This window comes from Mercenaria mercenaria, chromosome 2 (genome assembly GCF_021730395.1).
Source record: "Mercenaria mercenaria strain notata chromosome 2, MADL_Memer_1, whole genome shotgun sequence".
In the NCBI taxonomy this organism is placed as follows: Eukaryota; Metazoa; Mollusca; class Bivalvia; order Venerida; family Veneridae; genus Mercenaria; species Mercenaria mercenaria.
Window position 1 is genome coordinate 10,279,667 of NC_069362.1, and position 144,179 is coordinate 10,423,845.

The 144,179-nt window shown below is 34.6% G+C and overlaps 5 protein-coding genes across 6 annotated transcripts; 2 read left to right on the forward strand and 3 right to left on the reverse strand.

The window, feature by feature from the left end:
• Positions 1-2,638: 2,638 nt before the first annotated feature.
• LOC123562562 (uncharacterized) lies at positions 2,639-4,652 on the reverse strand. Its single transcript, XM_045355190.2, has 2 exons — positions 4,539-4,652; positions 2,639-3,873 (listed from the first exon to the last, which is right to left on the reverse strand). The coding sequence occupies exon 2, from the start codon at positions 3,830-3,832 to the stop codon at positions 2,639-2,641; it is 1,194 nt and encodes a 397-aa protein (XP_045211125.2). The 5' UTR covers positions 3,833-3,873; positions 4,539-4,652.
• Positions 4,653-7,268: 2,616 nt separating this feature from the next.
• LOC123562563 (uncharacterized) lies at positions 7,269-10,125 on the reverse strand. Of its 2 annotated transcripts, none has more exons than XM_045355191.2 (2): positions 10,014-10,125; positions 7,269-9,760 (listed from the first exon to the last, which is right to left on the reverse strand). In XM_045355191.2, the coding sequence occupies exon 2, from the start codon at positions 9,746-9,748 to the stop codon at positions 7,733-7,735; it is 2,016 nt and encodes a 671-aa protein (XP_045211126.2). In that variant the 5' UTR covers positions 9,749-9,760; positions 10,014-10,125; the 3' UTR covers positions 7,269-7,732. The 2 variants fall into 2 exon arrangements, with proteins under 2 accessions (XP_045211126.2, XP_045211127.2); XM_045355192.2 differs by having other exon boundaries at positions 7,269-9,777; positions 10,014-10,110.
• A 3,161-nt stretch (positions 10,126-13,286) lies between these two features.
• Positions 13,287-16,645, reverse strand: LOC123562564 (myosin-11-like). The gene is made up of 2 exons (XM_045355193.2): positions 16,504-16,645; positions 13,287-15,896 (listed from the first exon to the last, which is right to left on the reverse strand). Exon 2 carries the CDS (start codon positions 15,864-15,866, stop codon positions 13,605-13,607), a length of 2,262 nt encoding a protein of 753 aa, XP_045211128.2. The 5' UTR covers positions 15,867-15,896; positions 16,504-16,645; the 3' UTR covers positions 13,287-13,604.
• Positions 16,646-37,341: 20,696 nt separating this feature from the next.
• Positions 37,342-103,151, forward strand: LOC123563156 (F-box/LRR-repeat protein 16-like). The gene is made up of 3 exons (XM_053529542.1): positions 37,342-38,861; positions 91,138-91,286; positions 98,099-103,151. Exons 1-3 carry the CDS (start codon positions 37,768-37,770, stop codon positions 98,245-98,247), a joined length of 1,392 nt encoding a protein of 463 aa, XP_053385517.1. The 5' UTR covers positions 37,342-37,767; the 3' UTR covers positions 98,248-103,151.
• Positions 103,152-141,161: 38,010 nt separating this feature from the next.
• Positions 141,162-142,853, forward strand: LOC123561958 (uncharacterized). The gene is made up of 3 exons (XM_045354619.2): positions 141,162-141,245; positions 141,456-141,578; positions 142,439-142,853. Exons 1-3 carry the CDS (start codon positions 141,226-141,228, stop codon positions 142,614-142,616), a joined length of 321 nt encoding a protein of 106 aa, XP_045210554.2. The 5' UTR covers positions 141,162-141,225; the 3' UTR covers positions 142,617-142,853.
• The last annotated feature ends 1,326 nt before the right edge of the window (positions 142,854-144,179 follow it).

A 144,179-nucleotide genomic window follows, 5' to 3' on the forward strand; every position in this document is an offset into this window, starting at 1 on the left:
TATAATTGTATATAAGCTGGTATCTCAGTACCACTAATGGGAATGGTTTGAAACTTCACATAATTGTCCATTGTCATGAGCTGATATGCATTGCACAGATTCCATAACATTGTTTTGCAATTTTACAAAATTATGTCCCTTTTTCGACTTTTATATTCATTCAGTTGACAAGACTGTTGAATAGTCGAGCATTGCTGTCCTTCGAAAACTCTTGTTTTTTGTCTGGTCACAAAATTATTCATACTCTGGCATATTTTGCGCAGACAATTGTAGCATTCTTGGGCAAGCTTTGGAGCATTTGTCACTAATAGTACAGCACTTGTTTTCTTCAGAAATTGATTTTAAACCATGTTTATGGCATTCTCATGATCCATTGCAGTTTTTTTGTACCCTCCAACAACAAAGTTGTAAGGGGGGGTATACTGGTTTAAGGTTGTCTGTCTGTCTGTCCATCCATCTGTCTGTCTGTCTGTCTGTCTGTCCATCTGTCCGTAGACAAAATCTTGTGCGCACCATCTCTCCTCATCCCCTTGACACAATTTAATGAAACTTCACACAAGTGATCAGTAACAACAGTAGTTGTGCATGGGGCATGTTAGGTTCTTTCAGAAAAAAAAATTGCAGAGTTACGGGACTTTGTTTTTTTTTACTATACTATATACATAGACACAATCTTGTGCTCACCATCTCTCCTCATCCCCTTGACAGAATTTAATGAAACTTCACACAAGTGATCAGCAACAACAGTAGTTGTGCATGGGACATGTTAGGTTCTTTCAGAATTTTTTTTTTCAGATTTACAGGACTTTGTTTTTTGTTACTATACTATATACATAGACACAATCTTGTACGCACCATCTCTCCTCATCCCCTTGGCAGAATTTAATGAAACTTCACACAAGTGATCAGTAACAACAATAGTTGTGTATGGGACATGTTAGGTTCTTTCAACAACAAAAAATGCAGAGTTATGGGACTTTGTTTCTTGTTAACATACTATGTACATACAGTCTGCATATGCAATCTTGTGCGCGCCTAATCTTCCGAACCCTTGCACACAATTTAATGAAACTTCACACAAGTGATCAGTACCAACCCTAGTTGTGCATGGTGCATGTTACGTTTATTTAGATAAATATTCTGCATAGTTATGGGACTTGGTTTTTTGTTACTATACTGTATACATACAGTCTATATACATACAGTCCACATAATTATGCAATCTTGTGTGCGTCAAATTGCAATGTACTGTGTCAGTGCATGCGGGGGTACATTCATCACTTTTAGTGATAGCTCTAGTTCATATTCAGGTTTGCTGCAGTGAAAAGTTAAAACAAGAGTTACGGGACTTGTGTCAAGTTGCTGTCAGGAAATGGTTGTGACTTTGCTATAGACTTATGTTTCTATGTTGTAACAACCATGTATATATTTCAGGACACAAACAATCATTCGCCTGTACTATTACCGAGTTTTATAGAGATCAGCATTAAAGAAGATCAAGAACCAGGTAAAACTGACTATCAATTATTTAGATTTAGTCATCATGAATGAAGTCTTTGTAAGATTTTCTGCACATATCTGCATCTTCTTGGCCAAGTCATTAGTGGTAAAAATTACTGGCTTTAACCTTTAGCCTGCTGTCAGCAAGTGATTCAGCCTTTGCGACCAGTGCAGACCAAGATCAGCCTGCACATCCATGCAGTCTGATCATGGTCTGCACTGTTTGCTATTCAGTCAGTAAATGTTTAGTGAACACCCCTTGAAAAAGTAAATAGTACTGCCAAAATTGAATGATAGACTTGTCCATTTTAGAAATTTAGCAGGGTAAAGGTTAAATTACTTGCCCCTCATTGCTGTGGAATCAAAACCTCATATAGGATGAGAATTACTTTAATATGAGGGAAATAGCTAGCACAGAAGGGCCATCAAATGTTTTATGCCCCCCTAAAAATATGAGGGGTGTGGGTGGCACTTAAATTTGCCATTGTTTGTCTGTTCACCTGTTCATCCAAGTCCCTCCTTTTGTTCATCAAAAAAGACTTACACTTAGTCTTGAAACCATGTAGGAATATTAAACTCCTGCATGTGAATTTATGCACCTGTGTTCCAGCGGTAGGGGACTAAAGGAATGCCTTCTGTCCATCAGTCTGCAAATCTGTACCCTGCAATTACTCAAAAAGTATTCAAGCCAGGTTGGTTCATAAACACATACATGACTTATGCTTGTAGGTCATAGGTCAAGGTCAACACATGATCTATGATTGTCACTTAAAGGTCAAGGTTACTGTTTACGGTCAAGTAAAAAAATTCCACTCCATTACTTTTATGTATATTGAAGGATTTCTTACCACTACAAGCAAATGTTCCTCGACAGTATGTCGCATATATGACCTATGCTTAGTGGTCAAAGGTCAAGGTCACTTTTGAAAAAAGTAAATTATTTTTTGTTCCGTAGTTTCTAAATGCCTTGAAGCATTTTTATATACACTCACACACATAACCAGATGATGTGTTGCTTGAATGACCCATGCCTATCAATCAGAGGTCAAAGTTACCATTGAAGGTCAAGTATAAAGCTTTCTGCTCCATAACTTTTAATTGCATTGAATGATACACAGAAATGTTCCCCATGATTAGACTATTTGTTGTGCACATGTGGCGCATCATTTTCTGGTACTTCTTGCTCTATTTGCTCTATTGGCTGGATAGATTTTCGGTGAAGTTTAGAATATGTACCCGGCTTGTCGAAGTGCTTTGGTGGAATCCAGTTATTTCCTTCTGGGACAGGCACTTTGGTGTCCTTAGATTGCGACGTCTTCGTGGAAATGGACCATGCCGGCTTTACCTCTGTAGAAGGAGACTTGACACCTGGTTTTACTCTATATGTTATGATTCCCGTAGTAGGTTCTGGCTCCTGATTTTTTGTTTCAAGTGGCGGCAGAGAATCTTCTTTGCTCACTCTGTTTCCAAGAACGACTACGGTTCTCACCTCTCTAACATACCGTTTTGCACCTTTATGTTTAATTTTCAGTCTTTGTAACCGTATTGAATATTTATTCAAGTCTCTGTTTAACTTTTCGCTGATCGCATTTGCAACGACAGCATTTCTTGTGACAGCTCCTTTACCCATCATCAATGTGTAGTCGATTTGTTCCTTTTCACGTTTGAGCTGTTTCACTTTGTTTAAAAGAACTTGTGTCTCTTTCTGAATTGTATCTAATTGTAAGTCATACGTATCCAGCTCCTCTAAACTAGTGTCATCTATCGCTACACGTTTTTTCTTAAATAGTTTCCCTCCAGTAAATGGACCTTGCGTTGGAATCGCTTCTTCTTCTTCGCGCATCTTTCTTACTTTATCTAATCTCTCCTTCCAGTTTTTCTCCAACAGATCATTGGCTGGATTTGTTAATTTCTCTAACTGCTCTAGTTGCTTTAGTCTATCGCCTAATGCTTTATTTTCATCCTGTAGTTGATCTATTATACCTTTCTGTTCCTTTTTGTCTTTCGACAGCTGCTTTAGTTTCGCTGCGTCCGGACCATGTTCAAGAATGCTTTTCAATTGCTTATTTTCTTGATAAGCCCTTTCGTAAGTATTAACAAGCTCCTCTCGTTCTTTTTCAAGCTCTCGAATCGTCTTCTTGTATTTAAATTCTGCCTCTAGTAATGTATCACGGTGTTTCTTTAATGTGTCATATGGAAGTTGTTCTTTTCTATGCCGCTTTTTCCATCTTGCAGTATTTCCATCACTGTTATGATCAATGATAACGGGTAACGGCTCGCCTGAATTCGGTCTGTGATCTATAGTTTCAGGGCGTGGAACCGTTGTATACATGTTTAACCACTCAATATGTTTCACATGATGTAAAAAATACCCTGCAAAAAATTTGAAAAATTTATACATGTATTACATTAAGTTTCACAGAAGTCATATAAACTCTTCCTATTGGGCACATCATTTGTACATATGAAATATGCACTTACTTCTTTATTACGAACATCTTGTAGACAGTTTTTTATCTGTTTTAACGATTGTTTATTGCAATTTGAACAGTGGTCATTTCGTACCAAAAAATCAGTACAATTTTATGTTTTTGCGCTTTGTGAGTATATAAATGAAACACAGTCATTTAACAATTGAGCCGCGCCATGAGAAAACCAACATAGCCTATTGCAATTAGATAAACCATTAGCGAACAGCATGGATGCGCAGGCTGGTCTGGATCCATGCTGGTCGCTAATGGTTTATCTAATTGCAATAGGCTATGTTGGTTTTCTCATGGCGCGGCTCATATAACTTATACGTATTGTTGTCAGTTTAACGATGAGAGCATTTGTTACATCACGGAATGAAATTCTCGTCATCTTTATACCTTGGTCTGATGTCCGACCCTCTCCTAATCGAAATTATATCTGATATTTTAATTAAACACTGACAGCACATCATTATGTTATGTTAAATATCGCGCTGACTCAGGTATAAATGTTTATTAAAAATAGTTTCATAACACTGTTTTTTTTATACAGAAAAATGGCCTTACCTGCCTGCTAAAGATAGAGATCCTGTGATTTTGCTATATTTTGTTATCTTTTTTAAGCTTTGCCACTGTGGAGTTTTAAACTTTAATCTTTAGAAAACAATTCGACCATTTGATATTGTTTGCTTAAATGAATAAAAATGAAAGAATGCAATTTGATATAACTCTATTGTTTAGATAAAAAGAAACGTCTATACAAGTTTATGACATTGTTGAAAGTAAACACTGTAATGCTACTCGCTGAATAATTTACAGTTAATTATACCAATCGCTCATCTGAAAATGACGAATTTCAGACGGACATTTTTGACCCAAAAACATAAGATTCAAAAGTGTCTTTCCTTTAAAGTTCTCATCGTAAACAAATCATAATGCACAGCTTCTTGCCTTTATATTAATGTTAACGGACATATAGCGATTGAACTGTCAGTTTGTGCGTCTGTCCGTACGAGATTTTACCATTTTGCCTACATCCCACATTAATGACTCCATTTTGTTCATACTATTGTAGCAACCTATATATAGCTTAAAACCTCAAAATTCAACATTTTGGTCATACACCCGAGAACACGAGTTTGCGTTTTGAAATCGCAGCTCTGTGTTTCTCAAGAATTCTTGACAAATGTTTTGCATTTAGAAAAAAAAAACAATGTTGTAACGTCATTTCTAAATCAACATATTCAATAAGTTCAAAATTATATTGTTTATAACAAAAACTGTCCACTGCTTAAGTTATGAAAGTAAGTTTGCATTATATGTTACTCAGAAAATATCAGCTTAAATAATACTTATGGAAAATGATATTTTATAGAGGAGAAAAATGACATTGAAACATATTCCTTTAAAGATAATGAAGGGTTTGATAAACATTGACAAAAAGGCTTGAATATACAATAATATCGAAATTAGACTAAAACAATGAAATTAACGTGTTCATTGAATTGTGCATTTGTAAGCATTTCAGATTTAGATTAAAACGTAAAAATGTTTTGATATTTTTAACATCTGCATGATCTTTTACAGACAAGCTATTTTCACAATAGTACTCTTAGTCAAGGCATATAGGTCACAATATTTAGCAGTCAAATATGGTGGCTGATTCGTTCCATTTCGTTATTTCGCTCTGCACAGCGACAGAACGACAACCCTCATGGTACCCCGCCGAATGTCGCCCCCGCCAAACGTCGTTATGGTGTTCCGACAAACGTTGCCCCGCAAAACGTCGCCTTTCCGAAATGACATTATTGACATGATAGTATTAATCAGACTTGTGATAAAGGTTAGTAAGATTTTAATAGTTATGATACATTTACATATTTGTTAGTCAATGTGTCATCAGAGGATATTGCTCACTCTTGCCCCACCCACACCCACTTCCCCACTCCCCTAAATCTTTCTAATCAATTAGTGACACGATGTGTAACTTTTGAATTACAAGATGTTTTCATTACATGTAGATAGATAGAGGACAATGGCACAAATCACCCACAATATGAAATAAAAAGAGATTGCTCTACTAGTGTACTCTACGTAAATGACTTCTCAATAAGATCTGACATAATCACTCAGTCCCCTCAGTCCCCTCAGCAAAGAGTGACATCGACCTTTCAAATAGGGATCTTGTGTTTTCTTGGGACAATCCATCTCACTGAGACAGGCATATGATATTTTCCCAATGTATGCCAAAAGTTGTAATTTAGACAAGTATAAGACGGACGATATGGCGGGCGAGCGGACGGACGCACATATTTTGCCCTCTATCTATCTATATTAACTGAAGGAAAAAAAAACTTGCAATATTAAAGTTACATATCGAGTTACTTATGAATGCACTGTTGAACTGGAAGTCGAGGGATAGGTTGGGTGTGGAGAGGGAGTGGAAGAGTAGGGGTATAAGCGAGCAATTTCCTCTGGTAACACTTCACTAGTGACTTACAAATAAAACTATAAAAATCTAACTGCTTTTTGTCTTGAACTTGATTAATATTACTAGTATCATGCTATTCCGGAAGGCGAAAAGACGACGTCTGGCGGTGCGACGTTCGACGGGGCGGCATTCGGTGTGTCGACGTTTGTCTGGGAGACGTTCAGTGGGATGACGTTTGTCGGGGCGTGGTGCGCTTTTTGCTGGGCGGCGTTCGGCGGGGCTACATTCGTCTGGGCGCCATAACGATGTTTGTCGTTCTGCCGCTTCGACAGAACGAAATAACGAAATGGCACAAATCAGCCACCATACGTGAGTGACGTGTTATGCATAATGCCTAGCATACTATATGCTTATTTTTACACGATTACAGTAAATCAGGCCTATTAGGTCCAGCATTGCACGTATAGACATGGCACTTATTCGAAATGTATTGTCCTGGGCAATACAGAAGTTGGTCCGGTATTGCCACAGTTTATACTTGACGTGTCGCAATCATTGTAAACTGTAACTGAAAAGTGTTTTTTCCCATGTAATCGCTTAATAAAATTGTATCAATAAACATGTTTTTCGCAATGAGCTTACATATACCCGAGGTTAGTCATAATGACTCGACGGCGCACGATACACTTTCGAGTCATTACAGGGCTGTTATGAAAACAAACACATATTCAATAACGGATATCTTTTCATTAGCTGTGCTTACATCGTTTCTAGAACTTTCAAGGATTTTGATACCTTTTCACATTTTTATGTTCAAATTCTGTTTTAGGCATTGATGGCAAGAGTAACACAAAAGAACAAAACTCTGGAATATAAAGAATTTATTTAACATCTTGACGTTATTATGTAATAGCATTTAATATCAACCCTGTGTTTTTATATATGTAATATAGAATAATTCAGGCCTTGATTATGAAATAGATATAAACAAATTTAATATACCTCGTACCATGTAAATAAATCATGGCACAGTTTCATAGTCAGAAGTTAGAGATGTATTAAGTTACAATTTTTATATTTTTGTGTAAAAGGAACCCAACCTTTGAATTACAACATAAGAGCTTATATTCATGCAAAGCAGATCTACGCTGTAGATATTTTCAGGCTGTATACCTCACATGATGTCTCTTTGCTCTCTGTTATTCACTGCAAGACCATCATTTTCTAATTCAACTTGCTGTGTAGATCCGCAAGCTCTGTTTCGGTCGTATTTCTTCTCGGGTTACCGTGCAGTTTCAGTTCGGTTGTTGTCTTCACTGCTGTCTGGTACTTAAGATTCAATTGTTTGCTTCTGTGCTTGATCTTTATACTTTTTTCTTATATCAGCTAGCACTTCGTCATAAGCAGATGTATTTCTTGTTTCTAGAAATTCATCGTCTGATGGTGTCGCCCGCTGTCTCAGTTTGATATCTCGGGATACTTTTCTTTCGCTCCTTACTTCTGAAGGCTTGTTTACTGTGCTTCGCAAATTTGATTGACTGTTCTCATTTTCTAAACGAAACTCTCTAGAAGTGTTGACATCCTGCTTTTGTTTTCTATGTCGACCGATTGGTTCTGGTCCATTGCTATATCTTCCCATTTGATCACCACTATATTTTACCCTACTAGTCATTTCCCAGCTGTACTGCCTAGGTATATACCGAATGACTTCCCCCGTATTTGTTGTTTTCCTTGATGTCTTGTATACAGTATCGGCATTCTTATTGCTATTTTCATCTGCTTTTAGTTTTACATCTCTGGCAGGCTTTTGTTCAACATGTCTGGGTATATCGTATATGTATTTATTTTGAGAATTAACTTCTAAGCTTGACTGAGAACTTACTGATAGAATACTTCTTTGACTTTTTGCTGAATTTCTTTCACTTTCTTCAGTTTCTTGATTTTCGTCTTCCGATACAAGTTGTATTTGTCGAGAAGGCGTATGTTGGTTTCCTTTGTAGCGAAACACCTTATTTCTGTGTGTAAATGGTTTCTTTTTTCCGTACTTTTCCGTTTCATTAAGTTTTACTGCTAGATTGGCCCAATGCTCGGCTATAGGTGATGTATAACCTTTATTTTCATTTGAGGTGCGACTGACGTTCCAAATGGCGTGTACGGTCTCGCTGTTTCCGCCATCTGAATCTTGCTTGAACTTTTTAGAAACTATTCTATGGTGTTTTTTATTAGTACTGTAATCGGGTGCTTCTAAAAGATCATCATCAGTAGGTGTGGAGACTTTAGTTAACGACGTCCTTTTGTTAATTTCTTTACCTGATCTGTTTGTGCTCCTCAAAACCGACTTTCCGTTTGAAACGTTTTGTTCTTTAGTTTCGTTGCTTTTTTTTTCAAGTTCATTTTGTTCAGGCAGTGCATCTGTTTGGGTAGGTTTTGTCCTAAAATATTTCGTACCAGTTTGCTTTGGTTTCGATTTCTTTTCCGTTATAACAATTTCTTCAGCAGTATCACTAGTTAATTTTCCGGTTTTCTTCCTTAAATTTTCAAGACGTTCCTCAAATGTTTCTAGATCTCGTTCAAGTTTCTCGTTAATTGCATTTGCGATCGCGGCATTTCTAGTTACAGCCCCTTTTCCAATAAAGTTGGCATAATTTATGTTTTCTTTATTTTGCTTTAACTGCCTTATCTTATTCAGAAGTATCTGTGTTTCTTTCTCAAGATTATCTATGTGCAAATCATATACATCTTGTTTTTCAAATTCCTCATCTTTTACTGTTTTTAAGTCTCTCTTTTTTGGTTTCCTTGCATTGGTTAATGGACCTTGTGTAGATATCCCGGCATCCTTTTCTTCGCGCCTTTTTCGTCCCCGTTCTATAGCTTCGCGCCATTTCTTTTCAAGATAATAGTCTTTTTCAGACAAAAACATTTTTTCAAGTTCTTTAACTCTGTCAGTAATTTCGACATTTTCCTCCTTTACAATTTCTAATTCGCTCATTAATTCTCTCTTCTCTTGTTTTAATTTTTTGATTTTCTGAGCACCAGGCCCGTGCAACAAATGACTTTTCAATCGCTCATTTTCATTATAAGTAGGTTCATATACTTTCAGGAGGTCTTCCTTCTCTTTTTCAAGTTCCTTTATCATCTTCTTATATTTGAATTCAGACTGGACCAAGTTATCCCTTTGCGCCTTGATACTTTCGTAAGTCTCTTGCTTACTTTTGCGCCCGTCCAGCCAGTTTTCTCTTGGCTGAGTCCGGTGACGATGGTCGATTATCTGCGGAACCGGTTCCCCAGAAGCTGCCCGTTGGTCTCGATGGTCTTTGACCTCGGGCGTTGGAACTACAGTGAACATCACGTGTGCAACCTTGTAGGAATAAATAACTAAAGGTTAATAGTTTAACTATCTGCATCAATAATTCAAGAGACAAAACACAATTTATACGGTTATTCAGAAAAAAGAGATACATATTACCAGTTTTAAAGATCCCTTTAAGGTGTAAGCAGCAGAAAAGTAATTACCGGTAAAAATAATTTATTTGGCTTGATTATTTTACATGAGTCAGATATTTTATTTCAACAACATTAAAATGTCCATATAAGATAATGAAAATTATTACCTTTAGGCAATTAATTCGCTAAAAACTTTCAAAAAACAATTAACATTAAAATTAAAACAGTTTTATTTTAATGTTAACGAAAACGACTGAGCCGTTCAGGCACCTATCTGTGGTCTGATCTCATTGTAAACGCGAGTTAGAAATTTGATACCCTCAAAAAATAAATATATCCTTAAAGAATGGGGAGAAACCATGCAGATAATTTGGTTTTGTTTGGGTTTTAACCCCACAATTTAACAGATGTTTAGTACACAGATCTTTTTGAACATCATTGAATATAAATAATAGCTATCTTTTAAATCTATCTTGAATAATATTGTAATGCTTTTTCATTCTTTTCAATTTTAATTTTAATTTATAAGAATCTTTCGTATTTCTTTTCAGTCATATTGATTGACATTTTTTCTTTTACATATTATATAGTAACCAAAATTTCTAATGCCCCTCGATATCTTTAAACTTTATCGAATATCTTTGATTGTTTGTTTGTTTTGGGTTCAACACCGTTTATTAGCTCACCTGAGCACTGCTCAGGTGAGTTTTTGTGATCGCTCAATGTCCGGCGTCTGTTGTCTGTCTGTCTGTCGTCTGTCTGTCAACATTTAGCTTGTGTATGCGATAGAGGCTGTATTTTTCAACTGATCTTCATGAAATTTTGTCAGAATAATTACCTTGATCAAATCTAAATTAAGTTCGAAAATGGGTTATCTGGGATCAAAAACTAGGTCACAAGGTCAAATCAAAGAAAAACCTTGTGTATGCGATAGAGGCTGTATTTTTCAATTGATCTTCATGAATTTTGGTCAGAATAATTGTCTTGAAAAAAGTTAGGTCAAGCTTGAAAATGGATTATCTGAAAATCAAAAATTAGGTCACTAGGTCAAATCAAAGAAAAACCTTGTGTATGCAATAGAGGCTGTATTTTTCAACTGATCTTCATGAAATTTTGTCAGAATGATTGCCTTGATCAAATCTAGACCAAGTTTAAAAATAGGTCATCTGAGGTCAAAAACTAGGTCACTAGATCACTTCAAAGAAAAACCTTGTGTATGCGATAGAAGCTGTATTTTTCAACTGATCTTACTGAATTTTGGGCAGAATGATTGCCTTGATCAAATCTAGGTCAAGTTTAAATATAGGTTATCTTGGTTTAAAAACTAGGTCACTAGGTCATATCAAAGAAAAAGCTTGTGTATGCAATAGGGACTTCATTTTACACCAAATCTTCATGAAATTTGATCAGAATGTTTGTCTGGATGAAATCTAGGTCAAGTTTGAATGTGGGTCATCTGGGATTAAAAACTAGGTCACCCGGTCAAATTAAAGAAAAACCTTGTATAAGCAGTAGGGGCTGCATTTTACATGTGATATTCATAAAATCTAGTCAGAATGTTTGCCTTGATGAAATCTAGGTCAAGTTTGAATGTGGATCATTTGGGGTCAGAAACTAGGTCACTATGTCAAATCAAAGAAAAACATTGTATATGCAATAGAGACTGTATTTTTCAATTGATCTTCATGAAATTTGGTCATAATAATTGCCTTGATATAATTAAGGTCAAATTTGAATATGGATCATCTGGGTTCAAAGACTAGGTCGCTAAAACAAATCAAAGAAAAACGTTTTGTATGTGATAGAGGCTGTATTTTTCAATTTAGGTTGATGAAATGTGGTCAAAATTATTGCCTTGATCAAATCTAGGTCAAGTTCGAATGTAGGCCATCTTGGCTCAAAAACTAGGTCACTAGGTCAAATTGAAGAAAATACTTGTTTACACTTATGAGACCATATTTTTTGGTCCAATCTTAATGAAAATTGGTCATAATATTTGTTTCCATGAAATCACTAGGTCAAAAATGTTTATACCGTTATGGTGTGTTTCTCAGGTGAGCGACCTAGGGCCATCTTGGCCCTCTTGTCAACAATATTTCAGTCTTGTAACGGCGGACAATTAACCTAACCAGTGTTCCTGGATTCCGTACCAGTACAAACCTGTTCTCAGCAAGTTACTGCCAACTTCCCATGGCCAATTCGTTTCACTCAACCGGGACATGCCGGTCACATGAGTGCACGTGGCAAGAAATCTCGCCGGTTTATCACTAAACGAACGGCCCGGCGGTATGTTTCTACCTTTACTGGTAAATACCCCAAAATTTTCCAGATTCTATATCGCGAATATATATGATTTGCCGCATTGCCTATCTCCCAAGACCCGCGCAGGTCGGCGTACGCCGGATATACCCGGGCAGTGCCGGGAAGCCAAAGGAACGCCTAGCCGGTTGCCCGCGGCGAATCGGCGTATGCCACAATAGTGAACTGAATTGGCCCAGAGGTGAAGGACATATGATTTCAGACAAAATGTCTTTTATTTCAATCCATCATGGAGAACGTACGCCCCGCCCGGGATCGACGCTCTCCCTATTGAGCTAAGCGGGCGGGCTATATCACATATTTAGATTAATATGTTCTTTATAACGTATCAAATTTCAACGAAATCATATTGAACAAAGACACCCGATTTAATCCATTTAACGACAGCTATCCTTTTTAAAAGGAAGTCTGAAAAGTTCAAATAAAATCAGTGTTTTCTTAAAAAAAACCCAACACATAAAAAACCTGAGTAAATATCTTTTATATATAAGGATGTAAGTATAGAAATTTCGATGATACAAAAGTATATAACTAATCATTATGTGCGGAAGATGTTTTATTTAGAAACTGTCTCTGGGTTAAACTTTGCAATGAATTGTTCTCAGTCTTGTCATTCAGCTTGTTAAAAAGGCGCACAAGAATTAAGGCGAAAAACTCCATGGCACCCGAAAGTGTTGATCTGTTGTCTTTCGCTGTTTTCAAGCGAATATCTCATCGTAATATCAACAAGTATTTACACATGAATTGGGTTGAAAGAAAATGTGCAACATTTCAGACCGTGTTGTCTAAGAGGGAAATTGTCATTATCATTTATAAAACTACTACAATGTAAAAATGTAATAGAATTGTATAACTGCTGTAGATGGTAGTATTCTTTAAAATTTAGCTTTCTGGCAGCAAATGATTCTGCCTTTGCAACCAGTGCAGACCAACGGATCTTGATCTGCACTGTTCGCTATTTAGTCAGGAAAATTTAACCAAACCCAATTATAAATGAATATGAATGCTAGACTAGTCAATGTTAGGAATATTGCAGCTGCAAAATGCTTTAAATAATAGCTTTTGTAGTGACCAGAGTAGCAATATGCCTAATCTAAAGAAAAAAGACATAAGGAAGGTGGTGTGTTGTTAAAATTTATTGTCAGGAATCAAATAGAAAGCCTTAGTAACATCTGCTTTGACGATAAATAATAAATGCTTAGAGATATTCAACACTCTAATGATACCTTTCTTTAATATGCAATTAAACATGCACATTGTACTCACTGATACGTCAGTTCATTTTAGTATACTAATGAAAAGTTATAGAAAATAAAGCCCATAAACATTTTATACATGATAGTTATACAACTGAATTCGACGTTGCAAGGGAGACAAATATGCTATGTGAATTTTGAATTAATTTTGCTGTAAATTTTCCGAGCCGTAATATAAAATATCTAGGTGTGTCCCACTCTTCTATTTTCCAGAAGCTGCCTTAATTCTCTTCCAGTGACCTGCCTACTATCAGATGTAAATCTAATATGATCTTGGGAAACGATGCTTGGAAAGAGACCAGATTTATTTTGCTGCCGTTTGTTCTTTTCCCTGGCAGTATCTTTATATTCTCTAAAAGTTTGAACTGTCCTTTCAAATTCCTGATATACATCCTGTGCAGACTGTCTGTGCTGATTTTTTAAATCGACAAGAACTTCATCGTAAGCACTTTCGTCTCGTTTATCCATTTCCTCGTTGCCCAGTTCGTCTTTAAAATGAACAAAGTTATTTTGCATTGGAACAACCAACTTAAATTCTTTCACCGGCTTTACTGAATTCATTTGGTTATCAGCATAGTTCAGTAAATTACTTTCAATTTTCCAAGAATGCGTTTCTTCTAAAACAGGCTCATTAGAATATCTACTTGTTGCAGGAAGACTTGCTGGAACGTTTTTCTTGGCAATATGTTTTGAAAATGGTTCTGTCCTTCTAACGTCTATATTACTTCTTGACTTTATTTTTGACTTTTCAAAATTGTTTCTTGGTTTCTTTGAGTAGCTATGCTTCAACATTCGAACTACATCGGTTTCCGGTATCATTATCATATCTTTATAATCAGAAATATTTTGTTGATTACTTAGATAGTCATCACCTTCTGATTTAGGTCTTGCATTTATCAAGTTTGTCCTTGTATTTGAATTCTTGGCTTTTGTGAGAACAGGCAAACGTTCATCAAATTTGTCTCTGTCGTTAGAATGCACTGCTTGAGTTCTTTTCACTGGAACATTCTTCTTGTCTTGTTTAGTGTCTTTAACTTGACAACTGTCTACTGGATCTCGGTAGGTAATTTCAAGTCTGTTTGGACTTGCACCTCTTCTGACAACCAGTTTCTTTGCGTATTCTGTGCGAACCTTCCGTGAAGAAACCTTCTGTGACGACATTTCTTTTGCTTCTCGGAGTTTCATCTTCTTGTTCTCATATTGATCTAAATATGTTTCTTTATTTGCCTTTCGTACTTGTTCAGTTTTAGGAAAATCAGTCTGTATTGCACGGTTAGTTTCTTTATTTGCCTTCCGTACCTGTTCATTTTTAGGAAAATCAGTCTGTATTGCACGATTAACTTCTTTATTTGCCTTTCGTACTTGTTCAGTTTTAGGAAAATCAGTCTGTATTGCACGGTCAGATTGAGGCTTATTATATCTTTTCTTGTGTGATTTCAGTTCATTTGGCGAATTGGCAGATCCGTCATGTTTCAAACCAGTCTGACCATCTGTTTGTGTTTCGCTTGTTTTGTAGCTTTTTGTTTTATCCAGAACTTCAGTCCGCTCAGTTAATGGTTTCTTTTCAGCATTTTCTTCTCCTTCTATCCTCCTTTCTGTCACATCTTTTTCCTTTTGTTCCATTTTTTGTTTAATGTCATCATGTTTTCTCTTTGCATTCTTTAATTTACCTTTGAATGTATTAAGATCTTCATCAAGTTTGTCATGTATTGCATTTTCTAGAACAGAATTTCTAACAACAGCACCTTTCCCCATTGAGATTGCATAATCTAGTTTTTCTTTCTGTTTCTTTATATATTTCACATTATTTAACAATATCTGTATTTCTTTCTCGACGTTGTCTAATTGTAAGTCATACACGTCATCCTCATTCATACTATCCTTTTCAATTGTATTTTTGTTTCTGTCAACTTCTTTACTAGGAAAAGGCCACTGGGTATGGTTTTTCCCATTTTTCTCTTTCTTTTTCTTACTGTCGGCAAGCACATCTTTCCAGCTTTTTTCTAATACAATGTCTCTCGCTTTTGCATTTTTCTTGATAATTTCTTGCATTTGCTCTGTCAATTTCTTATTTTCATCTTTAAGTGCTTCTACTTCTTCTCCCAATTCTTTCCGAGCTTTCTGCAACTTTTTCATTTTGACAGCGTCCGGGCCATGCTCTAAAACACTCTTTAATACTTTATTTTCATTGTATGTTGGCTCATAAATTTTAATTAGCTCAGCCTTTTCTTTTTCTAATTCCTTTATAGTCTTTTTATACATCAACTCTGATTCAAGAAGTGAATCACGGTGTTTTTTAAGGTGTTTATATGTGTTCTCTTCATTTCTCATTTTCTCTGACCATCGTTTAGTTTCTTGTTCTCGGTGATTGATGATCTCAGGTCGAGGCTCCCCTACGTTCCGCCGATACTCAAATTCGTGCGGATGATTTACAACTGTAAACATGCCTGTAAAATTATCTGCTGTCTTTTAAATCTGAAATATTAAAATTAAAATATACTAAATGGACCTGGGCCTAGCTGTTCGAATCTTTAACGGGTTGTTAAACTAACCGGCTGTTAAATTTCAATTCAAGATACTAGTCTTGGTGGAAAACACTAGCATGTTTTAATTTTACTGTAAAGACGTTTTAGTGTTTATAATCCTTAACTCGTACATTTGTAGTTTCTAAGTTTTCTAAAATTAAATCGACAGTTAGCTTAATCGCCTGTTATAGTTTCGAACAACTGGGTCCAGGTTGTCAAGTAACTATAATAATAATTCAGTTTTAAAAACAAATGTATATGCTAATTCTATTTCTGTTCTTTAAAAGTATTTCATCTTAGGTAAAGTTACAATGAGTTAGTCATCCATGTAAAGTTTACTATGGCAACTACTTAAAACATATTTAAATACGAAAAAAATAAATAAACATTACAATGAATCAAGCTATACATATAAACTATTTAAAACATTTTGAAAACTCTGCAAGTAAACTTGATCATCGTAGGAACTATTTCACATCATGAAGAATGCATTTTTTTTATCAAATATAAAAGCACGTTCGAGGCTTAGTTATTATTATATAATAAACAATGCTTACCAACGATTTAATAATATCCGTCATGCCCAGAGATAGTTTCCGTATTTATAGGTTAGGTTTAAGTTTAGATCTGCTTAAATACTCTTCTTAAGAAATCACTGGCGCAGATATATCTTTTTTTCTTTTCGAATGGTAAAATATAGACATAATGAAACTCTACACTTTTCTTTCTGTTTCGTATGAGGGTAAGCGACTCTTCTGCGTAGTCATCATTTAAAGATTGTCGTAGTAGTTACCCTTATTATTCTGACCACTGATATCGTTAGTATTTATCAATTAAAGCTAAAAGTATACGAAAAGAAGACATTTATATAATGAAACGGTTAGGTTACTTACAGTTTGGTCGTGTACGCTAAAGTAAGTCAGGTTGAAATAGAGATTTAGATATGATCTTTATTTGTTTAAATCATGGTTGTTATTTAAATACATGTACAATTATAAAAACACACTGATATTGCAAAATGCGTTATAACAAAAGGTTATGTCACATATTAATTCGAAGTCTCGGAGGTTTGACCTTAACCTTGACTTCACATAGTAAAGACGGGTCTTGATGTCTATCAATGTCCCACATAGGGACAAATCGATGTCTACTGTATACTGTCATGACATTTACTTTTCCACCTCGTCTTCCGTGTTCACTAATTATATCACAGTTGGCTGCTAGACGAAGTTTGAGTTCTGCCCCAAGAACCTTTAGATTATCCGTGTCGGGTACATGTCTTCCTTTCATAGGAATTGATGCAATTCGTTGCCTGAGTTCCTGTCAAAAATAGATGTGGTATGAGTCACGTAAATAGACGGAGCGGACGCAGTGGATCAGTGGTAGGATGCCGGTCTCCGAAGCAAGAGGACGCTGGTGCGAAGCCCGCTCTTTCAATTAAAATACTTTCACACACACCTGACACGCTAAAGTACAAGATAAACTTCTAGAATAAGAGCATAACCAAAGACATTTAGAATTGGAACATCGCTTGTGCCTTGCACTTTTTTCAATCTCTCAAGTAACAAATCACCAATACACTTTTGGAGGAGTCGCCCCTTTGGGCAACCGGATACGACTACAATCAAACTTATATACAAACAAAGTACATAGGGGTTGAACATGACTTTAATTGTATTTTTCAGGTATTGTGTAATTCTGGAATCTTCCCTGATTCTTTTTCGTGCTAGGTGTGAAACATACGTATACTGGACTCTTATCCGAAAGTTAGTGATTTTAATTGAAGGAGTGGGTGCTCGAACTCAAGACCCCTGTTTTTAGTAGTATTTATATGTGTGCGTCCCATAGAAAAACGCATACGTATTTCGGCTGTATAACACATAAATGAAAATAAGAGGAAAAGAACACTCTGACACTGTTAATTTGGTTTTTCGACTTTTATGCTAGAATCGCATATTTGATTCTGCAGAATCCCCCGGGACACATCGGCGCCTTCACCGTAACTGACTCAGGGATCAACCGATCCCTCTTGATTCAAATGTTATCATGCGACAAAACATACGTTATCCCTACATTTCAAGTAGTTATGCACTTTTGTTACACTAGAGGTCATATATCTGGATACTCTAAAATAAAACCTGGGTCCTGCATACGACAACGTAGCAGAAGCTAAGGATAAACGGCAACTCTTTGTTCGCCATTACAGCCGGCAACTCTACCTTCTAAAGATTGAATATGATTATACATTATGGGCAAATATCTCAAAATTAATCCCACACGGCCTTTATATTTATATGCCCGTATGACAGAATATAGCTAAATTTACCACTGTCAAAAGTTTCTTGTAAGATATCATCTATACGCGAAAATGCCATCAAAGCTATTATTTTCCCCTAGACACCCATTATGAAAACTTGTTAGAAATCAATTTTTAAGTCAGGCAAGCAAAATATCACGCATACGATTGGCTTAGTATTTGAAGTAGACCATGTTGCTTTGTTTTTATCCGAACATGCATATATATTTTAAGCATTTGTCTCTATATATTACCTGCGCATGCGTGGCTTTTGTGATGCGAGTTGTGGATCTTGTTGATCTTCTCCCAGAAATATCTTCTTCAAGAGAACGAAACTCACGCCCACTTCTCGTGCATGACTTGCTTGTGAGCTAGTTTGAAAGACATTTATAACGCCATATGGGTCGCGCCATGTTAAAACCAACATAGTGCGCAGTCTGGTCAGGATCCATGCTGTTCGCTTTCAAAGCCTATTGCAATTAGAGAAGCCTTCAACAAACAGCATGGATCCTGACCAGACTGCGCGGATACGCAGGCTGGTCTGGATCCATGCTGGTCGCAAATGCACTATGTGGGTTTTCTCATGGCGCGGCTCATATTATTAATTTAAAAGACATATTTTAAGAAGGTAGGCAGTTGTTTTGAAAAAGTGAAAGTATTTCATTTAAAGAATTTATGAATATCAAAATAAGAAACAAAAACAGCCAACAAGAACCAACTCGATGGCGCTAAAAATTGTTAGAACAAGTGATGCGAGCTTTTGAAATAAATGGTAATTACAAAAATATATTAGTTTTGAAATTTAAGTCAAAATCAAGAACAAATGAAGGTATAGTAAAATAGATTATTTTAGGTGATAGACTGAAGTACTACTCCCGCACGATAATTTAAACGACAGCATGTTTATATTACTGTTTGATTGTTATAGTTCTCATGCATCGTTGAACTTAAAAAAGGTTGTCAATGATAGAAGTTAAGATATACAAAAATAGTTTTTGTATTGAAACGTTTTAATGAAAAAACAATCATAATTATCAAGATTCAAGATTCAAGATTCAAGATTTTTATTGGCTCAAACATTTTACAATGTCTATCGCCATACTACAATCGATGGCGGTTATATATACAAAATATGAGAAAAGTATGTTAGTACAAATGTGCGAGAGACATATATAAAATTGACATACAGTAATAGTTAATTCCATTCACACTGAGACTAAGAAACACATATTTTAACAGACAAACAAACACACTAGTATACTGCCTATTGTAATCATTTACAACGTTATTTACAACATTTTATAAATAGTATCTATACTAATTAATTAATGATTCACTTTTGATAGTCGCTAAGTAGATAAACTTAGCTGTTTTGTTCACTAGCTGAACACGCGTTGTATTCATAAGACTTTTGAATTTATTAATATTAGGCCATGCACAATAATAATTAGGTAAACATTCGTATCTGAGTTCTCTATACTTAGGACACACTAAAAGAAAGTGATATTCTGTTTCTATTTGATTCATATTACAATTACTGCATATTCTATTATTTCTATCAATATTTCTATATCTTCCTGCTTCAATAAATAATTTATGTGCTGAACATCTTAACCTTGTAAAAGCTATTCTATGTTTCTCATTCAATATCAGACTAAGATACCTTTCTACACTAAAATCACATTTAAACATACAATACGTTTCTAATTTTGGAGAATTCCTAATTTCGCTAAACCACTGTTGTAAGTATTGATCATGAACTCTTTGAATAACTGCATTTAACTGTATATTTGTAATATCCTGACTATTCCATAAAAATGCAAAACCTAAACTCTCAAGAAGATCTTTTACTTGAACTGACCACTTGTTTATATGATTTCCATGAGCATCCTTTATATCGAACAACCTGTACATCAATGAATATGGGTTTTTCAAAATTCTGTACCAAAACTTAAGTATGCTTATTTTTCTCAAAACAATCATGGGAACTCTTCCAAGTTCGCCATAGACTGCTAAGTTGGAAGTCTGTTGCCGAACACCTAAAACAGATTTCATAAACTTCAAATGAACTCGTTCAATGTGAGGAGCTTTATGAAAACCCCATACTTCTGAACCGTAATTTAAAATAGGCATAATCATTGAATCAAACAGTTTAATTTTTTCTGATATATCCATGTGCAAATTACCGAACAGTGCATTTAATGAAAATACCGCTTTCATAGCTTGTTTAGACAAACATTTCTGAAAAAATGAACCATTTGCTGACAAAGTGACACCCAAGTATGTAAACTTGGTAACAATATTTAACTTATGTTGACCGTAGAACAAATCAACATTTTCTGGTCTATTGCCCTTTTTACATACCATGACAACAGTTTTGTTTATATTGCCATTTATACCCCATGTTGTACAATAATGATTCAAGTTATTTAGCATATTTTGCAAACCTTCCTTTGAATATGAAAATAAAACAGTGTCATCTGCAAAGAGCTGTAAAAATAATTGTATATTATCTAAGCTAAAAGCATCTATTGCATCATTCATCAAAAACGCATACATGTCATTTATAAAGAAAATGAAGAGAATGGGAGACAATGGATCTCCTTGTTTTACCCCTGAATTACTTTCAAAGAAATCTGATAGACATTCTTTAATTCTTACACATGATTTAACAGTTTCGTACATAGATCGTAACATTTTTACAATTCTAAAAGATGTTCCATATCTTATCAATTTAAGCCAAATACCATTTCTATATACAACATCAAAGGGTTTACGAAAATCTACAAAAGCACAATAGAGTTTCTTATTTTCATCATTTAAAACTTTATTTATAATTGAATTTAAACAAAAACACAGTCTATCGTGCTTTTTCCCCTGCGAAAACCAAATTGAAATTCTGTCAATAGCTCATTTTCTTCTGCCCATTTTCTTAAGCGTGTATCTAATAATGTTGAAAATATCTTTGAAAATATACTAGTTAATGTTATGCCTCTATAATTATTAACATCGCTCAAATCACCTTTTTTTTGGAACAGGAACTATTATACCTTTAGTCCAACTTTTTGGGTAGATACCATTTATAAACATATGGTTAAACAACGTACATAAAATAGGTGATAAAATCGTATTACATTCTGTAAATATTTCTGCAATAAGCTTATCAATACCACCGCTTTTTCCACACTTTAACGAAGAAATAGCTTTTTCAACCTCTTTTGTATCGAACTCTTTATCTAGCTCTTCAACATTATTAGCAGTTAGATAATCATCATGTAAAAGCTCACTTTCTACATCATTATTCACGAATACATTTTCCTCTGCAAACAAGTTTTTGAAATAATTATGAAATTCTTCTTTAGTTAATGTACTTTGTGCAGTTTTTTTGTTTTTAAATCTTCTTATTTCACTCCAGAATTTTTGCGGATTACTCCTCGCTAAATTATGCAAGTCACCTTTCTGTTTCACTTTAAATTTTGCTTTTGTTTTTCTTTTTACCAGTTTATACCTTTTCCGGGCAATTTTTAAAATCTCATAATTTTTTGCATTCTTACAGTGTCTATACCTTTTACTTGTCGCTTTAAACACAACTCTGGCGTTTTCACATTCAATCGTATACCATGGGCTTTTAAATCTACGATCAGACTTCTTTCATTGACCATGTGTTTTTTGACCAAAAACACTATATGCTTTATTATAAAGACTATCAGCAATTTTGTTTATGCCAATATCAAACTCTGTCTCGGAGCCAATTACACTGTTTACTATATCATCAAACTCTGAAACCGTATTGCTAATAATGTCTTTAAATAATGGTACCTTTTCAGCCTTCCAAACAAGTTTCTCGTTTGTTCTAATATTACTATCGTTCTGTTTACCTAAAAGACAGTTGATAGAAAAATTAACCTGAATTGGAGCATGATTGGAACATGTTTGAAAGTCATGTACAACAAAATCTGCAACAGACTTAAATAGATCATAACTACACAATGCATAATCAATCAAACTATTACCTTTGACGGTCATATTTGTAAAACTTCCAATACCAGCATCATCCCCTATTCGGCCATTAACAATTTTCAAACTACTACTCAAACATAAATCTATTAATTTTAGACCAGACGAGTTTATACAGTTATCCATGGTAAATCTATGCGGTAAATCAAAAGCCATATCTATACAATCATTTTGATCTAGTACATGTATATATCTATTAAAGTCCTCACTTGATTGTATAATATCAGAACGCTCACCACATCTTGCGTTTAAATCCCCGATTACTGAGACTTCGCCTAGTTCTGTATATTTACATAAACCTTGTTCAATTTTTTCAAAGTATCCAACTTCATGCATAGCATAATATACTGAGTTGCTAGGAGGGATATACAAAAAGCACACATAGATATCTTTTTCCATATTGAAAAAATCTTGACATAATTTGATCCATATAATACCATTTTCATCTATTTCAGTAGTACTAATACCAGGTTTAAAGTAACTTTTGTAAAAGAAACAAATTCCACCATGACCCCGTTTACAGTTAGGTGACATGCTTTCTTTTCTAGGAATTTCTATAGATTCGTACCTATCTAATGAAAAAGTATCCGTATTTCTCTGCCATGTCTCACAGAAAAACAAAATGACAAAATTTACTACAAAGTTAACAAAATCTTCATCACATAAACAGTTCTTAAGGCCTTCAACATTCCAGGAGATTACACTCAGTTCATACTTTTCTCCTGCCCCCTAACTGTTACTGACACTTGTAGGAACTCCTTGGGTGCCCTCCGTTCCGGTGGCTGGTCTGAACGCATGATTGTCTACAAACAATTTATCCCTCACAAGTACTGCTCGCTTTCCTTCTGCTCGCTGTTATCGTTTGGGTTATCGTGCGGGATTTATACAATTATATCGACAAAGAACTGTAAAAGACTTTATTCCTCGCTGAAAATTACAATATAATATTGTTCTGTCAGAAATGACATTTAAAAGCTTAATTCTCTGTCCATTAGCAAATTTCATTCTCTGATAATAGCAATAAGTGGAAAAAAGAACAACAACTAGTAGTTTCCCTGGTAACAACGCAATATTTGTTACCTTTGTTAAAAATATATAGCTTGATTTATGCTGACACAGAAATTGGAAGTACCGAAAGAACTTAAAGAAAAATGGTGTGTAAATCAAATACAATAAGTATGTTGTAAACAATACTCGTTACTCGTATCACAGTCAGTAAAACACAGCCTGCAACAAGATTTCTAAATTTCAAACATGAACGACATTATCCAGCGAAGTTTCGAATTGATCTATAACAATTCTCGATGAATAATACCATTCTGGGGTAAGGGATTGTGATGACTGTGGTTAAATTCCACCCTCAACGGAATTTGAACCTAAGAGTCCGATCCCCTTCCCACGCACTATCATTCTCTCCCAAGTGATAAATCTAAACGAATTACTATTACATTGTCTGTATTATCCTTGCTACAGTTCTAGTATTATAATGAATTAATTTCAAACTATTTTATTCTTAAGTATCAGGTAACAACAACAGAGACCGTAAATATGCCATGCCTCTTATCTAGCATGCCAAGCCTCTCTGATAGTTTTTTATTTGTTAAACTCCTATAATACATTAAGTTTTGCTGAGAAGGGGAAGGGGATGTACTAAATTTCTTTTCCCTATTGGGAACTTTTTCGACATGAAAGGTAATTTTTTTCAAAAAGGGTTAACCACCGTTCTTTAAAATTTCTATACTTAAAACTAGAGTGGGAAAAAATTATATCCCAATTTTGCTCTTTTTTTGTGTTTTTCTGTCTGCTTGCGATGTCCAGTCTTTTTTTGGGCCGCGCCTTTTTTTTTTCCCGTGTCGTCGGCATTGCCTTCTGTAATAGTAAAAAGACCCCAAAATTAGGATTTAGATATTCTTGCCCCAAAATTTTTGCAAAATTGACAACAACCCCAATATTTAATTGTTATGATTAAAATATGAAAAATAGATTTGAAATTATCACTTGTATCAGAAATAGTTTTTTCTGAATGTCTTAAGAATAAATTTAAAATTCATGCAAATCTTTTTTTTCGCTATAGAAAGTTCGATACGGTTTTTAAACTAATTAATGTAATGACAGGGTGTTTTTTTTTAAAAAATTTAAAAAAAAAAAAACAAAAAAAAAACCCAGAACGTCTGTTACGGAAAGAATGTAGGGGGAAAAATTTCAGTCTTTTATTTTCATGGTTTGGAGTAGGGTAGCGGCATAAAAGATAAAAAAAATGAATGATTGAACATGGACTAACCTGAGTAGTAGTTAGTATGTAGACCTGCCGGGAAGGACAACGGCCGCCCCAAGACTGCACGCTGCGATTTGTAATTGTTGATTATATTCTCTTCAGTATGTCTTGTGGTTTTGGTTAGAAAAAATTAATATGTTTGGTTGTCCGCTTACTTATGACTTTTTGCTTGACTACGTTTTTATGCGTAAATTTTCAACGTCGTAAACGTCAATAGCGTATGACGTCCCCAGCTATAATCGCACTCTTCGAGTTTTCATTTTTGTATTATTTTTACTTTTCATATTGTTTCCATAATTCCGGGATATAAATATTTAAGCAATTTGGGCAATGAAAGTTTTTCATAAAGCGAAATAAAATAAAAACGATATTTATAATTTTTACTGTTTTAAACCCTTTATCATAACGGTTTGCTCTGCAAATACCTTCTACCAAAGTTGACTACTACAGACTATTCTTCCCAGAACGTGGTAGAGTGAACGTCTACCCTCTATGGGGCAGTGTGAAACATCTTCGAAATTTAAATAGCGCTGGCTGCATCGATGTTTCCAACCATTTTTCGTTTTTATCTGTTTTTAACCCTTTTAATTTTTCTTTTCTTGCACAAAGCTTATGTATGACCTTAGGCTAAAAGGTGTTTGGTTTTTTTTCACCTTTTTTTCACAAATGTCAGGGGGTACTAAGGGGTGAGTAGCTTGGGAACCAAATGTCTTTCACTTTTTAACTTCACGCATGGCCAAAATGTATCAGTAATAAACGAGGCCCCTTACCGTGAAAAGAAGAAGAAGATAGACCTAGTGAAATTTTTTGCGGGGCCGTTTTTGATAGTTAAAACTAACTTCAATATTTCTTCCGCATTGCAAACCCTCAGTCTCACATAAGGCTCAACCTGATTGGGGATTTTTGAAAAAAATTTGAAATGACGTGTCAAAGTTATCCTAGGCTGGTTAGGAACTATCCAACAAAAACAACGTTTTTACGACAATGGGGAAATTTTTTTTTTTTTCGAACATTTTGTTTTTGATATTTTTATCACCCGACTGCTGTACACAATCTCATGAATAAAAATGCTTTTTACATGTCAACAGTAGGTAAAGTACAAATTTAACTGGAAACTGATACCTTGTCACATCGTTTACCCCGATACCACAATTGTTCTTCGAAACTTTAATCAATAACTGTTAATCTTCCTGTGCATGTCAGACAGTCGCGAAGTCATTATGCGTCTTACATGTCTATGCGCTTCATACACCGATCGCGAGAGTCTAGAACAACAACGAGGACGCAAATGATCTATCCGAGTGACGTCTGTTCACGCTTTCCGGCAAGGTGTGACAACTCCCTTACCCTGTTCAAAAGTTACAGTGATAAGATGAAAGTTATGTCTAAAAAGAGGGATCTAGTGAAAAATAAGAAGTACGAAAATATTTATATTAATCATGACCAGACAAAAGCTGAGAGGCAAATGGCACAAAATTTTAGAACTATTCTAGGCGTAATGAAAAATAGTGGTGTTAAAATGATCAGTTCTCGTGTAGTGCGGTCCTCATCAGATCATGATAGATCTAGGGCTAGCTCCTATGACAGGTCTAATTCTCAGGAGGATGCGGAAAACCGGGGAAGAGATTTCTTCCATCGTAGAAACCGTGATAGTGACAGAGGCTTCAGTAGTGGAAGCCGTGATAATGATTTCCATAGCCGTGGAGATCAAAGAAATAGAACTGACTCTGTTGATTTTTCAGGTAGTCGTGGTGATCAGACAAATAGAACTGACTCCTTTAATTTTTCAGGTAGAGGTAGTAGACATGGCAACAGTCAACAGAATGGTAGCTACAGAAAACGTTATGAAAAGCAATGGAACAATTCACAACGCCGTTAGATTTCAATCGGGTTTTGGAACGTTAGGGGATGGGCAATGAATAAAGACAGTGATAGTTTTAATTTACGTGCTTTTAGTGTTTTTATGAAAAGTGTTGATATTTTAGGTCTAGCTGAGACTCACCTTTTAAAAGATAATGTTATAAATATAGAAGGTTACACTTGGTTTGGTTTTAATCGTGCTGATATACATAAAAACGCTAGAACAGGTTCGGGAGGTGCTGGTTTTTTAATAAAAAATGAACTCTGTGAATTATTTGATGTGTGTATTTTTGAGAAAGCTTATGAAGGTATTCTTTGGCTAAAATTAACTCATAAAACTGATAAATTTACTATCTTACCCTGTGTTTGTTACCTCCCCCCAGAAAACTCTTCAAGATATTTTGATGTGCATTCCTTTTTTGATCAGTTACTAACTGACGTTTACCGTTTTCAGAAAGAAGGCTTGATCTATATCTGTGGAGATTTCAATAGCAGAGTAGGTGATTTGGAAGATTTTATACCAGGTGTTGATTTTATCACTGAGCGTCAAGTTATTGATTTTAAACGAAATTCATACGGTGATATTTTTATAGAGTTTCTAATTAACACAAATTTATGTATTTTAAATGGGAGGAACAATATCAGAAATGATTATACTTCAGTATCGACAAATGGCTCAGCAGTTGTTGATTACATTTTAGTAAGTCAAGATAATCTACACCAATTTCAAGACTTTGAAGTTTGTAGAACAACGGAAATAATAAATGATTTAGGTATAAATGTTGTAGCTGCGGCTAGTATACCAGACCATTCTATGTTACTTTGTAATCTGAATGTATTATTTGATAACAATTCTGAAGTGTATTTGTATTCTGATGATGCTGATTCATACAAACAATGTTCCTTTGACAAATTTGATGTTAGCAATGTACCATCAGGTTTTTTGAATGATTCAGTTATGTTAAATAATGTCACCGATTTGATAAATACATTGGAATCTAATGTTTCTAATCAAGAAAATGTTGACAGAGTGTATCAGAATTGGTGTGAACTGATTAGAATGGATATGTATGATAAGATTCCTTTTAAAACCGTTGCTTTCGGTGTCAAAAATAAGAAACGTAGACCCGGTAAGCCTTGGTGGTCTCAAGAATTGACTGATTTATGGTCGGATGTTTGTGTAAAAGAAAAAATATGGCTTAGCTGTAAAAGTATTGCTAGTAAAAAGAAATACAAATCTGATTATGTACAAGCTCGCAAAATTTTTGATTGAGAAGTGCAGAAATCTAAGCGTTTTTACTGGTATAATATGCAAAACGAACTTCTGTTAGAATGTAATGTTGATAGTAACAAATTTTGGAAGTCCATTGGTAAGATTGGTGTTTGTTTTACTAAGTCTAAAAAGATTCCATTGGAAGTTGTTCTCGAAGATGGTTCTATTTCTACTAATGTACAAGATGTTTTATGTAAGTGGGAAAATGATTTTAAATTATTATATAACAATCCTGATACTGATGATGCTGTCCAATTTGACAACGAGCACAGCCATAATAATGCATATGTTAATGCTTTCAATGATAATATATCTATCCTTGAAGTTAAAAAGGCGGTAGATGAAGCAAAACGTGGTAAAGCAGTTGGTATAGATGGTATCCCAAGTGAAGTTTTGAAAAATGATACTGCTATTTTATTTCTACATGCTCTTTTTAATACTTGTTTTAATAATGGCACTGTACCAACGGTTTGGGGTAAAAGTATTGTAAACCCAATTCCAAAATCTTCAGCTTCTGATCCTAGGGATCCTATGTTTTATAGAGGAATAGCACTTGCGTCAGCAATGTATAAGTTATATTGTTATGTTTTAAATGAAAGGTTGAATAAGTGGGTAGAACGCAATGGAATTTTGGTGGATGAACAAAATGGATTTAGGAAAAAACGTAGTACAATAGACCAAGCTTCATCTTTATATAATGTAATAGATACCAGGAAAAAATTAAAACAATCAACTTTTGCAGCTTTTATAGATTTCCGAAAGGCCTACGACTTTATAAATAGAAGTAAATTATGGAATAGATTATGTATTACTGGTATAAATGGAAAAATGTTAAGTGCTATAAAATCTCTATACTCTACAGTTTCTGTTTCAATCAGAGTAAATTGTTTTTCTTCCGAATGGTTTGATGTTAAATCAGGCTTAAGACAAGGGTGTATTTTATCGCCTTTACTTTTTAATTTGTACATTAATGATCTTGCTGTTTTTCTTAAATCTTTAGACATAGGTGTAAAGATTGGTGATGAACTTTTATGCATTTTACTATATGCAGATGACATTGTATTACTAGCAGAAAATGCTGCTGATCTGCAAAAGCTGTTAAATGCGTTACGTGACTGGTGCAATTTAAATGATATGAACATTAATGTCTCTAAAAGCAAGATCATACATTTTAGGCCACCTAGTTGTTCAAGAACTAATCAGGTTTTTACATGTGGTAATGACACACTTGAAATAGTTGATAGATATAGGTACCTTGGATTATTAATGCATGAACATCTGGACTTAAATGTTATGGTTAAAGCTGTAGCACAAAGTGCAAGCCGTGCTCTTGGACTTGTCATAGCCAAATGTAAAGTGATGGGTGGGGTTCCATATGACGTATTCACAAAGCTCTACGATACTGTAGTGTGGCCAGTTATTAGTTATGGTTCGGCCATTTGGGGGTACAGGTCATTTTCTTGTATTGATGCTGTTCACAATAGAGCCATGCGGTTCTATTTGGGAGTAGGGAGGTATACTCCTAATTTGGCTCTTGCGGGGGAGATGGCCTGGACTCCTACAATGGTCCGTCAATGGAAAACTGTCGCGGGCTTTGTGTGTCGTCTGTGTAACACCGCAATGACAAGAGTTAATAAACGGATTGCAGTCTGGGCTAGTTCTAAAGTTCGGTGCAAAAATTGGTTTTACTATGTGAAACAGAAATTCGAAGAGTGTAATATTACTTTCAATATAATGAGTTATGTGTGTAAGTCAAATGTTGTTGGTAACATTGAGAAATGTATTATGGAAAAATATGTTCGAGATTGGTTTAATGGTATTAATAGAATAACTAGTAATAGTGGTAAAGGCAACAATAAATTAAGGACATACTGTACATTTAAATCTGAATTTATTGTTGAAGATTATTGTAAAACTATTCTGCCAAGAAAACATATGTCTGCCTTATGTAAATTTCGATGTGGTGTAGCACCAATACGTATAGAGAGTGGTAGATATGAAAATTTACAAGTTGAAAATAGAATTTGCCCGTTCTGTCCTAATATTGTGGAAGATGAAAAACATGTTATTTTGAAATGTTCCTTATATAATGATTTAAGGGAGTCTCTTTTCAGTTATGTTGTTAAAAACAATGAAAATTTCAAGAATTTGCCAGAACAAGAACAACTGAAATATCTGTTTACAAACCCATTGTTAGTAAGATCTGTTGCCAAAACCTGTTGTAAAATTCTAGACCGTCGTAAATTGTACTTATGTAAATAATTTTACATAGAATTTCAGTCTTTTTTCCACTAAATTTGATTAGTTTTAATCTCTTTCTGAATGAGGGTAAATTGTTATTTAGGAAGTTGGTATTAACCATGTTGCTCTAGATCTGATCTGAAGTATTATCCACTATCTTAAATACTTTGTTTAGTATTCTTTTTACTTTAACTTTCTTAGTACATCCTTTTTAAACATGAACCAGTGAACCAGGCAGGATTAGTGCCAACTTCACAAATCTATCTTTTGTCTATTAGTATGGTTTTTAGTACCAACTATGTCTATTAGTATGGTTTTTAGTACCAACTGTTATAAAAAATATGTATCATTGGTAGAGTACGGTTTATATAAATGGTGTTTTAATATTTTATGGAATGTGACTGTCACGTTTTCATTAAATATGGATTTGACTTCCACACTTAGTGTATTAGTACACTCTGAGGTAACTTTATCTCATCAGATTCACACACACACACACACACACACACACACACACACACACACACAGACACACACACACACACACACACACACACACACACACACTTGTCTGTATCCTTTTTAAGTAATGGATATACACTCACCAACACACGCAAGCACGCATAAACAATCACACACACACAAAAAAAAAGACACACACACACACACACACACACACACACACACACACACACACACACACACACACACACACACACACACACACTTGTCTGTATACTTTTTAAGTAATGGATATACACTCACCAACACACACAAGCACGCACAAACAATCACACAAAAAAAAGCACACACAAGCACACATGCATTTACACACACGAGCACACTCATGCTTATACATATAAATACATTGTGTGTACTGTTTTAAGTCATCTGGTGGATTTTAATGTTTGTAGTATTGTTTTTTACCGTTTTATATGTCTCTTATAATTCTATAATTGAATGGCCATTTACATATGTTTTAATGTTGTGTTGTATATTTGTATATACTTATTGTTTGTAAATGGAAGAGACTGAAATAAAATAAATGAAATAAAATAAATGAAATAGAAACTAATATCAATAGTAATATAATATACTAATCCTCAATGATAACGTAATTCCGCGCATACGCGAGGACGCGTTCATTTCATGATCACTGATAAAATAACAATTCATATTGCTTGTACATTACTTGACAAGTAAATATCAGAAGTTGTTTCATTTTAACTGCCCAGTAAGTATACGACAAAATAGACTAGCCGCTAGACTGATAATAAGGAATCAACTTTGATATTTTTCTCTTATTTTATGCGATAGTGACAAATGCAAGTCTTTTTTTAAATATTTTCGCAGAGAACTGGTTGTAATAGGATGTAGACTGGCTACATTCACAATTTTAAAAATTATAATATTTTTTTTATTATAGTCTAGATGCTAGTGTAACGGCAATATAAGCTTAATCGGGCAAAAAATGCAGATATCAATAGAAAACCTGCAAAACGTTTTGTATGAGTTTGAATTCCCATTTGGGTGTTGTTATTTTTTTCAGATATTTTTGTTTTTATTTTCCTATTTGTTTTCATTTTTGTATCCGTATTCTTTGTTTGTTTCTTTACTTGTTTGTATTTGCAAAATATGTTCTATTATAACATAATATTATGTTCATTATTCGCTTTAGTACATGCATTTAACTAATATCATCTTTGTTATGATACTTAAACTTTCTCATCTGCCATTTCGGCTTCAGATATTTCTTTGTCGTTGTGTCATAGAGAAAATGAAGCAATCTAAATTTTTGTTGCGAAAATGAAAAGAAAATTAAATGTCGTCGCTGAGTTTCGAACCCACGCGGCAAAAGATCTGTTGAGTAATTATAGTCATGTGTTACTGTTGGTATGGTGGCTGATTTCTGCCATCCCGTGTTGGCGGGGCGAAACACGAAAACACGACACATTTAACGCGAAAACTCGAAGTTTAGAGGGCGCCGACACGACAAATTTATCTGTCGAGTTTACGTGTTGGTAGGTTATCAAGTAGTTTGATTTGCAACCTGAAGTCACGTGGCATAGGTAACGAAATCGAATTTAGACGGCGTCGCCGAAAAAAAAAAAACAAGTAAAAAAACAACAACACAGGCTTATCAGATTTTATCATTATCAAACATGTTCTTATTATTCTAGTAAGAAATTGCTTTGATACATTATGAGAAAATACATAAAATGTAGGTGAGGAGTAATTAGTTTAATATTCGACGTTCGTCTTTCGATATTTTGTTATGTAACAAAATGGTATTCGGCCGAAATATACATAGAATATAAGTCAGTTTTTATTCTTAAACTTATATTTTCTAGTTGTTTTGGCATATTTTTGCATGTAGCTATGTTGTGTTCAGTTCAGTAATTGTTGTGCGCATGTCTAACGGAAGAAACGAACACTCGACAAATAAGACATTTGTCGTGCTTTCGTGTTTTCGTGTCGGCGGGACGAAAACACGAGAACATGAAAACACGAAAAATAATGTATTTGTCGTGTTTTCGTGTTGGCGGGCGAAAACACGAAAACTCGAAAAATAATGTATTTGTCGTGTTTTTGCGTCGGCGGGGCGAAAACACGAAACACTACAGAACGACAAATAAAGGGCGCCAACACGACATATTCATACACGCCAACACGAAAATAAATATGTCGTGCCGACGCCCTCTAAACGTCGTATTTTCGTGAAAAACTTGTCGTGTTTTCGCCCCACCAACACACCAACACGAAATGGCAGAAATCAGGCACCATAAGTTGGGGGGGATAGAATGTAGAGAATACACTAACTGTATGGGTAATATGTGTCCTTACTTTTTAAACGTATAGATGTATTGATATATGTTTTTGCGTATCTTTGTGTACAATGATTAAATGACAGATCTAACCTCAATCATATTACGTATCACTCTTGTTTTTACATGCATGTATTAATATTTGTGTAAAGCTACAGTCACATATACGGATATGTCCGTGCGTTGAGGTACGGTGCGGATGGGTTTTAGTACGGAGCAGTACGTCTTTGTATGGGAAAAATGATGAGAAACGTGGAACAAAAAAAAAAAAAAAGAATACAGGACGCGAATAAGTACGGATAGGTACGGCGTACTACGTTGAACACTACGTTTTACTGCGCCTTGCAACTTGCCCAGCGCGTGGACGGGTCTGCGGTGAACTACGTTGAACTACGCTTTAGTATGGGCAGCCTCGGATAACTACGTTCACCTTGGCAAGATACGTTCAGTACGGATAACTAAGTTTTAGTATCTTTAACTACGGATGAATAAGTTTCAACCAAATTGGACAAAAGTCACGCTCTAATGGCTACGGATCGCTCAAACTTTTGTGCTTGTTCAAAATTTGGAGAAACTTGGAAGTTTGTAATAAATATTGAATACGCTTTGACCAAGTGTTGGTACGGATTGATAAGGATTACTACTTTGAGGTACGGCTCAGGTACGGATCGATACGGATTACTACGTTTCTATCCGTGGCTAGACGTAGCTATCCGCGCCGTATGTATGGCTGGGGTTTTATATCGATGAACCATTGTGTGTAAATCAATTTTGCTGAATAAAATTTTGTTCTGCTCTGCTCTGTTCCATTGTGTTCTGTTCTACTAATCTATCAAAGAAATAACTGACTGAGATCTCCTTGCCGACGTCTGTAGATCGGAATATGTATATTTTAACGCAAGTGCAGTTACGCAAACATACTCTCGCATTCGAATAAATAAAAGAAAAAACAATAAAAATAGTCGATTCTGAAATTCTTCAAACAAGAAAACATAAAAACGTAATATCAACGCCTGAAGACACTGTTTTACCAGACGTTCCTACATAAATCTGTATAATAAGTTTCATTTGCGTGAATAAAGTCCATTATTTCTAAGCTCCTCACATTGCCACAAAGGTAGCTGGGAGCTAATCGTGTGAACTCAAGTATGCTGATATTTTAAGGAAATAGCAGAAAATTGGTTCACATTAATTTTGCACATTAGATATTGGGTAAGAATGGTCTACGGAGGCGAAAAACAATCGTGTCGCGCAGAAAATTAAACCTGAAATCAATAGGAGTTCATTACAAGATAATTTTAGCAAAGTGCTATAACATAAAGAGTCTCTGCTTATCTATACAAGACTATTGATTATCCGCTGGCCTTTACAGTAGTTTCTTATTTTTGACGTTAATTAAAGCAAGAATTTGTTCCTAGGTTATGAGATGTTGGCTTACAAAAGGCTTTGTGGTAAGTGGTATAGATTATTCCAATTTTGTGAGTGAAGCTTCAGTCTTCTCTAAGCCACTGTACGAGAGAATGAAATGGCCTCGTAATTGTAGTAGTCAAGGTCGTGCCCCTGGAGTGGCTCTAATGCGCAACCGCTATATTTGCTGACCTACAAAACGTTGGTGTGTTACAGGAAATTGTGATAAATAGATTTCAACGATTGACTTAGATGATAAATTTTAAATATTTTAAACACTTTCATTCTCAAAGTAAACTAAATTCTTAGGTTACTTTGAGGTTACTTTTGAACAGCTAACATAACAATTTGTAGTGAAATTTACCGAGCAAAATTGAATACTAGTTGCAAAATCGCTTGCAAAAAATGACTTGCTGTAACCACCAGTTTTCATTTCCAGGGGAGACTGAAGTTGAATATTTCAATTTGTTCTACATAACTATTTTTAGGGATCTTTTTTTTTTTGAAAATTCAAAATAGGCATTATAACTGCGTTTTTATAAATGTTTCACATTTTAGTAGCCGCTGCTCTGGGCATCTTTTTCAAATATCCTGCTTTAAGTGTTGGATGTATGATATTTTGGTTTCTTTTCTTTTTCTTTTTCCAAAATAAACGTGCCGTTTCAAGTTCAAGTTATATATATTTTCCCCCCATTTTTGTTGAATTAAGACCCTTTAATTTGGAAGCTTAAGCTGTCATATTGTAAGAAGTAAGTTCACAAATTACTACTGATTTTTGTATCTAAATGTAAGGTCTAAATATGGTGTAACGACTTTTGTAACCACTTAAATGAAATAATAATTTTGCATTTTGTCATGTCAGCTTTGCTAAAACTTCGTTGAGAATTACTTAGTACGAGTCTCAAACATGTTGTTAATATATTACCTCACTGATTCATGTATACATAGAATGAGTGAAATAAAGAATTTTGACATGACTTTTGACTTGACTTTAAGATAAAGGTAATGGCATTTAAAAAAAAATCGATACTAAAACAAACAAAAACAAAACAAAACAAAAACAACAACAGTAACAAAAGAAAAAATGAAGAGATAGACCATTCCACAGCAAAAGAAATGTTAAAAGAACTTCCTCCCAAAGCCGCCAACCAGTAACTGTCAGGACCAGCACTGATGATAATATGTTGATTTTATATGAAATAAAGAACCGCCGGATTTAGTAGTGTTTAGCCAGTACGAAGTACATTATATTCTATACAGTAATGGAAAAATATTGGACGTTCACGTAATACAAATGCAAATCGATGATATGCAGAAATAAGTAGTTATCTAGTAAAAGTTGGTAATGTCTGACTCGGAATTAAGAATAGTATTAGAACAAGAATAATATAAACAAAGTATGAATAATATTACAAATATAAAAGACATAAGAAAAAGGTACACGGCAAAAACAAAAACAAAACAAAAAACACCATAAAACCCCGACAATATACACGTGTCCTCTTAAAAATTACTGCTGATGATGTGTATATCAAGATTTCTTTGAACTGAATCATAACTGTAGGCGGAGTTGAGTATGCATGATGAAAATGGAGAACTGAATGCAAATTGCACTGCCCTAGTTGATCTATATGCACTTTGGCCAACTTCGACCTGACATCACGAAATGCAGTTGCAATATTGTAAAGTCCTAATAATGGGCATAACTGAAAAAATGTGCATAGCAATCTCGACAATATACATGTACATATGTAATGTACATTTTATGTTAATGACATATGCCGAGTTTCATTGAATTGAATTGGGTAGAAACATAAGGTACTAAAGCTGTTGTAACATAGTTAAGTCCAAGATCAGTGTATAGGTTTAGAAAATGAAAGCCTGAACAATATAGACATACTCACTTCATGTTGGTGTAGAATCTCAACGTTCATTTGAACTGGACTGAAATTACAGGAGTTGAGAATACACAGTACAAATGTAGTTGCAAAGTTTCAAAGTCCACATAAGAGCCATAACTCAGGACGAAATCGGACATGGGATTCTAGTTAATATGCGAATAACTTCATGTTGATTATGAATAAAATTTCGTTTGAACTGGATGAAAACTGTAGTAGGAGCTGAGTACACAAGAAATTGTTACGTTCTGACGGAAAGACGGACCGTTCAAACACTATAGTCAACGGGTCTTACTGTTCGGGGCATAAAAAACAAAAGCTCTTGCGTATCAAACGTGACCTTCAAAATGATCTAACTAATATCTATTTACTGACATTTTATACGAAAACATCGTATACAATTTGCCACACGTTCTATTATACTTACATTTCCCAAGAGCATTCTAATCTAAGAAATATTTCTTATCCATTACTGAAAATCAATTTTGAAAGACAAGCCAGTGTCTGTATGCGGTAAAGGCCTTCGTCTTGGATTCAGATAAACGTCCCGCTTGTCAGATTTATTACGTCAAGTTCAATTGGAATATCTCAGTAACTTAAAAGGTTTCTACGAAGCTTTGAAAGAAAAGCAATATTTCTATTTAGTGTCAGTCTCCTTACAAAGGTCAAAACACACATAATTTTGAAAGGATTTAGTTCTCAGATAAATCTCAAACGGCACCCTCTGAAGAAAAAACTGGAGCATTTGGAACTTGCCCTTTTCTTGCTTCAGATCAAATAGTTACCTGATTTGGTATATGTTATGCCCGAATCACCTGATTGTTTCTTTGTTTCTTTTCTTTTTTCCTGATATTTCCGCCCATCTGTTGTGTTATATTTGAGACAAAACAAAAGCGTTAAGCAGTACACCATAACACAAGATAGTTACATGTTTTTCTAAAGACAAGAACTTTGATTTCTTTTAGAACAACTGTAAATCCATTGTCATTGTAATGGTCAGTTTACAAGGACAGGCAGACGACATCTAAAATTTATTCAAAGTTATTTTGACCGCTCTTCGAATTTCCATGGCGGTGAATATTACGTTAGTTGTTGCGGTGTAAAACTGCATGTTTGTCCGGCTATAAACAACTAAATAGATTTCCAATGATTGTTTCTGGCCAGACCGATTTCTTTATATGGACGAAAGCCAAGAATAGAAACGTTCCAGCTATATGATGATTTATCACCCCTGTTATTAAATAAGATCTGTAAGACCTTCCCCTAGGTTCACATCAATAGATTGACTTCTCAATATTTAGTATGGTCTTGGCGTTCTTAGACGAAACCAGAGAAACGCTTACTTTGGAAGGAAACGTTTCCGATATGGATTTTCCATACTACGGATACATAAAATTCACCTTAATTTACAGAATTTCTAGCAGTAAGGATAGGTTATAGTACGTGGGGATATCGATATTTCTCTTCTTGAAACAGTGTGTATAAAGCTAAAATGCTGAGTTATTAAAAGTATTTGAAAGTATGAATGAATGAACGTTGGATGTAACAAAATGATATTGGAAAATCCGGGTATTTGTGCGGAGTAAATATCAGCTGGCTGTAATGAAGAGATGTGATACTGAGAACATGTCCCCGAGCCCTCTTGGACATAATGGTAACGTTCGGGGTTAATTGTTTGCTAAATTAGTTCGCTATCGGCCAGGGGAATTAAAATATCGGATAATTTACCATGTCGACCATTAGAAAGGCCTATATGGAAATATCAAATGGCATTCGTGGATTGAGATTGCATAGAGAACAACCACAGCCAGCGCAGACGGCAACTTCAAAGGAAATTGTGAGTAAGCAGACGACAAACGGGTCCACTGTGTCATCGGCTCAAGGTCACAGAATGGTGCGGTCACCGAAACCTCTGATCGCTAGGAAAATTCGAAGTTTGTTTGGTCGAACTCAACCAACTTCAGTGAGGGATTTATTCTTGGATGAAAGGTTTCTGGCTAAGTTTTTCATGTTTTTCTCAGCAGAAGAAAGAGGGAAATTATCTCAAGTGTGTAAAGCGTGGAAAAATATTCTTTATCAGCCAAAATTCTGGATAAATGTGATTCCTATTATTGCATGCAGGGATTTAAGTAAAAGAGATGAAACGCGGCGTGCTTTCTATGAAAGCTTGCAACAACGCAGTTTCGATGCCGTCTGCCTTTTTGGCGCCACAGACGAGGATATTGCAGATTTCGTAAATCACTTCTCAAACTGTAAAAAGCAGATTCGTTCTATAAGTCTCAGGTGTTCAAATGTGACCGATTCAGGGTTAGAAATTCTGTTCAAAAGGCTTTCTGGAATTTATCGTCTAGAAATTTCAGGATGCAACGAATTGACAGAAACTGGCCTTTGGTCATGTTTGAATCCAAAAATAGTATCTCTAAGTGTCAGTGATTGTATAAATGTAGCAGACGACACCGTTGGCGCCGTTTCCCAACTATTACCATCATTGTACGAGTTCAATCTCCAAGCCTATCACGTGACAGATGCAGCCCTAGCGTTCTTTAGTGCTAAACAAAGCTACACGTTGTGTATTTTACGTTTACAATCTTGTTGGGAAATTACTAATCACGGTGTTGTGAATATTGTACATTCCTTGCCAAATTTGACTATATTAAGTTTGTCAGGATGTAGCAAGATAACCGATGATGGAGTTGAACTTATCGCGGAAAATCTTCGGAAACTACGTGTCCTTGACCTCTCGTGGTGTCCACGTGTTACGGACGCTGCGTTGGAATACATTGCTTGTGATCTGAACCAATTAGAGGAACTAATTCTTGACAGGTGGGTAGAGTCTGTGTTGTTATAGAAATCATCATACCATCCCATTATTGATATTACACCTATATATAGAGAAACCGATCCTATGTACTTTTTCTTCCTACGTTTAACATAAATCACCTGTAAGTGTTTATATTGTACTAATTTAATTGCACTCTTAGAAAAGGTTATCGGTTTTCATATATCTTTTCTTTTCAAATTATCGATTCCGCATATGAATCATTTATCCACCCCTTAGTCAATAAAGCACGCGAAGTTCAAATACATAAAACATCAAACATCATTATTAAACCGCCGTATGAGCCTTTTTATAATCGTTCCTACCTAATTAAACGCCGCAGTCATTTCTCTACTGGTGTGATCTTTACCGTTTTGCTGTATATTATTCAAATTATTAACCGCAAAAGCCTTACTATATGGCGTTTTAGATGCTCCTATGGGTTTCTTGATTATTAACATACTTTGAAGATAAGCACTTATCTGCTAAAGCATATTTTCTCCAAGTTTTCATTGCTTTATTTTAAGTATGGTTTCCGAAAGTACTTATTACCGGTGTATAGAAATTTGCAGATTAGAAAAGTCGCAAAACTATTATGTCAATCTGATGTTAAAGGATGTGTTTGTTTGTGAGTGTGGTAGTCATAGTGCATGGAAGTCAGCTTAGCGCATTGTGTGACGACCGGATTGCCATTTTTGCAGCATATCAAAACGTGTGAATATACCTCAGATTTGCGTGAAGAATGAAAAACGGCGTGCAGAAACTCTGAAGCATCATTTGGAGTTAATACATATTACTTAGTTATTCTTTATTTCAAATGAGTCAGCAAAACATGAGTCCTATTTATGATACACAGCAACGGATTAACCCTTATCATGCTGGACACGACTGATTCTGCCTTTGCAGCCAGTGTAGATCATGACCAGCCTGCACATTATCTGCACTGTTCGTCATTCTGTCAGTAACTTTTGGTAACAGTTAATGGTACTATCCAAATTGAATAATAGACAAGTTCATTACAGAAATTTAGCAGCTAGGGTAAGGACAGAAATGTGCTTTTTTTTCAGTTTAATTTACAGAAAACCAAACATAACGTTGAGCCATATTTATAGTGTTATTACAAGCACAGGTTTTACTGTATCGTGAAGTGAGTGATTCAGTATGATGGAAACATCTTGTAGTAGCTGATAAAGTATTGATATTGTTATACATGTATCAATGCTATTGAGCCAAACACTGTGTCATGTTGTTTTGTTTTAATCGGTGAAGCGAGCGTGAGTCACACTATTGATTACTGGTGGCAAACCGACCACACGATTTCCCAATAAACCAGCTTCCCAATATAGCGGCACTACTTTCTCTCCGATATAACAGTACTGTATGAACAGAAATATTGATCATGCGCGTGAGCTGAGAAAAAAATGCAAGGAATTTAAGTGACATTAAAATGTTAACACTCGAATTCTCTATTTTCTGAGACAGTAATCAACTTGAACACCATTACCGAACATTTTTGTCAGAAATTTCATCATATTTTTTTGTGCAAAATAGTATTGATTGAGACAATAAGCTCTGAGAACAAATTCATAAACACTGGTTTTGTTTTGCTTCTCGCCTTCAATCTGCTGAATACTAAATATCAAAGCAAAAGTCCCTTACTCGGTCTAAGTTTTTTCCTCTAACCGGTGAAAGGATCATGTTTTTATATAATTTATATATATTGCAATATTGACTGAAATTCTCCGAATAACACTGTTCATTAACTGATAAATAAAACTGTTTTCTGGATTAAACCAAAAGAAAAAATAAATGAGCCGTGCCATGGGAAAACCAACATAGTGGGTGTGCGACCAGCATGGATCCAGACCAGCCTGCGCATCCGCGCAGTCTGGTCAGGCTCCATGCTGTTCGCTTTTAAAGCCTATTGGAATTGGAGAAACTGTAAGCGAACAGCATGGATCCTGACCAGATTGCGCGGATGCGCAGGCTGGTCTGGATCCATGCTGGTCGCACACCCACTATGTTGGTTTTCCCATGGCATGGCTCAAATACAAAAATCTTGTTAATGATATGCATTCATCAGAATTAATCACCGAAACATTGATTTAAAATTGCTTTAAAATTATTATTTATTATTTTCATATTTCTTTTCACTCCCAAAGAAAAGAAAGAGACATGAATGTTGTTATCATCTATAAAATATATTGCTAGAATATGTTATTCCGGTACTTTTATATATCTAACATACCTGTACATATACCTACTTAACCCATATCCTGCTAAGTTTCTATAATGAACTTGTCCGCTTTTTCAATTTAAACAGAACCATTAACTGTTAAAAGGGGTGATTACTGAAAAGATACTGACTGAATGGCGAACAGTGAAGACCACGATCAGACTGCACGGATGTGCAGGCTGATCATAGTCTGCACTGGTCGCAAAGGCAGCAGCAGGCCAGGGGTTAAAAAGAGGGAATACATTCACGACAAAAGGATTTGTACTTGATTTATTACTGTTTGTATCGAATGCAAATCAGTTAACATGTGGATTATTTCCGATTTCCAAAATAAACAGCAGTTTTTAAGTGGTAATTTGGCTTCTCCCACCACAGGTACCTAGTTAAGCTGGATATCACTTGGACCGGGATTTGAACCCCAGACCTACGTGTAACCACTGGACCATAGGGTCATCGTTAATATGTATAAAATGATCCCATCGTTAGTTCCATCTGTAGCAATAATAACTTTAACTGAAATGAGTTTTGAAATAATGGTGTAATTATCAACACAGAAAGTACGTCAGAACGTAATATAGTAGCTCCTGTCTCTCTTCCGAGATAATTAGGAACAACATTTAACATATCCGTTCTATTCTTTATGTTTCCCGTATAATGTGTTGAAAGCCTAATTCTGTATGCACAGTCAGTGCTTTAACAAATTAGAGGATGAGTTTTCTTTTTCGGGATGAATTACATTTTGTGTCGATTTTGACAAATGACAAAATGTCTTTCTAGGCATTCATCCCTTACATCTGGCGATGAAAAAAATCACTTTTGATCAGAATTGCTAGAATAATCCTACACAATAACAATATAACTTCATTACGCTGGATAAATAACCTTCATTTATTATACAAACAGCTAACAAGGGGGGTATTCGATCTACTCCTTACCACCAAAACAAAATGGCGGCCAAAACTGAAAATGTGAGTTTTTCTTACTTTTTATCTTTTTTAAGGATTTCTAGACCATGACACATGGCTATCAACCTGCTCCACTGTTTTTTCTATCTATCGGTACCTTTAACATTGGAAACAGTGCTGTAGTTTGTCTGGAATGCTGGTCATGGGATTTGAATCGATGGAAAATCCTCCGGTAAACACGGGATAAAGAATAGTGCGATAGCAAAAAATAGTCTTTTTTCCTTATAATTCAAATAATTGTGAGCTGTTTTTCTAATTAGAAGAAAAGAATCAAAATATATTTCCATCATGGTTAGTCTGGAGCCAATTAAAGTCGTAATTTTAAATTACACAGTTTTTTGTCTGATGGTAAGGAACAGTGTACGAAAATAAGAGGATAAGGTGCAGTTCACTTCTTCGAGCAACTTTTTACTTTGCTCTTTTCAGAGACAATCAAGTAAAATTCTATTACAATAATATTTTGGTGATCATTTATAACTATCTCTTGCTAAATGTAGTAAGATTTAAAAGGTATCCGCCTGTCTATCAGACACGTGATGTACTGAAAGCCAAAAGTTCAGCAAGTATTTAATATAGTATCCCTCGCCAACATTTAAGTATTTATAACTTTCTATTTGGTATAGCGCCCAAAGTCATTAACAACAAGCAATTGCCTTACAAAAATGTTGAAATATTATTTTATTTTTTTTTTTGTCTTAAAAAAACATTAAAAGTTAAACCTACTTAAAATACAATGTGTTTTACTAAAGATAGTGAAAACTCAGCAACACCACTTAACTTGTTTAGGTGTTATGCATTCTTTGTAATTTTGCGTTAAAATACATATGTTATGCGACATTTAGGCGCACTAATTCACGATTTTATGGATACAAAGACCAGAAATTATTCGTGGTTTGAACTATAACTATGTATACGACTTTTCATAATTATGGTTAACTCTTACATTTTAAGTTAACGTTGGCTTAGAGTTATTAAGGAATATTACCTCGCGAGTTCGCTAGTAGATTATTGAACGAACATTTAACTGTAACAAAACATATTTAAAAACATTGACAAAAGGCAAATCGCAAACATAATAAGCTCATAAAATCATAGATATACCCTTACGATGGCATTAACATATATATTTGGAAGAGCAATTTGAATATTTTATGTGCCCTGCTTGTATCTTAAGCTGCATTGCAAAAGTAACGTAAGTATCATTGCACATAGGTATGAGAAAAAAAATACATTCAAGTAAGGCTTAATATGTGGCAAATATGATTGTTATTTACCAACATTATGTATCTTATACCACGAATTTAAGAACATTTAATCATCAAGCTTTTCTTGGAAACATTTATGTCCATCAACAATAACACATATTGAACTTGTCAAAACTGATCAGAAATATGCTGATGGTAACGTATGTATCCCAAATTAACTAATAAATTCATTTTCGGGTATCAAAATTCGTGTTCAAGATTGCCATCATATTGTAGCCGACCATTGTAAATCAAAAGCACAAATACTTATTTATTCAAATTAATTATTTCTTACGTTTGTCAAATTAATTATTCGTATTTTCAAAGGCGGCTTTGGTAATCTCGTTCTCTTGTATATTTGTAAGTGGCAGCTCTTATAACAAGTGCTTTTGTCACTGAATCCATGAATCACACCACTTTAAGCTGTATATAATGAAATGCACAAAGAAAAAGTACTTATTCTAATATTAAAAATTAAATATAACCACAAGTCACCGTGTCAGAACTTTTCCAAATAATGAAGAAAAGATAATTTTATTTGAGTACAACCACATTCATGAACCAAGCACCAACAAAAACCAACAATTCTACATATAAAATTTCATTCAGAGTTAACAGTTCTATTAAGTCTGTCTTTACTGTAAAGACTTTTTCAAATATATTAACGGTCTTGTAAAAAAATATTTCAAGATATATCACGGTTGGAACAAAACTTTATGCCCTTTTACTTGCAGATTTTTACCTTAACAGTAATTAAAGCTAGCTCTTTTACCTTTTAGCTACCAGTTCTACGGCAGCGATTTGTTTTAAGGTATCGATTTTAATAGATACGAAAATAAAGTACTATAAGGTCGCATACGTTCTTAGTAAAACTACAAACACTATCTTTTCGGTTAAGCCTGCGCCCGAACAACCAAAGCCTATTCAACAAACTAAGAAACAGACTCTCGATACTCCGAAAGAAACACGGTACATTTTCACAACAGGGAATGTATAATGTCATATTATACATTTCTTGTGAAAAAGCACTGTTTTTTTTCGAAGTCTCGAAGTCCGTTTCTCGTTTTGTTTTTCTTATTTTCTCTCCTCCATTTTCTGTTTGCCAAAGGATATAATTAGCAGGGAGGTAATAGTTTCACTGTCTGATTCTCTCTTTTTAAAGTAGCGCACTGTCTTTAGCCTTCTCACATTCTCGATACACCTTTCAGATTTTAGCCCTTGATGTTACAATAATGTTAACCTGATGTGCAACCCACCACAAGTCAACAGTGATACACCAATAACCTATGTATTGATACATACGTTACCGATCACTGTGCTATGGGTACCACGGGTATGCTGTTTCCATTCATTTTGTATTCAAAAATATGTTAAACATGTATCTTTATGCTAAAAACACTATGACATACGACCAATTCTGTAAACAAAACCTTTTTAGCAAGAAATTAATATTAAAGCATATATTATTAGATTTTAAAAATAGAATTTGCATGACGTGTTTTAAACAAAAATAGTGATAAAAACAAAACTTTTTAGCAAATTAAAACGCCTGAGCGTATTATCTTGGAACCTTGACTTCAAAAAATAAAAGAAGCCTCATGTTGTATAAAAAGTAATATATCAGGCATGAAAGGATACATACGTTACCATACGTAACGTATGTATCAATAATTTGTACTGTGTTTATGGCGTACTCAATATGTACAACAACATAAATTTAATTGAAACAAAAAAATATAACTGTCATATAATCACAAATAGGTTTTACTTAAAGCTTCCGATTTAAACCGAACATTACCAGCGGAGCCTATTAAACATTTTCAGAAAAAGAAAACACATCTTCAAGGACAAATCGAGGGCTCAGAGCGAAACTAGTCTAAGTGTATATAGAAATAGAAGCAAACAGACTAGTTTCGCTCTAAGCCCTCGAAATGTGCGACTTAACCTGTGTGAAATCTGCATCTTACGACATAGACGATACAAACTGATGACACTGTCAATTAAAACTGAGTGACACTTTCTTGTTTATGTTATTTTAAATAAGATTGGTAACGTTTGTATCGATCACGTATCATTTTGCCATTTCTTATGCCATTTAAATTAAGAAGGACCTCTGCTTCATAACAGACAAATGATTGATGTATTGAAAATGCATATACTGTTTTGGCATGAAAAAACTACTCTTAGTTCAACATGAACTGCTGTGATTTTCAGTGTCTTAGAATAAATGTAACGTTTGTATCATAGAAAGTGGAATCTTTACATAAGGAAAGTTTAAGTGAAAAATATATCACTACTAAGTATATCTTGTATCAAATGTTATAACATGTAGTTGAAACAAAACTAGAAATAACCTATAAAGACATAAAAACGATATTCTTTATATGTCAAGCTCATATATTCATAGTAGGATAGATCCATAACCAAAGTATTCCTTCATTGGCGTCATATCTTTTTTATTGTTTAGGAATCGTAATAACACAAACATACATATTATGATGCAGTTATTAATAATTAGGGAACATGTATTCTTTGCATTTACTAAAAAATCCGTCATTAACTATAAAAGCGGTCAAGCGTTGTGAATTTTTATATAAAACTTGCGCATGGCGCCAGTAACGTATGTATCATTTTAAATTGTCTTTTGTACATTTTTTGGATTATGGATATGATAAATCCAATTGACATTAGGTAACAAGTATAAACACATATTCATTGGAATTATAGTATGTTTAATTTGCTTCCGGAGCCTATTTTTAAACAACCAAGATAAGGAACTCTCGATTGTTCGTCATTTAAAACTTAACGATAGGAGGGTTTACACTATGGTTCATCTACAAAATTAGTGTAGTTTAACAGCCAGGGTCACGATTCAGACCTCTTTAATTATTACATGGTATAAACATGTCAACTGGTTATTTCAGAAATGATGAGAGAAAACTGTAAAATCCGTTTATAAAAACTGCACTGCACCTTATCCTCTAATTTTCGCACACTGTTCCTTACCATCGGACAAAAATTGTGTTTTTTTGAAAATACGAACTGTGATCTGCTCAAAACCAACAGTATTAGATAAATATGTGGAAATATTCTTTCAAATCAGAAAAATAGCTTACAACCTGCGGTATATTAGGTAAAAAGACCATTTTTGCAAGTCGCACTATTCCTTATCCCGTGTTTACCGGAGAATTTTCCATCGATTCGAATTTCATGACCAGCATTCCAGACAAATTAAAGTGCTGTTTCCAAAGTGAAAGGTACCGGTAGATGGAGAAAACAGTGGAGCAGGTTGATAGACATGTGTTATTGTCTAGATATCCTTGAAAAAGCAAAAAAGTAAGAAAAACTCACATTTTCAGTTTTGGCCGCCATTTTTTTTCCATGGTAAGGAGTAGATCGAATACCCCCCTTGGCTAAGGGAGTATTGGCATTTTGTATGCATTTATGCACTTCTTGAAAAAAATGACCTTGGAGTCACTTAGTTTGAGTGAGTAGGTGGAATATGCCATGTGTGGCAGTAGGTAAAATATGCTATGCGGGGCGGCCTATAGGTGGGATGACTGTGAAGTACACCATGTGGGGCGAAAGTTGGAGTACGCCTTGTGGAGCAGTAGGCGGAAAGTGTCATGTATGGCGGTATGTAGAGTGCGCTATGTAGGGTGGTAGGAGTACGCCACATAGGACGGTAGGTGGAAGATTCCATGTGTTGTGGTACGTAGAGTGCGCATTGTAGACTGGTAGGTTGTTTACGCCATGTGTGGCAGTAGAAAAAATATTACAAGTTTGGCGGTCATTTTGGGTGGTAGGAAAAATGTGCCATGTGTGGCATTGGGTGGAATGTGCAAAGTGAGGCGTAAGGTGGGATATACATGTGCTGCGGTAGTTGGAGTACGCCAGTTGGGGAGGTAGGGGGCGGGGGTACACTATGTGAGGCGGTATGTGGAATGTGCCATGTGCAGAAGTAGGTGGAAGATGTCATTTGTGTCGGTAGGTGGAATGTGCCATGTATAGCGGTAGGCGGAATGTACCATGTACGGCAGTATTGATAGTTTTGAATGACTTGAAGGACTGCCAACAGGATATAATGTAATTTGTTAATCGATACTCTGATAACTGGTCGCTTTTTGGACGGAAACATCGGACCATATACTACTTCATTATAGTCGCTGTCATATAATTACATCGTTTCAAGATTATCTTTGTAGAAACTTTGATGCAGATCGATATCTAAATCTTACCATACAGGCAATGGTAAAAGAAAATAAAGTCCGCCCGCTTTGCTGGAAGGAAAGAGCGCAGATCTACGGATCGCGGAGTCATGAGTTCGATCCCCGGGCGGGGCGTATGTTCTCCTTGACGATTTGTTAAAAGACATTGTGTCTGAAATCATTCGTCTCCCTTCTCTGATTCGTGAGGAAGTCGGCAGATACATGCGGAGAACAGGTTTGTATTGGTACAAAATGCAAGAACGTTGGTTAGGTTAACTGCCCGCCGTTATATAATTGAAATACTGTTAAACCCAAATAAAACAAACAGAAAAAATATGTACATCACGTATGCAGTTCAGAGATTTTAGAAAAAGAAAAACATGTATAACTATCTAACTATATTATTATTTTCCATAGCTGAGTATAACGCTGACGTACATTCAAGGTGTCGAAATGAATCTATTATTATAGTTGAGTAAGACAGACGTATAATTGGCACTGTTATAAAGCGATTATTGGATTAAAATCCAACAAAAGAAGAAAAAAATGTCTGACAGAGAAAGAGGATTCGAATGCCATAAATATTTCAGTGGATGCAGAATTGCGTTTGCGTAAGCGTGAATTAAACAATTTGTTGGGGGAGTTGACATTATAAAATACATTATATGCCTGGCACAGCTTTAATGCTTTGAACTATATATCATTATTTTATATATAATGTATATCAGGAGTGTTTTCCTTACCTTTTTTCTCGGAGAAAATGATTACCATTCTCTGTTTTAGGTCAGCGATTGCAAAAACCTTCATACAAACATGTTAAAAGAGATGTCGTAAAATTACCTATATTACACGTGCGATCTCATTTCTGGCAAAACTGTTTTGTTCAAATACTATAGCAATGTAACGAAATGCTATAGCAGAATTCATTTACCAGAAAGTGTCTATTCCAGGAAAATTAATCAACTATTCCCATTAAATCTTAACAGCTTTGCATGTGAAACGTTTATAGAATGTATTCAGTGCGTTCTATAATATGAAATAAGGCAAAGCCTCAAAGCGAGCTCAAAGAAATCGGATTTAGCTAAAAATATTATGCATCATTTATTTGTCACAAAGAAACTATTCCCTACTCACAAGAATTTAGGAGAACCTATTCACTTGAAAAAGTCTACATTTAGTGTCACCATAGCTGTAACAGTGAATATCATACATTGCAAAAATTATGGGAAGCCGGTGTCACGGGGACGTCATTACCGCGTTCCCGTTTCTTTCTGCTTATTAATGATATTTTTTTCCATTTTCTGGCCGATGCTTGATCTTTTAAATGAAAATAATATTTTTTTCAAACAACTGGAAAGCATTATTTCATTATTGTTGAGTGATGAATATTTTTTAGCAATTGAATGAAGTTCTGTATTCACTCCGGAAAGAAGTACTTCCTGTGAGCACCTATCCGCTAGGGTGCGCTTTTTAAAAACTTCCGACGAAACTTTTCAAATCCATCACCAAGTGTGCAAGTATACTTGCGTTACCGTTAAGCTCGATTCTCGAGCTCGTTAATATGAAATAAGGCAAAGCCTCAAAGCGAGCTCAAAGAAATCGGATTTAGCTAAAAATATTATGCATCATTTATTTGTCACACAGAAACTATTCCCTACTAACAAGAATTCAGGAGAACCCATTCACTTGAAAAAGTCTACATTTAGTGTCACCATACCTGTAACAGTGAATATCATACGTTGTAAAAATTATGGGAAGCCGGTGTCACGGTGACGTCATTACCGCGTTCCCGTTTCTTTCTGCTTATTAATGACATTTTTACCATTTTCTGGCCGATGCTTGATCTTTTAAATGAAAATAATATTTTTTTTCAAACAACTGGAAAGCATTCTTTCATTATTGTTATGTGATGAATATTTTTTAGCAATTGAATGAAGTTCTATATTCACTCCGGAAAGAAGTACTTCCTGTGAGCACCTGTCCGTTAGGGTGCGCTTTTTAAGAACTTCCGACGAAACTTTTCAAATCCATCACCAAGTGTGGAAGTACACTTGTGTTACCGTAAAGCTCGATTCTCGAGCAAGCCCGAAGGGCCTGCTCTTCGAGCTCGCTATTAACTGTATCGACGGTTACCTGTTAAGTTACGTTATTAAACCCATTAGTTTTGCTTGTAGCAGTGTTGAAATCTAAATTGGATTTGCATGAGTTCGACATTAATTATTAGAACATGACTTGGGGGTCTTAATTCAGAATGTACTCACGTGCAGAATGTGTTCAGTGTAGAATGTACTCGGTGCATTATATCAAAAGTAGCACATGTTACCTGTTAAAAGTGTAAGCTCTTTCATTCAAGTTTCGTAATTCTATCTATTTTTTTTTTGTCGGTAATAGTTTTGAACCCATGAGGTTTACATCAAGTACTGTAGGACTTTTAAAGTTGGGAATGCGCCAAGCTGAGGCCCTTGGCGTTCATGAATCTTTCATAATTGTTTTCGACTCGGTATTGTCTTAATGCAGAATGTACTCACGTGTAGAATGTGCTCAGTGTAGAATGTACTCGGTGCATTATATCAAAAGTAGCATATGTTACCTGTTAAAAGTGTAAGCTCTTTCATTCACGTTTCGTAATTCTATTCATTTTGTTTTGTCGGTAATAGTTTTGAACCCATGAGATTTACATCAAGTACTGTAGGACTTTTAAAGTTGGGAATGCGCCAAGCTGAGGCCATTGACGTTCATGAATCTATCATAATTGTTTGCGACTCGGTATAATCTAGTAGTTGGACTATACAAGGGCTACGTGATACTGATGTATAACGCTCCAATAGTCCTCTGATTGATTAATTTGTTCACTGTGGGAGCCTCGGTATGATGTCACTGTACACGTTCTGTTGTTATTGGTATTATGAGCCCAGTAATTCGATTTTTCCATAGTGTTAGTACCGGCGGTCGTTATAAATAGGAAAAACAAATAGGAGAGATTGTTAGCGATGTCCATAGCTGTGGAATTGGCAGAATTTCCATTTTTGTTTGTAGATTTTCTTTGACTGAATAACGTAACCCAAGTAGCGTTTACATTGTTGTATATTTGTATGTTGCTTGTAAATCTGTTGGTGAAAAAATAGGGGTCCGTTAAAGGGAATTGTCGTTAAAAAAATAAAAATGTTAAAAAATGTACAAGAAGCCTTTAGCGAATAAAGTAACTATTACATGCAAATGAATGACATACACTTTAGCTGTTATGAGATCTAATGCATCAGTATACAATAGAATTCACAATTTAAAATGTTATCTTTAAAGTCCCTTTACTGTAATTGATTGAGATTTTTGTACTTGGATTAATGTTTGTTTGTTTTCTCTTGATGTTTCCATGTTACAAACTGTGGAGCGTTTTGTTGAATTTGCCAAAGTCGGATATATCTTCCAGTGTAGTTTTCTCTTTCTTGCTTCAGTATTTTATTACTTTTTTATCTCCGATTTTCACAATTACATACAAACTCACTATATTCAGGTTTGCAGGTCTTCTCATTTTAAGTCCTTTCTGTATAAGATAATATTTAACATAAACTAAAAGAACAAGTAGACAGGAAAAAAACGAAATGATGAAGAGAGAAAACAGCAGAAAGGAAGACACTGATAGAAAAGGTGACATCCATGTCTAACTCACTCAATTAGCTCAAAAGGAGAGATCAAATGGTGGTTATATATTTGAATGCTAAGATTGGTTATGTTATATGTAATGTTTTACGGATAACAATGTGTCCAAGAACACTTCACGTGGGGAAGTTGTCATTTACTTGCGGAGAACAGGATAATATTGACAAGGAATCAGCGAATACAAATTACTTTTAGTGACCTTTATATAACTGAAATATTTTTCAAAAATAGCGTTACAGCCAATAAAACGAATAGTTAAAATTGGCTTGAAAACAAGATTCGCGGTAGCTTTTCGTCAACATATTTTCTGTATATGAAATAACAAGTCTCACAGTGGATATTATGTTATGATAGACAGATGTAAATCATGACTACTTGACAGAATAGGATGGGGCAAATTATATCTGTGAAAGTTCTGCAATAACCATTAATGAACAAATCGCCTTGCATGGATGATATACGGTTAAAACAAGAGAAAACAATAACAACAATAATGCAATAATAACATGAGCCGCGCCATGAGAAAATCAACATAGTGGGTTTGCGACCAGCATGGATCCAGACCAGCCTGCGCATCCGCGCAGTCTGGTCAGGATCCATGCTGTTCGCTAAGAGTTTCTCCAATTCCAATAGGCTTTAAAAGCGAACAGCATGGAGCCTGACCAGACTGCGCGGATGCGCAGGCTGGTATGGATCCATGCTGGTCGCAAACCCACTATGTTGGTTTTCTCATGGCACGGCTCACATATGCCAATATCCACAAATTTTCAAGGTTGCATACGGCGTGAAAGTTGTTGCATATTTCATTACATCACATTTACAAGATTCGATTTTAACAGATGAACAGACTCCAGTCAAATCGAAGTTGCTGTTTTTTGTTTTTGTTTTTGCTTTTTTACGGTCTTTGCTTCCGAAGGATCTTCCCATGAAGTTTATTGACCCTTACAACAGCAGTGTTTAAGGGCAGTGTGGCTGCCGTACCAGTGACTCAGTGTAGTTATCAGGAAATTCCACACATCCATGGAACTCATCATTCAATGTTATTTATAATAGAGTTCCATTTAAGCCATCAAACCAATCCTGGATTTCATGTGATCTGTTTGATTTAATTGCTAGGACTGTTGTTATAATTTCTGTTCGAAATCCATTCAATGTCATTTATAATAAGAGAATATTTCATAACAAACTTAATCAAGCCGTGTATGATCTCTAACGCTTGCTTACGTTCTGTACTTCCACGCGATCTTCTTATAGAATTTCCGATTTCATTCATATTACGTATGATAATCGGTACAGGATCTGCCGAATAACCTTCATAAATTATACATACACTGAGAAAAGAGATAAAGCAACAGTACTATGTACAAACGACTTTCATCAAAAAGTTGGTTTAAGTCCCTCAGTTTGTAGGGTCGTACCGTTATTGAGGGATGGCATCAGACCGCTCTTTCACAACCTTTCCATTTCTACCAGTAATAAGGGAAAGGTGCAGTATCATCACAATACTTTACTAAGTTTGATACCCATAATGAGCATTATTGTGTACTGCAAACATAAATTATTCCTTTGCTATTTAGAGAAACACGTGACTGTCCAAATCTATTTTGTGAATTGTGCTGTCTGCCTAATGTACTACTGACGAAAATTCTTTTCGATGTCGTTATTTTTCTATATTGAATATCAAAAACAAACGACAGCAAGAAATCATACGCTTCTTATCTTGCATAAAATCTTATTAAACAAAGGCCAGTTTCAATATCAAAAAGAAAATAATTAATAAAATCCTATGAAACAAAGGCCAGTCACAACATCAAACAGGAAATCGTTCATAGAATCCTATGAAACAAAGGCTATTTACAACATCAAACAGAAAATCATTCATAAAATCCTATGAAACAAAGGCTAGTCACAACATCAAACAGAAAATCATTCATAAAATCCTATGAAACAAAGGCTAGTACCAACATCAAACAGAAAGTCATTCATAAAATCCTATGAAACAAAGGCCAGTCACAACATCAAACAGGAAATCGTTCATAGAATCCTATGAAACAAAGGCTATTTACAACATCAAACAGAAAATCATTCATAAAATCCTATGAAACAAAGGCTAGTTACAATATCAAACAGAAAATCATTCATAAAATACTATGACACAAAAGCTAGTCACAACATCAAACAGGAGAATCAATTGCTTATAATCATGAGTAAAATTGTACAATAATAAATTTCGGTTTCAAGATCAGACACGAAATTTGTTGTGTCTGCATCTTGCAGAACAGAACAGATAATATATTTTATATAGGATTTGATTATGACGATAAAGTACTGCCATAGTGATACAAATACAATGAACTACCACAATAATGTCTATCATCTATCACGGTATTAGCAATACAAAAGAAGCATGTATAGAATGTTTTCAACACTCTGTTTATGCTCAACATGCGTTGTTAATTTCATTTTCGCAGTTGAATGTGAGCTTGCATTGTTGCCTTGCATGAAGTCAGCATGAAACATGAGGAGATATTTATAAGGCCATGGTAGCTGTTTCCGCGACCAAATGCAAGTAAATCTCTGATACTGCCTGTCTGGTTATCGATTCCATTTACTTCTTTCGTACAGATCTGGCTTTGCAATACTGTGACCCTGGTATTAGAAAAAATATTTTAGTGCAATGTCAGAGAGGTTTTAGTAGTTTTGATAGGAAGAATTCATGATTGTATACACGTTTCATTTTCACTAAAACTGTCGTAGTATTGGTTTCCTTAACACATATCCACGGGTTCATTGGATAGGTGACTTAGATCGATGTGTAATATTGCTTACTTTATAATTTTCTTACTGACTGAGGTGTTGCTGTATTTGCTTACAGCATGTAGTGTTCTTAATGTGCAAAGAACCAAGGATATAATTTTCTTTGCATTCGCCTGAGTATTCTATTTATCATGTTTTAAAAGGGTCTTTGTTGAGAAACCAGGCAAATATCGTGTTTACGTAGTTTTGTTATTGAAGAAGTTGTTATTGTTAAATATTCTTGCCATTAACGCACTAGTCTTCGTGTAACATTTATATGTTGACATCGTGAAATATTAATTATCATTTGAGATTTCTCGAGATTGTGAATAAACTTAGTACTTCCACGGAGAAGCTTTTAAAATTTTCATATTTTTTAAGATACTGTACTTTTTGTAAAATTTTTAATGTGAATGGCGTAACCGTGGTCATTTTTGGATAAATCGCACTGTACGACCTTGATTATACATATTGTCATTGTAAGATTAGACGTACACAGACGGCTTATTTGTGTGGTTTCGTATGATGTTGTTTTCATTTAATTAAAATAAAAGGACATCTGCTGCGTCTGCTAGACTGGCATCTAGTGAAATTCAATACATAAGTGATGTAAAATACGATTTATGACTTTACAAGTATGTCTCTTTCAGAATTAATCACAGAAACATTGATTTGAAATTGCTTTAAACTTTGAATTATTATTTTCATATTCCTTTTCACTCCAAAAGAAAAAATCGTCAACAGAAAGAGACATGAATGTTGTAATCATCTTTAAAATATATGGCTAGAATATGTTATTCCGGTACTTTTGTATATCTAATATACATGTACATATACCTACTTAACCATTACAGACACTGATAAATTTCTATAATGAACTTATCCATCGTTCAATTTGGACAGTTCCATTTACTGTTAATAGGGGTGCTTACCAAAAAGATACTGACTGAATGGCGAACAGTGCAAACCATAATCAGACTGCTGATCTTGGTCTGCACTGGTCGCAAAGGCAGAATCACTTGCCGCCAGCAGGCTAAGGGTTAAAAAGAGGGAATGCCCTCACGAAAAAAGATTTGTACAATGTATTTATTACTGCTTGTATTGAATGCAAATTAGTTAGCATGTGAATAATTTCCGATTTCCAAAATAAGCAGCAGTTTTCAAGTGGTAATTTGGCTTCTCCCAGCATAGGTACCTAGTTGACATAGATACCGCCTGGACCGGAATTCGAACCCTGGACCTACGTGTAACCACTAGACCATAGGGTCATCATTAATATGTATAAAATTACCAAGTCGTTAGTTGAATCAAGAGCAATAATAAACTGTTCTTAACTGGAATGATTTTGAACCAATGGACAGAAAGTACGTCAAAACGGTATTCATAAGCTCTTGTCTCTAATGTGATTAGGAAGAACATTTAACATATCCCTTCCACCGTCATTCTTAATGTTTCACATATAATATGTTGAAAGCCCAGCCAGCAGAATCAATGTTGAATACGTAGTGAGTGCTTTAACAAAGTAGAGGGTTTTTTTTCGGGAAAAATATCTTTCTAGGTATTCCTCCCTCACATCAAGTCACGTTTTATCTGAATTTCTAGAATAATCATACAGCTGAATTACGCTGGATAAAAAGTCTTCATTTATTATACATACAGACAAGGGAATATTAGCATTTGGTATTCTGTATAGCTACACTTTGTGCACCACTTGAAAAGAAAGACTCGGGAGTCACTTAGTCTAACTGGAGAGATAAATAAATGCCATGTGTGGTAGTAGGTGAAATATGCTATATGGGGTAGTAGGTTAGATTTGCTATGTGTGGCGGTAGGTTGAATGTGACATGTTTAGCGGTAGGTTGAATATGCCATGTTGGGTGGTAGGTGGAATGTGCCATGTTGGGGGTGTAGGTTGAATGTTGTCATGTTTGGCGTAGGTGAATGACATATGGACAGTAGTTTAATATCCATGTGGCGGTAGTGGAATATGCCATGTGGCGGTAGGTGGAGAAGTCATGTTTGGCGTAGTTGAATATGAATGTGGCGTAGGTTGAATGTGCCATGTGGGGCAGTAGGTTGAATATGCCTTGTGTGGCGGTAGGTGGAATGTGCCATGTGGGCGGTAGATGGAATGCGTCACGTGCGGCGGTAGGCCTAGATGGAATGCGCCATGTTGGGCATTTGATGGAATATGCCATATGCCGGGTTAGGTGGAATATGCCATATGTGTCGATAGGTGGAGTGTGCTATGTATTGCTGTTTTGTTAGTTTGAATGACTTGAAATATTGCCAATAGGATATAATGTATTTTGTTCATCGATTCTCTGATAACTGATCACTTTTAAGACGGAAACATTGGACAATATACTTAATTCATTATAGTTTCAAGGTTATCCTTCCCTATTCCCGTTCAAGAAAGTGCTAAATTTTATCATCCGAGCAATGGTATAGTCTCCTACAGAAAGAAAATTTATCCCACCCGCTTAGAGCAGATCTACTGATCGCGTGTATTGTGTCAGAAATCATTTGTCCTTCCTGATTCGTATGGGTATGTACACAGTTACTTGTAGAGAACAGATTTGTACTGGTACAAAATGCAGGAACACTGGTTAGGTTAACTGCCCGCCGTTATATAACTGAAATACTATTAGATCCAAAACAAACAAATAGAAAGAAAATACATACATCACGGATGCAGTTAAGAGATTTTAGAAAAAGAAAATGTATAACATGTATAACTATCTAACTATATTACTATGTGGTGTGTTTCTATATCCGAGTATAACACTGACGTACATTGAAGGATATTTTTTCTTCATATAAACATCCCAGAAATAAAACGTTGAAATAAATCTATTATTAAAGTTATGACAACTGACGTATAATTGACACTGTTATAAAGCGATTATTGGAATAAAATTCCACAAATGTAGAAACAAATATCTCATTCTTACAGAGAAAGAGGATTCGAAAGCCATAAATATTTCAGTGGATGCAGAATTGCGTTTGCGTAAGCATGAATTAAACAATTTGTTGTGGTAATTGACATTATAAAAACACATTATATGCCTGGCACAGCTTTAACTCTTTGAACTATATATCATTATTTTATATATAATGTATATCAGGAGTGTTTTCCTTACCTTTTTTCTCGGAGAAAATGATTACCATTCTCTGTTTTAGGTCAGCGATTGCAAAAACCTTCATACAAACTTATTAAAAGAGATGTCGTAAAATTACATATATTACACGTGTGACCTCATTTCTGGCTAAACTGTTTTGTTCCAATACTATAGCAATGTAACGAATTTCTATAACAGAATTCATTTACCAGAAAGCGTCTATTTCAGGAAAATTAATCAACTGTTTCCCATTAAATCTTAACAGCTTTGCATGTGAAACGTTTTTAGAATGTAATCAGTGCGTTCTATATTAACAGTATCGGCGGTTACCTGTTAATGTTTTAAGTTACGTTATTGAACCCATTAGTTTTGCTGACAGCAGTGTTGAATTCTAAATTGGATTTGCACGAGTTCAACATTATGCATTAGAACAAGACTTTGAGGCCTCGGTTCTTGAATCCTTCAAAATTCTTTGTTATGAATCAAAAGCCTCTACTATCATATGGCTATCGACATGGCTCATGGTGTATAAAACCCGCCCGCTTTGTTCAGTAGGTAGAGCGTTGGTCTACGGATCGCGGGGTCCTGAGTTCGATCTCATGGTGGTGGGGAGGGCGGGGGGGGGGGGTATGTTCTCCGTGACTATTTGATGAAAGACAATGTGTCTGAAATCATTCGTCCTCCACCTCTGATTCATGTGGGGAAGTTGGCAGTTACTTGCGGAAAACAGGTTTATACTGGTACAGAATCCAGGTACACTGGTTAGGATAACTGCCCGCCGTTACTTGACTGAATTACTGTTGAAAAACAGCGTTAAACCCAAAACAAAACAAACAAAAAACATGTTTATAAAAAGTAATAAATCAAATTAGAATATAGGCATTTTATCTTTGGCTGCAGGTGAGTAAAATACGGTATGATAAATCTGGATGAATTCGACAGAAATCTTTTAAGCCTTTAATCATGACCAACGATGCGGTATTCTGAAGAGCACATATGTATCCTTAAGTATTAATGCTTCCTCTCACACTCCTGATGCCATGAATTTAATATGATAGTCCGACGTTCTTGCATTATAACATACAGCTTTAGAAAGCTGCTGTAAAAAGTGTTTCCATACTTAGACTGGTGTTGTTATATTTTCTGGTCCTTTGGGATCATGGAGTACTTTAAATGTTTATGTATAATAGAGTTCCGCTTAAGCCGGTGCTAGAGGGATTGAGAGGTGTTGCACATTTTATTATCTCTCATGAACAGACTCGGGCAAACCGAGGTTGTGTTCTATGCTTCCAAAGGATCTTCTTACAGATAGTACTATTTATTATTATATCGAAACATCTTATCAAGTGGTCAAAGGCTGTCGTTCCCTGTCTCCTGCTTAAATATACGTACATGTAGTCTTTTAATCACTAGTTCGCCTGATGCCTTAATCTTACCGAACGACCAGTGGTTCTCAAGGCATTTGTCATTACGGAAAAACATAAATGCGTTTAAAGAAAAATACGTCTTCTATTATATGCGTCTGATGGGAAAGTTAATGATGACCTTTTTCAATTACTCCTGTTTAAGCATGTTCTATTTTGTAATGCTGCTTGAAACATAATTTCTCTTTAAAATATGAGATCAGATGGACCAGCTTGAAAGCTTTTTAAAAGAAAAAGCTATTATTACATTTTTGTCTTAGATAAATGAAACCAGGCATTCTTTTCCAAAGTTTCTTAGCCTCATAGAAAGTGATTGCGATTCACTGTTTTGTAGTAGACCTACTGATTACTAGCTTGAAGAGATGTCGTAGTAGATTACACTGATGACTACATTTCTAGAATGTAGAGTAAGGTTATTTGGTACCAAAATAATAAAAAAGCCCCAACAAATTGCCATTAATCTGCATAACCTGGCAGACGGGACATTTATAGAATGTACTCAGAATGTACTCAATGCAGAATGTACTCAGCGTTTGTTTATTTTTGGTTTAACACAGGTTTTTCAACAGTATTTCAGGCAGTTAGCCTAACCAGTGTTTCTGGATGCTGTACCAGTACAAACCTGTTCTCCGCAAGTAACTGCCAACTGCCCTACATGGGTCAGAGATGATTTATGTTATCAAATCGACACGGAGAACATTCGCCTCGCCCGAGAATACGCGATCCGTATATCTGCGCTTTCCCTATTTAGCTAAGCGGGCGGGCTTGTCTCAGTGTAGAATGTCCTCAGTGTAGAATGCATTTTATCAAAAGTAGCGCATGTTATCTGATAAAAGTGTAAGCTCTTTCATTAAAGTTTCGTAATTCTATCTATTTTTTTTTTAGTCGGTAATAGTTTTGAACGCATGCTGTTTACACCAAGTACTGCAGAACTTTTAAAGTTGGGTATGCGCCAAACAGAGGCCATTGACGTTCTTGAATCTTTCAGAATCGTTTGCAACTCGGTAGTCCAGTAATTGGACTGTATAAGGGTTCAGTGATACTGATGTATAGGTATATAACGCTCCAATAGCCCTCTGAATGATTAATTTTTAAAGTTGGGAATGCGCCAAGCTGAAGCCATTGATGCTCATGAATCTATCATAATTGTTTGCGACTCGGTATAATCTAGTAGTTGGACTATACAAGGGCTACGTGATACTGATGTATAACGCTCCAATAGTCCTCTGATTGATTAATTTGTTCACTGTGGGAGCCTCGGTATGATGTCACTGTACACGTTCTGTTGTTATTGGTATTATGAGCCCAGCAATTCGGTTTTTCCATAGGAAAGACAAATAGGAGAGATTGCCAGCGCTGTACATAGTTGTGGAATTGGCAGAATTTCCATTTTTCTGTAGATTTTTTTTTGATTGAATAACGTAACCCAAGTAGCGTTTACATTGTTGTATATTTATATGTTGCTTGTAAAAATGTTATTGAAAAACCAGGGGTCCGCTCAAGGGAATTGTCGTTAAAGAAATAAAAATGTTAACAAAAAATGTACAAGAAGCCTATTGCGAATAAAGCTACATGCAAATGCATGGTAGACAATTTTGCTGTTATGAGAATTAATGCACTAGTATAAAATTTACCACTTACAATGTTCCTATTTAATCATGATCTTTAAAGTCGCTTGAGACTCGTTCTTGGATTAATGTTTTTGTTTGCTTTCTCTAGATGTATCCACGTTACAAACTGTGGAGCGTTTTCTAGAATTCTCTTTCTTGCTTTAACATTTCTCTCCGATTATATATAAAACTCATTATATTCAAGATATAAGTCTTCCAATTTCAAGTCCTTTCTGTATAATATAATATTTAACATAAACGAAAAGAACAAATAGAAAGGAAAAAGATCGAAATAGATAAAAAAAAAAAAGCAGAAAGGAAGACACAGAAAGAGAAGGCACAGATATCTCCAACCCGCCCAATAAACTCAACAGTAGAGATCAAATGGTGGTTGTAGACTTGAATGCTAAGATTGGTTATGTTATACGAAATGTTTTACGGATTACAATGTGTCCAAGGGCATTCGTCCTTCACCTCTTCACGTGGGGAAGTTGTCATTTACTTGCGGAGAACAGGATGATATTGACAAGGAATTCGGAAACACAAGTTACTACTATTAAAAAATACTGTTACAGCCATTAAAACGAATATTTAAAATTGGCTTGAAAACAAGATTCACGGTAGCTTTTCGCCTTCATATTTTCTGTATATGAAACAACAAGTCTCACAGCGAATACTATGTTATGACAGACAGATGTTTATAGTACTTGACAGAATAGGATGGGGCAAATTATATCTGTGAAACTTCTGGAGTTACCATTAATGAACAAACCGCCATGCATTGTTGATATACGGTTAAAACAAGGGAAAACAACAACAACAACAGTAATGCAATAATAACATACGCCAATATCCGCAAATTTGCAAGGTGCATACGGCGTGAAGCTTGTTGCATATTGCATTACATCACAATACAAGATTCGATTTTAACAGATGAGCAGACTCCAGTCAAATCGATGGTGCCGTTTATTTTGCCTTTTTATGGTCTTTGCTTCCGATGGATCTTCCCATAAAGTTTATTGACGCTTACAACAGCAGTGTTTAAGCCGTACCAACTTGCCCCGTACATTGACCCAGTGAAATTATCAGGAAGTCCTACAATTACATGGAGCTCACTATTCAATGTTATTTATAACAGAGTTCCATTTAAGCCGATGCTAGGGTCACATTACCGTTATGCATGTAATCCTAATCAAACCGATCCTGCTTTTATTCTGCTAGGTTTCATGGGATCTGTTTCTATTCGAAGTCCATTCAGTGTCATTTATAACGGAAGTGTTGCATATTTCATAACAAACACAATCAAACCGTGTATGATCTCTATCGCTCGCTTGCGTTCTGTACTTCCACAGAATCTTCTTATAGAATTTCCGATTTCATTCAAATTACGTATGATAATCTGAACAGGATCTGTTGAATAACCTACATGAATTATACATACACTGAGAGAAGAGATAAAGCAACAGTACTAAGTACAATATACAAACGACTTTCATCATTGTCGCATATAATCCATTTCAAAACAGGAAGTGAGAATGTAGAAATTTGGGAAGAAAAAGGTGGTTTAAGTCCCTAATTTTATAGGGTCATATGGTAGTTGAAGGATTGCTATTTGATCACTCTTTCACAACCTTTCCAATTACATGCAATGATAGCTTAGCTTTTTTTTACCAGTAATAGGGGAAAGGTGCGGTATCATCACAATACATTGCTAAGTTTGATACCCATTATGAACATTATTGTGTAAACATAAGAATGTGCTGTATAGTTTAGTTTTTATTCAATAGATTATATTCCTTTGCTATTTAGGGAAACACGTGATTGTCCCAATATATTTTGTAAGCTGAATGTACCACTGACGAATATTTCTTTCGATAAATAAACTATCAAAACCAAACGACAGTCTAAACATAAGCAGTAAATTATTTGCTTTTTATCATGCATAAAATCTTATAGAACAAAGGCCAGTTACAACATCAAACAAAATATCATTAATAAACCCTATGAAACAAAGGGTAGTCACAACATCAAACAGAAAATCAATTGTTTATAATCTTGAGTAAAATTGAACAATAATAAATCTCAGTTTCAAGATCAGACACGAAATCCGTTGTCTCTGCATCTTGCATAATTTTGTTGTCTAACATATAGTTCATGACGATAATGTATTGCCATAGTGATACAATACAATGAACTACCACAATAATGTCTATCATCTACCGAAAGAAGTCATTCACTGTATTAGCACTACAAAAGATGCATATATAGAATGTTTTCAATACTCTGTTATGCTCAGCATGCGTTGTGTTTTTCATTTTCGCAGTTGAAAGTGAGCTTGCATTGTTGACCTATAAAGATTTGACATGCACGAAGTCATCTTGAAACATGAGGAGATAGTATTATATAATATAAATAAGGTCACAGTAGCTGTTTACGCGACCAGATGAAGACAAATCTCTCATGCTGGCAGTCTGGTTATCGATTCCATTTATTTCTTTCTTACATATCTGGCTTTGCAATATTAGAAAAACTATTTTAGTGTAATGCAAGAGAGATTTTAATTGTTTTGGTGCGAAAAATCCATGATCGGTATACGCGTTTCATTTTCACTACTAAGGCTGTCTTAGTAAAATTGTCCTTAACACATTTCCGCGGGTTCATTGGAAGGTCCATATAGATAGGTGACATAGATCGGTGTGTAATATTGCTAGCTTTATAATTTACAGCGTGTAGTGTTCTTACTGTGCAAAGAACCAAGGATATAATTTTTCTTTGCATCGGTCTGAGTTACTGTATTTTATATATCTGAAGCCGAAAGCTTTGTTTTTCCCGTTTTTTGTGTTCATTGTAAAAAATCTCCGGTAAGATGGGTTGCGGTGATCGATATTATTCATGTTTCTCAAAGGGATTTTGCTGAGAAACCAAAACAATATCGTGCTGACGTAGTTTTGTTATTGAAGAAGTTGTTATTGTTAAATATTTTTGCCATTAACGCACTAGCCTTCATGTATCATTTATCTGTTGACACCGTGAAATATTAATTATCATTTGATATTTCTCGAGATTGTAAATAGATTCAGTACTTCCACGGAGAAGTTTTTCAAATTTTCCGTGGAAAATTTTCATTTTCTGTACTTTGCAAAATATTTTAATGTGAATGGCGTAACCGTGGTCATTTTTGGATGAATCTCACAGTACGACCTTGAGTCTTGATATATTGTCATTGTAAGATGTACACAGACGGCTTGTTTGTGTTGTTTCGTGTGATGTTGTTTTCATTTAATTAAAATAAAAGTACGTCTGCTGCGTCTGCTAGATTGGCATCTAGTGAAATTCAATACATAAGTGCTGTAAAATACGATTTATGACTCTACAAGTATGTCTGTCTCAATAACAATAATTGGCTGTAATTAAATTCTATATTACTGTATTGGGATAAGTTTATTATCTCTTGCCATTTCCTTCTTTCACATTACGATGATTATTCTTTACTTTACGATATTAATTACCTTTCATAATAATGTGTCTTTCATGAAAGCTTTAAATTATAGATTCTCAATTTCTGTCGGTATTTAGCTTTCTGATTGGTTTGTATTAATTTGTTTTTATTGATTTTATCATTTTAAGTTTATTTCTTCTCTTCCACTCATGAATTATGTTGAAAAGAGGTTTTAAAGCTCGTTTCACTTCCTTAAATCGCCCTTGCTGCCGCTCGTTATTTACTTCCTCTCTGTATTTAGAATTCTTTCAAGTGAGAAAGCAAAAAGACAATCATGTATGTTTTCTGCAAATTAAATTATACTGTTTATTCATCCGAGATTGTGTTCTTACCGTTGTCGAAAATGAACAATTTAGCTACTGTAGTTGGCCTTATGATTAACTATACTTGAAAGAAAAATCCATAAAAACCCTCCAATCAGGTCAGAAGAGAATTCAATTTAGCGTAAAAACCAATTAATATCCTGTACTAATGGACAGTCCGTGGCTGGGGGTGAATAATGTTTATATAAATTATTAGGTCGGCACTGTATCATCTTGTAGAAATTAGAAACGTAGTTCCGTTTGAGAGACTTGGTCAGTTTTATATGAGAACAAATTTACACACCATTTTCTGCCTTTAAATGTATAAATTTCACATGCAAAATGTTTCACTACTTGTTTTGCTCGTTTACGGAAAAATCATTGTATATGTATCTTAAGGTTCAAGTTGTCAATCATTCTACTTTACTTCGTAACGCAAACAATAGCAGGTCAGTAGCAGACAATAGAACTTGCCGATATACTGTGTACTATTTTAAGAGCACCGTTTTAGAAACTGAAATTGTTTTACAAAGCTAGGATCGAGTTAAACATACCAGTTGGGTATCAATAAATTATGTAACAGATATTTTTTTTGATTTAACGTCGCACCGACACATGATAGGTCATATGGCGACTTTCCAGCTTTAATGGTGGAGGAAGACCCCCAGGTGCCCCTCCGTGCATTATTTCATCACGAGCGGGCACCTGGGTAGAACCACCGACCTTCCGTAAGCCAGCTGGATGGCTTCCTCACATGAAGAATTCAACGCCCCGAGTGAGGCTCGAACCAACATCGATGAGGGGCAAGTGATTTGAAGTCAGCGACCTTAACCACTCGGCCACGGAGGCCCCCTGTAACAGATGTGAAAATTCTTAAAGCAGCATGCCTCCAGATTTGGCTAAAATAATCTTTCTTTCAAATTGAAGTTTGGTCATATTATGAACATTAGAAGATGAATTTTTCTTTCTAAAATATTTTAAAAGTTCCAAATAAAGAAAAAATGATGACCGCGTCGGGAATCGAACCCGGACCGCTGTGGCAATAAAGACATTTTCCCGTCGTCGTAACCAATAGCGCTATAACTGAGTAGTGAATAATGACTTCAAAATATAGATATTTATAATCGAGACAGTTTACCTGGAGTAAAAGCGTGACAAACGCTTTTCGATTTTCATCGTAAAAAGTAGTAAAAACAGCAAATTCTCATGTGTTTCCGTAACATAAAGTTTGTCAGTAATTAAGTTTTAAAACCCTTTTTCTTAAAGAAATATAGCATTTATTTCAAGATATCTAAACATTTTTTTATTCTTTTTGTTGTCGAACGATCTTGAGGCATGCAGCTTTAATGAGTGGTACATAATTACTACGTTATTCTTGAAATAAAAAAGCAATTCTGTCAAAGCAAACATGCAAAAATCGTGCAGAAAGTATTTAAACAAGAAGAATAAATCCTCTCTTTTGTTGATTAAACACGAATGAAGATATCAATAAATGAAGAGAACATAAATTTATGTATTCCCCTGATATCTGTTTCAATATTTTAAAGTGCACATTAAAAGACAGTCGATATTAAAACGAAGGCGTGCTTAAATTTGCATACTAGTATCTGCGTACTAACAAAATATTTCTCGTGTCTTGAACTATGTAGTCATATCTACCACTAAATTAGCTGGATAAAGACACACTGTTAATACATAAATTGTTATTTGATACATAAATAGAATTGTTTTGTTTTACATTATTCATACGGCTGGTCGCAGAAATGCAATTATTCTTAATTCTGTTATCGATTTATAGATATTCTATGGCAAGTTGGGCCACTCACCAGACATTCTATGGCAAATAAGGCCATTAAACTTGTAATTAACTAGGTACCAAAACTTTATATTTGATCTGAACCTGTCGTTATTAGAGATCATTTTTCAGAAGCATGTTTCAATATTCGAAGTGTTTTGTTGTAATTTTCAAAAGTCATCATTACCAAAGTACGATGCTGGGTAGGTAAGAATGTAACTCACTTCACCGGGTCGATTAAAAGAAAAATGAAACAAATAATTCGTTAGAAGAATATAGCATTTTTCTCATATTCAGTTTGCTGTAAGTTAAAGAATGTGTGGTAAGGGAATACATGTATATACTAGTATGTAACACGTGACATGCTTTATATATAAATGTTTGTTAAAGACCCACAACGACCTAGTGACCTACCTTTTCCTCCCGCATGGTCTTCGTGCAACTCATTCTGATAACTATCATAATACACTATTCTACAAGATGACAGGTGAACAATTTAGGCCCTCCCTGAATTCATGTTTTTACAACTTCATCTGCAAACTTCAACATATTCAGTCATTTTATTTTTAGTATAGTTTTATAAACATAGAATAATAACTATTTTTAATACTATATTCGAAAGAGATTTACTGCATTAGTTTGCTACGGTGGCACACAATCTGACTAAAATTCTTGATCTTCTAAACGAAGATCTGAGAACGACTCATTCACATTCGTATTCTGTATATTTTGGATTTCCAGTATTGGTATTTTTATTTTATCCAATCAGACGACTTGTTCGAATGTCAAAGAATAAGAAAAATGTGCAGTCATTCCAGGGCTCGAACCCGGGACCCATCCTTTACAAAGCAAGTGGCCTACCGACTGAGCTAACCGGCTATCTAATACATTATGACATAAGAATTGTAAATATCAAAAGTCAATGCTACAGGTAGATTTGCAAGATGTTGTAAGTTAGGCTCTGATTGGCTAGCGAAAGGGTCGTCAGAACGAGGCAATGAATAGGTCGTTCTCAGATCCTATGCGTAGCGTAATAGGATATGTACTTTAGTCAGATTGGGTGGCACAGAGGTGACATAGATTTTTTTATATTAATACGTGCGCACATTAATTCAGGGAGTACCTAAATTGTCTACCTGTCATTTTGTAGTATAGCTGTGTTATATATGGAATGGTATTTAGGTAAATATTACACAATGCCTGCTGACTGTTACAATTTAATCACTGACACTCCCATTGTGCTTACTGGTATAGTAATCATGCATGCTGGCACCTTTAACACGCTTGTTGACAATGATACCACGCTTGTTGACAATGATACCATGCTTGCTGACAATGATACCACGCGTGCCGGAAGTTACAACTTCTTTGCTGCTTAGACCCTGATGTCTATATCATAATTTCATTTGGCAAAATGACGGTGCCGTGTAGCGTATTGGAATATATTTCAACATGCCGGGACTGTATATAAGCAACATTGCACAGTTACAATGCTCACAGAAGAAAATACACGATGTGACCACACAATATGAAAGATGCAATCAGCCACTAAGCAAGTTGAAAGTAAGCATAATGCAAAGTGCAACATTGCACGTCACATTTTGATACCAGGGGGCGCAAGTTCGTAGCTTTCCGGCCTATAACGGATTTTAATTAGCTCTTGGCTAAATCTTACTTGAACATAGCACCCCTGTTATCAAAATGTGACATATACTTTTGAAATTACATTATGCTTACTCCTATTTTGCCTAGTGCCTATACTTTTGAAATAACATTATGCTTACTCCTATTTTGCCTAGTGCCTGGTTACATTTTCCTTACTGGTTGATCACTTTGTGAATTTTGTTCTTGGATGCATTACAGATTAACCAGTATAACCATAGCATGTTGAAATATCCCAATACGGTACAGGGCACTGTCATTTTACCAAATGAAATTATGATATAGACATCAGGGTCTAAGCAGCAAAGAAGTTGTAATATCCATCACGCATGGTATCATTGTCAGCAAGTATGGTATCATTGTCAGCAAGCATGGTATCATTGTCAACAAGCGTGTTAAAAGTGCCAGCATGCATGATTACTATACCAGTAAGCACAATGGGAGTGTCAGTGAGTAAATTGTAACAGTCAGCAGGCATTGTGTAATATTTACCTAAATATCATTCCATAGTTATACCAGTATTGATTTACACGAAGTTCATTCGGGAGGAAAAAGAAGGTCACTAGGTTGTGGTGGGTCAAATGGTTTGCCAAGATGAAAAATATTTTACGCTATTAGCTATAATAAATCAAAAGGTCACAGATGTTTGAGCAATATGCTTGCCACTGGAAAAATATACAGCATGAATATAATAATTAAATAGGAAAAACGAAGTAAATATAATCTTATTAGCGCGACCATTTTGTCTGAAGCATCGGAGGAAGAGTGAATGTCAAAAGCCATATTTTTGCGCTACAGTTCATGATCGTATCCAAATTTTGGCAGTCGCATATTTATATAAGAATTGATTTTTTTGTGTGTGCTTTTATATGGGTATAAACCACATTGGGATTTCTTGTGAATCTATGAATCGCGTTAGCTTTAATATACCCGTGAAAGTGCAAAAAATAGCATTCAATTCTTATATTTACATTTTGACCGTAGCTTGCTACAAATATAAGTGGCTTGCTTTGCAGGAGTACCAGAAAATGAAAATAAATGTTAACATCCAATTAGAACAGCCCAAAACCCCAAGCACGTTCTTGAAACTGTAATTCGCCGTCCGATAAAACTAGTTCCTGGATTTTATATAAAATATTGTTTAATCCTGTGAAAAATTGAACAGTATCGTTGATTCAATTTTCATCTGACCTTGAGGAAAATAGTTAAGCTATATTTTATGTTCTTTCTGAAATTTTGGCGTGCAGTTTAAAAGAAGTTTTCGAAAGACGCCATATTGTTCATGTTTTCACGGGAACTGGGACAAAGCTTACGACATTGAATTAGACGCAAAATGCTGTTTAAGAGAAATCTTTCTTTGTTTGGTTTGGGTTTTTACGCCGTTTTTTAACAGTATTTCAGTTGGATTCTGTACCAGTACAAACCTGTTTTCCGCAAGTAACTGCCAACTTCCCCTCGTGAATCAGAGGTGGAGGACGAATGTTTTCAGAAGCAATGTCTTTTATCAAATCGTCACGGAACATATGCCCCGCCTGGGGATAGAACTCACGACCCGCGATCCGTAGATCGGCGCTCTCCCTCTCGAGCTAAGCGGGCGGGCTAAGGAGAAACCTATATACTGCTGCAGTATAAAAGAAACCAAAGTTATCGCTTTATGTCTGTGTTAACTTGTGGTATATTTAGCTAAGAGTTAAGATCTCAAAGTACAGCATGAATGCATTTTGTCTTCCACTTTCAAAACACAAACCGTTGAATCCTGAAGTTCGATTCGAATGATTGGATGAAGAAAGAATGTTTAATTGTCTGACAGCGATTAATTGGATTAAAATCCCACAGAGATTGGATTCTGACAGTGATAGATGGATTTGAATGTCATACAATGTCTAATTACATGGACTGTTTCAGTCAATGTCGTTTTGTGGTATCATAAAGAATTGTGTTACCGTATTTTCCAATCTGCTCTGTATGTTTTAGTTTATCAATGTGAGGTCATCGTGACATGATGATTATGATACAAGGTCAGCTTGTACTTATGTTATACTCTATGAATGTCAGGTCGTTATGTATAACGTTCTTTCCTGTTTTCAGCTGTTAAAACATGTCCTTTCTTTTATGAATATTCTAATTTTGGTATTATCATGCAGGTTTAACTTTCCCGTTCTTGTTTGTTTATGAATGCCTCAGAATGGATATTATGAGAGAGGTATAACTTTACCCGGGTGATGACCTCAGGATACTTGTTAGGATTATATCTTTAAAACACAGAGATATTTGAAAAACGAACATCTTTACCAACAATCTGTCCTATAAGATGGATACTTAAAATATTCTCAAACAGTTGTCCCCCTTTTAAAATGAATACCATTTTTTAAAAGAAATATAAACTAGAAGGTGTTTTTTGTCACAAAAACATATGTCTCCAACCTATATATACCTTTAGCTCTGGCGGCCATTTTGTGCAGCGAAGCGGAACGTGTCGACGATATGCACAACTAGGGTTGGTACTGATCACTCTTAAGAAGTTTCTTCGAAATCCGGACAGCAGTTTGACCTGTTAAAGCCGGACAAGATTTTTTTATTTTTAGCTCTGGTGGCCATTTTGTGCAGCGAAGCGGAACATGCCGGTGTAATGAAGTAGTTCGACCCCCATAGAATAACGACCCCCCGGTCATTATTCTATAGAAAATGTGACTCCTTTCCTGTAAAATATTGACTCTCCCTATAAAAAACTGACTCCCTTTGAAAACTCTATAGAATAACGACACCCGGTCATTATTCTATAGAAAAACTGACACCTCCAAGTAAAATACTGACTCCCTAAAGATGACTCCATTCGAATCTTATAGAATAACGAGCCCGGTTATTATTCCATAGAAAAAGTGACTCCTTCCATGTAAAATACTCACTGCCGAAGTTACTACATTCGAATTCTCATACAGTATCGATTCCCGGACATTATTCTATTTAAAAAAGTTACTATTTCCGTGTAAAACACCGGCTCCTAAAAATACTTTCGACGATAATATCTACTAAAAAGTGATCCCCACCAAACCTAACGGACAATTGTACTAGATCTACAAATCTAATACCCTCCATTGCCAATAGTTAACATTTTGATTGTACTACTACTAGTGGTGCCGCTACTTCTACTGCTATTACTACAAGTACTTCTTCTTCTACTACTACTACTACTACTACTACTACTACTACTTCTACTACTACTACTACAACTGCTACTACTGATACTACTATACCTGCTTCCACTAATACGTCTTGTACATCTACCTCTTCTTCTCCTGCTGCTGTTGTTGCTGTCACGTATACCTCTGCTGCTGCTGCTGCTGCTGCTGCTGCTGCTACTGCAACTGCCACTACCACTGCCACTACTACTACTACTACTACTACTACTACTACTACTACTACTACTACTACTTTCTATTGTTGCCGCTACCGTACTTTACTGCCACTGCGAAGTATTGCAACTTCTGTTAATACTCAGTTCTATGCTAGCAGTTTCTTGTGCAGTTTTCTTCTGAAGAATTACTTCATACCGAAGTTTGCAGGGATTATTGACACTGGTGTGTTTTTTGAACGTATTGTGAATTGTCATTTTCCTGAAAAAAATGTATACACCAAGATACAGCGTCTAGAAATAGAATCCCTTTTCCCGTTGCGGAATGCTCTGATTTCTGTGTCAAGTGATGGTATCTTGGGCTAATGGTCACACGGAAGGACGGACGGACGGACGGACGGACAGTGCAAATCTATATGCCCCCCTCCCCCGAGTGGGGGCATAAAATGCAGCAATTAGGCCTTAGATACACTAAATTTGACAAACATCTTTTAGTCCGTGATTTCGTACCGTTCAGTTGTGCCACATTTCTATCTACTTGGAACTTTCAACAGATAGGCACTCGTTTTCGGATAGATATTTCATGAACGGGAAGGGCTAGAGACTTGGGGTCGGTCTCATTTTGTAGCTAAATGTACACGTGAAATATTGATAGGTAGTTTGTTTAATTGTCTAGAGAATTTATTTCACAACGGCCCGGGAAGTGAACCCATTGCTCGCAGGCTCGATTCTCGAGATTCTGGCCTTCAGTAGACATATGTATATTTTGATGGGGGCTCATATTTCACTACATATTTTTCATTTTTAACTCATTTAGGATGAAAACAAACATATTTTTGTCCCAGGTCCGATACTGGTGCCTGTGTTTTCTCTCTGTTTTGGGTTGCGGGTTTACCCGCTACCAAAGTTAAGTGTAATTCTGACAATCATATAGCATCTTTATTTGATTCCAAATCACATCCAAAGGATGTTCATGTGCTATACAAAATAGTCCCATTCATGAACAGTGAGGATTAATTATCAAGGATCAATCTGTTCTGATTCAATCTGTATCCACTCATAGGTCATTGTTTAAGATTATATAAGATCTATCAATGATAAGGTTTTCAGCCCATAGTTACATCACAAGCTAGGTCAGACAGAGTCTATCTTAGATATGAGCCACATTTGTATTTGTTTTTCATTCATTTATATTTATAGATTGCTATTTAAACAGAAGATAAATCTAACAAAACCAGCAACCACTAGACATCTCAAGGCTTTGATTTAAACTGTTAGTGAAAGTTATAAAGGGTTTAAAATAATGATGATATTTGAATATCTTAAGTGATGTGTAAGTACTAGTTCATGCCAACGTTTTATTAATTGTTAAACTAAATGAGCAATATATCATATTATATAAGAATTGAAATATGAATTTGTCATAGTTAATGAAAATTACTACATAACATGTCAATAAAACGCCTTGGATATCGTTATAATTATTTCCATATTTAAGACATAATTTTGCAATGTTTATGTTTAGCATATCCAGCCATTTCCCTTATTTAGTATTAATTATTCCAAAATTCCTTACAGGTCTCGTGTAGGGCCTGTTATATCCTTGAGAAAAACTATGTTTATATTCTGCCAATAAATTACTTGTTTCTATTATACATTATTCATAGGCTAGCCAAAGAAAATCTAATTATAGTAAATCATCTCATCGATTTGCAGACACTGTGTTGACAGGCTGTCGTACAGGCAATTGTTGAAGTAATCACTTGTGTGGAAGTAAATAAGGCACTAAAGAAATTAATGTCTTTAACATTCGGCAAGATGAGAAGACTTCACAAAAACAAAAAAGGCTACGTATGTATTTGACGGTCGGAATAACCATACTCCTATTTCGTTATTAGGGACGGTCTTTATATATTACAACGCAGTTTGCTTAACGTCTAAACGGGTCAAAAATTATTTCACGCAATAAGAATGTATATAAAAAGAAACGTTGATTGATATTTTTGTTATTTCTTTACTCGCGAGATAACGAAACAAATTAGAAATAAGCGACCCCATTGAAAATGAGTAAAATGTCTCCTTTTTAAGTCGGCGGCTATAAAGAAGACGTTCCAATTCCAGCAGCTTCCCTGGTTCTTTAGCGTGCTAGGTGTAAAGCACCCATACACGGGACTCTTATCCGAATGTTAGAAAATTTAGTTGGTGAAGCGGGGGCTCGAACTCACGACCCCTGCTTTCGTAGTCAGACAATGTTACCACTGGACCACTGCGTCCACTCTAAAACTGAGTCTTACATGAGTAACAATTTACATTAGCGTGACAGAATTACTGAAGTGCGATTGATAAATGTCTTTAAACGGAAGGAAAGTTTATTCATTTTAACTGTCTTATAAGGTAAAGACTTGTCATTACAATGCACTGTCTGTCCAAGTGAAATGCTTCCCGAGCATTTCAAAACAGAGTCAGGCTTGTATTGAAATCAGTATTTTTAAAGTCCATATTTTAATAGAACGCTACACAGATTACGTGCATTTTTCTGTTTTTATTAAACCAAAAATTTCTTTTCAAGCAAATAACCATTAAATGTGTTTTAGATGTTAATATGAAACAAAAGCAGTTTATCTATACTCTTCTTACTTTTTTGTGACGCCCATTTCCGCATATTAAATCGTTTTTTCTTGCCTTAACATTTCTTTGCTGTAAGAAGTTTCTTATAGTTGTTTAGAATAATTAATGTTCCAGAGCTTTCAAAATAGCATTTTCAGAAAATCGTTTATAATGATGTATTTTGCGTATTTATCATAAAATATTCCCCAATGCCACAAAGAGAGGAAGATAATTTTTTATTGCGTATTAGGCTCTTTTGTTCATGCTGAGATTACAAAAGTAATTCTCTTTGAGCCGAACTAAACGGATGTTTGTTGTTTCCAGTTTCCGCTGAATAGAATGAAATATAAGAGATGAAAATAACAGAGTTATGGAAACCGCAATCAAATTCCTCTCAGTACACATGTTGTGAAGATACATTCCTGCAATTCTACACCAGTCGTGTATGGTTACAATACATTATTAAACAATAAAATATTACAAAATAATTGCAGTAAATATGATATTGTTGACAATACCAGCAAGTTATACTGTGAAAAAGATATGCAGCACATAATACTAATAAGTACAACATAAAAAGTCACATTCATAGAAAGCAGCCAGCCAGACAGAATTCATGATGGGAATAGGGGTAAGTACAAATGTATACACCTTCACACAGACTTTGCACATGTATACATAAACACAAATTAAACAGCAATGAAACAAAAAAAAAAAAAAAACACACACAAAAATAAACAGACGCAAACATATATGAAAAACGAGCACAGAAGGGTACCGCCTTTGAATTGTCATTGGCAAAACGAACCACTTTAAACCAGTCTACTTGAGCCAAAACCTCACTCTTTAACCACCAACATCTCCCCAAATTACAAGTTTCTTGGAGAAAATGTGATATTCAAGCCAACCAACACTAACTGCCAACATGGTTGCTGTGGTCGTTCTTCCCGTCACAGTAGATTATCTACGCAGCTTCTTTAGCTTCTTGGAGAAATATTTCTGTTCGTTCCTTCAAAACCTTTCTGTTACTTTTGCATCGCCGGTATGTTAAACCAAGATTTCTCATCACCGTCCATTAATTGAGATTTGCTGCCTTGGTACTTGATGATTTCTTTCAGAAGTGTTCACACATTCCTGAGAGTTAGGATGATCTTAATACAAGAAAATATCGTCTTAATGGTCCTTACAACACACTCGTCAAAATCATCCAGGGTAATCTTGTCTACTCTTGCATGATGTGATCTCGATTTCTTCTTCCTGTCGACGGCCATCAAACGCAAAATCATACCGCAGCTTACCCCAGTCATGGCATGTATCCTTCTTAATGCTTGTTATATATAGTGATATACGTATACCATTTAAGAAACTGTAGACACTTTTAATAATATATTCTGTGCCCAAACTCAATGGACATAATAAATTATGTTCTTGTCGCTATTCATGTCCAATAAGTTTGATGTAATTCGATCAAGTGAAGCGCAAGTTTTCCGAGTCAATCGTTACATACATTTATAATATATTCTATTTGAACATGTATATACAGTGCCATTAACATATTCTTTACAAAGTGTTTGGAAAAGATATAAAAATACACAACACACTTCTATATTATTTTAATTTATCTATTTCCCTCATAAATATGAATGTTGAAGATGATGATAAAAAATAAAGTACTAAAACAATATAGTGACGCTATCAGCTATCAATCCATCACCAACAAAATACTTATATCATATACCCTACTTGTGTACTGTGACATCTGTTGAGGCTCTATGTGTTTCCTTGCTAAAATTAATACTTACCCGATATGCATTTCGTTAAATAAAACTATTCGTAAACAACAACACTAAATAACAGGCCGAGCAATTAAACGTACAACAAACATCGCTGACCTCAAAACCAGACAATCACTAGAAGTACCATGACTTATGCAACTTTTGCCAATAATATCACTTAATTGACAGGGTTCAAATGACAAATGTTGGTCGGCTTGGCACCAGAGAAGTAACCAGCATAAAGCATAAATCATAGATATAACCGAAAAAAAAAACAACAAAAAAAAAAAAAAAAAAAAAAAAAAAAAAAAAAAAAAAAAAAACGCTGTATCGGAAGAGAAGATACGAAAAGCTTCTTGTAAATTAAGCGTTTGTCATTATTGGTCAATTCACTTCTGATTACGCAGTATAATCATGTGCTATTGTAGGACGAACATGTTTCTGTTTAAAACCTTTGCAATGCTGGAATAATGTAATTTTCAGACTTTAGGGTTGGTCTACGTCAGTTTTCATTAAGGCCAATGCAGTTTATAACAAGAAATACCTTTCAAAAGATATTCGGCGTTGATGTTGATTTAATGTGTTAGAAAAAGTTGGATTGCAGTAGATTTATAGATAAAGAAGTATAAATAAAGTTATTCCTTCAGTCTGTGTAAGCTTTCTCGCAATGTCCTCTTTAACCATGTGAAGTTTCATTAATATTACTTTTTGGTTTAAAGTCGTCATATCAAACAGTTGCATTTATTACTGTAACATATGTAGTTTAATCAAGACAACCCTCAAATACATTACACAATTTACGGAGAAAGTCGAGCTCAGCACACTATACATAAATAGTTACATAAATTTGGAGTACTAAAAGCCAGTCATCATTTAGGTAAAACTCCACTGTTACGCGTCTAGAGTAATCTTTTGCGTATCTAACGTTAAATCTGGTATAATTATAATATAATAATAATAATAATAGAGACAGTATCTACTGTACCTTTATAATACTCTGTTGAAATGTAACGAAACCTTTTGTGAAACAATAAACATGTATTATTTTCATCCAATTAAAAGCATGCATGTATTCATTTTTGTCCAGTCCAGCTGTTTTTATTTGTCTCAGAATTTTAAATTTACAACTTTTATTGGTTCTTTAAGTAGGTCAAAAGTTAGCCAAGACAGCTACACCGAAAGATACTGCATTAAAATGCCAAATAAGATTGTTCTGTTAAACAAAGGGCCTCCGTGGCCAAGTGGCTTAAGTTACTGACTTCAAATCATTTGCCCCTCATCGATGTGGGTTCGAGCCTCACCCATGGCGTTGAATTCTTCCTTAGATGGGGGCGCGTTTCATGATTTCGTAATAACAACATTAATAGTATAGACTTGTTTACTGTTTGCGGTTTAGTAGCATGGCTTGAGCTCCTCGTGAGGATTTTTTGGGGAAAATTGATACAACTGACATTACACGGATATTTAAGATAAGGAGGAAAGGCAGTGATTCGATTATGGTATAATTATGTAACAGATGAGACTAAAGCGCATAGGAAATTCGTAAAGTATGTGTTTTTTGATGTTTTGATGTATATGTTTATTTAAATAGTGAAAAACAAACTTCTCTGCACGTAGCGAGGGGTTAATTGAGTTACGGCAGCAGAGTGAGCTTTAAATGGTAGAGAGCCCGCTTAAAGTGCGAGAGGCCAGGGGTTAATTCCCTTACCACGTCATACCAAAGAATTGAAAAATGACACAAGAAGCTTCCTCGCCTGGAGCTCAGATTAAAGAGATAAGTCTAGGAGTAGTCAGCCTGGCCATTGTATCACATGTCTGCGGCGACATATTCAAGTCAGGCGTTACTAAAGAGCTGGCATTGCGCTCACTACTAAAAGCAGACACAGTCGTTTTAAAGAAAAATATTGAAAAAAAAAACCCGCTAAATCCAAACACGCACGCACGCACACATGTATACACACATGCATTAAACCAGTAGGGAATTCGTTAAGTATTAACCTTTTGATGTTTATTTTTCCTTATATAGTAAAAGACTAACTTCTCCGCATGTACTTATAGTTAACAGAGTTAATAACAGTGTGAATTTAAAATATTCCCTATTAATGAGTGAATGAAATATTTCAATAGGCCGTATATGTTTTAAAACATCTAGCATCTCTTATAATTTGCAACATTCTTATGTGAAAGTTACCCATAAACAATGTTCTATCTAGATGTTGCATTATATATTACACGTATTAAAGAATATCAGTTTCTATGTTCTGCTCATTATCAAAAGTCTCAGCTATTGACTTCTATTTCTATTACTTGTCAATTTTTTACAACGGAATCATTTAAAGTTTAATATTATTGTTTTTATCAGAAGTATTTTATTCGTTGATATAACCAATACATTTCTGAAATGAAAACACGGATAGGTTAGAAAACATAACAAATGTCTTAGACATAAATTACGTTTTTCTTTCAAAAGTTACAACTCTCAAAGTGTACAAGTTATGGCGAAGTTTAAATGTATGTTTTAACTGACGAACAATAAGCCCTTGCGGGTCCTGATATAATATTATATGTGAATTGACTTTACACAGAAAAACAATGAAAATAAATTGCTTGTTTATATTATACATTATTCATAGCCAGCCAAAGAATTATAGCAAACTATCCTATCGATTTTAAGTCATTCTGTTGGCAGTCTGTCAAACAGACAATTGTTAGGGACAGTAAATAATATTCTAAAGTAAGATATGTCTTCATCGTGACTACTTGGTAATTAGGGTTCGAAAAACAATTGACGGCCATCATATCCCTATCATATTTGCTTTGTCTATATGGCTTACAGAAAAATAACAAATATACTTTTGTGAATCGGAAGCAACTTAATTCACATTGTTCGATATTTTTTGCCATGGAATCATTTTATAGTCTCAAAGTGATATTGCAATTTGAAATTTCCCGAATGACATATTTTATAATTGTAATTTTAGCACGTTTGTTCAAGTTCCTTTTACTATAATGATTCTAAAATCGTTAATCATTGATACAATAGTAATGCTAAAGAGATACCTCTATAGCTTGTGTCAATTGTCTCCATAAATTCCTAAATTGTTTGGGTTTAAATGACAAATGCTGGACTTCTGACAACTTTTAAGAACCCTATATGAACTATAGATACATTTGAGAGAGACAGAGCGACGGAGAGAAAATATTTTATCACACTCCGGGTCTACAAGTCTCCTTGCAAATTATGTTTTCCGTTATTGAGCATTTGCCTCTTTGTAAGAAAAATAGAAGTCCAAAGCAAGGTTAGACAAAACTTGTTGTTGTTTCTTTAAATTAGGAAAATATATTTGATTGCTCAAGCGAAATATCTTTTAGTGATGTGGTCAGAGTTATGGTGCATGCATATACATGCAGGAACAAGGTGAAACTTTTATTGAAACAATTATTGAAACAAAGGTAAGCCATACAATATTTGGTTAAATTGCATACTTCATTAGATAATCATTTACGTTACTATGTCATAACTTCATGCAGGTTCTTCCGAACTTTCTTCTACTTTAATGAAATGAACTATTTTTGTATAATATTAAATTGGTGTTTTACCATCTGCGTTACCATAACATGTATGTTTTTCAAACCTAATTTCTTGTCTACTTAAATTGTTATTACTTTTTACGACATTGTCGAATTTTGGTAGTTTACTTAACAGACATAATATGATCAGAGGAACGTTAAGAAACTGTGTATAAACTTTTTCGAACATGAACCACTAATTCATTGAAATTAGAACGCACGTGCTTGTTTTAAGAAAGAATGGTTACTGGTTTACCATTTAAGACGAAGAAGACGAATAATTAAAAATGCCTTTAAGCAAATAATTGGATTAAAATCTCAAAATAAGTTCGTAAAATTCCATTTAGGCAGTGACAGGATGTTTAAATGTAATCAATTTCTATTCGATTGAAACTGTTTCATCACAAAAGAATCATACGCAGAGGTTTGTATTGAAGCGACTTGTAAACAAAGTGATACGAAGAGCCACTGAAACAAGATTGTAATAAAATACTGTTCTTCTGCGGAACTGTTCATTGAATAAAACTGGAAAGAAAATGGATTGCCTGGTAAGGCCGTGCATTGCATGAATACAAATGATCTGTAAGTTTGAAACTGGGCCATGCGGTGTCAACAACTAGGTCAGTTGGCCAGATCAAGGAACATTTTTGTTAACACTCTAGAGGCCACAATTTAACTTCAGTTTGAAACTCATGAGAATTGGTCAGAATGTTTGTCTTGATGACTTAAAAAAGTCACTGCATTTCTTGATATAAATACAATAAATAACGAAATACTATCTGTTTGAGGAAATAATAACATTCTTCCCTTTAACTATTAATAGTAATGCAATTAATCTATTCAATACAATCTACATCAGTCTTAATGTAATGTTGAATGCCTGATTTTAAAGGAGATGAAAATACATACTTTATATATTTCATTTTGTGTGTTATCTAAGGAATAATAAGCGTGGTTTTTCGTAGTATAACCCGTGTTTTGAGTTCTTATGCGTAAGAATATATCACAAAGGTCGTAGGCGGATTATCCTACGATAAATCACACTTGGGAACTTGTTATTTCGATTCTAACACGACATTCTAGTATCAACAGTGTTAGAAAAAATGGTAACTACTTTTTACGACCGTGCTACGCACCGCGTGGGTTATTGCAGAATAACCCGAGATAGATTTTGCTCTACAAGTATGTTGGGTATTTGCTGGTCGTGTTAGAATCATCATTACTGAACCTGCTGTGTGAGTGTTACCATTATGAGAAGTAAACAGCTATAGAGATTGCAGAACTTGAATAATATATATTGACACTAAAAAGGCACCTTGAGAAGAAAATATTTATATAATGGAATTCAGTAGAACCAATTATACTAAGAAGCTGATGGGAGTGCATGTGTCGCATAATATGGTTTTTGCACTGGCTGTATAATAATTTTGTTACCATTACGTGTGTTATGCGGGATTCCACATATTTAACGTTGTCCTCTAACTTTGAAACACGGTCAGGATTACGAGTATAGGTTTGCTCACAATTAACCGATTAAAAAGTTCCAGTGTTTGCCACTGACTGGCTTTGTTGTTCCTATATCTGATTGTTTTGTCTTCCTTTGGCTACTTTTTACTTATGTCTGTGTACATTTTCATCATGTATACCTATGTACATAAACAGTTACTGGTGTAGGTTTACGTGACTATAGAGGAACGTTTTCTGAACATGATTGTTCTTTTTGGACCTTTGTCTTTGGTTGATAGTTTTAATCCAGTATGTTACCATTTTTATTGTAAAGCGATAGAAATTTTATATGTTTGCGTTGGCTTTCGGTGTGATCAGGCTTACTATCTTAGAATAACCATCCTAAAATGTAGTGTTTCTTATATCTTAGATCCACAGACGTGTTTTTATCTGAAACCAGCACGTTTTTGTTAACTTTACAGAACATTTTCTTTGGTCGAATTGGAAGCATAATTATTATCCAAGCTTGTAGTTATTGTGTTTAGAATCTTAAGGGGATTGTAATGAACAAAATACGACGCAAAATACGAAGCAGAGAGTTATATGATTCAGTTACTAGGAGACCATAGCAGAGATTGTAGAGAAATTTGATTTATTGGCATGAGACATTGAATTAAATTGAAGGCGAGCATTAGTGCAAAGAAAGCGTACATTAGATTTATAATCGTGTTATTGCTCATGTTCGCAGTGCAAATACGCTTTCTGCTGAGTAAATACACCCCCACGACAGATGAGTAAAATCTATAAAAAGGAAATGTCCAACGTCATGTAAAATGGAAAAATCAGATATTACAGATTCCCTAAAATTAGATTCGCTAAAATCACACCAAGCACAAAATACTGAACTAAGGTAATAGTTATGTATTTATTAAACTTTTATTAGATAATTTTTAATTGTCTCGGTGAAGATGAATGAAATTAAAAATATCTTATTTTTTGACATTTTTGCATATGTGGTAAGGACGTGTTCAAATAACGATAGTCTTTAAAATTTTCGTTGAATTTGTAACAAAGCAGTACCATCTTCGTTATGAAAAAGCAGAAAGAAAGAAAACATGAATTATTGTATTACACGCAATTCTTTATGTGTTAGCGATCATTTCGTAAAGTCTACACATTCTTTTGTTAAAAGTACAAACAAATAAAAACATGCATTTTAAATATCACGTAAATTTTAAAATAGAAAATTTGGAAACTCCACAAGTCGCTTAACACAACAAAAACGAAAATGTTTCAGGCTCGGTTTGATTGAGCCTGTTAATGGACGGTAGTAGAAATACATGCCACCGTCTACGCCCTCTAGCCCCGGTTTGAGCAGAACTCAACATGCTACAAGTACAAAAAACAAGAGCTGTCGGATGACAGCGCGCTCGACTATTCGAAGAACTGATTGAAGAATGGGGTCAAAATATTTCCATAGATTTTCAGACAAAAGAAAAAAATGGATTAAACAAAAATGTTCCTGTATTTGTGGATTTCGATTAGTCTCGCACTAAATGGCAATGTGTGACCATGATGGCAAATATGTTAAGTTATATGTTAGGCAAAATATGGACTTGTATGAAAAAATTAACTAATTTCCAAGTCAAAAAAGGGTCACAATTCAGTCAAAATAGTTGACAGAGTTATGTACACTTGCCTATAGATGGAAATCATGTTGATATAATAATGTTAAAAGTTTCCAAGCCACAGTTCAAATAGTTTTGACAAAATTTTCAAAGTCCAAAAAATGGCCATAATTCAGCCAAAATAGTTGCCAGAGTTATATACTCTTGCCTACAGATGGAAATCATAATAATAAAAGTGTTTAAAGTTTAAAAGCCATATGTCAAATAGTCTTGACAAAACATGGACATATACTAAAACAGAACCAATTTCCAAGTTCAAAAAGGGCCATAATTCAGCCAAAAAAGATGACAGAGTTATGTACTCTTGCCTCTTGATAGAGACTATAATACTGAACAAGATATAAAAGTTTCAAAGCCATATGTCAAACACATTACACAAAATATAAACTGGTACGAAAAACTTAACCAAGATTTCTAAGATGGAGTTATGTACTCTTGCCTACAGCTGGACATGGTGATGGTAAACAAGTGTTGGAAGTTTCAAAGCTTTTATCTCAAAAGACTTTGTCAAAATGTAAACTGGTACGAAAAACTTAACCAAGATTTCTAAGTCAAAAAGGGGCAATAATTCAACCAAAATGCTTGATGGAGTTATGTACTCTTGCCTTCAACTAGACATGGTGATGGTAAACAAGTGTTGAAAGTTTCAAAGCTTTATCTCAAAAGACTTTTGTCAAAATATGAACTGGTACGAAAAACTTAACCAAGATTTCTAAGTCAAAAGGGGCCATAATTCAGTCAAAATGCTTGATAGAGTTACGTACTCTTGCCTATAACTGGACATGGTGATGGTAAACAAGTGTTGAAAGTTTCAAAGCTTTATCTCAAATGACTTTGTCAAAATGTGGACTGGTACGAAAAACTTAACCAGGGTGTGACGCCGACGCCGTGGTGAGTAGGATAGCTCTACTTATTCTTCGAATAGTCGATCTAATAAAACAATTTAGAGACATCCGCAGATGTTTTCATATGGCGGTGCACATTAAACCTTCAATGACTAACTAGCGTGTAATTCCATGAAACCCAGTTAAAATAATGGGTTTTCCCTAAACGGGAATACAATAGGCAGAACTAAACTGACTGGAATTTATAAAGGGGACCGGAGGTTATGGAGCCTGCATATCACAGAAACTGTCAAAAGACAAAATTAAAAAGCAGGCACCAAATCCAAGGGGTGATTATACAATACCCAAAAGCTGGTCGAAATGTTCAAGCTGAGAAACTAAACAGTACCAATAACAAGACTGAGAATATCGAAATATAAGTTTAAAGCGTAGATGAATATGGAGCAAGATATTAACTTTAAAAATAATTCACTGAAGCTATTCTTTGCGTCATAAAGACATTCAATATTCTAAACAATATACTTTAAGTTAGATTTTTTTCATTGCCAAATCTGATTCATCGAGTACTAGAAGGTTGTACATTATTCATATGCTAGCGAAAGAAGACTAATTATAGTTTATTACCTTATTGATTTCCTAATTCTCATGGTAGCCTCTTTTTCAGACAGACAATTATTAGACTGGTCATTTTCCACTGTATATGATCAAAGAGAAATGCATAAAAATACTCAAAATATAAATATCATTTAAGCATGTTGAAGAGACAGTAAGATTAAATTTTCGTTTTATAATAGATATAAGTAAACGATACATTTTGTAGGGATATGGGTTGAGGAATTTACATATTGCTGCAAATACTCTCTCACAGTTATTCTGATTGCCACAAACATGTAACTATGATACATAAACACTATTTTTATTCCATGGGTATAGTCCGTTTGTCCAGCCGCACAACCAAGATTGCCAAAAGCCGACATTAATGACCCGATTTAGTTCCTACTCACATTTAACAATCCTTCTGGTAGACCCACAAACTGACCTATATATAAAAATGACCTTGACCCTCATTGTATAACATTCATCTTCAAACTTAAAACCTTAATAAACAGTATGTCTGGTCCTACATCCAACATGATTGACTTTATTTAGTTCATACTCACACTCATCAAACCTTGTGGCAAGACCTTCCAATTAATCTACATTTAGACGACCTTCACCCTCAGCCGTCCGTACGAACTACATCGCCTGCATCCTACATTGATGACCCGATTTAGTTCTTACTCACACTCAACAATTCTTGTTGAACGAACTACAAATTGACCTATATATTGATGACCTTGATCTTCATATGATTGGGTGGTTAAAAAAAATAATCAACAGGTTTCTTTTAAAACAAACGCGCTATGGCGTCGATTGAAACATTTACAATGAAATCAGGTGGTTTCAATCAATTTCAAAAACGGTACATTAATCCTCATATCATTGTAGGAATGAAATATTTCTCCAATTTCTGTGGAATTTTAATTTAATTACGATTTTTGAAAACGTCTGCTATGCGCCTATTGACTTTATCGCCGCTTTATTTAATCAGAACGATTATTTATGAAATATCATAATAAGGTTTTCTTTAACTACTCAAGAACTAAACACACAATCAGAACCGCTCCACGAACATTCGCCCGGGAAACCAATTTCTCATCATTTGACTCTGATATTTATTGGTCACAAAACCTCATCTTGGCACTTCAGTCTTTGTATTCTGACTATATAATTGTCATGAATGTAACTCTGTCATATCTGGGATCGAATAAAATGGGTTTAGACACAAACTTTCCCAACTTTAAAATAAGGCATTTTGCCAGTTTAAGAAAAACGAAAAGATTAATTAGATGAGAAATTTTCGACAGAGATTCAAGTATTGATTAACGCCTCAGAGTCAATTATTTCTAAACCACTTAGTTATAAAAATACAAAAATGCAATAGAATTAACTACGAATTTTAAGCCCTAGAGGGTGTCTAAATTTGTTCATCTATTGATTCCATCCGATACCTGTTGCAGGTTCTATAGGAAAACGCCAAACATTCGACCTAGCAGACGACTTAAACATTGGCGTTTTTGTAATACTTTTGTGGCTGTATCATTCTCTAAGACAGTCCCCACGAGCACGCCTTATCACACAACTAGATTAAGACCACATTAAGCTCTATAACACTGTAGTAGTATGTCTCGAACGGAGAATTTTCTTTAAGATATTGCCGATGACAATTCCCACGAGCACACCTTATCACACAACTAGATTAAGACCACATTAATACCGTGTTCACACTAGCAGATCGGTTTTATTTTTATCAGGCACTAACTGCCTATACTTGGTATTTGACATTTAAAACCCATCAAAATATAATCTAGTTTGTGTCCACACTAGGCAAAGAAATGTGGTTTAATTATCAATCTGTACTTGATCTTCTACACGTCTTCTGTATATTTTGGATTTCCAGTATTGCTATTTTTATTTTAACCAATCAGACGACTTGTTCGAATGGCAAAGAGAAAAAAAATGTGAAGTCATTCCAGGGCTTGAACCCGGAACCCCTCGCATACAAAGCAAGCGGCCTACCGATTGAGCTAACCGGCTATCTGACACATTACGACATAAGAATTGTAAATATCAAGTCAAGGCTACAGGTAGATTTGCAAAATGTTGTAAGTTAAGCTTTGATTAGCTAGCGAAAGGGTCGTCAGAACGAGGCTATGAATAGGTCGTTCTCAGATCCTATGCGTAGCGTAATAGGAGATGTACTTTAGTTAGATTGGTTTAATTATATACATGTACATGCAATGTTGGAAGTAAACAAATATGTTGCAATAAGCAAAAAAGGTTACAAAGAAGGAGGCTGACAGATGCAAAAAGGAGTCATCCATGTTTAAACTTCTGTGTTCATCTAAGAATTTCTGTTCATTCCATCTATAGTCCATTTTGAGTATCAGCATGACTCCAGATCGCAATTTAATGTTTTTGTTTCATCAACACTCCAATTACTTTTGCCAGCCATAGCATCAATTGTCTGATACTAAAGAGAAACACATGGTATTCTTCCGCCAAAAGGTGAGATCTGGGGATTTGGGATTGTAAAACCAGTTATAACTCACATTTGCGTTCACTCTTGTAAAATAATGTAGTATTACTTTTTAATATAGTATTAAAACCACCTCCTGAGGTAGTTTTAATGCTATATTACAGAACCCACTTGACCTTTACATAATTCACGTTTTACAGCACATTTAGTGTGGACGGAAACGAGTTTAAAAAATAAACCCAAGTTAATATAGGATTAAAAACGTAGTCTCTAAATGAAGCTCTATAACACTATATTAGTATGTCTTGGCTTACGCTATTCAAACGAAAAAACATATTAGTAAGGTAGACGTCTATAAAGTACAAAATATAACTTCTGACCATCTGTCTGCGTTCGTATCGTGTGATGTATTTATAAACAGGGTAAGGTTACCGTCTGCTTTGATTCAAGTACTACATTTATGAAATATATCGAACGTTTATAACTTCAACTTTGATATCATTTTATTCATTTTCCAACCACTACCATTTTCCAGGAACGATTCCTAATAATTCATAATGTTTTCGATCTGTTTATGAACAAACAAAAAAATACGTGCCGATTTTATCTACTCCCTCGATGCTAAAGGATGATTTTAGGTACCCGTTTCTGGGCCTCTTACTATATCATGGCATTTTTCTTAGTATAAATTTAGTGGTGTCCCCAGAAAATATGATAATTTGAAGCTTGTTTCTATGTGCAGAACAATGCAATATTAACACAGCCTCGTTTCTTAGTTATGATTAATAAGACACACCTGCTATGTCAAACATTTCCCACTTTTACAGTCTGGAATATGTTTTGGTCATTAAAGTTTTCGTATGGAAATATATATAGGTCTTGACCTACCACACTCTTCCGGGCAGAAAAAAATGTCCCTGGCATTTTTAAGATACCAGATAGTTTTTATGAAACATTATTTAGTGAAAAAAGTCTTCGGTCGGAAATGAATCATTGGATAGAAAGGGAATAGCGTACGGTCGTTTTTCTAGCATACTGCAAAAGTGTACCAGCTGAAACTTACGGTTAATGAAAAGTTTGATTAAGCGTGTATGTCAAGGCTCTGCTGATTGTGGTGATTTTTCTTTCGTTGCATGACAGTAATTGTAAACTGACCACGGAAATAAGAACGCAATATACGTAGTCTGCTACATTAATGTTGTTGATTGGTCACTTTGTTATTCATCCCGACTTTCATCTGTCAACTGGCCTTATACTGTTACAGCCGTCAGCTTCTTACTGAACATTCCATCTGAGCTGTACACGTGCTCAAGCTATGAGTGATAAATGACGCACGTATCATGACTGGAACATCAGTGTTACCGTCTTCCATGAGCGTTAATTTCTTCCCTTTATTGAGAAATTGTCACTTTCACCTTTCAAAAGTAAATGGTAGAAAGTCTCACAAAAACTTTCTGCGATATTTACTAAGAAGAGAGAGAGCGAAATGTTAACATTTCTTCCACGTAGAAAGACGACATAGACATATTTTGCCCTTCTTTTATTAAACAATCATTTTCATATTTTAATAGATAATAGACGTTGTAACAGTAACTGTAATATTCACACATCACCACTACCTAAAAGAAAGAAAAAAACCCATTCCGTTTAATATCAAATATCACTAGCCTGTATGTGTATCTTTGCGCTTTGTCAGTTAAAACTTTATTGCAAGATATATTTTATATAGTAAAAGTGTATATGTATATATATATATTTTATTCATGAACAATATCATATTAACATCGAGGATGACGAGTTGATCAAACTATATTGCAGATTCAGGGGAACAACTGACACAATTATTTTGATCACTGAACCATTACAAGCATAGATTGTTTACAAAATAATTTTGCTCTGAAGACCGCTTCTTGGAAGTCCTAGTATATATAGCTAGAAGTTGATAAGTATAATATTATAAACTTTGAGGGATAAAATAACTTTCCTTTCATTAACACAAATAAAAATTAGCAGCCTATTATAAATTTCCACTTTTCACAAAAAAGTGTATGCGTAGATTGGTAGTTCACAAACAAGGTAGTTGCACATCATGATTTTCGTCGCTTCACTAGCAGTACGGGTGTACATTTACTTACCGAATATAACTATAACGTAGGCATAGGAAATAGAGATAAATATTAATAATTAATGAAGCAGGTTTTAAAGGGTAAAGCAAACACATATGAAAAAATCATAATAGTTTTTGTTGTGCAAAAAGGTATGATATTGTGTCTTAAAGCGTTTTCATTTTCCACTCAAATGTATAGTTGAAAGGGAAGTAAACTAATAGATATCTCTGCTTATAAGCACTGGCCTAAGGCAAGAGTTGTCAGTCTTTGCAGATCACTTAAACTAAATATTAAAACTTCTGTTATTGATATTAACAAAACTTTCATAAATTTCACTTTTGAAAAATCATTTTTCGTGATTTTAAGGACTAAGAAATCAGTTTCTAGACTTTATTTAATGTATTTCTATTGTTGAAAATTTTAGGGCCTATCTCTATTAAACAGAAAAAACAGAATATTGATATTTATCATTGACATAACAAATGTCGTTAGAATATCTGTAGAACATTTATAATGGTGAAATTGACCGATACATTTGTCAGAAAATAATCACTTAGCTTTTTCGCACAATCGTTATTTTCATTTTTAAATAACTAAAACAACATGTGACATTCTATTTGTTTAGAACTATATAGTGAATTAGCAGACTAATAGGTACAATGATGTATGTGGCCAAACAGATACACAAAACACGCCATCATCAATTTTGTTATCTCCTATCACGTGCAGTCTAATTGTCAGTAATTACCTTTGCCGAATTCACGAAAACATGAAATATTACAATTTTTCCTATTTCTATTGTCTGCATCAAACGCGTCCGTGATACACAATGGCTTCGAAGTGTATGTATGTGTATTTTGTATCTAGCAACTTCGGTACGATGAAGAGATGCTCTCTCTTTATGATTTCCCATTGACAAACTATTATAAAAGAGAATCAATTGTTTCAACAGACATTGTTAGTCTTGAATTGTTTTTAACTTTTTGCTATCAAATTTTATATATTTTTTACATTTCTAGATAACTATAAGTATTTCTTTTAATGCATTTTCAAAATTCAAGTATTTGACGTTGCAAAAGGTGGTGTTATTCTACATTGCCTTTCAATTTTATCTGTTCTATATTTACTTATGTAAAGACGGAAATTTAATAACACCAGACCTGTAAATTAATTTTGCGATCCAGGCATGTTATACGTTCACTTGAAATATTCAGAGGGATATTTATCACCCGATGTAATAAAAAAGATAATTGTATCCTTAAAAGAATAGGAAAACCAGTTTTGAAACTTTTTATTAAGTTGCGGGTTTCAGACGTGAAACCATCGGTGTCGTAATTTGTCGTGGTAATAAGTGAAAACTGTTGTGTAAAGTGTTTTCATAATCTACTTGTAATAAAAAGAATTCATAGAATTTTCGAACGTTACTTTTTATATTGCAGTCATGTTCTTTGCATATATTTAGTCCTTCTTGTCCAAGTGCAGTAATTTTCATCAGTCATTCAGAAGAGTAATGGAGGAGTTCATTTCTCACTTCGTAAAATACCCTTAATGCTATGGAAATTAATGTGATCATTTATTAATCCTATTCCAATTTTCATGCCGGGTTGTCATTCATTCTACTGACTGCATTTACATACAAGTGAAATCATTATTTATATGAAGCGTTTGAATTAAAATTAAATTAAAATACAGAAACATAAGATTTAATCAACAAAGAGGTTTAAACCCATTCTTGAATGCAAAATGTCAAAGTATGCTTGAAGCAATCATTTGTGATTATTTCTACCACTACCATCTCTTGTAACACTATGAGGTAATTCTCTTACATCATTTCATAAAAAACAGTTTTTATCTCAGTTACGCGCTGACGTCTGTCAGTCCCAGTTCTGCTGATATCGACTGTAACTTTATCAGTACATGTTCTTCTAGCTTCCCAGGGGTAAATAACAACAAGAGATCAAACATTATCTTACTTTCTGATTGGGGTGTAGAGTTTTTGAACATTTATTTCCAACTGTAATGGCTTTCCTGTCGTACCCGGTCGTACCCGGTGGATCGATTGAACAAGGTCACACATCGTAAATAAATATTTGCAAATTAATCAAAATGTTGTAGAAAAAGCACATTTAATGGATCTGGTAATAATGGTGTTTAATTTAAAAACACTAGAGTTTCATGAGACATGTTCATTACATTTGTAGAAGGAGCAGAAAGCGCAGAACTATACGTTCATGTTACAAATGTTAGAGTGCATTGTCATTTTATACACTAAGAATGATCAATATCATATGGTGGCTGATTTCTGCAAGTTCGGTCTTGCGTGTTGGTGCGTTTGACGAGAGCTAAAACGTCAGAACGACAAACTAACGCGCTAATACCACAAATACCTTATTGGTCGTATCGGCGCGCTAATTTGTCTTCCCGTTGTGCTGGCACCAGAACGCAATGGCAGAAATCAGCCACAACAATAGTAACTTTCTGTATTTAATAACATCTGTGAAAAGATCACTTCGAAGTATAGAATGCAACCAAGTTACATAATAACAGACTCGATTTGACTGACTTTGTTTGTGAGGTTAATGAAATATGCAACACACTTCACGTCCCCTAGTACCAGTTAAGTGGAATTCTGTTATAGTAAATATGAATGTTCTCAATGATACCAAAGGACCAGACAAATACAACGACACTCAATGAAAGTAGGGGTTGACATTTTGCAGCCACCTACCGGCACTTAAGGCACTTAAACATAGTTATTATCTTTGCATCGCAGGAAATCTCCTTATGTTTTATGATTTCTATAAACAATTATTACATGATTGATTGAAATGACGTTAAACAAGTGGTGGCGGAAAGTGGCAGTCAAACACAAATGGATAAAAAAACTCTTATATTTTCATTCTATAGTCAAGTAGAGATCTTGCCTGAGATTTAATGCCCATAGACATCAAAAGAGTCATGTTGTTGTATTTTTTACTTAATTATTTTCTGTGTGTAGATATCTGTTAAATTCTGATTCTTTAAATAGCAGTATTTGTGTAGGATTCGTTAAGTGATTGCTGAAAAAATGCCTAGGTTTTATACCAAGCGGCTACTTTAAAATATACAGTCTTTAAAACTTCTAGCAAAGAAGTGTGAACAAGTCGTATTGAAAAGAAACATTATAGTGGCATTTGTAGCTTGTGTTACTTGATAGTTAGAGATTAAGCTTGGCAGAAGGTATATCGATGAAGATAATAGATGTCAAAGAAGCAAAAAAAGTAACACTTATTTTATTTCTTATCGTTTCAGGTGCTCACACGTGACCGATATCGGGGTTGGCTATTTGTCTACGATGACGTCACTATTAAAATTGTTTCTACGATGGTGTACTCAGATACGAGATTTTGGTCTCCAGCACATGTACTCAATGCGTAGTTTACGGGTTCTTTCGTTAGCTGGTAAGTAAGACAGGTTGAAAACACAAAGCTAGTGTCAAATGTATTAGCTACTTAATCGTACGTGTCCCAACATAGTGTTTAAGTTACTCATAATATTGGTTTGGATATAAAGGTGCGATTCATTTTGTACATATGTACTTACCGCAAAAGTCTTCGTCATCGTTTGGAATTATTGATTTTTCTTTTACAATAGCAGAATGGAAATCTTGAAAAAACTTAAAGTATATAAAGTTTTAATGGCAAGTTTTAATGAATTATATCCAGAGTATATAATCATGATTAATCTCATTTATATATATAACATTTAATCATGAGAATTAAAAAATGTCACAAAACAACATCTTAGTCACGAACAAAAGAGACAGCCTTTTAAAAAGTCTTATTTGAAGCAATCATCGGTGATACCTCCTATGAAGGATGGTAACAATAAACGTGTGTGTGCAATATGTTTTTAGATTTACCGATTATATATACTTGCCGGCCTGCCTATCTATGGGTTCGCCTTCAGTTGAGACTGATCACTACCAAATCAAAATGTAAGCAAACGTATGTTTTGTCACAAGTAGTCCAATTAGAATGAAGCCTAGTCCTTATTTCTTTCTTCGGACCTTCAGCTGGGTGTTCCGAAGAGACAAAAATTTCGAAAATCTTCTTTGAAAGAAGTGAAAAAGGAGGGGTTTTACTGAATTAACTTTTCCACGTGAAAGTTTAATCTCCTTTTTATATTCAGTTCGATAGTAGAGGCATAGGTCTTAGTATGTTGTAAGGTGGAGTTGGAATGGGTACATGTCTGAACATCCGGTTTTCTAGAAAATGTCGAAATTATGTTATCAAGTAAGTGGGTTGTATATGAAATAAAGAACAGACTAATTTAGTTGTGTCCAAAGTATAACCTATCATGCTGCTAATAAGACGGGTGAGAAGCTATATTCGCAATGAAAATTAATTATTAGTTATGATTGTTTGATTATTTTGTATGTATGGAATAATGTAAGAATACACACAGTCGTACCATACCAAACACAGTCGCATTGATTTCATAGACATCTATTGTTCCAGGCTGTTTACAGAGACCTTTAATTGTGTCAGAAAATTTCTGTTTTTATTTTAAAGTTTTATAAATTTAATACGCCAAAGGTCACATAATGCTGATGATTTTCCACTGTTTGACTTACAGGCTAGCCTGGCTCCCTGGCTGCATGGTTATTTTTACATAAATACTGGAAACATTTTGTAAGAAAATTTTATGCCTCTAAAATAGCACGATATATCTGATGCCTATGTTCGGAGCCAGGGGCAATAAAAAATCTCACTGTAGAAACAACCTTCTGGAGTTACTTCCCTTTTAATGAAGAAAACTGATATATGTAAATAAGAACAAACATAGGGACGGGAGCCAGTCTACTTACAGGCCATTGTTTCTTTAATCAATATGAGTTGGTTATTATTATTCTCGCTGTGTATCGAAAAGTGAATTCTCGGCTATTCAATAACCTTACGTGTCTGGACAAAGGGTTATAATAAACAATTATTGATTTGTTCTTCCTTTTGGGCTTCCTTTTATAAACTTCAAAAGCAAAACAATATGTTTTCGATAAATATTTCGGCACTATTAGGACGTGAATGGTGGAAGATTCATTATCTTGTTTGGCATTGGGCGTTTTCTTAGCTTAACACATACCATTTCTACATAATACAAAATAAGGTGTTAGTATGTCATGATTTATGTGAAATGTTAAGACAGTTATAAAGCTTTAAGACCTTTGATAATTAACTAAGACCTATAAACTTCATCTGTTCTAGCATGCTAAATGTCGCTCTCCAAGAAAAAAGCAAACAAACAAGAAATATTATAGGCTGGACACTACTTAATTCGGCCATTTTTATTTCATATACAATCCACTTTCAGATTTTTAGTGACTTGTTTTTCCATAACGGATTATATCTCAATATCAGTAAAAAGAATAGGAGAAAGGAATATAAACTTTACGTAAGAAAGGTACGTTTCATTAACCATGTGAATTTACTCCTATTGGTTTCTTCCGGTGTCTCTTTCCGGGATACGCCGACTTTCCAATTCTAACGCTGACATTTTATCTAACATGTTAAGGAGCACGAAGATTTGGTGAATAAATAGATAAATACTGCGTCCGTGGTAGAGCAAAGACAGCACGATGCTACATATATTAGTTTAGTCCAGATTTCAATAAATGTGAGAGGTACAGGCATTATGTTAGTATTTGGTCCCATATACTTTTTTAGTATAATTTGGGTATGCTGAATTCAAAAATATATGTTGGCCATCTGACAAATGATTTTTTGTAGGTCAAAATGGCGGAAAACAAAATGGCCGCCAAATTAAGATATTTCTAATATAAATATGTAATAGTACTACAATTATCCAAAAATATGTGGGATTCTTTATCAAAATTATGTGTAACATAGTAACAGATTAAATTAACAACACTTTTTGCAAAGATAAATAACTATTAATCCAAATGTGTGCTCCGTTAGGAGCAAAAAAGCATTTAAAAACCCACTCTAACTTGATTGTTTCGCCAAAAAGATGATCATTAAATAATTCACGTTGGTTATAATTGCAAAGCTATTGCTGAATACAATACACTAATATTATATTTGGAATCAATTAACAGGACAGAAGCTAAATCCATAAACTGTTTATCATATAATTATTTTAAAATAATATGGATTGAAATATTTGCTTTCACAGTTCAATTTCATGTTAATTTCATGTTCATTTCATGCCTCGAGTTCATACAACTGGTAATGCTTTTATCGCATATACATAGTTTATATCTGTGCATAAAAGCCCAGTCTTTTTACATTTACATCTGAGGGTCCTACATTTAGGTGTGCACTTGCAAGCAATGAACTCAATACAAGCTTGAGGAATTGGATCACGGGAAATAAGAACTGGGTTAAGTGTGTCATCTGCCACCTTCCATCCCATGTCGGAAAGTGCAGGCAGGTCTGCATTTTTAACAGTTAATTTGTTCCATACCAGGGCTTGATAATGAGCTCTTCTAATGTGAAATGAGCAAGCATCACTGGTTGGGGTATGTGTTCAGGACTTGTAGACCTGCCAAACATAACATTTTGAGCACTGTCAGTACTAACAGCATCTTGGCCATACATTTTGCAAATAAAATATTCACAGTTTTTCATTACTTTATCAGACAGTTGTCCATATCCAATACCTTCTATCAGTTTTGCACTGGCTGTGAACACTTCAAATACAGATCTTTAGAGATTCCACAGAAATTTGATGCTTTGTCTCAGCCAGTGAGTGCATGAAAGACAAGTGAATTTCTATGCAACTCTTCAGTTATTGAGGATTTATTTAACACTGTGTTCACTTAAATGTATTTTCGTTTTTTCATTGTTCGAGCCATCATCCATACTGTTGCATTTATTTCCTGCAAGTGGCATAGTGGGAACAAATACATCAGTTTATCTGGCAGAAACAACAACAGTGTTACAATTTGATCGTTTACTGCAGTGAACAGCATGGAAAATGATCCTTGTGTCAGCTTCCTGGCATTTAGCTTTTAATTCATCCAAATTAAGTTCAATGGCATCTTTTACCAGTTTCTTCTTCCTAAAAGCCGACGCAAACAACCAACGTCCTCTCTGTAGGCGATTGCATGATCAGCTTCTGATAAAAATCTACTACGGCAATTTTATTTGCAGGAAATGCTAAAACAGTTACACCATATTTCAAATAATTCATTGAAATTTGCAAACCACTCATTCCAGGGCACTGCCCATTTCAAATCCACAAGCGTAAAGGGCCTGGTCAACAGTTATAACTGAATGCGACTGTCCCAGTCTTTCTGATATATGTACTTCTGTTTAATGTGTCGTTATCTCATTCTCAGTAAGATTCAGCGGAATAAAATGAACAGTTTCAGGATCCATTGATTCCAGGTAGTTTTTCAGCTAAAGATATGTCTACTCTTAGTGTGTCTCTGTAGCTCTATGTGTGTCCTGCACTATAAAATAGGTTTACTAAATGTTTTAACCTAGTCATCTAGTGCAATGTACTTGCAAGATCTATGTGTTTAGGGTTCCATTTTTTACCATCACTCACTCCATAAACAATATCTTGTGTTACACTTAATATTTTTGTTTGCCTATCAGATTCAGGATCTTTATGGTCAAATTCTTCATCTAGAAACTCCTGACCACCATACGTTAAATACAGAAACATGAATAGACACTCCGGAACACAATTTACTGAATCATTTTTAGTCACACTCAGTCCAGAATGTCCTTCCAGAAAGAACAAATTAGCCCTTAATTTAAGTGCTACGTGTACTAATGACGAAGTCGTCACTGGAATTTTATTTCTGTATTGTCAGCCGTTCATCACTGTTACCAGTAATATTATAATGGGTATCTCTAAGCATTGACGCAGCACATTCATATAGAACAAGAATTGCATTCCTTTCATCAGAAGATATATGTAATGGAGTTACAAACTAAAACTGGTTTTTCAGTTTACATTGTCGGGCTTCTTTGAAAGATGATATTCTAGAATTAAATGACAAAGAATTGTTGAAAAAGTCTCTTCAGTACGTATGCGGTATCTGTTCCAAATGTCTGAAAGCTTCAGTATTTTCGATTTCATTGCAGCACACCCACGTTCATGTATAAGAAACATGGCAAGATCTGTATTTGAGTTGTCCGACTTGATTTTGCAAACTCCGTATGTAAAAGAATTTAAACATTTTTATGATATGTGTCCTCTGTTGACATCAGAAAGACATATTCGCATCCTTTAAGATACTATCACTGACTAGTTATTTAAAAGAGTTTTTCATGGTTTTTTTTTGTCCCGACAGAACATACCTATTTCCCAATTTAGTGGGAATATATGATAAGTTTGATGAGGATGCAGCTTATCTGATGTTTGTTTTATATTAAACTTAACTTTGACTGAATAGTACGTATTAGTTCTTTTTGGACAAAATTAGAAGAACACTTTCTATGGCAATGTATTTTGTCATTTTCATCTATTTTTTCAATTCTACTAATGGCTTCATATTTAGAAAAAAATCTTTAAAAGAAATCTTGATTCAGCAAACTCTTTTAGAGATGTTATGCCTTGAGGCTGTTTAGTTTCGTTTTGTCAAAATCTGCCTCCTCACAAATGATGCACCATTCTGTGCTATCTTGAAATGGTCTCTTGAGATGCAAAGTCTTGTCCATTCTTACTTTGGAATATTTTAACACCTATGTAAACAAAATAATATTTATATCTTATCATTCACAAGCAGTTATAGTATATAAAAAGCTAGCTTTAACAGATTCTTATAAATGAACTTATCACAGATACTGAAAGTTAAAATAAATAAAATTTCACCAAATCTTATATTTTATATAACGAAATATATGAAGCAAAGCATTTCTAAAATTTTTTAGAAATAAAATATACATTTAAATTTGTCCTACCTGTAAAAAATCCTTCGAAAAGACATGATTCCATGAAGTATTCTTGACACTTCTAAAATCTTGATGATCATGAAAGAGTTTGTTCTTGTCAGAGTTAATTTGCATTAAATAACAGGTAAAACACAAGAGTTTAGATAAGGACTTAAACAAAAACATGATTTGACTCAGATTGTTATTGTGATAGAAACCTGAATTGAACTAATCAAGTTCACATTAGCCTTAATCTTAATCCCTGTCACACTTAATTTTCATCAATTATTATGATGCTAAGGTATTAAAAAGTTGATTATTAAATAAAATGATCTTACAAGGATATAATACGTTCTGCTTGGTATTTTGTTCATTACAGACAATGTCATGTTAATTAAGTTTTATTTGTTTGTGTTGGGTTTAACGCCGTTTTTCAACAGTATTTCAGTCATGTAACGGCGGGCAGTTAACCTAACCAGTGTTCCTGGATTCTGTACCAGTACAAAACTGTTCTCCGCAAGTAACCGCCAACATCCCCACATGAATTATCAGAGGTGGAGGACTAATGATTGCAGACAAAATTAAGTTTTAACTTCCCCATTGTTTATTTTTTCTTAAATGACTATTTTAAAACTGCAAAACCATTTCATCAAAAATATCATTTTCTTTTTTACATTAAAATTCCAGCGAAAGTTTTCAATCTAACACTTAGTCTCATTTTTCTATTCTATAAATGATGTTGGATTTTTTTTCTAAATTGTCTTCAAATTCCCCTTTTTGAATGAAACGTATCTAAAAATAAAGATTTGTATTATAAAGTAATATCGATGGAACATTTTTTGTTAAAAACAGTGGTCATTTTTGCCCCCATTTTTAACCCTTTCAGAGGCATTTGCCAGATGGCCAACATATATTTTTGGATTCAGCATACCCAAAATATGTTAAAAAAGTATGTTGGATCAAATACTAACAAAATGCTTGTAACTTCTTAAATAAGCTTATATCTGCAAAATCGGACTAGACTATATTAAGAAAGGTCACACAGAATGGAAGACAGATTCGGGCTCATTACATTGGACTACTTGTAAAACTACACCTGCTTAGGCTTTACATTTGTTTCGGTAGTGATCGACCTATTATAAAAATCAATTCTTACATGACCTCATCATCATTTTTAAATTACCCATGTACAATACTAAACAGTGGGGAGACGATGCCTCTTATATTTTCTAACAAGCTTTCTGTTATGCCATTTTGATATTTCTGACAGAACTTATTATTTCCAACTACCTATTGATTAATGTTGGATATAATGAGATTGCCTACACCCATTGCAGCTGCAGTAACCGGTATAGTTTCTATAACAGGTTGTTCGCTCATCTCTGGCCAGGGACTTTGCGGTCTTACACAGCTGAGGTGCCTAGAAGAGTTAGAACTCACCAACTGCCCTAGTGCCACAAAAGAAGTTTGTTTGTACTTGAAAGAAAATATGCCACGTTGCATGATTTTGGAATGATAGGCACGGATCCCATAGTGTCTGTAAAGTAAATTGGATAAAAATGAAATGAAAGCGTATGCAGTTTATGTTTTGTGTTGCCTGAGTGAACTCTTAGAACAATTAGAACAGACATACATAATTCACACTGGAATTTTAAGATGGATTTACACAAAACTAGTTGATGTGATAGTTTTGATAGCAGATATCGAAGAAATGTTGACATGTTCATAAGTGATGACGTACACATTCCTGAAAATGTATTAGGATTTTATCGCAAATGAATGTCGTAATTCTGAGAAGAGCCAGTAAACCATAGCATGGCGCAAAGTAATTCAGCTAAATGAAGAAAATTGTCCTAAACGTGTTCAACTCATGTGTTTATATGTCATGTTTATTCTTAAAATATCATAATCTTTGACAGTAACTTGGACCAAAAGGAAAAAGCAAGGACGTAATATCAAAACCTTTAATTTGTACAATGAAGAAGGGAATCTTTTGTAATAAATTAAGTTGTGAACTGATTTGTCACTGAACTGTTGATAGAAAAGTACGCATTTTAATATTTTCAATAATTTATGATAATAGATCTGCTTTTGTAAAACGTAAATGGAAATCAAAATAACAATCTTAGATGCACAGTCTAATACTTCACGGGAACAGAAATTGATAATTGACTCTTTAAACGTAGACCGACATAAATAGTGTAGTCAAACGACGAACATATGATATTAAACCTTAACAACAATAATTTCTAGGGAATGTCTGATTAGTTTTACTTGTAAGGAATAATTATTTCCGGAGAAAGCCCTTCGCTTCATTTCTACACATAGTTGAGGGTTGTCAGTATATAACTTCACTGCAATAACCATGTTTCACGAACTGTCAAGATCGAATCGTTCAAAGTCTTAGTTTTGCCTTTCTTTAGTACTTCCAGGAAAATCTTACGCATATAAGTTCAGCTTGTCGTTGTTTTCTGTCTAATCTAAGCCAAGCGTTTAGTGTTGTATTATAAGTCTGTCCTCGTTTTTTTATTCAGGCGTTCTGGACTATATAAAGAAGATTTTGAAATTCATCCTCGGTACTCTATAATGCATTTTGCTCTCATTAAACCCATTACAGTTTATTTACAACAGATCTAATGTGTTAAGGAATACCGGTCATATTGATAAATTCCATGTTAGCAATACTTCGACGTGCCTGAAGTCCTTTCATCTATCTGCCATTAACGATTGAGCATATTAGTCCACTACGCACTTGAAATACAACTCCAGACATCCTGGACAAATGAAAACATGACACACATAAAACAAAAACACGCTCCTCGCAGAAATATAGTCTACTTCACCTCACTATAACATCCAGTAGCCAGACATATCAGCCCGTAAAGCGAAAAAGACATAACTTGCATAAAGGGATAATGAATGTAGCCTATATTTCAAAGATGTTTTGTTTTTAGTAGTCTCTTGTCATTAATTAAAGGTGAGAACATCAACATGTGGAGAAACATTATCAACTTGCTAAACATTTGAGAACTTCAGCATTCCTGTTTCATGATCTCATGTTTGTTTTTGATCCTCATTATTAGCTCACCTGTCACAAAGTGACAAGGTGAGCTTTTGTGATCGCGCGGCGTCCGTCGTCCGGCGTCCGTGCGTGCGTCCGTGCGTCCGTAAACCTTTGCTTGTGACCACTCTAGAGGTCACATTTATTGTGGGATCTTTATGAATGTTGGTCAGAATGTTCATCTTGATGATATCTAGGTCAAGTTTGAAACTGGGTCACGTGCCTTCAAAAACTAGGTCAGTATATCTAAAAATAGAAAAAAAATTGTGACCTCTCTAGAGGCCATATATTTCACAAGATCTTCATGAAAATTGGTCAGAATGTTCACCTTGATGATATCTAGGTCAAGTTCGAAACTGGGTTACGTGCCTCAAAAACTAGGTCTGTAGGTCTAAAAATAGAAAAACCTTGTGACCTCTCTAGAGGCCATATATTTCACAAGATGTTCATGAAAATTGGTCAGAATGTTCACCTTAATAATATCTAGGTCAAGTTCGAAACTGGGTCACGTGCCTTCAAAAACTAGGTCAGTAGGTTAAATAATAGAAAAACCTTGTGACCTCTCTAAAGGCCATATTTTTCATGGGATCTATATGAAAGTTGGTCTGAATGTTCATCTTGATGATATCTAGTTCAAGTTCAAAACCAGGTCAACTGTGGTCAAAAACTAGGTCAGTAGGTCTAAAATTAGAACAATCTTTTGACCTCCCTAGAGGCCATATTTTTCAATGGATCTTCATGAAAATTGATCTGAATGTTTATCTTGATGATATCTAGGTCAGTTTTGAAACTGGGTCACGTGCGGTCAAAAACTAGGCCAGTAGCTATAAAAAATACCTTTTGAGTATTAGTGAGAATGTTCACCTTGATGATATCTAGGTAAAATTCAAAACAGGGTCACGTACCTTCGAAAACTAGGTCAATAGGTCAAATAATAGAAAAACCTTGTGATCTCTTTAGAGACCATATTTTTCAATGGATCTTCATGAAAATTGGTCAGAATTTTTATCTTGGTAATATCTAGGTCAAGTTCAAAACTGGGTCACATGAGCTCAAAAACTAGGTCACTGTGTCAAATAATATAAAAAACGACGTCATACTCAAAACTGGGTCATGTGGGAAGAGGTGAGCGATTCAGGACCATCATGGTCCTCTTGTTTTTTTTTAATTATTATGTAATATAGTTATGGGAAAACGTTTTATCAGTTGTGATAACTGTTTCACCAGTTTTAAAATATTGAATTCTACATCTATCATACTGTTTGAAGTGTGGTTTACAGGTTAAAGGTTAAATTAACGCAGCCGGGACAAATATTACCTAGATGTAGGAAAATCTTTTGATATATATATATTTTCACAAAAAAAAAGAAACGTTTACTTGACATATTATCACAAAAAATTGTATTTCATGTTTTAGTGCTTTCATTAAAATTAAAGGTAATAGTCCTGAAAAACAAAGTTTTGCGACATAATTAGCGTATACACTGTCCTATGTTTTCCAGACTTTTAACGGGACATCTTTTGTTAGGTCACGAAACGGACATTATTATGAACACAATATTTGAAAAACATCTCTTTGCATTTGAGAGATACGATACACAGAGAAAGTGTTTTATATAAATAGTATATCTCCATTGCAGAAAACAAAATAAATACAATCAGAAATAAGTTTATGTTTCTATTACTTTTCTGCCTTTTTTCCTTAGAATTTAAACGGTCAAGCATTATGAATTTTTGAAAACAGAATAAACTGTTATATGCATAGCATATATTGGGGTCAAATGTAAATTTATTAGGTCTTTATTGACATTTTCTAAATTTTATGTCTATAAATTTTTAATGTTTTGTATTCACATTTAGTTGATGGTTTAGATGTTGTTTGTATAGTTTCTACAGTTTTATTACACCAACTTGAGCCTGGCGTATGACACAGAGCCCGTTGGAGACACAGTATTTGCTGCATGACTTTATTTAGTCTAGTTTGTCTATCACATTCCAAATGAAGACAAGTTTTTTAACATTTATCATGCTGGACACGATTGAGTCTGCCTTTGCGACCAGTTTGAATCATGATCAGCTTGCACATCCGTGTATTGTCTAATCATGGTCTGCAATGTTCGTCATTCAGTCAGTATCTTTTTGATAAGCACCCCTTTTAACAGTTAATGGTACTGTTCAAATTGAAAGATGGATAAGTTCATTATAGAAATTTAGCAAGGTAGGGGATAATGTAAAGTTTGCAATGTGATTGCACTTGTTATTACAGGTATTATCTGAAATGACGACGATGTTACTCTTTTAATGGTGATATTTGGAACCAACTATTCCTGTAGGGAGCCACATAGCGTTTGTTTTTATGATGTTCATTTAACGTGGTATTTTCAAATACCTGAAAACACGATATTCTGTAATGTGAAAGCCAAATACTTTCTATATAGTATGATGAAATCCAGTACAAATAGCTTCAATCAAACTGCTAAGTCATCTAAGATATTTACTGTTCCTAGTTTAATTCCATTTTCAGGATCATAAATTTATCCGTATGAAAGCATTTCAATAATTAATTTAGCTCATGCCCGTTTAAATTTAATGCGACTTGGCCCTGAAAGAAGTCTATATTTTGCAGATATCTCAGCAAAATGACATACATAAATTATCATTTATTGAAACCGCTAATTATTATTTATATAATATAGCTTCATTCAAGTGTAACTAAAAATACATTTAGTTCAGTGGTGCTGGAAAACGGCATAAAATTAATATTAAATAATCAAACAACAATTAAGACATAGCTTTTGTCACAATGTTCCATTTACCATTTGTTTTGTTACATGTATCTTGCCAAACTGTCGTTGCTTACGAATTAGTGCTTTAAGTCATGCAAATCAGATAACAAAATTTGAAATAAACAAATTTTATTGTGTTACAGTATTATGACATCTGACTTATGAAATATAACATAATATCAAAATATTATTTTTCATTCACGGATAATTCAAATTAATTCTCATTAGTGTTCAATAGTATCCATGTTTTGCTACCTTGTCCTGCACTTATCATTGGTGAAAAAATGGCACTTTCAGAACTGCCGGGTGTACATTTTTATTTCAATATGGTAGTCAAACTGATGTACAGTTATGAGGCATGTACAGAGGTACACGCTGTCAGAAACCATTCCTATATTTATGTTTATTTAATGTATATGTTATTTTAAAAATGAGAATATTTAGTATTGTAGTACCGACTGAACACTTTTCAGTAATATTAGTAATGAAAGAAATAACTGTATATATAGTGAACAATGTGTTTGAGATATTGTTGTTTTTGTTACATATGAATAAACAGAGTACAATTTTTTATTTCTTGTTTTGTTTTGTTTTATTTGTTTTGACTGAGTCAACTATCCCTGGTAATGAATAATATCTACGTCCACTCTGCTAAACATTGCATACGACACGTTTTACTTTCATAAAATGAGATATTTCGTGACATCATTATATCATTTAACATTATTTCTAATCCATCTTGCTTAAGAAATTATCTCTGGAGCAAAATAATTAATTTCTGACGCATGTTGTAGCAGATACAATGTCAAAATACGAGATTATAAATTGACTGCATTCTATCTATGTCAGACGTTTCATTTTTAAGGTAAATAGTTGAGAATGATTGACTCGAAATAGTTCCTATCCTATTTGTCTTTTTTGAAATGAACAACATGACTGAAATTATGATTAGATCTGGGGATGTCGAGTCTCTTGACAGACACATTGAGAAGTCAGAGACTTAAAATCTTTCTCTTTGCCTACATTTGTTAATTAAAACGGAAACAATTTTGTTCCCTACAATTCATTTAATTTAGATTACTTTTAGAATATTTGGTGTCATTTTTTGTTCTGAAATGTGTTATACTTTCTATAATTTCATACCAAAAATTCAGAATGGTTTAGAAAAAAAAGATAAGCATGGGATAATCAAATTACTTCATTCATAATTACATTGATTACGTCTGATTATTGCTTATGAAAAGAAAGAGCAATACTTTATTTTTTCTCTTTGGAATTGTCGAAGGACAATTCGTTTATCTATAAAGTACGTGCATAACAAGTGTAAAGACCCCTTGATCCCAAAGGACCAGGTGATATAATAATACTGAAACGTCCGGGCATTAGAGCTGAGACTCATATGACACCAGTACTGTTCTTCTCAGGAGGCGGACTCGAGAGGTTGAAAAAAGCTTGAAGCTTTCATCACAATCGAGCTGAAATACATTAGTATAAACTATAATTATAAAGTTGGGTTAGTCAATTTCATATCCGTCTGGTAATAGTACTGACTAGCAGCTTACAGCTAGTTAATTTCATTTCCCTCTTGTTTTACTCTGACGACATTTACATTCCAACATTTTATTTCGGGCAGCACACATCTGATATTAATTTAATATCCATGTTGTAATACCACGCACGGAAGCCATTTACATTTGTACATAGCAAACTTTCCATTAGAAAAGCTCTTAATTCTTTCCCCTTCTTATAGCTATGGACGACATTTACATACCAACGTCTCATTTTAGGCAGCTTACATCTGCTGTTAATTCCATTTCCCGTTCGTTAGACTAATGTCGACATTAACACTCCGATGTCTCAATTCTTTGCAACCATTATTCATAAAAGGACAGTTAAATATCCTTTATGCCAAGCATTTGAGAAATGATCCTATTTTGGATCCGATTTCCAGGGAATTGTTTTTTCATTTGATGTAGAATCACTTTGACAAAAATCTGTGACATTTTGTTTTATAATAGTTACTCTGGAATGGATGTAACTGCAACTTGCTTAATGGAGACAAAATGTCATAGTATCACGCCATGTACCCGGATAATCTTAACTCTGTTCAGCGACCCTAACTCAGTGCCAACATGGCTGACAGAAAGAAGATGTATGTAGTTAATTTCCTTGTCTTTTTTCATGTTTTTATGTGAGTATGCAATGTTAGCGTAAAACTTTTGATAGTCATAATATCCTGTATTGATAACATGTTTTGTGTACTAAATATTTCAATCGAAATGTCACATTATGTGGCTGGAATTCATTAAAATGTACTCAAAAAAGTCTTCAAAATGAACATGTTTTATGTTTCTAACTGTTTTAAAGTATCAGAAATTGCAGTAAGACCTTAGTTATTAAATGTATTAGTTCCATAAATATCTCTTTGACAATGTTTAACAGTATCAAAGTTTGAAATTGATTTTTATAGCTTAAAAATTGTATTGATTATGAGGTGGGTTTAAATTTGCAGATAATTCCTAACTGGATTAGGAAACAGTGCTGGATAAATACGAACTTAGAATGGATAAACACCTAACCAAACGAAAACGGCTGTTCGTCTGTGCTTTTTTATGGACTGTAGATGCTCGAAGTTCTTTGATCTACCCACCCCTGCAGGGATGTGGGATTCCTATGTCAACTTATCCGACTCGTGATTTTTTGCCGGCGGACAAGTGCATTTTTCATTCTGTGTGTCGCGGACAAGCATACTTTTTCAGGTATAAAATGAGAAAACATAAAATATCATTTAGATTGTGTGTTGCTTCAAGTGTATGGAGGTGATACAGATAATGGGTTCTTTGACTAGGTCTCGCGCACACTGTAACTCGGTGACTATGATAAAATATCAGAGAAGATTTAGATACAAGAAGATTTATCTAACGTCGGATAAGTATAAATATATAACACTAGCTTAAAACTATTTTCCGGCAAACACATGTAAATAAGCTCAACATAAGTAAATCAGCTGTAATAAAATGCAAATATGTTAAAGCACATTAAAGCAAATAAAGCACCTGGCGCTAGGTAGATAAGAAACAAATCACAAATTATCGATCACACACATGTTACAGCGCATTAAAACAAAATAGAACTTAGGTACTAGCAAATAAAAGGAAAAAGTAATTTACCACATACAGATTTAGCACATTTAAAGCAACATAAAAAAAGATTAGCTGACACTACACAAAAATAAGAAGAGTCACATTTTACAACATGCATTTAAAAAAAAACATAAAAGAAGAAATCATATACGTGCTAAAGGGAACATAAGAACTACTTAAAGTAGCTGAAGAAAAATATTTGCATCATCAGCATATAGCATTCTGTAACTAAAATTCTGATTACGCGGTCCGGAATGATAACGGTAAACAGGTTTTATCACTGTTTTAATGCGTCAAAGTGATATTGATCGGAATCCATGCGTTCGTAATACATGTAGCTGATGACATAAACTCAAACAGTCAGGAATTATGGTGTTGTTCACCATTTGTCTTAAATCTGGAGTGTCTGTGCTAGTGCCACACATGGCCTTCGATGTGCCGGTAGGCGATGAAGTAGGCACGTTCTACGATTGTTCAAATTAGACAGTGAAAAGAACAAAAATAACGTTTTCAAACCATTTGTTATCAGTTGTTTAGTTCAATATTTTAGATCTAGAGCCAAAGCCTGTGCTTTCTTAAAAAAAGTTTGTTCACAGATCCTGACTGATCCATCACATTAATTGTCTCGGGCCCTAATCGTTTTGAACGTAACTTCTTTAGTACGGCAATCAGATATTCTGTCAAAATGCATACAGCATATTCATTAAAAAAATTAAAAAAAAAAAGCTTAGAGCTCTTTTCAAATAAGTAGTGTAGGTATAAAAAATAATTTCTGTCGTATTGTAACCCTAATTTTCCCTGTTTTTATATTAATTGGCTGTGAATTGATTGAAAGAAAGAATCTGAAAAAAACAGACCTTCCCAACTCAAAATTTCTTGGTCAATCAAAGCACAACAAATAACACTTTTAAAGAGTGACCATACTGGGATCATTTTTTGTCCATCTGTTATCATTTTTGACTGAAATGAACCTCTACCACAAAAACTTAAGCTAACCTTATCAGTTAAGAAATTATTCCAGTGGATTCGAGCAGTGTCGAAGCATTTGTGTGCCCAACTCCGTCTGGTCTCATTGGTCAAGTGATTTATTACTTTCCCCTCACCTCTACCGTTTGGAGTTTCACTAGGGGCACAAAGTTGCTCATGTGACGAAGCCATCTAAATGGGTTTCAGAAGATATGTTATTCCACTTGGGTGGCCGTTTTGTCTTAAATATTCCTCATCCTCTGCCGTTAAATGGGCACGCCTTCAGATTAATGTAGAACGATCAAAATTAAAAATAAGACACTCATCCCTCAGTAATTATAAATACAAAATAAAAACAAAGTGATTCAGTGAGTTTTAATAAGAATTTATTTGCAAAACCATTCATGTAGTCTTTAAAACATACAGAAAAGCAATCTACTGTGTTAGTCATACTGTAAATGTTTAAGTTCTGTGCTATTCTTAAAGAAATGTTAACTCCATGTATAATCATTACTGCAAAAAAAAAAAAAAAAAAATACCCGCTCGCTCCATGTAAAAGCTACCCGCCTCTGAAAAAATCGAAATTGAGAAAAAAAAAAAAAAAAAAAAAAAAATTCGCTCGCTCGCTCCCTTTTTTTTTTGAAAATTTTCCGAAGAACTATTAATCAATTTGGTATGGCCTAAAGAACTCGATCTCCAGTCTATTTGCGCTTTCATGAAGGTTTAATATTACAAATCAGAGCAAGTGAAATTTGACTATGAACAAGTGGATTTTTAAGTTCCGTGGACAAGTTAAAAATGTAAGGATACCCACACCCCTGTCCCGTCAGTCCATGCATCACTCCCCCACCCCACCCCACCACACTCCCCCCCCGCACACACACACTTTTCTTCCCTATTTACCGTCTGAAAAAATATCATATTTAATAATTAATCATAAATCTAATCCCATTTAAACAATTTCAAAAATATTCCATTAGCACCTCTATAAAAATCTCTTACACTATACGATATACAAGATTTGAAACAAACACAATTCTTCTGTGTGTGTGTGTGTGTGTGTGTGTGTGTGTGTGTGTGTGTGTGTGTGTGTGTGAAGGAGAGAGGGTTGGGGACTACAGAACTTCGAACATCGGTGGTATTAATAATTTTCTTATATAAATATAATAATTTTGACTTTTATACTGAGTTATTTTTTCGATTTTTCCAAACATTGCTATTTGCATAAATTAAAATTATGAAAAAATATTTGACTGTAGTGGGCATACATATAACATCTTGTAAAATTAATGACAAAGTTTGAAGACAATACCGCTTATAAAGTAATGTTTACAATAATCACACATGTACATGTCAACTCATTCATTTCTATAGAATACTAGTCAGTTAGGTGTTTATCCGTCACGCAATATTCTGTGTAAGTTAGGTTTTTATCATTCCTCGTGTAAAACTGAGTTCGGTTTTTATCAACTCAAAGTTAGGTTTTTATCCCTTTTCTCGCTGTCAGTACATTTGAACATGTATTGTGTCAACATGTAGTGGGTTAACAACACAGTGTAAACGGACCTATAAAGCAGCATATCTTTGCTTTCAAACAACAAAATAGTCGCGGCATCAAAAGCATAGAAGTATTTTTAAAGATTTTTTGTAAAAGTTTTCATTGAAAAAGTTGCCTTGTTTGTCGTTTTTCCACCTGAAAACACAAGGGTTGATATATTTAACATGATGCATTTTGAAATAAACATACACTTGATCAATGGAGATAGATATAACAACAGAAACATTCCTTTATACATCGTAATTACACAGAAAACAAAGTTGTATCGGCTTTACATCCGCCATGTTGGCACTGAGTTAGGGTCGCTGAACAGAGTTAAGATTATCCGGGTACATGGCGTGTAGTATGCTGCAAGCAATGTTCAGCTTGTTTCTTTTTTATATCCTTCTCGTAGCCTAATAGCTAACTAATAACTTAATTCCCCTTACCAAAACGACACAAAAATTAAATGAAACAACAATATAGACATTTTCGTGATCGTAAGCGCGTGTGACACGTAAATTCAAATTATGCAGCCAGCGGATATATGATGGATTTTTTTTTGTAAAAGACTTTCAAAGTTCAGAGACTCAATCTCTTTATACGATTTTCTGATATTTCTTGCATTGAATAATTTTAAACCATATGATGTTTTATTATTACTAGGATACATGTTGATTTCCTTCAGCTGCTTTTTATGAATGTCAATTGAATTGCAGAGATGTCCAGTATGTGTTAGGTGTACTAAGTAACCAAGACAAATAATAGCAGACTCAAAATAGATAATATTAGTTACACTGCTTGTTGGTGACAGGATACGGGATATACGCTGTCGAGGAAATTCATATCAGGCGAGAGCGAAGCTCGAGCCTGATATGGATTTTCGAGACAGCGTTTATCCCGTATCCTGTCACCAACAAACAGTGTAACGAGTTTATCTTGCCGACAACCCTTTACTTACATGCTATAATCAACACATTTTGTAAATTAACAAAGCTACTTACAGTGCAGACTGGAATCCTACAAATCATTTGTTTGGTCATCACTAGTTGATTTACACCAGCCATAAAATGCACAATGACCTGTGTTTTTGTTAAATCACAAAACACAAAAGCACATTTACACAGGTTATGAACTGGTTTAGATTAGAAACACTAAAAAACTTCTTGTTCCATCCCTTCGAAAGTTACCGGATATCACGATGTCATAAATGTCTTGATACTTCGGCTTTTATCCCGTTTCCTGTTAAATCATTTATCTTGCACGTAGATTAAATGATCTTACAACAAACTGCTGAGTAACAAATATGTCAATTCCTTTATTTCACGATGATTTAACTATTTAACTTCCAAAGGAAGATTTCAACGTCCGTGTATTCCATACAGAGTTATTCCGCTTTTACGGCTAACTTTTGTCAAACTTCATGAGCCTCAACTGAAGTAGAATGAAATCGGCAAGAAAACACTAAATTTACTATCGGAAACGATACTATCACTGGAGCTAATAAATAATCTGGCTTGATTCAATTAAGCCAGCAGTGTGGCAGCCATTTTGTTTTAATCAAAATTCATATCTGAAATATACTAGCAGGATATGGAATATATCCTGTCTCCATGTGACGTCTATTGACCAGTAGAAATGCAAGAAACTTGTAGGAGGCAAGATAATGAAATATACTCTAAGAAACTATTGAACGGACTACATTTTCAAAAAGACTACGAAGCATAACAAACATATATACATGTATAAGAAGATTATTGTATGCAAAGAATACAAAGTGTACATCGGCTTTCTGTGCTTCCAAAAAAGGCTTCGTTCCTATTCTAATATAATTGTACTTCTTTAATAGGCAAGTACATTAATCAATAAGGAGACACACTGGAAATACAGAACGCAGTCAATCAAACAGTGTAATATATTTTTTGATTAAGTCTATTCCTCAGATGTTATTAGAAGTGTAGCACGTCTCACACACCCCTAGAATTTGCATTTGCTATAACAGAATATAGAATAGCTTCATGGTCCCGAAGGATAGGAAGTAATAACAACGCATAGTCCAATTTTACGGCCGCTGCCCAGCATGTAAAATCTGCTGTGTTGATATAAGCATAATAGACCAGTTCTTTGGAAGCATGAAACGCAAGCATGTAAACTAATTGCATTGTTCATGATAAAATTAGGTATATCAGTCTCTTAACACTGTCGCGATGACGAAGTCTTTCTTACCCATTGTTCATCGAAGAAAAAAAATACAACATAATTGTTTGTTTTCTCCATTTTTCCTTTGAAGAAAGACATATGTTCCGTAATAACAGCATCTTCTTTGTCGTCTAACTGTGTTACGAGTCTGGAAGTTATAAAATCCTGAATTGATTTGTGATTTACAAAATTGTCTTTAAAGGTCCACTACTAACACCCGAACGAGTATTATATGAAAACCAGAGTTTGTAGCTGAGACTTCCTATTTACAGAACATAGCCCACTGCATCGGATTTGACGAAATTGTCATGAATATGTTCAAGAATTACCAACAAATAAACAAAACAAATTGCCTATTTCAAACAAAAAGTATGTTTTCCGACTGCTTACGAACCCGTCGCGCATCTTTGGACTTTTTCGGAAGAATCCTCCGAAACGAGGCTATAATTTATCAATAAATGCAAAATATATTATATGCCCAAACGATAACGTGATTTTTACAAACTTTGCACAGGGATTTCATCTTTTTTTGTAACTCACAAAATCTCCATCAAAATCATTCTTATAATACAGGTAATACAATTATACTACAAGTTTTCGGGAGGACAATTTAGGCCCTTCCCGAATAAAAGTGTTTTCACAACTTCGTCTGCAAACTTTTCAGTTAATCTCTTTTCAGCATAGTTTTAAGAATATAAATGAATAACTATCTTACACTGTAGAAACAAAATGTGATTGAACTTTACCTAACTACACTGATTAATGTACATATGGCTACATTAATTCAATAAAATTTTAGACATTAAACATTTTGCCTCGGCCTAATATATGTCACTGTCAATTTGAAACTAAAATTTTGTACATCTCATATTTTTCATGCAAATCGTGTATAATTACCATCATGGAAATACAGATATTTTGTCGCGCGTCTTTTAACGGATATTCGTTTGAATTAATTTTAAAATCACGTGATCCAGAAGAATTTCGGACCGATTACAGAAAAGCGATAAACACGAAAGTAGGACAAAATGACCACCCATGTCAGTCTAAGAAAATACAAAAACAAACATTCCTTTCTCTGTACATGTGTTGATTTCAAGGGAATATTGCATGGCTATCGTAATATTTAGTAGTATATTTCAAAATGTGTAGTCTTTTTTTAAGATTTATGTCTGTTCATTTGTCTTTTTTTTGCACCTTTAATGTAGATTATTTTGCTTTATTCAATGTTGTTTCCTCCAACACCAAACGTCCTGTGATTTTAACAATCATATCGTTATGGTAAGAAAAATGAAACAAAGGGGCCTCTAAACATAATACTGGCCGTGGAACTGACTTTGCGCTAATTGGTCCATTTTTACAACTTTAGGAACATTGGATTCAATGATAGATAATATGTTGATATTAGTAAAACTGAAAAAATGGCTCTTAGACAAGGTATTTTTAGAATTTTAAAGTTGGGAATGCGCCAAACTGAGGCCAGTGACGTTCTTGAATCTTTCAGAATTGTTTGCGACTCGGTAGTCCAGTAATTGGTCTATGTAAGGGTTTCGTGATACTGATGTATAGATATATAACGCTCCATAGTCCTCTGCTTGATTAATTTTTTCACTGTGTGGGCCTCGGAATGATGTCTCTGTACACATTCTGTTATTACTGGTATTATCAATCCAGTCATTCGATTTTTCCCTCGCGTTAGTACCAGCTCACGTTATAAATAGGAAAGACAAATAGGATCGATCTTTAAAGTCCCTTCACTAATACTGATTGAGACTTTCGTTCTTGGATTAATTTTTGTTTGCTTTCTTTTGATATTTCCACATTACAAACTGTGCCAAAATTGGGTCTTCCAATATAGCTTTCTCTTTCTTGCTTCAGTATTTTATTACTTTTTTATCTCTCCGATTTTCACAATTACATATAAACTCAGTATATTCAAGATATAAGTCTTCCCATTTTAAGTCCTTTCTGTATAAGATGATATTTAACATAAACTAAAAGAATAAGTAGAAAGGAAAAGAACGAAATGAAGAAAAAAAACAGAAAGGAAGACACTGAAAGAAAAGACGCAGATATCTCCAACTCGCCCAGTTAGCTTAACAGTAGCCTCGCAAGTCATCCGATCAAAGGGTGGTTGTATACTTGAATGCTAAGATTGGTTATGTTATACGTAATGTTTTACGGATAACAATATGTCCAAGGACATTCGTCCTTCACTTTTTTACGTGGGAAGTTGTCATTTACTGGCGGAGAACAGGAAAATATTCACAAGGAATCAAGGAACAATATAGTTACTTTTATTGACTGTCATATAGCTGAAGTATTTTTCAAAAATAGCATTACCGCCAATAAAACGAACAGCTAAAATTTGCTTGAAAACAAGGTTCGCCGACATATTTTCTGTATATGAAATAACAAGTGGGTAGTAGTGAAGCTCACAATGGTTAGTATTATGTTATGATAGACAAATATTAATACTTCTTGACAGAATAGGATTGGGCAAATTATGTCTATGAAACTTCTGGAATTACCGTTAATGAAAAAACCGCCATGCATGGAGGATATACCGTTAAAACATGAGAAAACCAAAAGAAACAACAACAAAAAAGTACAATAATAACATATGCCAATATCCGCATATTTGCAAGGTGCATACGGTGTAAAGATTGTTGCATATTTCATTACATCACATTACAAGATTCGATGCGAAGGTGCCGTTTATTTTGCTTTTTATGGTATCTGCTTACGCAGGATCTTCCCATTAAGTTTACTGGCCCTTACAGCAGCAGTATTTAAGGGTCGTGTTGCCGCCGTACCATTTTGCCCCGAACATTGACTCAGTGAAGTTATCAGGAAGTCCCACAGTTACACGGAACTCACTAATCAATGTCATTTATAACATAGTTCCATTTAAGCCAATGCTAGAGGTCGCATTTTTCTGTTATGCATGTAAATAAAATCTGGAAAGTAGATCCCTCGGAAGCACTGAGAACAAGGCAAATAGTGAACATTGCAGACTCGGTTTGATTGAGTCACCCTAATCAAACCGACCCTGCTTTTATTCTGCTTGATTTCATGGGATTTTTGTTTTATTTTATTGCTACTGTTGTTATAATTTCTTTTCGAAGTCCCTTCAATGTCAGTTATTACAGAAGTGTTGCACTGTGTATGATCTCTTTCTCTTGCTTGCGTTCTGTACTTCCACAGGATATTCTTATATAATTTCCGATTTTCATTCAAATTACGTATGATAATCTGAACAAGATCTGTTGAATACCCTACATAAATAAAGCATACACTGAGAAAAGAGATATACAAACGACTTTAAACACCATTTGTACTTTATTGTCGCATATAATCCATTTCAAAACAGGAAGTTAGAATTTAGAAATTTAAGAAGAAAATGGTGGTTTAAGCTCCTAATTTTGTAGGGTCATTTGGTTGTTGAAGGATGGCATCAGACAATTGGTACTTGATCACTCTTTCACGACCTTTCCAATTATAAAACTTTGCATTTGTACCAGTAATAGGGGGAAAGTGCGGTATCATCATAATTGATTTAATACTAAGTTTGATACCCATTATGAGCATTATATTTACTGCAAACATAAGACTGTACTGTATACTTTTGATAGTTTTTATTCAATAGATTTTATTCCTTTGCTATTTAGAGAAACGCGTGACTGTCCCAATATATTTTGTAAAATGTGTTGTCTGCTGAATGTACTACCGACGAATATTCCTTTCGATGTCGTTATTTTTCTACATAGAATATCAAAAACAAACGAGGCAAGAACTCATTTGCTTCTTATCTTGCATAAAATCTTATAAAACAACGGCAAGTTACAACATCAAAAAGAAAATCATTCATAAAATCCTATGAAACAAAGGCTAGTCACAAGACCAAACAGGAAATCAATTGTTTATAATCTTGCTTAAAATTGTACAATGATACAGAAGAGAAAAGAACAGAACAGAACATGCATTTTATATAGGATTTGATTGTGACGACAAAGTATTGCCATAGTGATACAAATACAATGAACTACCACAATAATGTCTAACATCTATCAAAAGAAGTCATTTACTGTATTGGCACTACCAAAGTTGCATGTATATAATGTTTTCAACGCTCTGTTTAAGCTCAACATACGTTATTAATTTCATTTCGCAGCTCAACATGAGCTTGCATTGTTGAACTATAAAGATTTGACTTGCACGAAGTCAGCTTGAAGCATGAGGAGATAGTTATAAGGTCACGCTAGCTGTTTACGCGACCAAATGAAGACAAATCTCAGTCATGCTGGCAGTCTGGTTATCGATTCCATTTATTTCTTTCTTACATGTGTATATCTGGCTTTGCAATATTGAGGTCCTGGTATTAGAAAAATATTTTAGTCCAATGTCAGAGAGATTTCAATTATTTTTTGTGCGAAAAAATCCGTGATTGGTATACGCGTTTCATTTTCACGAAGACTGTCGTAGTACTAGTGTCCTTAACACATCTCCATGGGTTCACCGGAAGGTCCAGATGGGTAGGTGACTTAGATCGGTGTCTAATATTGCTGACACTATGATTTTCTAACCGATTAAGGTGTTGTTGTATTGCTTACAGCATGTAGTGTTCTTAATGTGCAAAGAACCAAGGATGTATTTTTTCCTTGCTTTGGCCTGAGTATTTTATTTATCTGAAGCCGAAATATTTTGTGTTCATTGTAAAAACTCCGGTTAAGTGGGTGACAGTGATCAATATTAGTTATGTTTCTCAAAGGGACTTTGTTGATATACCAAGGAAATATCGTTATTTTATTGAAGAATTTGTTATTGTTAAATATGTTTTCCATTAACGCACTAGCCCTCGTGTAACATTTATCTGTTGACACCGTGAAATATTAATTATCATTTGAGATTTCTCGAGATTGTGAATAGATTTAGTACTTCCACGGAGAAGTTTTTTAAATTTTCATTTCTTTTAAGATTCTGTACTTTGCAAAATATTTTTAATGTGAATGGCGTAACCGTGGTCATATTTGGATAAATCTCACTGTACGATCTTGAGTCTTGAAATATTATCATTGTAATATACCGACAAGACATAAGCTAAAGCGGGCCCTTACAACAGGATAAGAGCTCCTTCAGTAACAGGTTTTGAATGGTAATCATTAAAAACACATTACTGAAGATAGCTTGGCACAGAAATAATAATACTAAAAAGAACAACCCAAGACAGTTGTATGAATACATTACTTTTGCTATCAATAATTTTACTATAGCAAGCAATTAGTATCTAATTTCGTTTAAATTAATGGTTGGCAGAAATTGGTCACAGCTTCACATAAATGTCAATATACAAATACATATGATATAAAGCATATGTTTAAAATGCAGATGTGGAGGCCCTGTGAACAGAGGCCTAATACAGTATACTTGAAACAAACAAACTTCTTATTACACAACGTTAAGATATACTGGTGGAGGCTGACCTAACCGCCACATGTCGAGAATTTGGAACAACGTGGAAAATTCTTGACAACCGCCTTTTTGCAAACGACCTTCTTCTTCCATGTGCAAAACTGAAAGGACCCAAAAGGAGATTAAATCGCAACAAGTATATTAATATACCAACAAGACATAAGCTAAAGCGGGCCCTTACAACAGGATAAGAGCTCCTTCAGTAACAGGTTTTGAATGGTAATCATTAAAAACACATTGTTTTCATTTAATTAAAATAACAATACGTCTGCTGCGTACATTTACCTGACATCTGGTGAAACTCAATATATGAATGATGTAAAACGCAATTTTTGTCTGTTTCAATAACAATAATTGGCAGTAATTAAATTCTATATTACTGTACTGAGATAAGTTTCTTTCATGAAAGCTTTAAATTATAGGTTCTCAATTTCTGTCTGTATATTTTTTTTGTTTTATTGATTTTGTCATTTTAAGTATATTTCTTCTCTTCAACTCATGAATTATGTTGAAAAGAGGTTTCAAATCTGGTTTTACTTCCTTAAATTGCCCTTGCTGCCATTGGCTAAATTCCGCTCGATATTTACTTCCGCTTTGTATGTAGAATTCTTTCAAGTGAGAAAGCGAAAAGACAATCATGTATGTTTTTTTTGCAATTTAAATTATACTGTTTATTCATCTGAGATTGTGTCCATACCGTTGTCGAGAATGAACAGTTTAGCTACTGTCCTTACGATTAACTTATACATGAAAGATTAATCCAAAAAAAACCCAATCAGGTTAGCAGAGAATCCAATTTAGCGTAAAACCAATTAACATATGTACTAATGGACAATCAGTGGCTGGGGGTGAATAATGTTTATATAAATTATTAGGTCGACGCTTTATCATCTTGTAGAAAATACAAACGTAATACCGTTTGAGAGCGGACATCGGATGGCTCGGTCAGTTGATCAGCACTACACCTCAAAATGGTAGCAACGCATTTCGGCCGAATTTTGGTAGTCACTACAAAAATGCGTTACACTCAACGCAGTTTGGTAGTTTACAAAATTGTAGTACCAAAATGTGTTGGATATGTGCACATTCAACACAAAACGGTATTAATAATATTCTCACGATTTACAAAAAGAATATTTTGTTATGAATGGACAATATTATTTCAAAGAGAGTCATGATGCATCCGACCATGACCTTTGTTACCTTGAAAATAAAACGGCCCAGAATTCAGTCAAGCAGGACCATTGGAATACACATGAGAGAGATCAATGCAACTCTAACTTTGACATACATCGAACTTTGCACAACTGTTCACCACAATTATTTGATGCGTCGTTCGCATGACCCTGGGACCGGTTTCAGTAACGCCAATAAGTAAGTATAGACTGTTTGAGATTAAAATTCAGGAGATTCAAGAGAAAAGGTCACATAAGACGGGTTGTATAATACCTTTAAAAGTATATGCAACCTTTATCCACCAAAAATCTTTAGAATTTGTCAATTTTGTTTAATATAGTGAAATACAATTAAATAATCCAACCCGGTAGTGTATATAATATGTAATTTATTCACCGAGAGTTACTAAGTTTGGTCGAGTAAATATCAGGCACTCGTATTTTTGTATACCGGACATGCCTTCTCGTATTTTCACCTGGTTCTGGAAAAACTTTTCTTACACCCCGAGGTGTAGGATTGTCGTTGGGCTGAATGGGCAAGTGTACGCTCATAAATTGTTACATCTGTAATGTAAAAATGAGCACAGCCCCTGATGTAGAAGAAACTACCAAAATACGTTCGATTCCATGATCCTTAACACATCATATGTACCCTTGCAACGCATTTTGTTGCTACCAAAACTCAGCCGAATTTGGGTAGTGACTACCAAAATGCGTTGCTATACCATTTTGTGATGTACATATTGTAACAGCAAAAATTTACATTTTAAATCTATGGATTTCACATATAAAATGTTTTAATACATTGTGTAATTTTATAAGGCAAAATCATTGTATATGTATCTTAATCAAAGTGGAATTATGCACTTTTGTCAAGTAAAATTCCAGCTGAAATAGATGTGTGTGTATAAAGGTTGGAGGAAACTATAGCTTTTAACCCATTATACCAAATCCTTCCTGTTATCAGAACGAAATGATAACTTTCCAAATATGACTTTTTCTACTTTGACTGGGGCAGTCTTTTTAAGAAATGTCAAACTATACGCAGGAGTTGCTTCCCTTCAACCTCAGAAATCACTGCCTATAGGTAAAGGAGATCACTGCGTAAATGATTGAAGAAAAAAAAATTACTTCAATTTCTTTATTTCTAAAGCATCAGCTTCAAATACTTATGTGGCATTATCTTTAATTTAACACATTTAAATGTACAGCAACCGTAAATTGCTTTTATAAAACATTCACCAAAAACACACTGTGTGCATAAAGATGCGCATAATGCCACTTTAAGTTTCAAGTTTTTCAAATAGCTCAAAGTTAATAATGTACTTTGTCAATGTCAGACATTCTAATATATTTCGTAAAGGAAGACATCAAACGCCTTAATCAGTAGCAGACAATAGCAAACAATACTTTCCGAGATACTGTATGATATTTTAAGAGCAACGTTTAAGAATTTAAGAAGTTCAGGTAGCTTAAATTGTTTTACAAAGCTAGGATTGAGTTAAACATACCAGTTGTGTATCAATGAATTATTTAACGGATGTGAAAATTCTTAAATAAGTGATACATAATTATATTTTTCTTGAAATAAAAAAGCAATTCTGTCAAAGCAAAAATCATGAAGAAATCATTTGACCAAGTAGAATAAATCCTCTTTTGTTGATTAAACACGAATGAAGATATCAATAAATGAAGAGAACATAAATTTATTTATTCCCCTGATATCTGTTTCAATATTTTAAAGTGCACATTAATTTTTAGTTTTTACGACAGTCGATATTAAAACGAAGGCATACTTAAATTAGAATAGTTGCATGCTAACAAAACATTTCTTGTGTATTGAACTATTTGGTCAAATTTACCGCTAAATAAGCTGGATACAGGCATACACTGCTAACGTATGTTTTCGTACATAAATTGTTATTTGATACATAAATAGACTTGTTTTTGTTTTACATTATTCATAGGGTTAGTTACAGAAGATGCAATTATTCTTAATCTTGTTATCGATTTATAAGTTAGGACGCTAACCAGACATTTTGTGGCAAATTAGGCCACTAAACTTGTAATTACCTAGATCAATACTAAAAGTTTATATTTGATCTGAACTTGTTGTTATTAGAGATCATTTTTCAGAAGCATAGTTCATTATTCGAAGTTTTTTTGTTGTAATCTTCAAGAGTTATTACCAAAGTACAATGTACCTCACTTCACCGTTAGATTAAAACAAATGAAGCATATTATTCGTTAGGGAAATACAGTATTTCTCCCATATTCGGTTTGCTATAAATTTAGTGAAGTGTAGTAATGGAATATATACCAGTATATACCACGTGACATGTATAATATTTCAGCATATAAATGTTTGTTAACCCTAACAAATGGTATGCCAAGATGGAAAATCTTTTACGCTATAAAGCAAAAGGTCACAAATGTTTGATCCAGGTGCTTGCCACTGGAAAAGAATACCGCATGAATACAGATTGGAAATACGAAGTAAATATTATTAAATATTGGCTCGACCATTTTATGTGATGTTCAAGCATCGTAGGGAGAGTGAATGTTAAAAGCCATATTTTTGCTACAATTTATGATCGTATCCAATGATCGTATCCAAGTTTTGGCAGATGCGTAGTTATTTAAGAATTAAATGCTATTATTGTGCGTTTATATGAGTATAAACAACATTAGGACTTCTTGTAAACCCATGAATCGCGCTAGCTTATATATTCATATAAAAATAGCATTCGATTCTTATATTTACATTTTGACCGTAGCTTGCCATAAAAATAAGTGGCTTGCTTTCCAGGAGTATCAGAAAATCAAAATAAATGTTAGGAAATCTACATTTTTAACATCCAAATAGAAAAGCCAAAAATACCTACGCGCGTTCGACTGTAAATCGCCGTCCGGTAAAATGGTTCCTGGATTATATATAAAATATCATTTTATCAAGTGAAAAATCGAACAGTGGGTTCAATTGTTCAATTTTCAACTTAAAAGTTGAACCAATCATTCAAATCTGATTCTACTCTAAACGGGAACTGAGCTTGATTTAGACGCAAAATGCTGTTTAAGAGAAACCTACTTTAACAAAATCCTAATGCCTGCCACAATTTAGCAGGAACCTGCTGCAGTATAACAGAAACCTACCACAACTTCGAGAAGCAAACATACACAAGTTAACACTTTTTAGTGGTAGAACATATCTGTATTAAAAGTAAGAGTTAAGATGTCAAACTATAGCATGAATTCATATTTTTTTCTGCATCTTTCAAAACACAGAGTCGTTGAATCCTGAAGTTGTTCGATTTTGATGATTGGTTAAAGAATGAATGTTTAATTATCTGACAGCGATTTATTGGGTTAAAATTCCACAGAGATAGGATTCTGACAGTGATAGATGGATTTGCATGTAATACAATGTCCAATTACATCTATAATTACATGGACTGTTTCAGTCAACGTCGTTTTGTGATATCATAAAGATTTATGTTACTGTATTTTCCAATTCATAGTGCCCAACAGAAATAGTCATATCTGCTCTCTATGTTATATGTTGTCAATGTGAGATCATCGTGACAAAGTGATTGTCAAGACAGCCTATATCTATAAACAAAGACACTATACTTAGACTACATTTGTTATGTTGCGATTTCTTTTCATGAAATGGCTAATAAGGTATTTTACACTTTGTCTAGAATACACTAATTTGTTCAGTCTGTATGTGAATCTATACATAGAGCAACGTTTTTAGCGCACATGTATCTTTCACCCGTCAGCCATTACGATCGATCTAACACGAGTTTATTAATGGAATCATGACGTAAAATCCTGAACATATACAGAAAAGACAGCAGACATACAAATATATGAGGTAGGTAGGGAGGAAAATGGCGAGTTTTAAAGGCGCTGATGTACCGAAGGTATTGTCCCTTTATGCAGCCCTTCTCCGGAATTCAATGATATATCAGTAAAGTGACAGTTGTTGTGTAGAGTAATATACATGTTTTATATGCTGTTCAGTTTTCATGTAAAACAACAAAGAGAAATATCAAACAGGGAATGCCACGCACCAAAAGCGCAGCCTCCTCAAAACGAACCCCCCAGCACGCAAACGCGTGCACCACACACACACACACACACACACACACACACACACACTCAAAGCTTACACATCAGATCAAAACGAACAACACACACACATACACACACACACACACACACACAAACCTTTTTTTTCTATTTGGTGTTGTTTGAATTGTTCTTCTCAAAATGTAAAGCTAAGTCTTAACTTTACCTACTTATATGTCTAGAAAAAAACACAGAACAAAATAGTATGTATTGCCTATGTACAACCTGGAGCAAATGATAGCTTTTTGATCTAGATTTGTTTTCTGTTTCCATTATGGGCCTCATGGAATATTGTCTTTAGTAACAAACGAGAAAAAGATTGACATAACCGACACTACTAGATAATTGATGATAAGGAGTAAAAGTAAAGATTTGATAGCAATATATGAGACAATTGAGAAACCAGCGAACATGGAAGGCGTTAAGCATGTGTATTTTGCTGTTTAAATTGTCTTTTGGGCATATAGCGAAGTTAATACAATTGTATGAAATCAATTCACTATTGTACGTTTAGGATTTATAATGACTAAAAACTTCGTCCAACTTAAATAATGTATTATCAATGGCATTTTTTCCATCAGGGCTATCATCAAAAAATAGACATATGAATATCTACTTAATTCTAAATTTCTTTTTCAAAATAATATGTATTGAAAGACACTTCTGCGACCCTATGTATGTGTAAACACGGTTGTTTACAAACCTCTTAATTTTCCAATTGTATTGTAAAAATATAAAGCTTATGACTCGACTATTTCGAGACACATATTTGGTGTTCAGTCATTCTACAAATTTGACGCTTTGCTTTTCCCGTTTATTGATTTTGACACAGTATGTTGATGGCCCTATCATAGACAGTACTTAAATTTTAACCTTTAACCCACGATTAATTCTGCCTTTGCGACCAGTGTAGCTCATGATCAGCCTGCACATCCATGCAGTCTGATCATTATCTGCACTGTTTTTCAACCCCTTTCAACAGTTAATGGTACTGTCCAAGTTGAAAGATGGACAAAATCATTATAGAAATTTAGAAGAGTAAGGGTTAAAGCCTACTGGAACTGTTGCGTAAATGTCACTCACTTATATATCCGTACATGCACTGCTGCATGGTTTTACTTGAAAAATGAATGATAACGCGCGATTATCATTTGGTTGAATATTTTATTTTAACTTCCAAATAGAATCAATCCGTTTCTGCCCGACACTTAATAAGACAATTGCGTTTTAATTATAAACATAAAATGGTACTAGTAAAACGGAATTCTTTTTTGAAGTATCAGACAATTTTAGATCTATGATATCATGATGCGAGAGGTTATGGGATAGCTCCATTTTTTACATGCACGGAGCCAGAACATGGCAGAGGGGCATTTGGGTCAATCCCCCTTTGATTCTTACATTTTTCAAAGAAAGTCGGTCTTGAAACTCGGTGTGACTACCCCCCTCTTAAAGTTGGTGTCCCTTTAACCAAAATTCCTTCATCTGCACATGCTTTACTTATGAAATAGTATATTCAAACAAATACGTGTATATGCCCACATCTTATTTTGTGCGACAATTTTCGTCTCCACCTAACAGTTCTGTTTTCGCTAGACACATGGTGACTTGGCACGATTATATTGTGCTGTCTGAGAGTTTGGCATTATACATGGTCAAACTGAGTGCCATGATGCCAAAACGTATGATATCACGAGAGTATCTTACATTTGTTTCAAATCGCTTGTCAAATGTATTCATAAATTGTGTATATTGGCTAATGTTATCAACATATCTTTTAAAAGGTTAGATTTTCAACAGGAAAAGTCTATAAGTAGAACGCGTCTTTTAAGGAATTCGATGTAGAAAGTACCAATTCAAAGTAAAAAAAAAACGTTAAGAAAAACTATGAAATACTTGTCAACAGCCTTTTGTGTTTGCTTTATCTCATCTATTTAACTTCAAAGTATATCGAGAAATGCATTTATTGTAGTTGATGTCTCATGTTTTTGTTTAAAAAAATATTTACTGTAATATCTTTCAAGAATTCTATCAACAATAGAATACTTTGATATGATTATCATTTTTATATCCTCTCATGTATGATTTACAATCATGCATTGTATACTGACATCATTTTATATAAAATGTTGGGTTTTTTTTTTTATTGTTTTTTTTTGTAATCGCACTAATATCCATTCGATGATTATGTTAATTGAAATGTTTTTATTTAATTTGCATTTCTAAAACCTCTTGTAAAAGTCCTGCACTTTCGGACAAATGATATCAAAAATGCACGAGAAAAACGGTCATAAATACAGATAAATTGAATGGGCGGATTAAAAGAAGTAAAGTTCATTCCAAAGTTTGAAATCTCAAGGAATTTTAATCGAACTTCAACTTCATACGTTAACTTCGCAAGAGACCTTGAAGTGTAAAGCGAAGGTTGAAATCTCAAACTCTCTATTGTCAAAATTATTACTTAATGCTTCAGTTTTAATTTTAGAAGTTACCTGAGCACAGTGTTCCTGTTTTGTAACAGACATGATAAGAAACTGGCATTTACCAAGCACAGTTTGAGGACTTCTTCACCATTTAGTTTAACTGAGCTATTATCACTGGTATTTACAATGCTTGGCAGAAGCTGGATTGCCTTATTTTGCTTAATAGGTTCAATTAAAGCCATTTGATCAAGATGTTCTTTGCTGGGAATTGTCACAGTAACCCATGCACTAGAGTTTCCTGGAATTGTAGTTTTCTCTTTCACAAGTACTCTACAAACCATAGAGTCTTTCCCACCTAACCAACATGGAATTTTGTCCCCTAGTTTAGTTTGTAATGAATATTCTACATAATCAACCCCTTTAACATATTGTAATATAAAGTCTTGACCAAGAATTCCATCAGGTGCTATGTGACAAACAGTTACTGTGTGTGTATATTCAGTTTTTCCCATTTGAATTGAAATATTTGCTGTACCATAAACATTTATTTCAGAACCAGTCACATCTTTCATACAAATAGTTCCTTTCTGCAAAATTGGCCTAACTCAATTTGTTCAAATATTCTATTAGCCAAAAGGGTTGTGGAAGAACCACTGTCTATAAGCATATCTACATTAACATTTGAAATTGTAACACCTGTATAAAATCCATTGTCCCATTTTTCAGTGTTTTTAAATGTTTTACCTACATAACTTGTTTTTATTTCATTTTCAGAAGTTTCAGGCTCATTGCTCGCCATCGACTGTGGGCCTACTGGGTCGACGGCCTGTTGTTTTCCTGGCTCTTCTGTGGCACAGTTGCTTGACCTTGGTTCTGAGAGTTGGGTTGCGGCACTTGGTTCTGTTGAGGAGGTCTCACTAGCCATCGTCTTTGTTGGTTTTGATTTGCCTGACGGGACCCATGTCTGTTGTAAAGGCAGTTTTTAATGAGGTGGTCTGGAGACTGACATTGAAAGCATTGCTTTAGAGTACGATTACTTCGTCTGCTTCTGAGCTCATCTTGTGCTTCTGAAAGCTTCTTAACACAGTCCTGGAGTTGTTGGAGAGTCTGTGCCATCATTGATGCTGATGGAATGTTTGCAGCCTCCTCAGAGTTTTGACCACTCCCGGTACCATTTACATTTCTCACCATTCTAGCTGTGGCATATTGTGACATGTTACCTGTTGGGAAGAAGACGCCTTCGTACATTTCTATGATACCTACTGCTTGGTGAACACTGCGACATTGTTCTGTAAGACATTTAAATTTTATTTCAGCTGGAACAGACTTGTACAGTTGGTTTAGCGCAATCATTTCTTGGGCATCATGGGTCATGGATGGGTAAGCACGGTGAGCTAAACGGCGCAGATCATCTCCAAGTTTAGCAAAGGTTTCATTGGGACCTTTAAGTCGGGCTTCGAATCTTGTCATCCACATTGGTTGCTATCTGGCTTTACCAAACCTTTGGCTAAGGTGGTACACTATGTCTGAGTACCTCTCCCTCTCGGCACTATGAATTGTCATAGAAAAGTTCTGAGCTTCACCCCGCAGGCTGGCTAGAAGTGCTAATGCTCGCCCACGATCTGTCCACTGGCCAAGTTCAGCACATATTTTAAAATGACGCAAGTAAATTTTCCAGTCTTCCTCACCACTGAAGCACTGAGGTTTGACTGTTAAATGACCAGTCTTCGGCTGTTGGCCCTCATAGTGACCTGGTTGATTTACTGGAAGACCCAAATACCTGATATTTGATCTGTTTGAGTGATTTCTGTTCTGAGGCATCGCTGGTTGTTCTCTCATAGCGGGTCTTTGTCGAGGTTGTGCTTGAGGTTCATAAAGATGTGGCACATCATCATCTGTGTCACTTTCCTCTGCATTCATCACTGAAGCTGGAGATGGAGGTTGTTCTTGTGGTTCTGGAGACTGAGCAGTGCCACCTGCTTCTTCCTCATTTTGATTTTTTATATTGAAATTTACTTCACTGTCTGAATCAGCCATACTTATCAGCAAATAAATGAAAGATAATCAGTTGTGTTTGTTCTTCTTTTAGATTTTTCTAAATTTGTTTTCTATAATTGTTTTAATGCTTACTTCTAGTAACAATACTATTTTATTTATTTATTTATATATCTATCTATTTATTGAACTTATCTTTATATATTTATTGCTATTGTTATTTATAGGCCCTGTGATAAGCTCATACTGTGATACTGTTTTTCTTCTTTTTTTGTTTAATTGTTGTTTACTTTGTACTTCAAGTACTTTGATACTTTTGTTTACATGTCTTCTAAATGTTATGTCACTCTTTTGTAAGTAGTACGCGATAATTCTTTATTAGCCGTGTGGGTTCCTATAAGGTGATCCCACTGGTTTGACACCACTTGTACCACCCGTAGGTGCTCAGTCAGTAATGGCAGGCGGAAGAAATTAAAGTCAACACAGTTTTAAGTTCATGGTTGTAATGAGCAATATAGATTGCTAGAAGTTTTTACTAAACTTTATAACTGATTCAGTAGTCCTTAGCAATACATCACAAATTGGTAATTCTGATGTAAAACAGCTCAAAATATCTATAATCAGATGTTCATTACCACTTAAACAACTTTTGAACCATAATAATTAACTGTACATCTCATTAAAGTAGGTGTATTAAGTGATCAGGCATACAATATGGAACGACTAGTTTTACTAGTCGCGTAGCAGTTTACAAAGAGTAGTCTAGTTTCAATATACTTTTTACATAGGCGTGAAGGTTCAGGTTTTTCCAGTGACACACTTATATTTATAGAGAAAAAGTCTGGCAAGAAAAGTCTAACACCAATGAAAAAACGCGGTCTAAATATGTCGACCAATGAAATGAGCCGTTACAGCCAGCATCTCTGGCAAATCTGTCAGAATGCCGCCATCTTGAAAGACATCTCCCAGTTGAAATATCTTTAGTGATAAAATACATAAATGTAACTAGTTGAAAGTTATCTATCATGAAACAAATGGATGCTTTGGAATATAAGGAATTTATCCATGCAAGTTAAGGTTGGTAGAACTGCTTATTTTATCAGGTAGAGGGCGAAAGACATAATGTCTTTCACGAATGAAGTGAGCGAAAGACATTTCAAAATATGGCGCTAACTCAACCTTTGAGCAGAATCGATCTGAAAACAGCCTATAGTATATGTTACAATAAAAGTTAAATTGATAAAATGATGGTAAAACCTTACTTAAAAACCTTGAAATAATGATTACTTCAGATTTACTGTAGAATACTGTAAAAATTGCTGGAAAACTTAGCATTACAGACAACCGGAAGTGAAAGATTCCGCATTAAATCTCAAAATATTCTTGAAAAAATCTGAAGAAATCATGCATATATCAGTCTAACATCAAACTAAAAGTGACTAAATTGTCACATAATGATAATGTGACTATTGAACTAAACTGTTTTTCAAATGGAACTTGATTTCAAGAAGATTGACTAAGTCTTTCAGTTCTGTCAAATGTCTATCCAAATGTCTATCAAAATGTCAGTTCTTTCAACTTCAGATATAGGATCTTGCTTTCTTGAGGCGTTAAAATGTTTATAATAATAGATTTTCAGGTCTTATTGTATAATAAAAACACACATAGATAAATAACAATTGAAGGTTGTTATACTACCTCACGCCAACGTTCCATTAGTTGTTAAACTAAATGAGCAATATATCATATTATATACGAAATGAATTAATAAATTGTCCTCGTTAATGATCAATTCCATATTTTAGACATAGTTTTGCAATGTTTATATTTAGCATATCCAGCCATTTCCCTTATTTAGTATTAATTATTCAAAAATTCTGCACAGGTCTTGGTGTAGGGCCAGTTATATACTTTAGAAAAACAATGTTTATATTCTGCCAATAAATTACTTGTTTCTATTATACATTATTCATAGGCTAGCCAAAGAAAATCTAATTATAGTAAATCATCTCATCGATTTGCAGACACTGTGTTGACAGGCTGTCGTACAGGCAATTGTTGAAGTAATCACTTGTGTGAAAGTAAATAAGGCACTAAAGAAATTAATGTCTTTAACATTCGGCAAGATGAGAAGACGTCACAACAACAAAAAAGGCTACGTATTTATTTGACGGTCGGAATAATCTATCATACTCATATTTCGTTATCAGGAACGGTCTTTATTATATTACAACACAGTTTGCTTAAAGTCTAAACGGGTCAAAGTTATTTCACGCAATAAGAATGTATATAAAAAGAAACGACGATTGGTATTTGTATTATTTCATTACTCGTGAGATAACAAAACAAATTAGAAATAAGCGACGCCATTGAAAATGAGTAAAATGTCTCCTTTTTAAGTCGGCGGCAATAAAGAAGACGCTCCAATTCCAGAAGCTTCCCTGGTTCTTTAGCGTGCTAGGTGTAAAGCACCCATACACGGGACTCTTATCCGAATGTTAGAAATTTTAGTTGGAGAAATGGGGGCTTGAACTCACAACCCCTGCTTTCGTAGTCAGACCACCGCGTCCACTCTAAAAATATGTCTGACATAAGTAACAATTTACATTAGCGTAACAGGATTACTGAAGTGCGATTGATAAATGTCTTTAAACGGAAGGAAAGTTTATTCATTTTAACTGTCTTATAAGATAAGCACTTGTCATTACAATGCACTGTCTCTCCAAGTGAAACGCTTCCCGAACATTTCAAAACAGAACCAGGACTGTATATCAGTATTTGTAAAGTCGATATTTTAGTAGAATGCTACACATATTTCGTGCATTTTTCTGTTTTAATTAAACCAAACATTTCTTTTCAAGCAAATAACCATTAAATGTGGTTTTAGATGTTAATATGAAACAGAAGCAGTTTATCTATACACTTCCTACTTTTTTGTGACGCCCATTTCCGCATATTAAATCATTTTTTCTTGCCGTAGCATTTTTTTTTTGCTGTAAGAAGTTTCTTATAGTTGTTTAGAATAATTAATGTTCCAGAGCTTACAGAATAGCATTTTCAGAAAATCGTTTGTAATTATATATTTGGCGCATTTATCATAAAATATTCCCCCAATGCAACAAATAGAGGAAGATAATTTATTATTATGTATTACGCTCTTTTGTTCATGGTAAGATTACAAAAGTAATTCTCTTTGAGCCAAACTAAACGAATGGTTTTTATAATGTTTGTTCTTTCCAGTTTCCGCTGATTTGAATGAAATATAAGAGATGAAAAATAATAGAGTTATGGAAACCGCAATCAAATTTCTCCCAGTACACATGTTGTGAAGATACATTTCTGCAACTCTACACTGGCTGTGTATGGTTACAATATTTTATCAAACAATGAAATATTACATAATAATTTCACTAAATATAATATTGTTGACAATTCCTGCAAGCTATTAACAGTTTGTGCATTTAACTTACTAACTTACAAATTCTATATTATGTTAGTTTTTCTATTTTCCCATAGATGTGAATGTTAAAAATGATGATAAAAATAAAGGACTAAAACAAAATAGCTACGCTTTCAGGTATCTAACTCACACCAACAAAATACTAATATCATATACCCTACTTGTGTACTGTGACATCTGTTGAGGCTATATGTGTTTCCTTGCTTAAATTAATACTTACCCGATTATGTATTTTGTTAAATAAAACTATTCGTAAACAACAACTTTAAATAACAGACCGTCCATTATTAAAAGTACAACAAACATTGCTGACCTCAAAAACCAAACAATCACTAGAAGTACCATGACTTACCCAACTTTTTCCAATAATATAACTTAACTGACAGGGTTCAAATGACAAATGTTGGCCGACTTGGCACCAAAGAAGTAATATAACCGAGAAAGAAAAAACGTTATACCGGAAAAATACGAAAAAGAGTCTTGTAAATGAAGCGTTTTTCATTATTGGTCAATTCACTTCTGATTGCGCAGTATAATCATGTGCTATTGTAGGATGAAACATATTTCTGTTCAAAACCTTTGAAATGCTGAAATAATGTAATTTGTAGACTTTAGGGTTGGTCTACGTCAGTTTTCATTGAGGTCAATGCAGTTTATAACAAGAAATATCTTTAAAAAGATATTCGGCTTTGATGGGAATTTAATGTATTAGAAACGTTTGGATTGCAGAAAATTTATAGATAAAAGAAGTAGAAATAAAGTTATTCCTTCAGTCTGTGCAAGCTTTCTCGCAATGTCGTCTTTAACCATGTGAAGTTTCAATAATATCAGTTTTTGATTCAAAGTCATATCAAACAGTTGCATACAGTAACTATAACATGTAGTTTAATCAAGCGGTTAAAGTCAATCCTCAAATACATTACACAGTTTAAGGAGATAGCCGAGCTCAGCACGACCGTCAACTACACTATTCAAAAATAGTGACACAAATTTGGAGTACTAAAAGCCAATCGTCATTTAGTTAAAACTCCAATGTTACGTGTCTGGTGTAATCTTTTGCGTATCTTACGTCACTAGAGACAGTATCTACTGTATCTTTGTATTACTCTGTTGAAATGTAACGAAACCTTTTGTGAAACAATATACATGTATTATATTCAGCCAATTAAAAGCAAAAAGTTGGCTTAGATAGCTACACCGAAAGATACGGCATTAAAATGCCAAATAAGATTGTTCTGTTAAACATTTCAAATAGTCTTGTTCACTTGAAAACTGAACAATCAGTTCTATGTAGAGTCTAAATAGAGGTGTTGTCTGGTACATTTAAATTTTGTTTCTTGATGATGATTTGGTTTGTTTGCATACACAGAGAACAGTGATGTCTTGAATGTCCTCCCCCAGATCAATACGTGTACGATACAGTTTCAAAGTGTCTATTTTAAGCTTACCTATGTTATTTTATAGATTAGATTTGTTACAAAGGTACGCACTAGCGCATTAGGACTACCTTTACCTACATGCTGTGTTATGAATGCAACGTTTATCTATTCTATGTTATGAATGTCCCCACAATGACATTCTGTTTCCGTTTAACTTTACCTATGTTGTGTTATGAATGTCCTGACCGAGGCATTATGACACAGGTGCAACGTCTCCGTTTTACCTTTGCGTATGCTATGTTATAGATGTCATAAAATCTGGAGAGTAGATCCCTCGGAAGCACCGAGAACAAGGCAAACAGTGAAAATTGCAGACTCGGTTTGATTGAGTCTGTTAATGAGCAGTAATGGAAAATGCAATACTGCCCACGCCCGTAGCGCCGGCTTAAGTTGTATTCAATTTTCAAATCTAAATGAGTTGAAATTAATAATCCCGAAGGCATTACGGTACAGACGCAATGTCTCCATTTTACCTTTACCTGTTTTATGTTATGAATGTTCTCACATGGGCATAATGGCTCCGCTTTACCTTTGCCTAAATTATGTTATGCATGTCCTCGCCAGGGAATTTTGACACGGGTGCAGCATCGTTATGCTATGTCAGTCCTAGGTTCTTACGGTACAGGTTTAACTTTAACCTTTTAGCTTTATCTATACAGTATGTTTAGCCCCAGTAACACTGTCAGGTATTTAGAGCTAGGCATAACTACATTTATTACTGATTTCCTGTATCTTATACGTTTTTCTACGTGTATTGTCATTTTACTACGTATTTAAAGTGTAGTAATAACTAGCCCTTAATACCTGATTATGTGAATGGCTTTACAACATCCATTTGATACAGACATCACGTCCCCTTTTTATTATTGTCTATGTAATGGTCAAACGTTTTCACCATTTTCTATGGACATTTTAGAATAAATTTGCCTATACCCATTTGTGTATGTTCACTTAAATAGCGAAAACCAAACTTCTCTGCACGTAGAGAGGGTTAATTGAGTTACGGCAACAGTGTGAGCTTTGAGCGGTAGAGCGCCCGCTTAAAGTGCGAGGGGCCAGGGGTTAGCTCCCTGACCACGTCATACCAAAGAATTGAAAAATGCAGTTGAAGATTCCTCGCCTGAAGCTCAGATTCAAGAGTCTGCAGGGAGATATTCAAGTGAGGCATCACTAAAGAGCAGGCATTGCGCTCATTACTAAAAGCAGACACTGTCGTTCTACAGACTGAAAAATGTTGAAAAAGACGCTAAATCCAAATACGCACGCACGCACACATGTATACACACATGCATTAAACCAATAGGGAATTCGTAAAGTTTAAGCCTTTCAATGTTTATGTTGTACTTTTGTACAGGTCACTGCAATTATATCATAATGTTTTTTTTGTATTATACCACACTTGTATGTAGTTAGAATTGATAGTAGTGGTTTATTCGTAATACTACATTCAACCCATTGTTGGGTACCAGTTTTGTATTCATATTATATTTGCTGTATTTATTTGATATGGGCCGGTGGTCATTGTCAAATAAAAAATTGTCATTGTCATTGTCATTGTAAATGGTGAAAAACTAACTCATCTGCATGTACTTAAGATTTAACAGAGTTAATGAAACAATAAACTTAAAATACTTGCTATTATTGAGTGAATGAAATATTTTAATAGGTCGTATGTTAAGAATGTTAAAATAAATTTGCCATCTATGTTCTGACCATTATCAAAAGATCAGCTATTGAAAATTTCTATTTCTACTACTTGTCGATGTTTTTACAAAGAAATTGTCTGAAGTTTAATGTTACTGTTTTTATCAGAAAGTACCATTTTTATTCGTTAACAGAACCAACAAAATTCTGAAATGAAAGCACGGATAGGTTAGAGAACATAACATAGACATAAATCAGGTCTTTCTTCCAAAAGTTACAACTCTGTTTTAGTGTACAAGTTATGGCGAAGTTTAAATATTTTAACTGACAGCGGGTCAGATATATATCTGAATTGACTTTATACAGAAAAACAATGAAAATAAATTGCTTGTTTTTGTTATACATTATTCATGGCAAGCCAAAGAATTATAACAAATTATCCTATTGATTTTAAGTCATTAAATAATGCATTAAATTATGTCTTCATTTTGACTTCTTGGTAGCTAGGCTTCGAAAACCGTTTGACGTTTTAAAAGAGATCATTCGCGGAAAGGAGCCACCGTATCCCTGTCATATTTGCTTCGTCAATATGGCTTATAATACGGTTTATTTAAACCATTGTGTTGTAGGAAAATAACCATTATACTTTTGTGAATTGGAAGCAACTTAGTTTACATTGATATTTCTTGCCGCATAATTTTGCGCATTAAATCATTTTATAGTCTCAAAGTATTTTTGCAGTTTGAAATTTCCCGACTGACATATTCTATAGTTGTAATTTTAGCACGTTTGTTTATGTTCGGGTTACTAGAATGATTCTAAAATCGACAGAGTCATTGATATAATAGTAAAGATAAATCAAAGAGATAACTAACAAATGCTTGACTTGTGACACCTTTTAAGAACCGTATATGAATTATAGATACAGCTGAGAGTGAGCAAATATTTCATCGCCCTCTGGGTCTACGAAAAGTCTTCTTGCAAATAAAGTTTTCTGTTAATTGGTATTTGCCTTTTAGCTAGAAAAAGAAGTCCGAAGCAATGTTAGACAACATTTGTTCTTTTTGCAAAATTTGGTTAAGCTGGAGCAAATGTTTCATTGATCAAGCGGAATATCTTTTAGTAATATGGACAGAGTTGTGGTGCAAGTACATGTAGGGACATTGTGAAAGGTTTAAGCTATACAATATTTGGTTAAATTGCATGCTTTATTAGTTAATCATGTACGACTTCGTTCCACAGACACCACTTGGAGGTCAAGCCCCCTCCCCTCTGTATACTTTATATACTTTCTCTTTCATTGATAGTAAATGGTAATTTTTTAAACATGCTGATATATTTTGAGTTTGAGATATGTGTTCAGCGAGTTTTAAAAACTCTGAAAATATTGGCTAATATTTGGCAGGGGTGAAGAGGGGAGGGGGGCTTGACCTCCAAGTGCCTGTGCTTCGTTCAAGTTCTTCAGATCTTATTTCTGGCACATAATGTGTTTTTTAATGAAAAGAAATATTTTTCTCTTAGATACGCTGTATGGCATGCTTCAGTGATGTACTATCTGCGTTACCATAACATGTATGTTCTTCAAAACTTACTTCTTGTCTACTTAAAATGTTATTAGTTTGTACGACATTTTCGAATTTTTGGTAGTTAATTTAACAGACATAATATGATCAGAGAAATGTCTGAAAACTATAATAAACTTCTTAAAGGCAAAGAAGCCGCTATCAATAAATTGTTTTGGTTAATACCTTTTCGAACATGTACCGCTAATTCATTGAAATTAGAAAGCAGGTGCCTGTTTTAAGAAAAAGAAATGGTTACTGGTTTACGAGATAAGACGAATAATTAAAATTACCTTTAAGCATATAATTGGATTAAAAAGCCCATAAAAGTTGGTAAAATTTCATTTAGACAGTGCAAGGATGTTTAAATGTAAGGAATTTCTATTCGATTGAAACTATTTCATCACAAAAGAGAGTCATACACAACGGTTTGTATTGAAGCGACTTGTAAACAAAGAGATATGAAGTGCCACTGAAACAAGATTGTAATATAATACTTTTCTTCTGCGCAAACTGTTCATTGAATAAAATTGGAAAGAAAATGGATTGCTTGATTAGGTCGTACATTGCATGAATACAGAAAGGGCACTGATTGGTACACGTCATCTGCAAATTTATTTTGAGCTTAATTAGATAATTTTCAGATAGGGCTCCATCACTGTAAGAATTTCTAGTAAGTTTTCAGGCAGGGCTCCACCACTGTAAGAATTAATGTGTACATGTGATACTTTTCAGTGCCTGATAAGTTGTCTGACGTATATTATACCGAAATACATTTAGATTTCCGATTGCCTAAGAAATGTTTCCGTGATTTTCTACAAGACAGTCAAGGCTAGCGGAGTTAATAGTACTGAAATACTGCTTGTTTTTGCCCTAAATTTGCGTAGATTATGATGTTCTAATTGACAGATAAAGCAATCAGCTGCATACTTGATATAAATGCAATAAATAACGAATTATAGAATTATAGAATTATTCCCTTTAGACATTAAAAGCCAGACAATTAATTTATTTAAAACAGTCTACACCAGTCGTAGAGTAATTTTGATCGTCTGATTTTAAAGCAGAAAAAAACACATCTTGTATATAATTCACTCATCATTATTGAACCTATTATGTGAAGTGTTAACATTGTCAGAAGTAAACAGCCAGTTGCAGACTTGATAGAAATGCAATAAACATTTAGAATAATATCTAAAATTTTAAGAACAGCTCTGACATTATCATAAGAATACGAGCGCAGTGCCGTTGTATTTTTGCCTGACAGTGAGTGTGTGAAATCGTTTTTGTTACCATTACGTGTGTTAGGAATACGTTGTCCACGGTCAGGATTCCGAGTATAGGTTTGCTCACAATTAACCGGTTAAAAAGTTCCAGCGTTTACCACTCAGTGTGGCCATACCACGTGATCAAATGGGCACGGAACACGCCAAAATTGGCCTCGATTCAGGTATGTTTTTTCTTGATTTCTCAGCTTATACGTAGCCGATTTTAATGAGATAAAGTGCAAAGTACCCGGCATAGTAATAGCTTTTCATCTTGTTACTGCAGCATAAGCGATAAGCTGGTATTTTGCCGATTTGACGCGTTTTTGAAATTTATACGAAAATGGTACGGAACACGCGAGTTTTATGAAAGATACGGAACACATGCTTCTTTTCCGAAGAAACTCTTATCAATATTTTAATGTATTTTGACAATTTTTGATATAACTTCTTTTTTCATACTTGATACCGAATCATATAGATGTCTTTGATATGATTTTCAACCCGCCCCACCAGTCCTTTCCCCACCACGAACAACATAAATGGTAATTGTAATATTATTAATGACTTTGTATGTCTGCTACATTTCGTCTGTCCGTTTGCCAGATAGAACGTCTGTACTTCCGGAAAATCCGGGTCTTGCGATAACTCAGAAAGTATCCAACCTAGATATGTGAAATTTGGAACGTAGTTCAGATGGCAGGAGACATTACGCGTAAAATGTTTGAGACTACAGCGGAACAATACCCACTGTTTCAGTATTTTAAATGTCTGTTTAGAAATACGTGTGAAATTGCTTTTTGACATTATATTTTTATTATCTTCAATCTCACAGGCTTGGAAAATGTTTGCCTTGTTTCATGCAGTGTATAACTAGGGACTAGTGTATTGCTTGCAACGCTTACCTCCCATGTTTCATATTGGATAATAATATTTGGACAAATGTTATTATGACGTTCTTGTCATCTGGTATTAATTGAGTGTCTAACACGCATAATTTCTTTTAATACAAATCAAAACATTGCATGCTAAAGTTACACGTGTTTTCTTTGTTTCAGTATGAAGAAGAAAACAAACCTTACTTTGCACAAACCAAAATCTAAAAGAAGGAAAAGTGGAGCTACCTACCCATGGTTGGATATCTTCAGTGGGATAACCTCTTCCAAGATCCCAATCAAAAATAAGCGTGCTAATTTTTCAATAAGAGTGCCACAAGTGAAATCATTTTCTCCGATTAAATATTGTAAGCGGTATCTGAAGTCGCCCAACCGTGGATTAAAAAGAAGCGCACAACGCTCTCCATTCTCGAAAATCACAACTGCCCAAGTTGCATCTACTCCATCCAAATCGCCTTATGAAAAAAGAGCTAGAAAATGTCTTAAAAACTTCCTTCCGAAGAAGAAAAGGAACAAACTGATGATGTACATAATAATGATCTTTTACCATATGATATTGATGAAAACTTTGTTGAACTTTCAAGTAAAAACACTTCGGAATTTGAAAAGCCGTGCACTGAAAAAGAAATTTTCGATCTTTTGCCGTCAGTTATTTCGACTTTATCTGAATCAGGGTTTGATGAAACGCTGTTGAATTTCTTCCGCCAAGTCAGTTAAAAAATGTTTCCGCTGACGAACATAGCTTTCCTGTTGTGGACTGAGGTAGTGAAGTGGTACAGTTGTGAAAACAGTTGCTCTATGAGATATTCAGAAGACACAAAGAATTCTGGAAACTTGGATATAGAATGTTTGGAGGGCGCTTTATAAACTTCATGTCCGGATACAAGAATACAGGTCAGATTGTCACGGGTGAAGTTGAATCTGGAATATTTCCAACAGGATTGTCTAACATAAATTTTGCCGTACTAGATACAGATATAATTAGGAACTATTTACCGTACGGTGCAATGTCACATGAAACAAACTCCAGAAAACCTGAAATATTTATAGACATTATTCAGTCAATGTCAAAAGCAATGACTGGGAAGTCATGTTGTTTAACTTTTGACGGAAAAAAGTTAAAACAAGGACTGACGAAAACTGACGGCGACATTGATCTCTTAGGATTTAAAAAAGATTCTACTTTAATGCAGAAGAGGGAAGCCAATGAAGCACTTATAAGGCCACTGACATACTTTGCAGTTTGAAAGAGCACGAGGAAAGTAGTGATATAAATAGTTTGCCAGATTGTCAGAGGGAGGAAATTACGACCTTGTTTCATGCTACATTGACAAAAATCTCAAAGCATGTACTGGAAATTCAAGAGAAAAGACAAAGGAAAATTTATGCAAAAGAGAAATTGATAGAAAAGAGTGGCGAATCAAACTGGAAAAATGGAAAATATGTGTACGCAATAAGTGCTATGATATCGATAATCCACGACATTGACACATACCTAGAAGAGGCACATAACATAATTGTAGAATTGACACAATGTATTTTGTTCTTAAATCAGGCAAAATACATAATCAGTAAAGAAATCAATCTAGAAGATTGTGATCAGTATATGCAAATAACGAACAGCGAAAGTTCCACAACAAACACAAGAATGGTTAAGCAGCAGACAGACACCTGGTTTGAAGCTAGAAAGAAAGCAAGAGTGACAGGAAGTACTATATATAAAGCGATAGGGTTAGATGGATTAAAAAAGCAGAAGGAATATTTTGATAATGTAGTATGTGGTGTTCCCGAAAAGAAAAACCAGACAAAATCAAACATGCATTACAACATGGAACCGACAATGAGGCAAATGCTACTGCAACTCTTGTTGGAAGAGAAATTCCCCTACTATTTCCAAACAAAATTGTACATGAAGAAGGTTACATTGAATACGGCTTGTACAACGAGAAACCATTTATGATTATCTCTCCTGATGGGAGTGTTAGAGACACAAGTGAGGGAAATGCAACACTAGCGGCTATTGAATTAAAGTGTCCATTACAAGACGTTCGTAAATCGTTTCCGGCTCGGTATCTTCTTCAATGTTTGTTGGAGATGGAAGCCCTTGACGTAGACCAACTTATATACCTCTCTTGGACGCCCAGCATTAGTACAGTGTTTCGAGTTAATAGAAATAAAACGCTATTCAAACGTGCATTTGATTTAGCAGAGCGCCTCTATGGCACTGAAAACCCTAGGCGATGTACCAAATTATGCGAAGAAACAAAATTGCTCCAGCAAGAAATATCTAAGGAATGTCACAATGTTGAATTCAAATTCATAGTACCATCATTGCAAAGTACAACAAATGGAGCTACCATGTACCTGACGAATTTGTTTCGCCTGACCCGTATAAGTCTTATGTTAGATGGTATTATTGAATTATATGGAAAGCACTTTAAATAAAACCGACAACCTGCGTCTGAAGCAGTAGCATTTCTTTGCTGCGACCTGAATCGCGAGTTGAAAGATAATGTCATTCGCAGTGCACCAGTCTGTTGGTTCCTCAAAGGCTATAGCCTGGATACAGAAACCATGCTTAAAATCCTCGAAGCTGTTCTCTATGTTTGTAAGTCGCAGGGGTTATATGTACCAGCTATTTGCTACGACGGACAGTGGCATAATATATGTGTAAGAGATGGGTCAGGAGAGCCGCTAACTGTTTATCAACTACAAAAAGATGTTTGGAGAAGAGTTGAGCGTATGCCAAAACTAACGATTCTGAAAGAGATACGATCTAAAAATAAAAACCCAAAGTGGCAGTTCCTGACTACACAAATGGCTGATTGTCATAGAGATACCCAAAACCAAGAGAGAAAGGTGATTGCAACACCTCTTACAAGGAAGACTGTACCGACCTATTCACCTAGAATATTTGAGCAACGTCTTCTTGAACAGAAGAAGAGACGACCAATTAATGAAAATGTGAAGATAGATGGTAGTCAGTATCTTGAAAGTGATCCATTAGAGTTAAATAAAGGAAATGTTGTTGACGTCGATTCAACATTGAAGAAATGATCTGTCATACCAGTAATCTTGATGCTGAAGAAAACGTTGACAATGAAATTGTAACAAATAGTACAGATGGAAACGAGGATATTCATGTTGAAGAAGAACAAGGTTTAAGTCAAAATGAACTTTTAAGAAAATCGGTCAGCGAAGAAGACTGTGCTTCAATACTCACAATGCTAAGAACAGATAAAAAGTGTAATAACAGAAAACAATGGGACAGTAAGTGTCCAACAGATTTGCTTGACTGTTTCCGATCAGAAGAAAAACTGAAGAAGATGAGAGACATTGAATTAAGGATTATTGTGAGATATCTGAACAGCACGAACGTAAGTGTAAAGATTAAAGAATCATTAACAAAACAAGCGAAGCTATTGCAGCTTTATAAGGTGTTCGGTCTGCAGGAGACAGCAACTTCAACTCAACAGAGGAAAACTACAAGAATATACAAAGTAAAATCTTTAGCGGATTTGGCATTTCAAACAATATCCAAGAATTATAAGAAGTCCGAGTTGAATATCATTTATGCTGAATACCTATGGCCGGAGGAACTTCAATCTTGGGAGCAGGCGCACCTGGTTACAGGAATCATAAACGCAGATAATGACTATTATCTACTGATTTAAACCAGGATGTAAACACAGACGTTATATATACAACGGACTCATTGATCGATGAAAATAGTATTAAACCTTTAAAATGGTTTTATGTACCAGCCAGAAGTTAAAAAAGAGCACAGAATGAAGTACACTGTATTGACTCCACACATTTATAAACTAGAACAAGGCGCAAATGTTGTCGTGGTGGCCTTGAGGGTTTGTCAAATAAACCATGGCTAAAAGTTGCTAAAAGTGGCATGACACATTTATCCCCTGCGATGGTTGATTCGGTAGTTGATCCTATGACCGTATCTGTTGCGGTGACACATTTTACTGAATCTGTGGAGAGCCCGCCCGCTTAGCTCAGTAGGTAGAGCGTTGGTCTACGGATCGCAGGGTCGTGAGTTCGATCCCCGTGCGGGGCGTATGTTCTCCGCGACTATTTGACATTGTGTCTGAAATCATTAGTCCTCCACCTCTGATTCATGTGGGGAAGTTGGCAGTTACTTGCGGAGAACAGGTTTGTACTGGTACAGAATCCAGGAACACTGGTTAGGTTAACTGCCCGCCGTTACATGACTGAAATACTGTTGAAAAACGGCGTTAAACCCAAAACAAACAAACAAAAAACTGAATCTGTGGAAGAGGAGATGCGTAAAAATGAAGATTTGTATGCAGCCGACCTATGTAAAGATATAAGACAGTGGTGGCAGGCTGAGGACAATCCAGGGATTCCCGCAAAGAAAAGAATCCATATGCGTATTGGATTGCGTAACAGGTTTGTATTAGATAATACTTTTTGTACGATTAAAGTCTTCATTAAACTCAATAGCAAACATGATTAATGATGGAATATGCAGTAAAATACGCAAACCGTTTGTCAACAAGTGTCTTTATTTAACAGACTGTATATTGAAACCAGAAAGTCTGCTGTAGAACACCCTTGATTGTTTTGCTATGTACATTTGAGATGTATCTAGAGTCTTGTCTTATTACAAGTAATTGCATATACACACACGAGCGCGCGCGGATAGGCACGCACGTACACACCTTTGTTCATAATGTCCATCTATCCGGCAAAACTTGGTTTCTGCTATAACTAAAATATCAGAGCTAGGTTTGTGAAATTTGGCATTATAAGGAGATTATGATCTTCATTTTAATTGGGCGGACGAACATCTACAGAAATACATTAAAATACATTTATTTGTATGAAATTAAAATGCATTTACCTGTATGAAACATCTTTACCCTGTACTAACATTAACAGCATTTTGACGGAGGATGCTGTACACCTTAGGGCGCTTATGCATTACTTTAAAATCTTGAGACGCGTCAATCAATTATTATTTTTATTTTATGAGCATTATGCATAATACATAAAACACAAGTTTTATGTTATTTTTTATTACAGATTATTGAGCCATATTGATTTTCCCACTTTCCACCACCTGGCATGTATGTGAAGGGCTGGCCATCTCAATTGTGGGAGGCGTTGATAGCTAGCATAGACGCTAAGATCCATCTGTATAAGTTGTGTCAAGGGCATTCGTACAACGTCAGAGCTTTTTCTAGCATGATGGGGGAAACTTTTTTCTCCGAGCTTACGCTGTATGATAGGAAGGGAAGAGGAACGGTGACACCCAGTGAATTTGGACAGTTCATTGACTCAACCATAGAAAAAATAAACATGCGACTTGACCCATCAAGGTTTGTGCTACAATTACCTTTGGTAAATACGTTGGTCTAGAAATCAAGGCTCAATGAGATATATTATTTCTTAAATCGCTTGGAAGTTTATCGCAAAAGTTAGAAAATATCTTTTCTGTGACTTATATCTAATGGAAGTTTTACCGACAAACCTTTAATATTAACCTTTATCAGTAATAAAAATGTCTATATTTTTTATCTTCTTAACAGGTCGTTCTACTACCGCACAACTCGTAAACCGGTATATACACTGGTCGACAAAGCAGAGATGGAAGAACCGAACGACAGACTGGAATCAGAACCAGAAGACTGTAATAGTGATTTACTTGTAAGGTAAGCAATACTGTAATATTCAATAGGACAAAGCCTCAAATCGAACCCCAAGAAATCAGGTTTAACTTAAGAATTATAACAAAGAAACAATTCACTGAAAATTCGCGATAACTTATTCACTTTATATTATTAGTGTCATAATACCTAACACAGCGAATATCATAAAATTACTATGAAATTTTTCCTGGAAGCCAGAGTCACATCATTTTTCCTTTAGGTTATATCAATAAAACTTGAAACCAAATGTTTTATAACCTTAAAAAGATTTAATATAATTAATATCTTTCTTAGCTAGTGGAAAGCTTTCTTGCATGTTTTTTGAGTGATAAACAATTAAGCCATGCAATGAGCAAAGCAACATAGTGGGTTTGCGACCAGCATGGATCCAGACCAGCCTGCGCTTCCGCGCAGTCTGGTCAGGATCCATGCTGTTCACTAACAGTTTCTCCAATTCCAATACGCTAAAGCTAACAGCATGGATCCTAACCAGACAGAGCGGATGCGCATGCTATTCTGGATCCATGCTGGTCGCAGACCCACTATGTTGGTTTTCTCATGACTCGGCTCAATTTTCTATGTTCAGTATTCACTACAAAGAGAGCTACATTATGTCCGTTAATGGCACCTTAATAGCTTCCGGTGAGAATTTTTTAATCCACCACCAAGTGTAAAAATATATTAGCATTACCATCAAGCTTGGTTCTCAAGTTCGCCATAAATAGTTATAGATTATGCGATGTTGCAAACATATCTCCCAAATGATATGCTTTAACTTTGATGTAATGTCTTCCAAAATAGATTTTTAACTGATTAATCACTGCACTACTTACTCTCAAATGTTTCCTTGATTTGTTTTCCAGTGACCATCAGTTTGACAGACCGGAGCGCATAAGTATCCAAGGAAAAAAGAAATATGCAACCCTGAGTACAGGCAGAAACGCTGTTAAACGTGGGTCACTCGGCGTTCGGTGGGAAGGAGCTAGACGAAACGAAAGTAAATTGTTACCTACAGTTCGAATGGGAATTGACCTCGTATAAGGACTGATCTGTACTATTCTGATCCGTATTGACTTTGCAGATATAAATAACAGTGTTAATTCACATTGAGACATATGTAGCCTAATCATTTCTATTTAAACTTGTGTTTATCTGTAAAATACGTTTAACTATTAAAAACATTGCGACATTGTACTACGCACCCATGGACAAACTTACAGCAAGTTGCATAAATTTGTATTATTTTCGAAATAATAAATGAGTGCCTGTGTTTTATCAGTTATTAAAGACAGACAGGAGTTCGGAATGAGGTAATTAAATTACAAGTGCGTAGCTCTAGTGATTTAATTATTCGCTTCCAAATGACTGCTTCTGTTTCAATATCTAATAAAACCCAGGGACGTATTTATCATTTCGATTCTTCAGGCATATGTTACGACCGAATACTGTATGAGTCAGTGTAATGATTGAACGTCAAAGCACTACAAATGAATGCCATCACAACACATGTTAATTATTTTATCGAATATTCAATCATAGGGATAACGCATGTTTTTACTTGTTATAACATCAGGAGAATCCCGAGGGATTTGTTGGTACCCGAGCCCGGTAGGGCGAGTGTACCAACGATTCCCGAGGGATTCTCAAGATGTTATAACACGAAAAGAACATGCACTAACGCTATTCTAGCATAAAACGCGTAAAAACCAAGTAAATTAACATATTGTCCCTCAACGTCGTTAAATTTCCATGAAATGCGCGGTAAAGTCTACGTTGTTTATTCACGTTGACGTCATTTCCGCTTGAATTATCCGTTTTGGGGCTGTAATACGTTTACGCTTTGCCACGGAACGCGCATATATAAAAAGATGTTATAAAAGCACGTGAGCGCGGGAATCTCTCTGTTAACACACGTTTTCTCTCCTCTTAAAACACCCCCAAAAAGTGACAATAAAAGCAGTTTTATGTTAAAATACAGTTTTGCCCTCTTTGTATATACAGATAAAGTGGCGGTCGTGTTGGAATATACTGTAATTCTTAATATAATTTATTTTTTCGGTATCATTTGAAAGAGTTGTATCTGCGGAACAAGAATTAGTAAATAAATAAATAATACGCAAGAATTCCTAGTTTAACACCGTATTAATTGGATATCTGTTGAAAAACCATTGAAAACAATATGGTAAAAATTTATAATTCTATAACAGATATTTTGTATCATATTTTCTTTTTCAGTAGACAATACACTTTCAAATGATACCAAAATTATATGACCTTACCAGGTATCAATATTTGATATATTATATATATATATATTAATAGCACTGTTATATAATATAGAACTTGCTAATTTGTGGATCTACCGTAATACGGGCGTAATGAACAAAGCAAAGTTTATCAAACATTGTTTATTTGCAAAAGTAGACAAATCAAATCAAATGATCATCATAATTTAAACATGTTATACCTTCCTGGTAAAATTTAATAACAATTTAATTATAGTATTCTTCAAGCCACTAGACACAGATTGTACCTATTTATCCAATCATACATAATTGAATTCTTAATTGTTAACAGGGATATTTAACTGCCGCACAATTCCGC

What these genes read in the sequence shown, in the direction of transcription:
- LOC123562562 (XM_045355190.2), bottom strand. Translation starts at nt 3,832, where the DNA reads ATGTATACAACGGTTCCACGCCCTGAAACTATAGATCACAGACCGAAT.
- LOC123562563 (XM_045355191.2), bottom strand. Translation starts at nt 9,748, where the DNA reads ATGTTCACTGTAGTTCCAACGCCCGAGGTCAAAGACCATCGAGACCAA.
- LOC123562564 (XM_045355193.2), bottom strand. Translation starts at nt 15,866, where the DNA reads ATGTTTACAGTTGTAAATCATCCGCACGAATTTGAGTATCGGCGGAAC.
- LOC123563156 (XM_053529542.1), top strand. Translation starts at nt 37,768, where the DNA reads ATGTCGACCATTAGAAAGGCCTATATGGAAATATCAAATGGCATTCGT. An exon ending in GAGGAACTAATTCTTGACAG is followed by an intron (nt 38,862 to 91,137) that starts GTGGGTAGAGTC and finishes TTATCGTTTCAG; the next exon opens with GTGCTCACACGTGACCGATA. An exon ending in ACGGGTTCTTTCGTTAGCTG is followed by an intron (nt 91,287 to 98,098) that starts GTAAGTAAGACA and finishes TTTCTATAACAG; the next exon opens with GTTGTTCGCTCATCTCTGGC.
- LOC123561958 (XM_045354619.2), top strand. Translation starts at nt 141,226, where the DNA reads ATGCGACTTGACCCATCAAG. An exon ending in ATGCGACTTGACCCATCAAG is followed by an intron (nt 141,246 to 141,455) that starts GTTTGTGCTACA and finishes TCTTCTTAACAG; the next exon opens with GTCGTTCTACTACCGCACAA. An exon ending in AATAGTGATTTACTTGTAAG is followed by an intron (nt 141,579 to 142,438) that starts GTAAGCAATACT and finishes TTTGTTTTCCAG; the next exon opens with TGACCATCAGTTTGACAGAC.